Source organism: Salvia miltiorrhiza, chromosome 5 (assembly GCF_028751815.1).
Source record: "Salvia miltiorrhiza cultivar Shanhuang (shh) chromosome 5, IMPLAD_Smil_shh, whole genome shotgun sequence".
Lineage (NCBI taxonomy): Eukaryota > Viridiplantae > Streptophyta > Magnoliopsida > Lamiales > Lamiaceae > Salvia > Salvia miltiorrhiza.
Genome location: NC_080391.1, coordinates 54,231,127 through 54,374,142, shown reverse-complemented (window position 1 = coordinate 54,374,142; position 143,016 = coordinate 54,231,127). Strand labels below are relative to the sequence as shown.

Here is a 143,016-nt window from a genome sequence, read left to right as displayed (position 1 = left end):
CTTGCTATCGAAGCACTTAATTTTTCCTGCCAAGTATAGTGATAGGAAAGTGAGACCTGCAAAGGACCCTGCAGAATATCATAAAACCTATCGTCACATCATCAGCCAGCTCAAAATTGGATACGAAACTCAAAAGAAAACAAGGTAACTACTCAATGCTATTCATCAACATATATAACCAAGAAATCGACTCACATGAAGTATGCCCACTTGGAAAACTCTTGTGCCCTTCTTTTATGTCGCTATCTTTACCATGACATACCACGTTACCCCACTGATCATATGCCTATCGACAAGAAATGTACAATAATCTAAGAAAATAGGATAGCAAGGATCATTGGCTTTTGAAGAGACCGCGGACAATTCCCAATTCTCATTAGTTGCCTTACATATAAATAAGGAAAACAGCGACATCAAAACACTTCATATAGGGATTAGAGTGTACATACATCTCGTCCATCAGGAAAGCAGCGCCAAAAGAAGTCAGGACGCGGACGACCAACTGCATCTTTTATTGCATCCGTGAGGACTCCAGTTATGAGCACAGCAAACAAGAGGCCTGCAGTTCAATCAAGAGCATATTGTAGCCAACTCCAGTATCGACCAATTGTATATAACTTCACCAATCCAACAGTCTAAAGAGGAACGGGGAAAAGTAGAAATCATATTACCTAGCACACTATGGTGCAGATCGTGCACATCTCCCCTCCGAAGATAGTAAAAAACGAAAACAGCAATAGGCAGCAAAACTGCATACATCTAATAGACATAAAAATTTACATACTCAGTAATACTTCAGCAACAGTAACCCTTCAATGTAAAACCATAAATGTGGAAAGCAAGCGTGAATTTATATATTAAAAGACCAACACACACATACTGCAGCTTGATAATATAGGTAACTCTTAACTTTTCTTCAATGATCACAGAGAGTGATATAGATGTCTTAGTCAATTGAGAAAATTTTAACTTACCGGAACTGACCACACTGGCACGGTGTTTTCTTTCATAGGATATCTGAGATCCGTCATCATGCCTTCCCCAACAAAACGGTAAAACGGGTGAATGATATTCAAGACTATCTCTATCACCACAAGCAGTATAAGTATCAGCCAGTCGTGCTTATGACTTCCCGCAAGCTGTCTGCCATGAGACTTAATCGTATACCGGCCTCCCAGCTCAATCTCATTGTCTCTAGCCTGTTAGTCACACGGCAAAATATGAGTTTAAACTCCTGTTGCCAATCCAGTCAAGATCAATTCAAGCAAAATCTCATACACATACAGCAACAGCTTTTCCTACTAAAAACACTAAGAAGTGATCTCTTGATATTCCAACTCAAATTGCAGCCAGTATTTAAATGCTTGACCCCTTCTTTTCTTGCAATTCAAGAAAACACATTTAAATAACTGTATTGAATCTGTATTTTCTAGTAACAAACGTTCAAACAACTTGATGATAATTATTACAATCAAGGCAGGTTGGTAAAGCAGTTCAACTTTTTCTCCTTTAAAAAAACACTTTTTTCACAAATTCCCACTAACTAGATATATCAGCCAGTATAAGATGTAGAGATCTTAAAGGATTTATACATAATGAAATATAACCGAAACAGAAAGTAACAAAATTGCATATCACTGATCTAAGCCATTTTAAATCGAAACCAACACAGCTCTTAAAAACTAAAGTCAAAATCAAATTATTTCTTCTCACAAAAGCAAAAAAAAAAAACTGAAGAAAAAAAGTTACAAACCTGAAACATGTTCCCAAACAAATTTCTCAAACCCATTTGGGCTCAGAGCAAATCAATCCGGTTCGGAGAAATCTGCCCGCAAAAGATAAAGAGTTGAAGGAATCAGAAAAATAAACCCAAAATGGCAAACAAATAATTGCAAAGGGAGCCACAGAGCTCGAGAAAACGACAATGCGAAAACGATTAATTACAGATAGTTTTAGTTTAACTGAAGCCTAATGATAAATTAAATGATAGTACCTTTGAAACAAGGCTACCACAAGTTGCACTTCCTTATTTCAAAAATTCAAGTTTTTCTTAACTGTGTTTCGCTCCAGATCTTCAAAAGTGTGTGTGAAGATTCTTAGTTTTTGAGATGAGATAAAATCGAAACGAGAAGATTTGGGTTTCTCGTGGGAGGAAATTTGAAAATGAAGAGGAGGCGCCCGCCCCAGTTAGAGACGGTTGAGCGAATTGTATAACGGCGTTGAAAGCCAAGGATTATTTGATTTATTTTTGGCAATATATGTATATATTTTTTCCTAGGATTTTTTATGTTTTGTCAATAAATATTTTTTTTCCCTGGAATTTGCTGTCAACGTTTGATTTTGGCCGTCGCGTCTTCAACGACATTGTTGATTTGTTCTACGCGTTGCAAAAAAGTACTCCCTCCGTCCACGAAAAAGAGTCTCATTTGGGACTCGGCACGGGTTTTAAGAAAGTTGTTAAAGTAGGTGTAAGTGGAGAAAGAAGAAAATTTATAGGGGTAGTGTTAATTATAATTTTAATTGATTAATCCTTTATTAATGGGTAAACAATTTCAAGCAATATTGAGCAAACAATTTCAACAACAAATTCAAATCCAACAACAAATGAATTTCAGCAACAAATTCAAACAAAATCAACAAATCGATTCCACTAACAAATTTAGAAAATTCCTAACAACAAATTTCAGCAACAAATCAATTCCACCAACAAATTTAAGAAATTCCTAACAACAAATCGATTCCACAACAAATTTAAGAAATTACAGCAACAAATTCAATCAAATATTCGACCAAAAAGAGAGGCGAGCCGCGCAGTGCATGTGGCTCCTAACCTTGAAAAAGAAGCCGTAAATTTGAGGGACGCGACGCCTAGGGGTTTCGTTCTCACTGGGAGCCGGCGATTTGAGGGAGGCGACAATTTGGGGGAGGCGGCGATTTGGGATTTTCGATTCAGAGGGAGGCGGTGATTTAGGGAAGGCGGGAGGTGGCGATTTGAGGGAGGCTTGCTTTGAGGGAGGCAACGACGCCTTAACGTGAATAGGAAGAATGAGCAAGGCAGCGAGATCAGTGGTTGAAAGCACAAACGAAGAAGAAGAAGAAGAAGGTTTAGGCTTTAGAGGCGGTTACCTGAGAAATAGAGAGAGCGAGGGATGAAGGGCGACGCAGAGAGAGGCGGTCAGCGGCGGCTGTCCGGCCGTGAACGGAGAAGTGACTGGGCTCTGCGGCGGTGGCCTTCCGGTCGTGGCGCTCAGGGGAGCGGTGGAGAGAGAGAGAGATAGAGATGAAGCTAGGGGATTTAGGATAGATTCTAGATTTTGGGGATTTAAGGCTGAGTGGTGAGTGAGAGAGATGAAGCCAGGGGAGCGGCGCTCAGGCGCGTCTTCGCCGGAGAGGGAACCGCGACGGTCGCAGCCCTCGCTGCTGTCACCTTCGCCGGCAGTAGATGAAGGCAGTGCGACGTCTGAGTTGAAGGGTGCGTGAGAGTTTGAGAAGAGAGAGAGGGCGTGAGGCGAGAGGTGAGAGAAGGGAGGTGCACCGGTGGTGGTTCCCGGAGAGCCGGCTATGTCGGTGAGGAAGGAGGGGGAGGAAGGGGGCACCGCTGCATCTATGTGTGTGTTGTGTGAGTGTGCGTGGGTTTTAATTAGAATTAGTGTTAATTAAGGAATTAAGTGAATTATTTTTAGTTATTGAGGTAGATGTATTAATGGCAAAGTAAAGTAAATATTGAAGCCCATGAAGGGTATAATTGTACAAAAAGTGAAACATGACTCTTTTTTGTGGACAAAAAAAAGAGGGGAAACAGGACTCTTTTTCGTGGACGAAGGGAGTATTTTTTTTCTTTTCTTTTTTTTCATTTATTATCACTAACGTTTTTATATTTTATATAAATAAAATTAATATCAGCTCAATTATCATATTTATAAATATGAAATAAAAATATAATTTTAAATTGAATATTACTCCAGAAAAAATAAAAATAAAAATCACAATAATAAGAACTGATATTATGAAAAAGCAAAAAAGTTAAAATGTGAAAAAATAAAAATAAAAAATAGATTTATTCAAAAAAAATATGGAGATGAGAGAATTCTTTTTTTTTTAATTTTATTTTTAAATAAATAAAAATGTTATATTTCAAATCAAATATTTACATAAAATATAATTAATTTGATATGCATATTAAATATTTTTACAATTAATCAATTTTTATAATTTTAGAAACAAAAAAATAAGAAGATAAATAAAAATAAAATAAAAAATATATAATTTACAAATAAACCTTTAATTTTATTAATTTTAAATTGAAATCTTATCTTTTGAATATAATATAAATTATTAATTTTCTCATAATATTTCTTGAGAGTTGAAGCACCTTGCAAAATAAATTTAACATGCTTCCACAAAAGGAATAATGCTTACCAAGAATTATTTCATACCTAGTAAATTTTTTATTCGTCTTGATTGATCTCTAGTTTTGTCTTAATAATGTCATTGTTTGGATCGATCTTGAAAGTCAACAAATAAATAATTGTCAGATAGTCGTAGGTTTTTTCAAATATATCGTTAGATTAATATTATTATGAATGCTTCTATTTTATTGTACAACGTATAAAAACTTTATTACATCAATCATATGAAACAAACACCTGATACTAACTTCATTAACAAAAAATAAGACACTTATAAATTATGTGATGAGGAGTAATATATGCAGAGCAGAGGAATGGGCTTGGACAGAGAAATCACTCCGGTCAGAAGAATCACCGAAGAGTAGAGGAGCAGAGCAGAGCAGAGGAGCAGAGCAGAGCAGCGGAGCGGAGCAGAGTGGAGCAGAGCGGAGCAGAGGAGCACAGCAGAGCAGAGCAGAGCTACCAGCTCTGCCAGAGTCAGAGGAACCGCGCTGCCAGGGCAGAGCTACCAGCCCTGCCAGAGTCAGAGGAACCGCGCTGCCAGAGTAGAGCTACCAGCTCTGCCAGAGACGACCTTGCCAGAGCTAACTTTACCACCGAGTTGGGCTCCATTTCTCTGTTTCGTGGGCTTTAGTATTAGGTCCAATTAGTCATCTATAAATAGAAGGTTTAGCATAAACATTAAGGGGGATTCATTGGGGATCAATTCATTCTACCACTCCACTTGTAATATGTAAAATACTCTTGAAATAGTGAAAACATGAAAAACCTCCCGTGGACGTAGGTCTTCATGACCGAACCACGTAAATCTTGTCTCCTTTATTGCTTTCTAGTTTAGGTGTTGATTTCATGTTTTATCATTGTGTTACACGTGTAAGCGAATGGTCAGCACCGATTTTTTTTTTCAATTCTTTTTTTTTAGAATTATAAATATATTTATGAGTAAAATTTTGAAGTAGTCAAAATGAAGCATAAAACACAATTTATGGCCACACATTGAAAAAACATAAAATTTGGCAATTTTTATTGATTTGGACGTTTTTACCCTTAATGAGGCGGACCGGGTAGGAACAGGTGCGCGGGTCGCGTGCCGGGTCGGGTTAGACACTTACGGCACTATTAGTGCTATAAGTGCCAAGATTTTACTTTGGTTTTATTTTGAATTTCCGTTGGCACTTTTGACACTATTAAGTAAAATGGTCATTTTGGCACTTATGGCACTAATAGTGCCATACGTGCAACAGAAACAACATTAATAGAATCAAGAAATCATAAATGGATCATCTAAACCCTAAATGGATAATCTAAATCGTAAATCGAACATCTAAACCCTAAATGGATAATGTAAACCATAAATGGAACATCTAAACCCTACGGGGAAGTGTTTAAAATGGTTCTTTTGGCACTTATGGCTAGGGCTGTAAACGAGCCGAGCCGAGCCGAATACTAGCAGGCTCGAGCTCGGCTCGTTTAAATATTCGGATGTTCGAGCTCGGCTCGAGCTCGATTCGAGTTTTTATCTTGATGATCGAGCTCGGCTCGTAATCCACTTACTAAGCTCGGGCTCGGTTCGAGTTCGGCTCGGGTGATGCTCGATAATATCGAATTCGAGCTTGAGCTCGAGTTCGGCTCGTTAGATGTTTGTATATATGGTGTTCAAGCTCGAATTTGTTATAAATTTAAGAAAATCTTCTTAATTAATATGTTACACGAGTTCGAGTTCGACTCGTTTAAGGCTCGTGTACTAGCTCGATTGAAGGCTCGTGAACAAGCTCGCGAACATGTTCGCGAACAATCGAATTCGAACATGTTCGCGAGCTCAATGAGCCAAGCACTGTCAGGCTTGAGCTCGGCTCGATAAAAATTTCGAGCTCGAAATTAGGCTCGAGTTCGGCTCGTTTATTATCGAATCAAGCTCCGAACGAGCTTTTTCGAGCCGAATCTCGAATAGCTTGCGAGTAGCTCTGTTCATTTACAGCCCTACTTATGGCACTAATAGTGCCATTACTTATGGCACTAATAGTGCCATAAGTGCCAACGGAAATCCAAAATAAAACCAAGTAACAAAATGATGCGTATGGCACTTATGGCACTATTAGTGCCATAAGGCACTATTAGTGCCATAAGTGTCATACGCGCAGCGGGCGCTAGCTTTTCCCCGCGAGCGCGCAACTCACCCATAAGCTTCCAGTGGTTGCGCAATCACCCCAACGGCCGAGTAAAAAAGGGCAAATTAGGCATACCACCTAATTAATGGCCATATTTTGATGTTTTAAGATTATGAGCCAAAAATTAATTTTCAATCTTCATTATGGTCATTTCACTACATTGTTTCTATATTTATTATGTAATCAAATACCACACACAAAGGTGTGAAAACTACACTCGCATGCATGTAGGTGAAAAAATTATATCATACTTTTTTTTTAAGGTAAATAAACTTTATAAAGAATAGGAGAGTATCAGAGGTACTCAACTCAAAGAGTTCAGAACAAATTCAGCCAACAAGCCAAAACATAAACTCAAATTGAAAAAGAACATCTTCAGACCATCAACCATCAAATTAACAAGACTCAAGCAATTTTTACAGGGAAGCAACTAACAAGATCCAACATCCACTCAAAGGGTGAGTGATAAAAATGATTGGGGCTCTTGGCCTTTAACCATCTCCACGTGCAGAAAATGATTTCATCCACCGCTCTAGAGTTGTCGAGGCTTCCTTCCTTGAACACTTTCGCATTTCTGGTTTTTCAAATCTTCCAACAAACGCATTGTCAAATCATGTTGCAAATTGATTTTCCAGCCTTGTTTCCCCCCTTCTCAATAAATTCGTAGAAATGATAGGGAACGTGGCTGAAATTCAACCATTTACATATGGCCTTCCAAACCTGAATCGAGAATGCGCATGAAAGTAGAATATGTTCAGTAGATTTCAGTAGCGCAGGACAAAGGGGGCAACTGTTGCAATCATTCTCAAAATAAATTCTTCTCTTTCACAAATTTTCTCTCGTTGGAATTCTATCTTGAACTACGCATCATCAGGCACACCGAATATTCGTACAAAGAAATTTTCAAATATTAATATATTATGGACGCTTTTATTTTACTACAACATATAAAAACCTTATCTATACTGTATTAAAACAGCAATTTTCAATTAGAAATTGATTTCAAATCAATTTCAATGGCAATTTTGTGATTTCTTGCAAAAATAATGACTTATTGTATATATTCAAAAATTAAGTAACTAACTCAATTAAAATTGCATAACCCATAATTTTTTAAAAAAATGCACACCCCACGTTTAAAAAGAAAAATTGCATAACCCACGTTTATAATTCCATAATGAATTATATGTTTATATGTGTATATATACACAATTTATAAGGCATTGGTTATAAATAATTTATAAATTTATATTTATATAATAATTTATAATATATTAAGAAGATAATTTTCAATTTCAAATTGATTTCAAAATTAATAAGTGGCAATTTTGTAGTTATAAAAAATTGAAGTTTTATTTGTACAATATAATTTTTTTTTTGTGTTCTTATTTTTTAATATTATTTCTTTCTAAAATTGTGAAATTAAAATTATTTATAAAATATATCAAATTAAATATCATGATAAGAGCATTAATTTGATATATTTTATGTAAATATTTGATTTAAAATGGAGAGTTATATTTATTTAAAGATTAATAATTTTTAAAAATTCTCTCTCATCTCTCCTCTTTTTTTGAATAAATCAATTTTTTCTATTTTATTCTTTTTACTTATTATTTATGTCTTTTCACAATATCAATTTTTATTATTGTGAATTTTTCTTTGTTTTTTTATTTTTTTAATATTCAACTCAAATATATTAAGTGAAAATTAATTTTTTTTCTTATATTTAATTGAGCTGGTATCAATTTATATATATATAAATATAAAAACGTTTTCCGTGCAATGCACGGGGTGCAAATGATAGTTATATCAACATACCAAACGAACCCCAAATTAACTTCATCGCTAAGAAACATTAATTATTCCGAATTCGTTTCATTATCAGCACCGGTGTTGATACGTTGTACACGTTTATTCAATTAATAACACTGGGCGTGACGGCCGAAGAGAGAGAAATCAAACGAATTAATTAATTCATAAATTCAATTCATCATTTCAAAGCTATGAGTTTGACATATATATTGCTCATTTATACTCCCTCCTATTCTAATTGTACGTGGTTTGCTACAACGACAATTAATCTCATTTATTAAGGAGACATTAATTGGGTATAAGAAGATACAATTCAATAATAAGTTGATTCATTTTAAAATCTAAAATCCACTGTCTTGTTTTTTTCACTGGTTGTATTTAACTTTAATTAGTTTTCATTAATTAAGATTAAATTAAGTAACTACTTTATTTCTTAATATGCGTGTCAAGGTTTAGGATGATTTATAATTTGAATAAGAGGGATTAGTTGATTTGATTCATTATATTGGGCCTATAAAAGGAGTAGATAGAGAGTTTATTGGCCCATTTATATTGTAGCCCAAATTTAAATCTTCGATGTTTCTGCCGAGAGATAAAGAATTTTTTCAACGGCCCATTTATATAGATTTTGGATATTTTGGCCCAATTCAAGAATTTTTAATACTATCATTTTATTTATTTACTAGAGTAATTGTTGATTATTCACTTACATTTTTTAAACGTATATGTTAAATTATAATTATATAGAATGTAATTATATTTGCATATGTAGTAAGGTATAAAGGGTTGATTATGTTAATAAGCTTTAAAGATAATCGATACATTATCAATAAGAAATATATATCATGATATAATAAAAACTTGAATTTTTAATAAAATTAGCATGCAATCTTTAAACGCATCTGCATGGCACCGAACTTATAAGATCAAATTTGGGAGCCATGACGTGGCATGAAACAACCATGACATAGAAATATTTCAAAGTAGTACTAACATTCTGTATAATCAAGCTTCAATTTCAAAAAATAAAAAATAAAAATAAACTTTAGGTGACACATACACGTGCGTGGTGTGTGTGTTGTGTCAGCATCAATTGGTGATATATACATAGCAATACATATCTACCGTACACATGATGGATAGGATTCTCTATGTTTATAAATCAGAAAACATATGAATGAATGGATCCAATTCATATAATTTTTCATACATCATAAGTTATGAAATTTACAAATAATTAAGCTATGACTATTTGTAAATTGGAATATAAGGAATAAGGTAGAAATTCGTGTGCACTCAAATGTAATTAGAGTTCGTTAATCTCTTTAATATCCACTTAGAGTCTATTATGTCAGAATTATATCGCATAAATTAGGAAATCTCAAGAACTATATATAAATCACACCATAAATTTTCAACTCTACGATAAAAATTCGAGAAACAAATAAAGCGAAAGCAGTATTAATCTGAAGTTATCATGGATGAATTTTGAAGATTTCCAAAAAAAATAAAAAATGATCTTCCAAGAATATGATTCTCTGTTTAACATATTTTCTTTGATGAGGAAAAGAAAATATGCATAATATGGTTTATATTTTAAATAAATTGCCCGTTAATCCGTAATAAGATTAATTATTCATAATTATGATTTAATATCGTGCATCTGAATATATTGAAGCGTGTGTCTTGTAATAAAATGTCTAAATCAGGCTTTCCACTTGGGATTAGCTTACCATATTAATAGGTCTCAATTATATGCTTGAAATTATCCATATGTGACAAAAGAGCTTTTGTGTCATATTCATCTCTACTGGGGAAAAGTATCATCATATCATCTTTTTTTTTTAATCTCATTCTATCTCTAAAGAAAATAAGGTGTAATTTTCACTAATATGATTGGCTGCCGCAACGACATTTCGCAAGAGCTTTTTCACATTTGGAAAAATCTTGAAAAAAGAATTCAAATTTAATTGTATGGTTTAGCTCTAGAAAAATCAGAAAAGTTTGTGACATGTTTGATGACTCTATATATCTAGTGTTCGAAATTAGTTGAGAAGTCAAATTAACTAGCTCACTCGATTCAACTACTATAATTACGATGTTTTACTATTGAATATTAAAATTAATTTGTTGAATGAGACACCGATTAAATCAGTTGAATATTTATCTTTTCCAAAAAATCTCACAAATAATAATAGAAAAATTTTAAAAACAAAAAAATAAAAATCTTCCGACCTTTGAACCTTAAATTATATGGAATTTTCATTTTTTTAATAATATTATGTAGAATTCATAGTAGTATTATTTAAAATCATAAAGCAAAATATATCTACCACGATACTTAGGGGGTGTTTGGTCAAATTTATAAACTCTTTAAAAAAAATTATAAGATGTTTAAGAATTTATAAGCTCTTTTAAAGTATAAAATAAGTTCTTAAGAAACTTATAAGCTGCAAAAATAAGCTCCAAAGACTTATAAGTTTTTCAAAAATAAGTTCATCTGGCCTAACTTATTTTTTCATAATTTTATATGGAAGAATAATTTTACAAATATTTTTTAAACTATAATTTATTATTTTCATTATATACCCTTTTGATGAGCAATAATATATGCCACAATCATGATCGTAACACGTGTGTTATACGGCTAGCAACAATTAATGGATTATACTATAAAATATTTACAAGGTTGGGATTTTTTCCTAAATACGCCGCAACGCTGGATGTTGCGAGGGAAATATGAAGCCACCACCCACGGCTGTAAATGTGAACAAGAGTACACGCCTGCACCATTAATTCACCAGTCGTGTCTCTAAATGACAAGCGATTAAGTGTCAGAGACAGGCCGTTAACCGCATAATTGTCGCATTCACAGGCGCATGTGGAGTACGTGAACTCTTAGCAAAAGATTGAAATACCCTTGACGTGTAAACCCTATAAATAGCAGGTCATTGTACCTTATTGTAACGTTACATACTACAATTTATCAATACAATTACTTTTCTTTCTTGAGTGTTCTTCATCACTTTTCACCGTATTTATTAGGATTCGTCAACACGTGATGATTTGTTGTTGATCTCACCGTTTAATTCTAGATTTACATTTAACAACTCAACACCTTTCAGGTTCATCTATTTCCAATTTTATCTCTTTAATAAATATTTTTACTTTCTAGCAAAAAAATATTTTTCTAACTTATAAGCTAAATTATCTAAATATTTTGATAATTTATAAGTTCATAAAAAATTACATTATATAAGCTTTTAAAATTATTGGAGTTTAAAAATTCTTTAAAATAAGTTTAGTGAGTGATTTACTTTGTATTTGAGTAACACTTAAGTGTCGATGAGTTGATTACTTGTGAAAATTCATTAGTATGAGGTTCATAGTCAAAATTCATTTCAAAAAGTACTATAGTCTAAACTCTTAAGCTTAGAACAAGTCAACTTAACCATTGAAACTTGAAAACAGGTGTAACAACTGATCACTTGACATCAAGGCTATTGATAAATAATTAGTTTTCTTATCTAAATAAAATATTTAAAAAAATCCAAATTTAAAATACATTTTGGCCACAACTTACCGGATTAGAGGTAGGTTAACTATCAAAATATCTGGAAATACTTTTAGTTGACTTTTGATATTAATTACTTAATGAAACATATATGTTTCACTTTTTTGGACACAGGAGCACGATTAACCTGACTGATCCGAATTTTTGAAATTATCAATCTAAAACTACAAATGTCTCAAAAATTGTATAGCCTCTAAGAAATAGAAAAATAAAATTATGGTCTTTAAATTTTTAACAAGAGCACGTGAATTAATTTTCGGTACCGTTATTGCACATTTCTTCATCTTTTCTCCTTTTATTTTTTTCTCATCTCTTTATGGTTCCTAAGTAGAAGATGAAAGAACAAATGGAGAAACATTCACGTAAAAATATCATTTAAAATCAAAGCAATTTGAAAATTAGTATTATATGTTTGGAGTCAATAATTGATTTTTCAATCATTTGAATTGTGTGCACTGATGAGTGGTGAAACGTAAATTTCTTCTATATTTTGCCTTATTATAACACTATTAATAATCCGTATAGACATCAATATTAAATCGTGTCCATTGTCCAAAATACAAATGGAATCTAACATAACATTTAGGGCTGTATTTAGGGGTGAGAATCGGGTCGGGGTCGGGTTCGGGTACCCTACCCGAAAAAATCGGGTACCCGAACCCGAAAATCACCAAAACCCTATACCCGACCCCGACCCCGACCCCGAAAATGAAATCGGGTACCCTAATACCCGAGTCGGGTATTCGGGTACCCGAAATTACCCGGTCAAGTGGTACTTGGGAAGAGAGGCACGCGGATCCTCTTGTGTGTGCGTGTGTCCTGTTTCCGGTGTGAAGGTGAGAGACACAGAGGGAGAGAGAGAGAGTTGAGGGTACCGGTGATGGTGGCTTGGCTGCTTTATCCGGAAGGACGAAGGAGTCAGTGGTTTCAGGGAGGCTAGGTCGGCCTGTTGCGGCCGCCGGATCGGTGAACAGGGGGGCGGGAAAACGAGCACAGAGGGAGAGGGGTGTCGGGAGGCGGCGGCTACCATGGTGGTGGCGGCTGTCGCCGGAGTTCAGAGGAGGGATGCTCTGCGTATGAGCGTTGAGGGAGAAAGAGGCGAGAATGAGAGAGAGAGTCGAGCAGATCTCTTCAGCGTGAGATGTGAAAGAAGGAATTAGGGCTTGGACTGTTGGGCGACTGGGCGAGGTCGCGGCTGGGGCGGCTGGAGTGGGGGCGGCGGCGGCAGGAAGGGGGGGGGGGTTACTTAGGGCTGGGATTGGGGATTACTTGGGGCTGGGGGTTACTTTGAAATGGGAACGGGCCGAACGGCAGTGGGCTGGGATTGGGAGTAATTTAAAATATATTAATTAAAAAATCGGGTAATTCGGGTATACCCGATACCCGATCGGGTATACCCGATACCCGATTTTTTTCACACCCTAAATACCCGACTCCGATCCCGATCCCGAATTTTTCGGGTATAGGGTACCCGATACCCGATTTTTTCGGGTCGGGTATCGGGTACCCGATTACCCGATCCCGAAATTCCCAGCCCTAGCTGTATTTATCTTTTTTTGTGTATCCTAAATTGACAAAATAAATATAAAAAGAAAAAATAATTCAATGTGCTAACGAATAATCCATGGGAGCTTTCCCTTTTGCTGATTTTCTGGGGAAATAATGAAGACTTCCTATATTTACAGCGAGGTTCAGAGATCAAATTCGACCGTTTTTATTCCTCAAGTAAAGTCCGAAAAAAATGGAAATTTAAATGCTAAACGATAAAAATTCATTTGCTACTAGTGATAATAATATATATGATTCATGGGCTGAGTTATAGTAAAAATCTGATTTTGAACTCAAATACCGCAAAAGTACATATAATTTATAAGTTGAGTGCATTTACTTTATATGTCAAGTCCAAACAATTCGTATATTTAACATTAAATATGATTTTTATTTTAGGTGATGATGAGAAGGGAATCACGCATTAATCATGACCGCGATACGTGTGATATCCGCCAGCGTTGTTTTGACACAAGAATCGAGCATAGGATCTGCGACCGAATACAGGGTTGGATTTTGATTGGTGTCTCACGATGAGATACCCCCAAAAGGCGACGCCTGATTGACATATATCGTTGTAGGATAGCATACGTGCCAAGGTTCACCCCTGGAAGAAAAGACAAAAGTCCGACAACTACTGATAACTTTCGCGGCCTACGCACCTATAGATGATGTTCAGTACACGAGGAGTGTGCGCGTGTGTGGGAAAAGATAAAAATACCCTCTATTGTATTCTATAAATAGTGGCTCTTTTTGTATTTGTGGATTACGTACCTTTATTATAAGATTTAAAATACTACTTCTCCATTCCAACTTCCTCTTAACTTTCGAAAACATGTGATTAAATTTACTAATAACAGTAGGATTGTCACCCACATTTTCTGAGTTCATCGGGTGAGAATACTTAATACAAAACATAGCTAATACTAATGTGTTAATTTGTTAATAGATTGAATTATCGCAATTTCACCTTCATATCATAATAAAATTATAATGCAAATGATTTAATACATTCAATCAAATATAATAGTATAAATTTTTTATACAATAGGTTCCAGCTAAGCTTTGTTAAACCTCATTCCATAATAGGAAACAAATGAGCCTTAAATTGCATTGAGATACATGTAAACAAAGTAATATTAATGTATAACATGTAATAAATACAAAAATACAAGTGTCCACATTATTTTATATTTACAAAGAGTAGTGATATTTGCACACCAGGTGTACGTTACACCTGGTAAAAAACCGGTTTTTTACTTGGTTAGAGTGTGGGCCGGTTTTATGGATTTAGTATATTTACTGATTTATCCTTGATTTATTCTATCTATTTTCTTTCTTTTTTTTTCTACCATTTTATCTACATTTTTCGGCCATTTATGATCCATTATTTTCGGTTGATTAGTTTGATTCCATTATTTAGAGTGTGGGAAATTTTATAATTTATATAATTCGATTTTTTTTTTTAATTTTTGTTCGGTTTTGATTTTGATTTATTTGTTTTTAAATTTAATCATTGATTTGTTACCAATAATTTAGTGTTTCTTGTTATAATAATTCTAGGTTTGTTTCTAGCTATTTTTTTTTTCTAAATTAATATTATTATTTTTTTCAAAAATTATTTCTCCTAAATTATGTGTTTATTTGTTTTTTATTAATTTGTTTCAACTAATTTTGTGTTTCTCCTTAAAATAATACTAGATTTGTTTTTGGATATTATTTTTTAATTTTTTCGAAAATTAGATTTTTTTTATAAGATAAAAATAATATTATTTATTCTTATCTAATATAAAATTATGTTATTATTTCGGATATTTATATTGCTAAAATATTGTTATTTTTATTTGTTTCCTATTATTAATTAATTAATTAAATTTTAGGATTTGTTTTTCCCAGTTATTTATTTGCAAAATAAAAACAAAATCTACTCCCTATATCTATCCATATTAGGTTTTTAATAAGTTTTTTAATTTTGTAATATTCAAACTCGTTTTTTTATGGTTTGTTATTTTTCAAATATATTTCTTTACAAAATCAAAATAAGGAAAAACATTTTTTTTATGGTTTAATTTCGATAATTATTTATTTTTTCTGACTTTCATGTGCAAAAAACATTTTGAAGATTTAAAAAAAAAATCAAAATAAGGAAAAAGATGTTTGAGGGATTTGAACTTGAGACCTCTATAAAATGTGAATGATACTTTGTCACCTTGTCTGGTAGTGGCAACAACATAAGTCTTTAGTTAGAATTCATAATAAAATGATTCATGCGATTGGACATCGAGTGAATAATTTAAATAACATATTCATTATATTATTTCAACTCTTATAATAAAGTATTAATTAATTGAAGTAAATTAGTGAATATGAGAAAAAAAAATGATTGATACGAATGTATTTCGCTCGCAATATTATTTAACATAGACTTGAATGAAAAAATATGTATGTATTTGAATTTATAATACAATGAGGTGAAATGGTTCATATGAATATATTTCGCTCACAAGACTATGTAACGAAGTCGATTCAATTCAGTTATTCGTTATAAAATAAAAGTTTATTAATTAATTTAAGTTAAATTAGTGAATTTGATTTGAGGATAAACGTAATAAAATGAGGTGAAATGGTTCATATGAATATATTTCGCTCCCAAAACTATGTTTAACAAGTTGATTCAATTATTCGTTATAAAATAAAAGTTTATTAATTAATTTAAGTTAAATTAGTGAATTTGAGGATAAACGTAATAAAATGAGGTGAAATGGTTCATATGAATATATTTCGCTCCAAAACTATGTTTAACAAGTTGATTCAATTATTCGTTATAAAATAAATATTTATTAATTATTTTAAATTAAATTAGTGATTTTGAGGAAAAATATAATAAAATGAGGTGAAATGGTTGATATGAATGTATTTCACTCGCAAGACTATGTATTACAAGTTGATTCAACTATTCGTTATAAAATAAATATTTATTAATTATTTTAAATTAAATTAGTGATTTTGAGGAAAAATATAATAAAATGAGGTGAAATGGTTGATATGAATGTATTTCACTCGCAAGACTATGTATTACAAGTTGATTCAACTATTCGTTATAAAATAAATATTTATTAATTATTTTAAATTAAATTAGTGATTTTGAGGAAAAATATAATAAAATGAGGTGAAATGGTTGATATGAATGTATTTCACTCGCAAGACTATGTATTACAAGTTGATTCAACTATTCGTTATAAAATAAATATTTATTAAATATTTTAAATTAAATTAGTGAATTTGAGGATAAATGTAATAAAATGAGGTGAAATGGTTCATATGAATATATTTCGCTCCCAAAACTATGTTTAACAAGTCGATTCAATTATTCGTTATAAAATAAATATTTATTAATTAATTTAAATTAAATTAGTGATTTAAAAGAAAAAAATATAAAAAAATGAGGTGGAATGGTTGATATGAATGTATTTCACTCGCAAAACTATGTATTACAAGTCGATTCAATTATTCGTTATAAAATAAATATTTATTAATTAATTTAAATTAAATTAGTGATTTAAAAGAAAAAAATATAATAAAATGAGGTGGAATGGTTGATATGAATGTATTTCACTCGCAAAACTATGTATTACAAGTCAATTCAACTATTCGTTATAAAATAAATATTTATTAATTATTTTAAATTAAATTAGTGATTTTGAGGAAAAATATAATAAAATGAAGTGGAATGGTTGATATGAATGTATTTCACTTGCAAGACTATGTATAGCAGGTCGATTCAACTATTCGTTATAAAACTATATAACATATACTTGTAGACAATGTATTATAATATAGTATTGAAGTCGATTTGATAATAAAAAAAATGAACTACTATAGTGTAAATAATGAAGTCGAAATAATTATACTCAATGAAATGAAGTTGAATTAATTAATTGAATTAAATTAGTGAAGTTTTAATAAAAAACGAATCATATTATGGGGTTTTTCTCGGAAAGCTATATTACATATACTTTATTAAAAGCGATATAATAGTAAGAAAATGAACTACTATAGTGTGAGCAATGGAAAAAAAAAATAATTCAAGTGAATCATACAATGGGATTTTGCTCGAAAAACTATATAACATATACTTTATTTGAATATATTTCATTGAATATAATAAAATGAGGTAAAATTAGTATATTGTTATATAATTTCAACTAATCAATTAAATTTGATTTCATTGAATATAATAATTTTGACTTCGTTACTCAGACAATTGTGGTTCATTTTGATATTACCACATCGATTACAATACTTTTTATATTATATTCAAATAAAGCATATGCTATATAGGTTTACGATCAAAATCCCTGCATATGATTCATCTAATTTAATTTTTTCTCATTACTCACCCTATAGCATTTCATTTTCTTATTATTATATGGATTTTAATAAAGTATATGTTATATACTTTTTTCGAGCAAAATCCCATCATATGATTCATTCTTTTTTATTACAAATTCACTAATTAATTTCAACTATCAATTAAACTTGTTTGCATTGAGTTTAGTTATTTTGACTTCCTTACTCACACAATCATGGTTCATTTTTATTTTTTTTACGATTAAGCAAGACATATAAGCTCATTTTTTTCATGACTCATGATTGATTTTATTTAATTTTTAATTTTCAAATTAACTAATTTATTTCAATTAATTAATTCAACTTTATTGCGCTATCCATAATTATTTATTATTATTATATCGCGTTTCATACTAAATTATTATTCAAATATATGATTTTTTTAGATTAACTATTTGAATTTTGCTATTCACACTATGGTAGTCAATTTTTTTTATTATTGTATCAATTATAATAGTATAACATACTACTTTGTCTTCAAGTGTATGTTATAAAGTTTACCGCGCAACCTTCTCACGTATTGCTTTTTTTTTTCTTTTCTTTCAAAATCACTAATTCTTATCGATTAAATTTTTTATAATAATTATATTATTTTTATTCCAACTTAAATAATATTTAAATTATATAATTAAATTTGATGAATGTTGAGTTTAATTATTTCGACTTTAATATTATATTATAATATATGGTCTTCAAGTATATTGTTATATAATTTCAACTAATTAAAACAAATCCTAACAAATCCTAAAATTTAATTAATTAATTAATAATAGGAAACAAATTAGTGGAAACAAATAAAAATAACAATATTTTAGCAATATAAATATCCGAAATAATAACATAATTTTATATTAGATAAGAATAAATAATATTATTTTTATCTTATAAAAAAAATCTAATTTTCGAAAAAATTAAAAAATAATATCCAAAAACAAATCTAGTATTATTTTAAGGAGAAACACAAAATTAGTTGAAACAAATTAATAAAAAACAAATAAACACATAATTTAGGAGAAATAATTTTTGAAAAAAATAATAATATTAATTTAGAAAAAAAAATAGCTAGAAACAAACCTAGAATTATTATAACAAGAAACACTAAATTATTGGTAACAAATCAATGATTAAATTTAAAAACAAATAAATCAAAATCAAAACCGAACAAAAATTAAAAAAAAAATCGAATTATATAAATTATAAAATTTCCCACACTCTAAATAATGGAATCAAACTAATCAACCGAAAACAATGGATCATAAATGGCCGAAAAATGTAGATAAAATGGTAGAAAAAAAAGAAAGAAAATGGATAGAATAAATCAAGGATAAATCAGTAAATATACTAAATCCATAAAACCGGCCCACACTCTAACCAAGTAAAAAATCGGTTTTTTACCAGGTGTAACGTACACCTGGTGTGCAAATATCATTATTGATTTACAAATACACTTGTCTACAAAAGAGTAACTTCATATTTACCACTCCAAAAGATCCCCACCGACCTTCCCGTTTTCCCTCATCTGTACTAACAAGAAATATTCTCCAATTAGAAGATTCAATATTTGGTGGGCCTTTGTTGAATGAGCTCACATGCCATCCTAAATAATTTAGTACCTCCTCCGTCTTAGAAAAAGAATTTCATTTAAAATTCGGCACGAATTTTAAAAAAATTATTAAAGTAAGTATAAATGAGATAAAGATAAAATTTGTAGAGATAATACTAGTATAAAAAAGTAAAATAAAAATATATTTTTAATTAAAAAATAGAATAAAAGTATATAATTTATAGTTAAATATAAGAGAAAATGTATGATGTGATGGTTGAAAAATGTAATGAGACTCTTTTTCATTGACAACAAAAAAGGGGTAAGTATGACTCTTTTTCGTGGACGGAAGGAGTATAAGTTTTTAAGAAGTATTTAATAAAATAAATTTATAAGTTATAAAAATATTTTTTAATAATTTATAATTTTATTAAAAATAAGATTTTCAACTTTAATTTTTTTATATAATTTTACAAGTAATAATCATTTTAGTAAAATAATAATACCATAATTTGTTATTTTCATTTTTTAAAAAAAAATTCTCTAATTTATAAGTTCAATTATTCAAATATTTTGACAATTTATAAATTTTTGAAATAATACATCTTATAAGCTCTTAAAATATTTTATACTTTATTGAAACTTATAAACTCTTTAACATATGCTTAGCCAAATACTCTCACAATAATTGAACTTGAGGTTTCGACTTTCGAATTGAGAAATTTAAATTCATGTCATGAACTCTTAGTACAAAAATTAGGGTGAACATTAAAAGTACCCAATTTTATGGGATGTGCATTTTTAATTTTAACTTAATAAAGAGGGAATTTTCATGTATTAACACTTTTTATAGTGTATATAAAAGAAATACTAATTTCTATACAACTATGTGAAAATATTGGTCAGTTGACTAGCCGACGGTTACTTGTTTGTGAGTAGATAAAAATATTTTAAGTAATCGATGTCAAAATATCTCTAATTTTTCACACATGAAAATTAAGTAATGTTAATAAATTTTTATAAAAGTGGCATCTTTACCAAGTAACTAAAAATTATGCAATATAATTCATATATATCTAATGCCTAATCCCCAAGAAAAAGAAAAATTAATTGCATGTTGAATTATCAACCGAGTGGAAGAAACAAGTCCTCTCCACGTCATCACGTACGTATTTGTTAAACTGTAGCTCACTGGTTTCTTTTTATAGTCTATTTCCGACATTTAGTTATTTATATATATTCCTAATTTCGCCGTATTTGAAAAAATTAAATAAAAAGAAAAAGTAAAGAAGAAGAAAGTCTGTGTTCCATTCCATGCGTGCATTTTATTGTCTCTAAAGGAGGACAAAATTAATAAATAAATAAAATTATGTGCTCCTAATAGAGATCTAATAGAAGTTTAGAAAATTGTAAAATAATGTAAAATGTTGATTGAAAATATTCAGTAAACTATATAAATTTCGAGCATGGAATGAAACATTAACTAAGGCACTAATTACCAACCTGTCAACTCAGATTTAGAAAATTATGCCTATTCTTGCAATAAATAGTCTCAAATTTCGGCGAAAAAATGCTGGCCGTATATAAAGCATTTGCAATCATATGCCATACATATATATATGGAGGGTGCACTACAATAGGGTGCGGTGATAGTGAGAACCACAATTATCGTGAGAACATAAGAACCAATAAAATTACTGCATCTGCTATACAAATTAATGCATCCGCTATTAAATTTAATGCATCCGAAAAAAATAATTTTTTTGCTCCCTTCAGGATTCGAACCCAGCACCTGCATCCATCCACCAAGATGATGCATCCACCGTAGATCTTGATGATCGAATGGCTTAAAATGGTTCTCCGTTCTTATTTTATTAGTGGTTCTTATTTGAACCTCTACCCATTACAATAAGATTGATATTTAAAAATTTTGCGCTATCTCAATAAATATCAATCGGGATACATGATATCAACATCTATAAATCAATCTAAAATGTCACCATATATAAGAGATCTCATTAAAACGCTTCTATACATACATGTATATATATATATAGGGTCAAGTTAAACAGAGAATTATTATATATTTCATTTTGAACAAGTCTATACATTTTACGAACAGATCAACATAACTAACGAACAGACGTATTAAGTAAAACAAAAGAAAAACTCGCCACCAGCAGGATTCGAACCCGGGGCAAATTGCTGTTCATGCGGTACATTGATTTGTTCGTAAAAATTGTAGATCTGTTCGTTTTTATTTCACGAATTCTCTATTCTCTAAATATTTAGCATTCTCTGTTTAACTTTTCTCTCTATATATATATATATATATATACATATATATATATATATATATATATGAAATGATTCTAATGAAATTTTTAGTCAACGATGAAATTTTAAATTGATTTGTAAGTGTTTAATGTATCACATTATTGATTTTTATATAGAGTATATATTAAAATTTGTGTCATCAACTCCACCCCACACTCTTTGTGGACAGAGAAAGTATAATATTTTCATACTCATCCCCTTCCATAAAAAGATGCACTTATTGTCATTTTTGTCAGTTCTATAAAAGAATATACTCCTCTCCTCCCAGTTCTTTTAGGCACGCTGATTAAAAAACTTACCTTTTAGGAGAAAAATAGTGTGATCTACATCAATTAAATACACTTTTTTTAAAATAGAAAACGAGTCTATTCTAATGGGACGTTACTAAAAGGAGAATGAGTCTATTAGAATGAGACGGATGAACTACTTTTTGTTTTCAAGTATCCCTTATATTTTAACTTTAATATTTAAACTTATTTATAATAGAAAGCTATTATAAATTTCTTTCTCCATTTATAACACTAGAAATAATAGTATAATCTTTTTTTTAAACTCACAATATTTAATATTTTTAAAATTCGAAACAAGTGTGTATACCATTTTAAGTATTCTCTCCGTGTCATTATTATTATTATTTTATCATTTTAAACTGTTACATTATTATTACTTAACTTTCATAAAAAATAATAATTAATTTTTAAAAATGTAAATTTTATCAATTTTAACTAATTTATACATTTTCCTCAATTTTTTTGTGACAAAAAATTTGGAGAGATGTTAGCTGAGGTGAATAAATTTTGAAAACAGCTGGAGAGTATAAAAAGGGGCCAGAGTCCAACCAGGACTATCCCCTTTCGCGGTTTTCCTCTCTCTCTCTCTCTCTCTCTCTCTCTCTTCCAACTCAACTCCTTCCATGGAGGCCCCACCACTCTCCACTGCTCCTCCAACAACTCCCACCACCACCACCACCACTCCATCGGCGGCGGCGCCCTACCCGGACTCCGCTGCCTCCTCCCCGCGCTCCCGCAAGCACGACTCCTGGGACGCTGAGCCTCCGCCGCCGCAGGCCGCCAAGCTCCGCCTCATGTGCAGCTACGGCGGCCACATCGTCCCCCGCCCCCACGACAAGACCCTATGCTACGCCGGCGGCGACACACGCATCATCGTTATCGATCGCCACACCCCCCTCTCCGACCTCCACCACCGCCTCTCCAAAACCCTGCTCAACAACCAGCCCTTCTTCCTCAAGTACCAGCTCCCCACCGAGGACCTGGATTCCTTAATCACCATCACCTCCGACGAGGATCTCGAGAACATGGTGGAGGAGTACGACCGCCTCCACAATGCCGCCGCGGCGAAGCCCGGCCGCCTCCGCCTCTTCCTGTTCCCCAAGTCGCCGACGAGCATCGATCAGCTCCTCGTCCAGACCACGTCGAGCAAGCCGGAGGACTGGTTTTTCAACGCGCTTAATGGAAAATCGGGGAACCTGTCCACTGCTGCTAGCGATCGCGGATTCTCGGACTCGTCTTCGGTCAATAATCTGCTCGGATTGGACGATGAATTCGCAGGGAAGGCGGCGGAGAAAGACGCCGAGCTCAAAATTGAGGCGTCGAAAGTTGGGGGCGCTGCCAACGGAACCGCTCACGGCAATTACGTGATTAATCAGGACGTGCACTCGGTTCCAGATTCTCCGATGCTCGATACCACGTCGTCGTTCGGCTCCGCCTCGAGCTCTCCGTCCATCCCGAATTTGCCGCGTATAAAGGTTCATGTGGAGGAGAATCGCAAGGTCGGAGGGTTGGGAATTGAGGAGCAGTTTCAGCAGATAAGTGTTAACCCGCCGTCGCAGAAGCAGGAGGAGGAAGAGGTTTTCATGTCCGCCGGAGCAGCCGCCGGAGCGGCGGCTTCTCCGCTTCCGATAGTTGTTGGCGGTGAGTATCGGTTTATTTCCGACGACGAGAGATCGGATCACGGCGGACAGAGAAAACTGCAGCAGATTCAGCAGGCGCAGTTGCAATCGCAGCAGATTCCTCACTTTCAGCAGAAACAGACAAATGCTTTTGATTTGTCGTCTCCACATTCGGTATCAAGGTACTTTTGCTAAAATCACTCTAACTGTTGCTTTTTACATCGTGATTTATGCTCAAATTGACCTAAATTGAACGTTGATGATATAATTTCTCCAGTGATGGAAGTGGAGCAAATCAATTGTATAGGCAGAGGCAAGCTATTTATCACCAAGAACAGCTCGTACAAATTCAATCTGGAAACAGCAGAACTCCTTCAAATCCGGTTGATTTCAACTCTGTGGATCAATCAAACGCCAAAGTTCAGATGCAACCGCAGCTTCAAGAATCCGGTTATGTACTCAGCGGCCAATTCGATCAGATTCAACCCGAGCTGCATCAACCACAGCAGTTCATTCACGCTGGTAACCATTACATCCCATCTAATGCAGTTCCAATCCCGTCATATTACTCTGTATATCCTTCCCAGCCGCAGCCCCATCCACACCAAGCCGTGCTTGATCAGCATTACCCTGTTTACTATGTGCCTGGGACTGGTAGACCAAACCCACCTTATAACTTGCCGATGCAGCAACCTAGTTACGGTGAATTAGGTCAAGCCGCACCTTCTAGCCACCCTCAAACGGCACCTGTAGCCTCGCAGGCAGCTTACAATCATGCCAGAAATGTTCCTTCATCCAAACCAGAAATGGTTAGTGGTTTGTATAGAACAGCTGCTACGGCAGCTCCTCAGACGGTCCAAGTGCCCGCAAGCCAAGCTCAATATGTCGGTTATCCTCCAATTCATCATTCATCAAATCCGAATTATGCTTATGAATTCGCTGATCCAGCCCACGCGCAAATGTACTACACCCCGTTGCCACCTCAATTGGCTGCTCAGTACCAGACCATGAAATCGGCCCCTGCTATGGCTGGAAAGGATGCATCTGCACCGCTCTCAGCTGAGATGGTCCAGCATGGTAGCCGGTAGGGGTTTGCAGCCGTTTCAGGTGAGCTGGGAATGGATGTACAATTTTGCAGCAGCTGGTTTGGTCTATCTTTGAAGCTTATAATACAGTGTTCCAATGATCTTGCACTCTTCTTTATTGAGGAGGTCCTAGTGATATTTTCTTATTGGGCTGTGATGTGTAATTGTAATAGTTAATAATATACTCTGGTCTTTGTCTTAATTCTGTGTATGTTATGTTATTGTTATCAAGTGAAAATGGGGTGCTACCTGATATCATACTGTAAAAATTGCACCACAAAGCCACATTGTCCTGTGTATATGAACATATTTATGGATCATTGGAGAAAAAATGTGTTTAGTCAAATTACTATGTGTTTATAGTGATGGGATCTTGCATTCTCTGCCAACGATACGAAATCGTGCTGCTAGTGGGATGTTTGTTGATGTTTAATAGGCAACAATTCATTGGTAAAAGCTTAATTGAGCATCCAAGCTTCCTGCTGTCATTAGATGTGTTCAGATCCTTTTATCCCTTATACGTTGCTCGTTAGATGTTACGATTCTTTGATGCACCTGCGTATCTTTTGGCTTATGTTTATAAGTATGGTGTTACATCTTGAAGATGTAAGAGATGGGCACTCAGCATCTTCTTTTATTTTGGACACCATTTGTGTTCTTTATCTGTCATGGTTTCTGATCCTTCAGTTGAAGAACATCAGTTAAGAGCTCCGCCCCCCGTGGATAGCTCCGTGTTACAGGTGATTACGTCTCATCCTCACAAGTGTTCTTTTCCTTCTTATTCAATGTAAGGATATGTGAAGATTGGTATGATCTTTATTCCACCTTAGCTGTAACAGTGCTAGTAATTCTTGCAACTTGCCGTTGTATCTTTGTCCTTATCAGACAGCAATATATTTTTAGTCCAGATTCCTGAGGATGAGTTCGCCCTATTTCTTTCCTTGAAATGGAATCTAACTTTAGACAGTCAACTTTGTTTAAACTTTTTGTTAGTATTATATTCACAAAGATGGAATTGCTTGTCTGTAGGCACTGTGCTTTTCCCTCTCAGATTCTTTGTGCAGGAGGCTCAATATTCCTCCTTGCAATTATTGGTAGCAACCACGAACGCGTTCCAGGTTCGAGTTTTATGTTTACATTGCCACTAAAGTGACTGTATGCTTTACAACTGCTCCAATTCCTTACTTTACTGCTCCTATTTTTACTTGTCTTTGCAAGAATCTTTCGTCTCACGGTGAAATCTACCAACCACTATTTGCAGGTAACAAGCATCCAGTCTTGGCTTGCTACTGCATAGTCTTCATTCTTCACATAGAAACAGAGCGTAAGCGATCTGTTTCCTCAATATGCTTTTTGCTGTCATTTGGTGTATAGATAGTTTAGTGCTTAGAAAATCAGATTTATTTGCAGCAATTGACCCTTAGATGTATACAAGAAGAAAGAAGATAAGTCCCACTTCTTTAGGTTGCTTAGAACCAAAATAATCGAGGGTCAAGATCCGGATCCAAACTATCTAATGGCACATTTATACTTTATTGGTGTGTTATTGTGTTTGTATCAAACAAGACTCCCCCATGATTTATACATATCTGTATATAACCTTAGCTGGAGTATATGGAGTTAGGTCTTATATTACTCAATGGTTTCATTTGAAAAGTGACAAGAAATGTGAAGCATCTTTTTTTTGTTTTCCTGGTCTGCTTATGAATAATGAGGAATGTTGAAATCACACAAGAATTCAACTCCAGTTAGCTGGTTTGCTTTATGCTAATTGATTGCTGTTTGTTTTTCATGTGCCTCCACAGTTACTCTTGCAATACTTAATCATTTGTATGAGTGCTAATTTAGAACTAGTTGTAATTAAGTATGGATTAGTCATAGATTAAGGTACGAGGAATGTGTAATTTTTTATTATATATTTTTAATGTTTTATGACATGAAAAAAATATCTTAATTGTCTGACAATTGAAATCTGTGTGGTGTGGTCCATGCCGAAATTGTCTGACTAGATATGTTGGAAGCATTTAAAGCAGCTTAATTGATTAATTTAAGGTCTCGTGTCATTGCCACATCATCACTGTCTGCTTTGGTGGTTATTAATTTCGGTGTAGATGTTGATACATTTATTATTGCAAGAATGCTCTTTTGTCTTTTTTATTCGAAGATGTTAATGAAATTTGAACCATATATTTTTCTTAATTGAGTAAACTATATAGCCAAATTATTGGTTTTTTTTTTGGCATTTTTTTTTTATAATACTACTAGTAGTACTAGATGTTAAACTTAAATCTATGCATGTTCATATTTTTCGGCTGCAGCCTGCGGGCCTAATTTATGAGAGGGAAAATCGTTTATTTTGAGTCACTTTAGCTTATTTATAAGAGCATCCGCGTTGGTGCCTACTTGATAGTTTACTTGAGAGAAGGGGATCACATTGAGTAAGAAAACCGCATTGAGATTACTTGATAGTCTACTTGATTTTTTTAGTTTTGATTTTTATGTTTTTCATTTAATTTTAACTGCACAAATTTAAATTAATTCAATTGTAAAAATGTTTCTATAATTAATAAAAACGAGCAATTGTAAAAATGCTTCTATACTTAATTGCACGTATTTAAATTAATAATTAAAGTGTGTGGTAATATAATATCCAGAGATAAAGCATTGCTATTGGTAATAATAAAAAATGCTTCTATACTTAATTCACAATATGGGATATGTATATTTGGGACAAGCATCGTGCATACACGATAGAACGGGTAGCACTCGAGCAAGTGGCCTTTGCATCGGCCTACTCGATGCTCGCCCTACTCGAGTAAGGTGCATCGAGTAGGGCGATGCAGATGCTCTAAGACTTGTTTATAAGCCAGAGAACATGCTATCAGATTCTTATAAGTTATTCGCAATTTAGAACAATGTGATTTGATTTTTCTTATTTATTTTCACAAAACCACTTTTGCTATCTTATTTAGAGTTTAGTTAATTATTTTATCTTATTACTTTAGTACTCCCTCCGTTCATAAAAAAATAATTATTTTTTTATCATTTTGGAATGTCCACAAAAATTAATTCCTTTTCATTTTTGAAAACTTTTTATTACATAGTGGCCTCATTTCTTCACTCACAATATAAATAATTATCATTATTAACCTTAATTTCTAACAGGGTCCATTCTCCATTCATAATACACTTAATTATTTTTATTAAAACATGTATCGTCCCTTTTGTAGGACTATTTTTTGTGGAGGAACGGAGTAATATAATTCTAAAAGAAGCTTAACGTCATAGTAAAATATTGTCTAGAAATTTTAGTGCATTATGATTGACTGACTCATGCTCGAACTCTGGTGATTACGGTGTCTAATTATTTAGAAATGAATGAAGCTATAATTTATTTATGTGTTACGCATGTTTAGTCAAACCCGATATCATTTAAAATGTTGGCCATACTATTATTTGGCCAACCTTTTATGTTGTGGAAGGAACGTGAAGATCTTCGCTACAGTTTTATTTTATGCACAATTTTATCCTGTATCATAAATAATTGACACACAAACAACTCAGACTACTTCAATTTCATTTCTTTCACGTTTTCATATGCATATTTTTGTAAGTTCGTGATTTGCCTCTCTCTCTCTCTCTTGTCTAATTGGTCCACGTGGATGTATTCCTTTTATCATTTCTTTCACTCTTACAAAGGGTGAACTTTGAAACTTGCGATCATCTATAGAGACATATGCATATGTTAGTATTTTAGTTTGTTCAAAAATCGAGTCCTATTCAATACGTGACTTCATATCAATTATTAGATTTAGAAGTTTGTTAGGACTCTGACTTATGAGGACAACGAATAAGTTTGAATATAATTGATGTGATCCAATATGATTTGAAACCGTTCAATTTTTTATTTTTATTTTTAAAATACTCGAATGTGATAAATAAAAAAGATAGAATAAGTGTAAAAGATAAATGAATAATTGGATAACTTATTTAAAAACTAAATCCCATAAGCTCAAACGCCATTTTTAGAAAATTGATAAAAGCTTTCTTTATTTATTTTTTTGGGATAAAAGTTCAATAAAAGTCCACTACATTTTAAATTAATTCATTCATTGTTCTATCTGAGTACGTGCAAAAATTCAAAACAACTCTTCGCTTCCATCAAGGGACATTTGTTTTACTGCATCATGATTGTATTTTATAAGAAATTTTCCAAAGGCCAAATTACGATTTTTATTAGTTAAAGAAAGGGGTAATAACGCCCAAATACTTTCACAATTTTTTATTTTGCACATGAACTTAAAATTTTACCTCTAAATACATGAATTTCCATTTCATAAGAATTTTGTACACGAGGAACATTTTCAACATATGAAAATGAAAATTGAGATAAAAGTCAAAACTATCTATGCAACTTAAACAAAAATTTTCTGAAACGATGCAATTGAACATTAGATAAATTCCATTAAACGAATATAAAAATAGATCAAAACTTCAGAAATGGCTATATGATTAAATCTGAAATTTTACATCAAACGTACTAAAAGGCAACGAAAAAACCCTTAATTTTCAGGTATAAATCACTTAGCTAAAAACTCAAAACCTTTTTCTAGTATACAGACAATGATGAAATGAAGTTGAAAAATACAATTACATGAACTCATGTATTTCAGTTGCAGTAAAACAAGCACCATTCTGTCAACTGCTAAACATGTACCTGAAACAATCTTACACAATGATCAGCTCCACAAGAAGCAAGCTGCACGCTTGTGGAATCTTCGCTCTTCTTCGCGTTCCGCCACCTCAACCGATGAACTGCAGAAACGTGACACATAAACGGGTCAAAACGGACTGCAAGAGCAGCATTGGGTGCTGCAACGCCACCATTTTCGTTTCTGGTGTTGGAGAGAGTCCATAGTTCCACGAGACCATTCTCCATTCCCACTGCAAGGAGCCCGCGGTTTTTCTGGCTGTCGACCCCCAGCCAAGATAATGCAGTAATGCTGCTCTGGAATGTCGGCAGAGTCATGAGCACCTTAACTGATGACCCATTTATCAGTTGCCATATCTTTACTGTCTTATCTCTAGAACCAGTGGCGAATTCGTGGCCAAACGGATTCCAAGAGCACGCCCATATTATTCTCTTGTGGGCTTCCTGCCTGACAACGAGCTCGTGACTTACTTCATCTTGCCCTATTTTGGGAAATGTAACTTCAAGACATTAGTATTCGACTAGATAAATTTTAGAAACAACGGAAAGAAAATCAGGCGTCACCTGTTTGCTTAATTGCAAATATAGAAAAATGGCGATCTCTAGAAACGGATAAAAGGAAACTGTTGTCATGAGAGAACTCCAACTGTGTAACGGTCAAACTGTGTGAATGCAAGCGGCCTACAGCCTTCCAAGAGCCTACTTGCCATAACCATATCTCCGCAACAGAAGCCAACTGTGCCTGTGGGGTTTGGAACTTGTTCATTTATCAAGCTTCAAATGCAAATAAATAACATAATCGTAGAGCTAATTGTCGAAAAAATAGATAATTCTTCAAGAAACAAGATTTTATGCCTCCACTATATATACACTGAAAGAGATCTCACATATCTGAAATATTTCAGTCAACAAAAAATGACCTAATTTTGTAAAATCTCTAATGTCTGAGTACTACCCTTTCGTATAAGGGTAAACAAGATTGAACACAGTAAACATACTTCAGTAACATGCGCCCCCACAAATAACTCCTCAAGCTACCACCAAGTTCCTCTTAAGTAAGTTTGTTAAAAATGGGATGGCAGTAGTGGAAAGAACTTAATCTTGTTTGGAAGAAATAAGCACAATGGGGCAAGCTAAGAGAGTGAAAATTTATAAGAAAAACTAAACACTGAACATAGTATTAATATGAATACAAAGATATACCTTGCAGGACGAAGCAACTAGCTTTCCCTCATGGTCACTACAAAGAGAAAAAAGTTCATTCCCATGTCCATAGAGCTTGTGGGACTCAGGCCACAGTGTATGCCATGCCAGTTGCTCCTCAATGGGTGGTTCTGTCAACACAGTCGGAACTGCTTCGGGAATAGTTTCAAGGGTATCAATCCCTTCATTGTTATTTCTTTCTTTTGACTCAGGTGAAGCTGCATAACGAGATAGAACAATTTTGTATGTGCTTTAGACTTCTCATGCACAATACCAGAACAAAGAACATTCTAAGATTTTTGAAGTGGAGAAGCAAAAGTCTCACCATAAAGATATATTGGCTTCTGCGATAGCCCCAAGGCAGACATATTTGCACCAAGAATTTGCACATTTGATGGAAGATCATCAGCAATGCTAGAATTTTGAGAAGTGGTGTGATTCAATGTCTTCAGAAAGGAGAGAGGAGCTTCAAATACTCTGGCCACTTTCTCGTCAGCCCCACTTACAAATCTGTGGTTCCCCTTTCCTCTGACCATTGTCACACAATTAATATCATGGCCATGAACTTGAGGTCGTGCGATTTCATGCCAAGCCTCTCCATCTTCTATTAAAGATTCATTAGACCATGCAGAAAATACTCTAGATGTCTGAAAAAGAAACAACAAAATGTAGCTATAAGAAACCACAGAGACAAAGATTACCAACAGATTGCAATCATATCATATAACACGTGAAAACTTCCAAGTTTATAACTAGCCAAAAAGTATCTTTAACTTTCCATTATATCTATATTAAATAAGGAATTCAAATAAACTAGAACAGACAGTGAAGGGTTTGCCTTCATACTACAAAATAAATTGCATTCAACATGCTTACCTAGATAACAAAAGGCTATCTGATACCAACATCTGACCTTAAAATTTACTGACAAGCGCAGCCACTCAACCGATAAACAAATTTACAAAACTGAAAATCAGTAAGCTTCTTACTTGGTCATGGCTAACAGATAGCAGATTTTCTCCATCCCTAGCCCAAGAAATGTCTGACACTGGTGCAAAGTGACCAGAAGGAACTTTCTGAGGTTTCCAATCATCAAAGTCAGTGCCAACATTTTTCCAATGATGAAAAGATCCACCATATCCATGCGCTAAAATTGAGTTTCCACTTGGACTCCAGTGACCACCATAGAACCCCAGGGCACAATGACTCAACTCCCCGACAGTTACCATGTTCATCCATATACCGGTAGTCTTCTCTGGCTGCCATATCATCATCGTCTTGTCCATGGATGCAGATAAAATGCTCTGAGGTTGATAGCACTCAATGCCATCAATAGAGGAGCTTTGAGGAGGCTGCCATTCCACCGAATACACCCAATCCTCATGTCCGATAAGAAGGGATTCCAGAGATATCTGGTAAGAGGACGAACCAGCTACAAATATTGGGCCTTTAATATAAGCGGCCAAACTGGTTTCTTCTTTTGGGTTGTGAGCATGGTCATTTAATAAAGCCAGCTTCCATATACGTATCCCTTTGTCTTGAGATGAACTCACGAGAAGAATTGATGTTTCACCATTTTCATATGTTGGTAATGAGAAATCCAGACAACGAATCCAGTCGGTGTGCCCTTTCAGTTCACAGGCACGAACAGACTGGAAATAAATAATCACAAAATGCATTCATTTTAGCAAAAGAAAAATGCATACTAGAGCAGGAACATTAACTAAATGCACCAGATGATACACACTTTTCCCGATCTCTCACCACTGTAGATGTGAATTTTGTTATCCAAACCGCCCATGGCTAGAGCTAGGTGCCCACCTTTTCCAGGCAACTCCACAAATGAAAGAGCAACCATAGGTTTTTTACAGGCAACTATGGAATCCAAGCAAGACAATTTGCATTCACCTAAGATATTCATATAAATAAATATGAGAAATCAAATATCAGAAAGATCAATGGCAATCACATGATTAATTGCACCAAACTAAGCTCCACCAATATCCACATCTGTTGATATTTGACTATTACAAATGTACAGTAAGAGTGTGATATATCAGTATTGTGGTTGAATATAATACCAATGCCAAGCAAATGCAAATTTAATAATATAGAATCACTCAAATCTAAGCAACTCACCCCCAGCACTTGATGGAAATATTATTTCCCATATGCTCACGACTCCATCAGATGAGGACGATGCAAATAAAGCATCTGTCTGAGACATTACAATTGCAGAGATGCAAGTAACACCTTTTTTATGCTTTTCTGGTACTTGTAGCACATTCCTCCACTGCAAGAAGATTTGATTGTGAGATGACAGAAAATATTAGAGATGATGCGCTACAATGACCAATAACATCCCCAAATTTTATGTTACTGAAATGGGAAGATTGAATTAGGATATCCATAACAGAGAAAATCATGAAAGAAATAAGGGGGAGAGAGAGAGAGAGAGAACCTTTTTATTAGCAAGGGATAATTCCCACAGCAAGATTGCTCCATCAGCATCTCCAGATAACAGATAATGGCTTTCCAAATTCTTCGCTGCAGAATAAATGAAAATTAAGATCATATTAATCATACGAAACTACAATCTACCAACAAAATTTCAAACGGGGAAAAATACAATCAATCCTAATTCACTTCATAAATTTCATTCCACCACATAAAAAAAGAAGGGAAAAAGATATTTCAACCACAGGCAATGAACGAACCTTTAAATGCAAACTTGCTGCTGGGCAACCAATGCGTGCAGTTCACATAGGCTTTGTGGCCCGGAAGCGTAGTCAAAATTTGCGCAGTCTATCGAAGAGAAATACCGTTAACTGATACTAGCAATTGTCAATCAATCAACTTGAAAATCAAACAGTATGACAAATTCACAACAAAACCTTGGGGCAAAATATGGCAACGGCATTTTGGGCGCCAAACGAGATCAAATCACAGGCGCCCCACGAAACGTTGTGAACTATTCTGTTGCAGCCAGCTCCTATGAAAGCTCTCTCCACTTCCACTGCCATTTCTCCAACTTCAGCGCCCATTAACTCGCATGTGTGTATGTGTCGTCTGTGTGTGTGTGTGTGTGAGAGAGAGAGAGGGGTTTTGCAGTCGACGGAATAAGAGGTTTTAGACTTTTAGTAATGGGAAGGGGAAAACGACGATTACAAATAACGGCATGGGCTTCTGAGTGGTAATGGGCTTTATTTTCGGGCTTAAATGGTTTAGTAGTGGGCTTGTTAAATTCAGTTAGGTGTGTTTCTGTTTGGTCACCTAACTGGGTGCAATGCAAAATGGATATTGTATGGTAGTCTATTAGTCATGGGAAAAAATTAAAGAGATTAAATAATTACTCTCTCCGTCCTACGAATTTTGACACGTTTAATTTTGACACGTGAATTAAGGAGTTATAGATTAGTATTTTAAGTGTGTAGTAAATATAATATAAAAGTGATAAAATAGAAGAGAGAAGGTAATAAAAGTGATAAAGTATGTGAGAGAATGTAATAATTATTACCTTATTTAGAAATGTGTCAAGATTCATGGGACGGTCCAAAAATGAATACATGTCAAGATTCGTGGGACAGAGGGAGTAGAAGATACAAATGCATTTTTTTTGTAATTAAATAATTGATTCCTGTTTCAGAAAGTTCTTTTTTTGTAGGGGGTAATTCTATTCATAGCCTCATTTTTACTCTTCATAGCCCCTTTTAAAAAATAATACTAAGAATAATAATAAATATACTATTTTACCCCTAATCTCTAAATTAAATTTCTGCTAAATCCTCGTAATTCATAGCCACCATATTTTAAAAATATGAACTCTAAAATATGGAAGAAGAAAAACGTCAAAAATTAACATAAAACGAATATGAACTATAAAATCTGGAAGAAAAACGTCAAACTCATAGCCACCATATTATCAAAAATATGAAATCTTAAATCTAGACTGAGAAAAACATAAAATTCATTGGACTTTGTTCCTATGGCCTCAATATATTCTTCCTGTTTACAAAATAAAGAATTTCTGATAAATGAAAAAAAAAAAAAAAAACGTAAACAAACATCCAAGCAATAGGGAACAAGAGAGATGATGCTTTGTTCAATGCATTTAACACAACCTCAAAGGTTGCTATCTTTTGATTCTATTTCCTTGTAATTTCTTCTTCCATGAAATTCAATATATTCTTACCACACAATTTATCGATGTCAAGAACAACAGCACTTCCACAAAATTAGCCAAAATAGCCAGAAAATACACGAACTTTCATCGGAATTGCATATTGCACACGACCTTAAAAAATAGCCCCATAATACATCACCTTTTATTTTAGTCGCAAATTGCACCTTTGAAGTACCCAATCGTGATGCAATTTGCGACTAAATTAAAAGGTAGTGTATTATGGGGCTATTTTTGAAGGTCGTGTGCAATATGCAATTCCGATGAAAGTTCGTGTATTTTCTGGCTATTAACCCTAAATACAACATGGTTGACAATCAAAGAAGTAAGAAAAATGCCGCAAACTTTCAGCCATTGATGGATGAGAGAATGCACTTCCGCAAATGAAAATTGGTAATTCACCATTATAATTGTTCATTGTGAAACCAATCTAATATCAACATAATTTAAGGGGTTTAATCTGTTTTTAATTTCGTAAAGAAGAATAGAAATTGAAGCTATAGAAACAGAGAGCTTTACGATTGTTTTTTCTTCTCTCTAAATTTTGGGGCTCATATATTTGAGAATACAGTGGCTATATAGTTTAAGGATTTATTAAGAATGTAATTTAAATGGTAGGGATAAAATGGTATATCTATTATTTATTTTATTATAATTTTTAAAAAGGGGCTATAGAGAGTAAAAATGAGGCTATGAATAGAATTACCCTTTTGTAGGGATGGCAATGGGCTGGATCTGGACCGGATCCTGCTTGGTCCAGATCCATATCCGGATTTTTTGACTTAGGCCCAGATCCGGTCCAGATCCAATGGATCCAAAAAAATGAGATCCAGGTCCAGATCCATAAGATCCACAGGGTCTCGGGTCCAGACCCGGATCCATACTTTTTGTCTTCTAAATTAAATTTATAAATCTTAAATTAATCTCAAATAAAATTATAATTATTGTCTAGATTTTCAACAATTATTCAAAATAAATGAATTAACCATATTCTATAAAAATATTATCGAAGTTTAATAACAACAAGAATATAATAATCAAGTACTAAATAACAGTGGAACAATGTGTCCTCTATTTTACATAGAAAAAAAGAAAATTAATTGTTTAAACAAAATAACTCATAATATTAAATATTATATGCAATCAATTTAGTTTATTAAAAGTAATTTGTCACTCGCATAGTCGCATATACAAACATAAAAGATTAAATTTTCACCTTTAAAATTTTGAGGACTTATAGAGTAGTAGCTCTCAATCAAGACAAGTGATTTACTACGTTTGTTATCAACTTCATAATTTTTCAGTAGAAAATACAAGGTGAGCATGAATAAAAAGTTTAAAATATAATTAAATTCGTTATTACAATTTGAACTTACGAAGATGATCGATTTTTTTTTATGAAGGGTGAAAGCAAAAATGTGAGAAATGTCAATTCAGAATAATTTCATTTTCCACTGAATTATTAAAAAAATCATTTACCTTCTTAAAAAAAATCATAAACTGGTATATTATCTATGTCATTTTCCTTATTCAATTTATTTCGTTTAAAAAATTAATTCAATTTAGTTTGAAATTTATTTAAAAAAATATATAAATTCACACCTAAACAGAATATAAATTTTGGTGAGCACAAAACAATCATCCAACTTCTTCTCATCTCTATTGTTCTCATCCGCGTTGATAAAATATACTCTATCCATCTAGGGATGGCAACGGGTCGAATCTGGACCGGGTCTGGCCAATACCAGATCCAGATCCGTTTTCATACACCAGATCCAGATCCATGGATCTAAAATTTTGGATCCAGATCCAGATCCGTCAGATCCGCGGGTCCACGGGTCCAGATCCATGGATCTACTATTTTTAAATTAAATTAAAAAAAATCACAAAATCAATAACATCTAATTTCCATCATGAAAAAATATAACACACAATATTTTTTTCTAATTACTTTTAGTTTTTATACTTTTGAATATAATTTATTTATTATTTTTAATTTAGTTAATATTATTAGTAAACTAAATATAAAATATAAAAAAAATATATAAAATAAAACGGATCCACGGGTCGGATCTGGGCCGGATCCGGATCTAAAATTTTAAGATCCAGATCCAGATCCGTTTTCAAAACTGAGATCCAGATCCAGATCCGTCGGGTCCAAAAAATTGAGATCCAGATCCGTTTTTACAGATCTGGATCCACGGATCTGGACCGGGTCCAAGATCCACTGCCATCCCTATATCTAGGGCTGGGAATCGGGTCGGGATCGGGCACCCTACCCGAAAAAATCGGGTACCCGATCCCGAATAAGGCCTGAAACCAATACCCGACCCCGAACCCGATTTCTTAATCGGGTACCCTAATACCCGACTCGGGTACCCGAATCGGGTATTCGGGTACCCTAAATTACCCGATCAAAATCTCAATTTCTAAAGTCAAACTGTGAATTCGGGTATTAGGGTACCCGATTTACCCTAATACCCGATTTTTTTAAAAAAATTTGGAAAATATGGCCCATATGCAAATATCACCGATCAATCATAACATTCAAATGTCAATTGCTCAAAACACAACCAAAATTGTGTATACCAATTACCAAATAACATTCAATTGTCCATTGAATTTGTATATACCAAATATGTTTGTGCTCAAAACTGAGAAATTAGAAATCTGTAAAAAAAAAAAAAAAAAGAAGAAGAAGAAGAAAAAGAAGAAGAACACATGCTGTGCTGTCGGAGCTCGGTGGCGGCGCAGTGGTCGGTGGAGGCATGGAGTGCTGCTGGCTTCTGCGCGGTGCAATTTGACGGAAAACGGCGACGGGAAGTGGGAGGCGCGCGGAGGGACAGCCGAACAGGGGGGAGGCCGAGTGGAGGCGCGGGAGGGCGACGGTGGACGGGCGAGGGGCGTTGGCGCGCCGCTGGGTGGTAGGCCGGAGGCAGGAGGGAGGGAGTGGGACTGTGGGAGCCGGGAGGCCAGAGGTTAGGGCTGGGACTTGGGAGTTTGGGATGATTTGGGAATTGGGAGGTCCCGAACAGGCGAACAGAACAGGGAGGGGCGTGGGTAAGGGTTTAGAATCTGGAGACTGGCTGTGGCGAGTGGGGCGGCCGGGCGGCGGGCGGGACTTGGGAGTTTGGGAATTGGGATGAATCGGATGATTTGGGAATTGGATTTGGGGAGGACGGCTGGGAATTGGATTTGGGGAATTGGGAATCGGCTGGAAACAGAACAGCTGGGTAAGGGTTTAGTCATTTATTTCAATTCATATTTAATTTAATTACTAGTTTAAAATTTATTAATTAAAATATCGGGTAATTCGGGTATACCCGATACCCGATCGGGTATACCCGATACCCGATTTTTTCACACCCTAAATACCCGACCCCGACCCCGATCCCGAATTTTTCGGGTATAGGGTACCCGATACCCGATTTTTTCGGGTCGGGTATTGGATACCCGATTACCCGATCCCGAAATTCCCAGCCCTACCTATATCCATCTCAATTAAATATAATCTAATATGCATAATCTAGTAGTCGAAAGGCAGGAAAGGCCTTTCCTCGAACTCGTCGGCGCGACATTGTATCAGCCACCTTGGTCATTGTCTGAACCACCTCCCACCACGTTCAAGTATCAGCCACCACTACCAACGGAGGTGCAGAGGTATCGAACACCACTACCAACAGAGTTGCAGAGGTTTCGGCCACCTATATCAGCGGAGGTGCAAAAGTATTGGCCACCTATATCAGGGAGCTGTTATTCCAAACCCCTCTCACGACTACCCGGCGCCAGCAGTCAAAGTGTGACTTTGATCCTCCTCCGGAGCCACGGGAATGGTGAAAGTGAAGAGGTGTTTCTGCTTGTTTGCTTGTTTTGCTTCAATACTCTATTTTTCTCTGTGTGTTTTTAGTAGCTTGGATACATCAATATTGTACTTTGTTTGTGTTTTTTAGTAACTTAGAGGCAGTAGTGGAGCCATAAATTTATATTAGCGGGGACTAAACTTGTATGAGGGTTCGGGACTATCCCCAAGCAAAATTCTATTATAATCTATATTTTTTAGAATATTATATTTAGAAAATAAAATTTTATAAGTTTTTTATATTATATAAAATAGCTCTAACAAAAATAGTAGCATTACAATGAAGATAAAATTATTTTATAGTTGGAGCCTTATTAAATGAATGATCAAGATTTTGACAAAAACCTTTTTTATCTAATGAACACTATTATCTCTTTAAAGTTTTCACCAAAATACCTAGATATTTTTCTTTCAAATTTTCTATTAGTGTAGAAAGAGTTTTTGAAAATTTTAATTATTTTTTATAGATCAGTATTTCACAACATTTTTTTTTGAGACATTAATTGGTTGTAAATCGCAAACTATTAGTGAATTTTTGTATTTTTCCAATTATATAAAGTTATAATGCTAATAGATAAACTTTAGTCAATTTCGAATTTTGCCATGAATTTTAATTTCGCCCAAATAAAAAATGGCATGACAAAATTAAAATTGATATAATAAACACAAATTATATTAATAAATGGACAAATAAATTTGATCAAATTCAGCCAACAAACAATTAAAATTTCAAACCAAAATAATAAATGATGTTGCCCCCCCCCCCCAAATAGAATTAATTTGCAACTATAGTTTAAGTGGAAATATATATATATATATATATATATATATATATATATATATATATATATAGGGTGTGGTTATAATGAGAACCACACTTATCGTGAGAACATAAGAACCATTAAAATCAATGCATCTGCTATATAAATTAATGCATTCGTTATTAAATTTAATGCATCCGAAAATAATAAAAATTTTGCTCCCTTCAGGATTCGAACCTAGGATCTGCATTCATCCACCAAGATGATGCATCCACCGTAGATCTTGATGATCGAATGGCTTAAAATGGTTCTCCGTTCTAATTTTATTTAGTGGTTCTTATTTGAACATCTCCCTATATATATATATATATATATTTTATCATTATGCTATTGGAGCATCTCCAATGCCCGGATCGAAGGAGGCGTCGATCCGGGCCTTCCATTGCTGCGCCGCGTTGGAAAACTAGGGTGGTTCGAAGCTGAGCGAAGACCCGGGGCGAAGGAGAGAAAAGATGATTGCGTGCGGGAGACGCGCGGAAATTAAAAAAAAAAAAAACGAACAATTACATAAGAGTGGAGAGATGGGGGAAGAAGAAGAAGAAGAAAGAGAAGGGAAGGGTGGGGCGGGGCGGGGCGGGGCGGGGCGGTGGGTGGGTAGGTAATTGATTTGACTTTTTTAATTCCTTTTAATTTTTAGCCCAGTTTTTAATTATTGTTATTTAATTTATTGTATTGTATTTAAATTAGTAGTAATATTTATTGTTAATTTTTTTATTATTAAAATTATGTAATTTTTTAAATTATGACTTTAATTTTATTTTAATTATTGTAATGTTTAATTTTAATTTTAATGAAATTGAGAATTTAAAAATAAAAGTGTAGAAATATGTATTTTGTGAAAATGAGGATCTAAGACACCCTCTAAGACCCAATGCATTGGAGAGGGGTGTGTCTTAGGTGGGGACCACCATCTAAGACACCCCCTAAGACACCATGCATTGGAGATGCTCTTATATACTCCCTCAGTCCCACGAATTTTAACACGTTTTTCTTTTTGGGCCGTCCCACGAATCTTGACACGTTTCCATTTTGGGTAATAATTATTACATTTTTTTATCATAATTTATCACTTTTATTACCATCTCTCTCTCTCCTACTTTATCATCTCTCTCTCCTACTTTATCACTTTTATTACCATCTCTCTCCTACTTTATCATTTTTATATTTTATTAACTACACACTTAAAATACTAATCTACAACCCCTTAATTCTCGTGCCGAATCCAAACGTGTCAAGATTCGTGGGACGGAAAGAGTAGATAAAATGAACTTTCAAATTCTAACACTATGTATAGGGTGAGAAAATTTAAAAATAATATTTTAAAATTCATAATTATTTTAACATTCTATATAGAATAAGTTAATTTAATTACACAAATTATATTAGAATCGTATACATCTAATTTGACTATCATATTTTAATATATACCCACACGTATGCAAATATCTACACTTGTAAGATACATGTGAGTTTTATATTTAAATTAATTACCTTTAAATAAAGAAATACTATGCAATTATCTACACAAATTATTAAAATTAGAATTAAAATTGAAAATCTATTAATTGATACTAAATTAAGTTGATTAATTGATTTAAATATAGAAACTATTTAAACAAATAATTATATATATATATATATATGTATATTAATGTAAGGACTCGAAACCCTAGACGCATGACTCTCTCGTGGCGGCCGTAGGGCTTCCACGTCGTCGGCCGGCTCCGTCGGCTGCCCGGCGCCATGGCCTCCCTCGTGGATTTCCCGCCCCTCACACCTTCTCCCTCGTTTGTCTCTTCTCAATCTACCAATTTGCAGTCAATTTCTCAGATGGCCGGACCCCAACCTTGGTCCGTTGAGCATCAGGATTTCCAACGTTCTGCCGCGTCGGAGGTGAATATACGGATTTGCTTTTCCCTGAAATCAAGGCTCTACGTTCGCCTAGGGTTTCACAGCCGTCACCATCGGTAGAAATCTCTTTCAGCGAAGCTGCTGTCAGATCGGATTCCGGGAAGAACGTCTCCTTCCCTGAGACGCTGCCACCTGTTGATATTAATCAAAAGAAGCCGCGATCCTTCGCTTCGGCTGTCAAAAAGCGGATACCCAAACCTTCGAATGTCCCTGCATATGATTTCACATTTTTGAGTCCTTCAACTATCAATGACAGACGCTGCCTCATTCTGGACCCGGCGTTCCACCAATGGCAGATCAAGCGATTCTCCCACGCTATTCATGGACGCCTTTTGCTTAGCAATTGCGACTCTCCTCGCTTCGCCGGGGATCTTTGGGAGGAACTCAATGCTCTTTGGCAGCCATCTCAGTCATGGACGATCCATCCCCTCGGGAAAGGTTACTTTACGATGATCTTCTCGACTGCCGATGTAACACCCCGATTTTCCATAAGATAATATTAGATTATTTTTAGAATATTTGGTACAATTTATTTAGGATTTATTTGAGCCTAGAATAAATTAGATCTTAGCATAATGTGTCGTTACTCATTTCTCATCATATTTAAAATTTGCATTTACATTTCTTTAAGCATTTCCACAGCATTAGCTCAACTGCATTATATTGTCATATTATTTATTTATTTATTTTTCCTAAATTTAAACATATATTTTACCTAAAGGATTTTATTTAGAATTTGTGAAATAAATATACTTATATATAATAGATATATAATAATATATTCTTTTAAAATTGCTTATAAATATATAATATATAGCGTATAGATATATATATCTTAAGCTAATTGAATATATATTAACATCCCTGTTCTTTTTTTTATAAAGAATAATATTAAATGCATATTTTTTTTCACAAAGAGAACGTATATATAGTTTGTATGCGTAAGGTATATATGTAAATGTTGACTGAATTGCTAAGTGTGTATATATATTAACTAACTTACTAATATGCATTTGAATGTATATATATAATACGCATTGCATATAAATAGTGTTCATTAATCATTGCATATATTATTATATTAAACTCATGCAAATGTACTACTTAAATATATATAAGTATAAACACTCGTTGGTGTATAATTGGTGTATATTTCTTGCTTGTATACGGGGAGCTCTCCTCCGATGAGCTGTGATTATGACCTGTATGAGAGCATAATTTCAAGCACAATCAGAGAGAGAAGAATCGGAGATCTGGTCGCGCCGCTGCCGCATCGGGAACGCCGTTGCCGCTTCGAGAAGGTCACTGACTGAGGATCGTGCGGGAGAGAACGCCGAAGGATTCGCCGCCGCGCCGCTGCTGCTGGAGAAAGATCGCGTCGATGCTGCTGGAGGAAGAACGTTGCGCTACTGCTGCACTGAAAACGTCGCTGTCGCTGAGAGAACATCGTGTGCTTCGCTGTGAGGGAACGACAATTTGAAATTGGGGAGAGAGAAACTGATGATACTATAACAGATCTGCCGCCGACCTTCGTGCGCACCGCCAGCCGCCGTTCAGACGCCGTTCAGAGCTCAGCCGCCGTCCCAGATCTGCCGCTTCTCATAACAGATCTGTGAGTGTTGTCTCCTCTCAACTCTCAAGCTTTCGTCGATCCAGACAGCCACAGCCCAGCCGTTGACCACAGACAAAGCCCAGCAGTCAACCTCCGCACGCATCGCCAGAGCTCAGCCGCCGACCTTCGTGCGCACCGCCAGCCGCCGTCCCAGATCTGCCGCTTCCCATAACAGATCTGCCGCCTCCCAATCGAGTGAGTGATCTGTTGTAAAGCATCCCATGGCTATTTGAGGTTGATGAACTGTGATTATGCTAAATATGGATGTGAACTGAATTGAGTGCTTGAGATAACAAATTACCTCGATTGTGTTCAACTGATTGGTTGTTGTTGGAGTTGAGTGAATGGTGATGACAGATTGTTGGTAAATGATAATGGCAGAATAGTTCCAATTTAAGAGATGGGAGATGAGGTATGGAGAGAGGTGAGGAGACGAGGGGTGGTGAGGACCGGACAAGATGGGATGGTGAAGAAGCAGTTAAACCAAAAGACTCAAAGGTTTTCGAAACATTGGAAAGAAAGAGACGAGAATGAAGCAAAAAGAGTTACATTCTTTTTCAACAACATTCCAGAAGAATGTAGCTTCGATTTTTTGAGGAGAAAGTTCGGTTCCGTGAGAGAACCGACAGACATCTTTTGTCCAAGAAAGAGAGACAAAAAAGGGAAACCTTTCGGTTTTGTTCGCTTCGAAGATGTGGAAGATAGGGACGGTTTGCTAGTGCAGTTGAATAAGTTGTGGATTGGGAGCTATAAAATTAGGGTGTTCAAACCGAGATTCGAGAGAGAAGTGAAGGTCCAAGGAAGTAAAGGGAAGGGAATAAAATCTGACGCAGGTAGAAAGCCGGAAAAGCATAAGCTCGTGCATGCCGCAAAAAGGATGATGGGGGTTTCTTTTAAGGAGGTACTCACTGGATCCAAAGAAGGAGAGTCAGGACTTTCAGATTTGCTTCAGTTTAAAACTTCGGATGAGGAAACACGATGGCTAGATGGAGCTTTCACGGGTTTCATCAAAAATGAGTTCTTGTGGGAAGAGATTAATGAGGAAATCAATAGTGAAAGTGCTGGCAAACTGAAAGTGACGACGATGGGAGGAAATTTGGTGTTGATTCGTAGTGTCTGCGACGCGCCAACAGAAAAAGTTTTAACGGAGATGGATGAATGGAGTGAGTTCTGGTTTCAATGGAAGAGGAAATGGAACGTTGTGGATGTGTTTCAACAACGAGTTGTGTGGACGAGGTGGGCCGGGATTCCACTACATGCATGGAATCCTCGTTTCTTTGAGTTGGCAACTGCAAAGTTCGGTCGGGTGTTGAAGATGCATGAGAAGACGAAAGAAAAAGAAAAATTGGATGTTGCTTTGATTCAAATATCCACGGGCCTTAGATCCATTGATCAAGTGACGGAGTGTTGTATTAATGGAGCAAGGTTCACGTTTCGCATTGAGGAAATTCACGAGAATCCTTTCACTTCCATGATCGGAGAGTCGGAGCTCGAGGATTCGGGGTCGGATTCGGGATGGACGAGCGGGGATGATTCCATGGATCCGGCATCTGCAACCTTCGGAGATCGGAACGAGAGCGGTGAAAGGGATGGTGATGTTTCGGTTCTCCAAGAAATCATCGTTCCGTCTCCTTTGTTCCAAACCGTTGAAGACACGTTTGTTGAGGAAACTAATTTTGAGGGGGCGGTGAAGGGAGGATCGAAAATGCTTTTAAATTTGGTTGAGGTCGAAGGTGAGACTCAGCCATTCGTTAAGGATGGGCAGATGGACTGCCACGCTTTTCAAAGTCCAAATCAGATTTTGGAGGAACAGAATTGGACCGACTTTCAGAATGTACAGGAAAAAAGTCCAACTGGTGGCTTTACTGGTGTTTCTCTTGATGGGCCACGAAGAAGCGTTTATGAGGGAGGTCCTACTTTAATGTCGACCCAAGCGCAAGGAGAGAATAGATGCCCTATTCCGGAAAGGGAAGAAGCCGATTCAGTTGTGTACAGTGATTGTCAAGGTGCCAAAAATGTGGTGGAGGACAAGGCGTGGAATGAGGAAGGGCAAAGGATCGAAGTCAACGAGCTTCAGATATTAAGCTCTGAGGAACAAAGTCGTTCAAAGCAAAGCAAAAGGTATTCAAAGCAAAGCAAAAGGTTTGGTGAACAAAATTCAAAAGGAAAAAAAGGGAGAGAAAAGAAAAAGAATAGAGCCAGGGAGAAAGAGAAATGGGAACACTTCATTTCAGATTTAGAGCCAATTGATGGAAGGGGGGAGGAAGTGGCAGAGCAGGAAAGACAGGGGGAGAACGAAGAAGGGCATGAGACGACAGTTGGGGAGCAAATTTCAGGTCAGCAGATCTGGGATTTTGGAAAGAAGATCGGGCTTTCAAGTCAAATTCCAGACGAAGATGTTGCTCGACAGATTGAGGCGCAAGGTAATTTTCTTTCTTGCGTAAATGCTAGGAGTATTTTGAGGAATGTTTAATGAATTTGTTATCTTATAACATTCGGGGCTTGGGGAGTGTTGCGAAGCAGAGAGATGTTACTGATTTGGTGAAAGGGCAGAAGATCGATTTTTGTTGCTTGCAGGAGACAAAGATGGAGGTGTTCAGGGATTTGTTTTGTAAATCTTGGTGGGGGTCTAATTATACAGACAGAGCGATTAGGAATTCGGAGGGAAGGGCAGGAGGAATTGTATGCTTGTGGAATAGGGAGGTTTTCGAAGCTTCTAGTACGTGGGATTTACCGGGGGCGGTGGTGGTGAATGGTAGGTACAAGGAGGGTGATATTTTATGTTGCATCATCAACGTGTACGCACCAGTCGGCACAGGGGATAAGCGGATCTTGTGGGATGTCTTAAGCTCAATTGTGGAACAAAATACGGATAGGAGTGTATGTATCTTGGGCGACTTTAACTCAGTTAGGAGGAGGGATGAACGTGTGGGCAGTGGGGAGACGTTTTGCGCGGCTGATGCAAGAAGTTTTGAAGAATTTATTCAGGGGAACGATTTGGAGGAAATTAAAACTCAAGGCCGGAAGTTTACTTGGCACAAACCAAATGGAAAGTGCAAGAGTAAGATTGATCGCTTCCTCGTTAATGAGAATTGGCTGGCTGCTTGGGAACGGACGTCGGCACGAGGACTTCAACGTTCAATTTCGGATCACTGTCCGATTATTCTCACTACAAGATCGGAGGATTGGGGACCAAGACCTTTTCGGTTCCTCAATGCATGGGTGAATCATTCGGAGTTCGAGGAGATGGTCAAGCAGGTTTGGACAGGGACTAAGGTGGGGGGATGGAGATTTTTTGAGGTTAAGGAGAAACTAAAGAAACTAAAAGAGGCCTTGAAGGTGTGGAATCGGACATCTTTCGGTGAGATTGATCACAAAATTAAAGAACTTCAGAAGGAACTTCAAGAGAAAGATAAGGTGGACGAACAGAGAGGTCTTCAAGAATCAGAGGTGATTAAGAGAAATGAGATTCAAGCCCTGCTCTCCCTTCAACTGAAGAATAAACAGATGATGCTGCAACAGAAAGCCAAAATCAAATGGCTCAAAGAGGGAGACATTAATTCGGGTTTTTTCCATAGGGCAATTCGTGGGAGACGTGTTAAAAACGAGATTGGCGGAATGCTCTTTGATAACTCGTGGATATCTAAACCGGAAGAGGTTAAAGCAAGAGTGAGAAATCATTTTGAAGCTTTTTTCAAAAGGAATGAACGACTGATGCCCGATTTCCCCCTGGACTTCATGAGGAGGAAAATTTCAAATGACGAGAGGCAGTGGCTGATCAGGGATTTTGATCTGGACGAGATTAAAGAAGCAGTTTGGAGCTGTAGTGGAGACAAGAGTCCGGGACCCGATGGATTTAACTTCACATTCTGGAGAGCGGCGTGGCACGTGGTTAAAGAGGACTTACTCCAGGTTTTGAAGGAATTTCATGAAAGCGGCAAAATACCGAAAGGTGGTAACGCCTCTTTTATTGTTTTGATTCCGAAGAAAGAAGGGGCTGGGTCGCTCGATGATTTTCGCCCAATTTCTCTTATCACTAGCTTGTTCAAAATTGTGGCTAAAATCCTGGCTGAGAGATTGAAGAGGGTTATGGGGTCGATCATTTCCGATAATCAAAGTGCTTTTGTCAAGGGTAGCTTCATCCTAGATGGGGTGGTTATCCTGAATGAAGCTATTTTTGAGGCAAAAAAGAAGAGAGTGGGCCGTATTTTCTTCAAGATTGACTTCGCAAAAGCATACGACTCTGTGCAATGGGATTTCTTGGATATGCTTCTAGATCGACTTAACTTTGACGGAGTTTGGAGGAAGTGGATTAAAGGGTGTCTGGAATCTGGAATGGCAAGTGTATTGGTGAACGGGTCATCGACGGGAGAATTCAAAATGGAGAGAGGTTTGAGACAGGGTGACCCATTGTCACCTTTCCTGTTCCTTATCGTGGCGGAAGGCCTTAACGAGTTCATTGAAAGAGCAACGGAGAGGCAGTTCCTGGTCCCGGCGAAGATTGGCAAGGATAAAGTGCCCATTTCACATCTACAGTACGCGGACGATACTATCTTCTTGTTGGAGGCAGATGACAAGAATATGGAGAGCGTAAAAAAACTCCTGATTCTCTTTCAGTTCGCCTCGGGTTTAGCTGTAAATTTCGACAAAAGTTGTCTTCTGACAGTGGGAGTGGATGAGGCAGTTGAGAGGAGATGGGCATCGCTCCTCATGTGCAAGATCGGTTCCTTTCCGTGCAACTACTTGGGTACTAAAGTGGGGGGGCGCAGCAATGGTGTTGGAGATTGGAAGTTTTTGATTGAAAAAGTTTCAAACAAAGTGGCAAGCTGGAAGAAGAGACACCTTTCATTGGCAGGGCGAATTACTCTAGTCAAGTCGGTGTTGCAATCCATCCCGGTATATCAATTATCCCTCGCTTTCATACCTAAAGCGGTGATTAAGGAACTTAATTCACTGTTCACCAAATTTTTGTGGGGAGGAGGCACACAGATGGGGGGTATCACTTGGTTCAAGTGGAATGCCTTGTGCCTAAACAAGGATTCAGGAGGTCTGGGGTTTCGGAATATCGATTGGTTTAATCAGGTCCTGTTAAGTAAGTGGCTCTGGAGATTTTTAGGGGAGGGGAAAGCTCTGTGGGTAAGGGTGATCAAATCGATTTATGGGGGGCTAGTGTGGGGGGAAGGGGGGTGAATGTTCGGTGGCGGGAAGAGGTGGACAGAAAGGGTGGTGGCAGAAAATTGTGGATAAGGTAGGAGGAAGGAGAGATCGGTGGTTCATCAATAATTTGAGGCGAAGAATTGGGGATGGGCTTGATACCAGCTTTTGGGAGGATGTGTGGGCGGTTGACAAACCCCTTAAGTTTGTGTTTCCGAGACTGTATAATTTGAGCCTGAACAAGAAAAGGCTGGTTGGTGAAAGTGGATTTTGGGAAGGAGGGTCGTGGGTGTGGAGGGTGGAGTGGAGGAGGGAGTTAAGGGAGAGGGAGAAAGGGTTTGCGGAGGATCTCCAGTTGGTTATAGCTGATTTTGTTCCTTGTGTAGATGTAATAGACGGATGGAACTGGAAGGCGACACCAGATGGATGCTTCACAATCAAGTCGGCATATGAAATTGTGGCAAAAACAAGAGAGGAGCAACAAGTTTTACCTTTGGAGATGGCAAAGGTTTGGAAGGCCCCAACACCAAATAAAGCCAAGGTGACGGCATGGAGATGTCTTAGAAACAGATTGGCAACATGTGATAATCTGAGTAGAAGAAATGTCCAGATCAGCGTGGAGGAGAGATGGTGCAATGCCTGTGTTTCTAGTGAGGAAACGACGGAACACCTGTTCCTCTATTGTCCTAAAGCAGCGGCGGTGTGGGACCAGATCTTTCAATGGCTTGACATCAAAACGGCAAATCCGAGAGGTATTTTTCAACACTTCATTTCTTTCATTGCGGCTGGAAAAAAGAAGAGAGAAAGAAGACTGCTTAAAGCTTTGTGGGTGGGAACAGTGTGGTTGCTCTGGGAAAGCAGGAATGATAGTCGTTTCCGGGACAAGGCTTGGGATATTGATAGACTTGTTTTACAGATTAAGGGGAGACTTTGGAGTTGGAACGAGGCCTACAAAATCGTGGAGTTAGGAATTACTTTTACTTCTTGGTGTTCCAAAGACTTCAAACTTGTTTTGTTGTTTTGATTGGCATTCCTGATGCCTTGATCCCTTTTCTTTTAATAAAATTTTTACTTTACTGATCAAAAAAAAAAAAAAATATATATAAGTATAAAGTCATCCCATTGGTTATTAGATAAAGATGAAAACAATAGTGATGAATAATTTATATATAAGGCTACGTGGAAGGCTTGCAATAACTACTAAGCAATCCTAGTTATCTAGTAAATAAATGACTCAGCAAACCTACTAATAGGACTAATAATTTGAAATTGCAGTATAAATACATGAGTTGAGCTCTTCTTCGGTCATCATTTAAAAATAATAGTATGTCCTTCTACTGATAAAACAACACTACCACCTTCAGAGTTGGTCGATCAATAAAAAGTGAGGAAAGTTGTGATGTGTGGCAATTCGATTGGATAGGAAGATTGTGAGTAATTGATTGGAAGCATCTTAAAATTAAGGTGAGTTCTATTTTTTAAAGTATATTTGAGTTATTAAGCTCTGTTATTGTTAGATAAAATGTGGTATGTCCATGAAATATTTTCACGTTCTCCCACTGTTTAATGCTCTTATGTTAACAATTGTGGCTTTTAATGGGTCTGACACACCTATTAAAAGTTGTGCGCACTGTCTTAAGGTAGTGGATTGATCCCCACGAGCCTTATAGACGAAAGGAGGATTTTGGGTTTGCCCTTAATCCGGCTAGATGGTGTAGCTGACGTGGGTTCGTCCTGGGGTCCCATCTAGTTAATGATGAATGAATGAATGATTACTTCCCAGGGGTCGCCCAGGGACTACGAATGAAATGATAAGGGTAACAGTGGTGCTACGGTATGGCGCGCGCAATGAATGAAAATGTTTTGTGATTATAGAAGTTAAATGTTTTATTTTAAAATCTTCTATAATTCACGTATGTGCATGGACTATCATATGAAAATAATTATTTCAAAAATGCATGACCCACTGGGTACACTAGTACTCAACCCACAAATCTTTTCAATCTTTTCAGGTTAGTAAGATGGTGGAGACGGAAGCAGCTGTGGCGGGTTGGCTGCAATATGTTGAAATAGCTAGCTATTATATTTAAAAAAAATATGTCATATATTTTGAGTATGTAAAATGCTAGTTAAAGATTATGTATATGATATTATTATTATGCAATAATTTATTTATCGCTCGATGGAGAGTGCATGTAGTCGGCCCCTCTTGGACGCTTGACCAAAGCCCTCATGATCATGTTGTGCTATGCCAATTTCATGAGTGAGCTGGTCGGTCAACTCCTTTTGGCGAGCTAGACTCGGTTACCCCATCATTTACCGCTTTATTAAAATTGTAATTAAATGTCCGACTGCTTAGCCGCACGTATTTGTAGACTGGTTCTAAACCACCAGCGTGCTGAGCCAAGCTTTCCGACTTGAATATTAAATATGTTATAATACTTAGTTTAATTATCTAACAACGATTACTATACATTAATATTCTTTAATAATATTAACAAAAAGAGATGAACGTATATATTATTATATTATTATTAAATATTTACAATTATTATTATTATCCCCTTTCTTTCCCGCTTCTTAAATCCAACCCCTAGTCACGTTTCGGCATTCGTGCCTTCCTTCGGGAATTGGGGCGTGACAGAGTGGTATCAGAGCAGGATTCTGTCGGATCCACGCTCCTAGTTTGGTACCCGATTAATATCAGAGTAATATTTTTGGCTTTGAATTAATCAATAAATGAATAAAAAAATAAATGTGATTGAATATATAAATGCGGCAACCCCCAGCTAGCTATCTCTCCACCAAGGTATGTTATTTTTACAAAAAGCATGAATTAAAAGTAGCATATATTTAAAGATGCTTATTCGTAAAAGCGCGCAAGAAATGATTTTTCAGGAAATATTTGATGAGTTCTATTTGAGTTTCTCACATGAGTTTCTCACAAGGAATGAATTATAAAATGCATAAATTATTATGCATTAAAGATAGCTTCAAAAGGATTACTGATTCTTCCATGCATTATGGTTGAAAAATATGTGATTACTTTTATGACGGAAAAAAAAAATGATAAGAAAAAGGATATAGAGAAATGATGACATTGGATATTTATCCAAGTGTTGCATTGAACATAGTTATGTTAGTTGATAAAAAAGACTTATTAAGAATATCTTTTATGACAGATGGAAACTAGAACCCGAGGTAGAAACAACAGAAACTCTGAGAATGAGGAACTAGTTAAACATATCCCAATTCGTGATACCGAAATTATGTTCAGAAAACAACACCCTCCGACTTTTGATGGCCTAGGTGATCTTGTAGACGCCGAAAAATGGGTTAGAACGATAGAAAGAATATTTACCTATATAAGGTGTAACGATAAAGAGAAGGTAATTTGTGAAAAATATCAAATGGTTGATGAGGCTGACTTCTGGTGGGAGTCAGTAGAAAGGACTATGACTCAGGCACAAAAGGACACTTTGACTTGGGAAGACTTAAAGGAAAAGCTGTTTGAAAAATTTATTCCAGAATGCTATAGGCAAAAGAGACAGAACGAGTTTTGGAAATTAAGGCAGGGAAAGAATACAGTAACAGAATATGATCGTGAATTTAATCGATTGTCAAGATATTATCCACAACTGGTGGATACTGATGAAAAAAAAAAGGCGGACAAATTCAGAAAAGGGCTGCATCCTGATATTGCAATATCATTGGTTAGTCAAGGAACACTAACCGATGCTCAATCACTAACAAGGGCTTTGAACATTGAGTCATTATTACCAAAAAGAAAAGAAAAGAAACCTATGCAACAATTTGATGGAAATAGGGGAAAGAGAAAATGGGAAGACGAATCATTCGAAGAAGGAAATTCGAAAAAAAAAAAATTGGATAGGACCACCACCACAACAATTTCAGAAACAACAGCACCAGCACCAGCAATACCCTCAACAGAAATTTCAGGGACAAAAACCTGTGTGTCCCCAGTGTCACAAACCTCACTTAGGAAAATGTCGGATGGGGACAAATGTTTGCTTTAAATGTGGAAGACCAGGACATATGGTTAAAGATTGCATCAATAGAAAGAGTTAAAATAAAGTAAACAACAACGAGCCTGGTCCCCGAGTTGAGTGAACAAGGTACGCAAATTTCGAGGACGAAATTTTTATAAGGAGGGAGGAGTGTAACACCCCGATTTTCCATAAGATAATATTAGATTATTTTTAGAATATTTGGTACAATTTATTTAGGATTTATTTGAGCCTAGAATAAATTAGATCTTAGCATAATGTGTCGTTACTCATTTCTCATCATATTTAAAATTTGCATTTACATTTCTTTAAGCATTTCCACAGCATTAGCTCAACTGCATTATATTGTCATATTATTTATTTATTTATTTTTCCTAAATTTAAACATATATTTTACCTAAAGGATTTTATTTAGAATTTGTGAAATAAATATACTTATATATAATAGATATATAATAATATATTCTTTTAAAATTGCTTATAAATATATAATATATAGCGTATAGATATATATATCTTAAGCTAATTGTATATATATTAACATCCCTGTTCTTTTTTTTATAAAGAATAATATTAAATGCATATTTTTTTTCACAAAGAGAACGTATATATAGTTTGTATGCGTAAGGTATATATGTAAATGTTGACTGAATTGCTAAGTGTGTATATATATTAACTAACTTACTAATATGCATTTGAATGTATATATATAATACGCATTGCATATAAATAGTGTTCATTAATCATTGCATATATTATTATATTAAACTCATGCAAATGTACTACTTAAATATATATAAGTATAAAGTCATCCCATTGGTTATTAGATAAAGATGAAAACAATAGTGATGAATAATTTATATATAAGGCTACGTGGAAGGCTTGCAATAACTACTAAGCAATCCTAGTTATCTAGTAAATAAATGACTCAGCAAACCTACTAATAGGACTAATAATTTGAAATTGCAGTATAAATACATGAGTTGAGCTCTTCTTCGGTCATCATTTAAAAATAATAGTATGTCCTTCTACTGATAAAACAACACTACCACCTTCAGAGTTGGTCGATCAATAAAAAGTGAGGAAAGTTGTGATGTGTGGCAATTCGATTGGATAGGAAGATTGTGAGTAATTGATTGGAAGCATCTTAAAATTAAGGTGAGTTCTATTTTTCAAAGTATATTTGAGTTATTAAGCTCTGTTATTGTTAGATAAAATGTGGTATGTCCATGAAATATTTTCACGTTCTCCCACTGTTTAATGCTCTTATGTTAACAATTGTGGCTTTTAATGGGTCTGACACACCTATTAAAAGTTGTGCGCACTGTCTTAAGGTAGTGGATTGATCCCCACGAGCCTTATAGACGAAAGGAGGATTTTGGGTTTGCCCTTAATCCGGCTAGATGGTGTAGCTGACGTGGGTTCGTCCCGGGGTCCCATCTAGTTAATGATGAATGAATGAATGAATGATTACTTCCCAGGGGTCGCCCAGGGACTACGAATGAAATGATAAGGGTAACAGTGGTGCTACGGTATGGCGCGCGCAATGAATGAAAATGTTTTGTGATTATAGAAGTTAAATGTTTTATTTTAAAATCTTCTATAATTCACGTATGTGCATGGACTATCATATGAAAATAATTATTTCAAAAATGCATGACCCACTGGGTACACTAGTACTCAACCCACAAATCTTTTCAATCTTTTCAGGTTAGTAAGATGGTGGAGACGGAAGCAGCTGTGGCGGGTTGGCTGCAATATGTTGAAATAGCTAGCTATTATATTTAAAAAAAATATGTCATATATTTTGAGTATGTAAAATGCTAGTTAAAGATTATGTATATGATATTATTATTATGCAATAATTTATTTATCGCTCGATGGAGAGTGCATGTAGTCGGCCCCTCTTGGACGCTTGACCAAAGCCCTCATGATCATGTTGTGCTATGCCAATTTCATGAGTGAGCTGGTCGGTCAACTCCTTTTGGCGAGCTAGACTCGGTTACCCCATCATTTACCGCTTTATTAAAATTGTAATTAAATGTCCGACTGCTTAGCCGCACGTATTTGTAGACTGGTTCTAAACCACCAGCGTGCTGAGCCAAGCTTTCCGACTTGAATATTAAATATGTTATAATACTTAGTTTAATTATCTAACAACGATTACTATACATTAATATTCTTTAATAATATTAACAAAAAGAGATGAACGTATATATTATTATATTATTATTAAATATTTACAATTATTATTATTATCCCCTTTCTTTCCCGCTTCTTAAATCCAACCCCTAGTCACGTTTCGGCATTCGTGCCTTCCTTCGGGAATTGGGGCGTGATAGCCGAGGATTTAGATTTGGCTTTTGCTAAAAAGACTTGGCGTCTTCGCTCAGGTATCCTTCATCTGCAGGTTTGGGTTTCTTTTTTCGATCCATACAAAGCTGCCTCCACTTTTGCTCAAGTCTGGGTCCGTATTTTTAATTTACCTCATGATTTATGGCATCCTGAGGTGCTTTCTAGTATTGCTCGTGAGGTGGGTACCCCGATTCTGATTGATGGTATTTCAGCACATGTACACGTTGGTCACTTTGCTAGGGTGCTTGTTGAGATGAATGTCACGGTCGAAGTTCTGGATTTTTTGGATATAAAATGTGGTGATGTTGAACTCTCAGTTGAATTCGGATACGAGAATTTGCCGTTTTTTTGCAGTATTTGCAATGCTATGGGCCACAGTACTGATGCTTGTAGGGAAAATACGACAACTCCCGGTAAGGTGGAGGTGGCGCCAGAGATGGAAAAGGAAGAGTCGGTTTTCACTAAAGTACAGGGACGCACTAAGGCGAGACCGAAGCCTCGATCTAATTGGCGCCAGGTGAATCGTCAACACCAGGATGTTCAGTATGCTCACACAGATTTTAATGCGGAGGGGGCGATGATTTTGTCCAATCGGGTGGAACACACACAGAAGGACGACATTTCCAATTCAACCATTTTGCTGTGTTGGATAATTTTCAAGAAGGGGATGTAGAAGATGTGGGGGATGATGATAGGGGCAACACGTCGACCTCGGCTCGGACTGAGGATGCTTCTAACAAGCAGATTGTCATCTTCAACGACCTCACTGTTTCTTCTACTTCGGCTTCTCCTTCCTCGAACTTTTATCATTCAGATGGAGGGTCATTAATCGTGGGTGGTAAGGAGAATGTTCCACCCCAACATCTGATAGATACTGCTACTGTTCCTGAGATCGATACTATCATCCCGACGCATTGTAGCAATCCAGATATGGCTTTGATTGTAACGCCTGGAAAGGCGACGATGGAGGATCCCCCCGTAACTCACGGCCGAGGGCGACCGAAGGGGACTACCAAGAAGGGGAAGGTATCTGATTCCTCTATCAAGCACCGACTCCGGCGAATAATCAAGAATAGTATGTCTTCGGACTTCCAAAAAACAGCTGGCCGTGCTACTGGGGCTGTTTTGCAGAGCGACGTTCTTGAAGCTCCGTTGCCGGTGGAGTTCTTGAATAAAGTGCAGCAGGCTAAGTCTCGAGGGGCAATTCTGTAAAACTTTGTGATTCACTCCTCTTCCGACGCAGCCCGACCTATGTCAGTCGTCGCCTTTACACAAAAGAAAAAATGGGGTGATATGTTGGATGACGGCGATGCTGGGGATGAGGATACCTTTTTAAAGTTCTCCTCTTAGTTTTCGTTTTCTTTTTTGTCTTTCCTTGGTCCCTTAGCGGGCGTTTTTCACAGTTTTTTGTTTTGCTTTTAGACGGTTCCTTTGTGACCCGGCCCTTTGCTAGCGTCTGTGCTCTCAGGGGTTTTCAGGTCCTTTTTCTCTTTTCTTTTTAATAAAATTTCTATTTCAGCATATGTATATTAATGTAAATAATAATTAAATTAATTTTTTAAAAAAACATAAAGTTTGGGAGTAGGCTTCCGCCCACCCTAACTTACATGTGGATCCGCCACTGCTTAGAGGCATTTTACATTTTTACTAATAAAAAAATGTCACAAACACACAACACAAGCTATGAATCTTACTCCCTCCGTCCCACTCTAATAGGCTCGTTTTCCTTTTTGGGACGTCCCACTCCAATAGGTCCAATCTTAATTTAGAAATGTTTAGGGATTTATTAATTAAACTTTCACACTTAATTAAGAGGGATATACTCTCAAAATAAACCATAATCTAAGTCACTTTATTTCACATTGCACATTCCTCTCCTTCTAATCTAAGCCCGGGGCTCTTCACCTCCACCCCGGAGAGCACCATCTTCGCCATCCAAGAGGCGGACAACGCTGCTACTGCCTTGAGCGGGGAGACGACGCGGTGGTTCTGGCGGCCGGCTGAATCCCGCAAGGGCCAACGGTGTGGAACGCATCGGTGCCTGGAGAAGGCGACGACGCTGTGGTGGTGCAATCTGTCAAGCGGAGAAGCTGTGAGGAGTGGCGACCGACGATAGAGCGGCGCATTCTGGAGGCAAGGGTGGCTCTGCGAACGGAGGCGATAGAGCGGCGCGTTCTACGGCTGCTCTTGTCCACCTCCACTGCTTGTACCGCCTCCACCGTCTCCACCGCGTCTTCGGTCTCCACCACCTCCATCCGCCTCGTACATCGGGATCCCCAGATCTGGTGAGGGAGACGATGTCGTGGTTGAAACCGTCGATTTTAGGTGGGGTTGCAGATCTGGAATTTTCTTTCTCAGAGTTTGATTTCTAAGTTCTTGATTTGTTGATGTCAAATGGGTAGAAGGATGAGAAATGGGTACAATTATCAATTGATTTTAGTGAAATGGGTAATTATCAATTGATTTTTGTTCTTGATTTTTTCATTCTTGAAGCTTGTTGAAGCTTCGTACATGGTGAAATAGGTTGCCAAAAGTTTCGTTCTTGAAGCTTGTTGAATTGTTGAAGCTTGAAGCTTGAAGAAGAATGAATTGTTGAAGCTTGAAGAAAATGAATTTCGGCAGTTTAGATTTAATTTTGAAGAAGACTGAATTGTTGAGCATTTAGATTTAATCTTGAATGTTTAGATGAGCAAAGTAATTAAATGAGATTAAGAAAAAAATAAGGGAACACTTATTGTTTAATTTTTAGTGGACTATACCATTTACCTATCAAAAAATAAGTTTCTTAATTTCCGTACCCAAAATAACTGAGCCTATTGGCTTGGGATGGAGGGAGTATTATGGAAGAAAAATGGCATTGTTTCCTTCTTTTAACCAAACGGTCCAAACCGTATGCCCACATTTGAGATTTGTATTAAGGACACAACGATGACGTGTCGCCTTTATCCAATTCACTTTCTAAAAATAACAAAGGAAAGTAAATATAAAAAGAAAATCCCATTCTCACCCCTTTCAAGGAAGCTCCTACACAGTGGAAGAACTTCGATTTGGTGAAGCCACGCATCTCAGGTCAAACTCGAGCAAATTCAATCGATATTTCGCCAAAAATTCAAAACTAACAAAATACAATTCGCAAATTCTACTGGAGAAGTAATCAATCATGGCGATCGCCCAATCTAACATGAATCCGGCGATCCACCTAGCCGCCGCCACATTCCGCCACCACCACCGCCGCTGCCTCCTCCAATTTCGCGACTGCTTCACCTCTCCGCGCATCTCTTCCGTCCGCCGCCTCTCGCTCGTGTCTGCGAGAGTCAGAGCGTTCTCCACCAACGAGACTCAGCCGGCGGATGTTGAGAAGATCCCGAACAAACCGCCGATATGCACCGCCGACGAGCTCCATTACGTCACGGTCAACAACTCGGGCTGGAGGCTCGCGCTCTGGCGCTACAGCCCGTCGCCGCAGGTACACGTCATTTTTGTTGTGCACTGCAAATTTTGATTGTTTGTTTTGAGTGTGCCAGCTCCTGCATGCATTTAGTTGATCCACGATTCGATTTCGAGGTAGATTGTACTTGGATAAGATAGTAGGCAGAAACTGCGATTGAGATAGACACGTGCTACAGTTAGTTAAAATTACAGGTGGACAGAGCAGATTTTGATTGCAATTTGACCTTTAAGTTTGAGAAATGTATGTTGAATCCTAAAAATTGTGATGTGGAATTCCGAAAGTCTGTTGCTTTTATTGGTAATGTATGTATTGAAAATTGAAGAAATTATCAGTCTTCAGATTGGAATTTGAGTTCAAGTGGGTTTTATTTGGAAGCAGGCTCCACCAAGAAATCATCCACTGCTGCTGTTATCCGGTGTGGGAACAAATGCCATCGGATATGATCTTTCTCCTGGGGTTAGTTTAATCCTCTTTTCTACATGAACGTGACATATCATTGTGGATATCGGTGTTGCTGACTGCTGAGTGTTTGTAAGATATGGATATTGTGTATGCAGATTTTGCAAAATGTATTCATGAAGGTTTAACCTTTGAATTATGACCCAATGACATATGTGGTTTCAGTTAAATGGACAAAGGTTGTGTTTTTTGGGAATAAATCATGCTACTGGATACTATGGATAACTTTCTGATTCTGGTAGCTAGTAGAATGCTTATATTACAGGTTCATTCTTGCATATGCAACCTTCTTTCTAATATTCTTGCTTATGAGATTGAAATTTAGACAATGTTGATGTTGATTTTCTCATTGATATCCTAAGATCTAAATGGAACAACTACTTAATGTGAGTAGTCGTGAAATTCATTATCATCTCCTCTGGGATTCTGGTTGGCCTTAATGAACTAGGAATTAGTATGTAACATCCTTTACCGTCATCATTTATTACTAAGCATGTGATATAACTTTTTCGAAAAAAAGGGAAGAAGAAGAAGAAGAGAAAGGAAAACTAATGCTTTTACTTTCAAAAAAACATTCTTGCAGTCTTCATTTGCCCGTTATATGTGTGGCCAAGGATTTGACACCTGGGTTCTAGAAGTTCGAGGGGCAGGATTGAGCACGCAAGAGTTAGATGGTAAGGATGTTGAGAAGTCAGCTCATGCGATATCTGAACAAATGGAAGCTGCTGCAGAAAATATGAGTATTGGTGCTCTCCCTGCCAACCAGCAATCAACCTCCGTGCAGAGTAGCTCGAAAAAAGCTGAGATTACCGTGGTCGAAGAAGAACTAAATGGGCTTGCAACAGCATGGGATGAATCGAGACTGGTGACAGAATTGACACAAACTTTTACTCGCTTGTCAGAAAGACTTTCTGGATTTCTTAGTGAAAGTCAATCGAAGATTATGTCAGCCAAATTCTTTGATCAAGTATCAGAACTCTTGGAGGGTTCCTTAATATTTGACCGCTTTAATGAGGTAAAGAGAAACCTTTTAAGTTTGCTGGAGAGGAGGCAAAACTCTGCTGTTGGTAGCCAAATTAGGGATCTAAGTCAAAAATTAGTAGATATCATTGAAGAAGCTCAGCGTTCAGTTTCACCTCAACTTTTTGATCTGCCAGAGCGTCTAACAACAACTTTACAAGATTTCGAGAAGCAGTTGGACCTGATTGTCAAATATGACTGGGACTTTGATCATTACCTAGAAGAGGATGTTCCTGCTGCGGTGAGGTGACATTTCTCTTTGGTGATGACTATGCATGTTGTTATCACTTGTCTGTGTAAAAAATAACTATACATGTTGTTGACTATACATTTCTCTGTCAATTGTTGCCTGTTTCATAGATGGCATTGTTAAGTTCTAGGTGTTGGACTTTTAGTATCTCTTATCTCTAATAGTATTATCAGCTATTCTCTTGTGGTGCCTGTTCCAAAGATGAGATATTTTTTTCTTTTTTCCAAAAAAAATCTTTCTAATGTCTTCTCCTGTTGCCTATTTCACAGATGGAATACATAAGGGCCCAAAGCAAACCAAAGGATGGCCGGTTACTTGCAATTGGTCACTCTATGGGGGGAATTTTACTATATGCCATGCTCTCACGATATAGTAAGTTTAGATTCATGCATATTATGAAGTATATTTTAACTTAAGTAAATATAAAGGTACTCTCAAGCTCAATTCATCGCAATATAATATGCTTTGTCAATCAATCTCAATTGTAAAAGCATCATGGCTCAATGCATATTCAGGAATATAGGATGCATCCCCGTACTAGTCTGTCGTTCAGTCGCTTCCCCACTAACATAACTCCAGGTTTCAATGCATTCATGAATTACTTGGGTGATAATCCCTTCATTGCTTCTCTCTATAGTTTGGGGTATTAGTCGTCATGCTTTGTTCTTGTTCTGTTATTGAGGTAGATTTTTGATTGAAATGTCGGACAATTTGATGCTTCATCTCCTATATACAATCACGATAACATAATTATGTCAACACATTTTTGCTGTCTGTGTTCCGCTGCAAATATTCATTAGCTACTTATTTTTCAAGGTTCGGAAGGTAGAGATCCTGGATTAGCTGCTGTCGTTACATTGGCCTCGTCACTCGACTACACATCATCTAAATCATCTCTCAAACTGCTTATTCCTCTTGTAAGTAACATTTTCATTGATCAGATGTGAGTTGCTACCTCTTCCTCGATTTTTGATACATGATTCTGTGTTGCAGGCTGATCCTGCTCAGGCTCTTAATGTGCCGGTAGTTCCTTTAGGAGCATTACTGTCTGCAGCTTATCCTCTTACTTCCAGTCCACCTTATGTCTTATCATGGATGAATGACTTGATATCAGCCCAGGACATGATGCACCCTGAGCTGTTAAAGAAACTCGTCCTCAACAACTTTTGTGAGTCACTGCAACTCTTCTGAAGTTCTCATTTTACATGATAAGTGATGAAAATGGCCCTCTGAAGTATTACTCGTGCCTCAAGTCTGATGCTTCTAGTGTAGTTAAACCTGTATTGAATATCTTGTTATTGTTTTATACTGTAAGAGAGATTTCCTCTTTAAAGAAAATGCCCTAACACAGGCCTTGGTACAATAATAACTTTTTTTTATTGTTTATGGGGAAGGTCTCTGTGAAGTTCTTCGAATCACTTCACCGTGAATCGTTATACCAAACAGTAATATCAGCTTTCTTAACATAGAATCTCATCACTACTGGCAGGTACTATTCCAGCTAAAGTATTGTTGCAATTAACCACTGCTTTTAAAGAAGGGGGCCTCCGTAATAGAAAGGGTACATTTTTTTACAAGGATAATCTTCATAACAGCAATGTTCCTGTTCTAGCGCTGGCTGGAGATCGTGACTTGATCTGTCCACCAGAAGCTGTATACGGTTAGTTTTATATCCTGTCCGACATAGCATACTTGACATATATTTTTACTTTTAATCATCAATATCAATATCATGCAGAGACTGCGAAGATAATTCCCGAGCACTTAGTCACCTATAAAGTATTTGGAGAACCTGATGGTCCACATTATGCTCATTATGATCTGGTGGGAGGACGACTGGTTTGTATACTAACTATGTCTTCTTCACTTTATCGTTACGTGTCTTCCTCATAAGTTAAGGACTCGGCCTTATTTGCTTATACTTTATCTAATACCTGCAGGCCGTGGAACAAATATACCCCTGTATTGTCCAATTTCTAAGCCGCTATGACTCGGACCAATAGTCCTAAAGCAATATGGTTCAGAAGCAAACTTCGCAATTGTCCCGCACTATTGTATCATCTTTTCTCGAAGCCATTGGTTCTGGTGGTGCCTTGGGCGGAGTTAACTCAACTTTGCTGGTGAGCTTTCCTAGCATCCCGCTTCATCATCGTCTGACGACCACACTACATTTTGACGACATACGGGGGATGCTATTTCTTCCTAGAGGATTCTGAATCCTTTCAATGGAGTCAGACTCAAAAGCTGATTTCTTGTGGTTTTACTTTCTAGTCCGTGATCAGTACTTGATTTCTGTTTTCCTTTTAGCCGACAATTGTAAACTAGAATGGAGCATGACATATCTGTAAATGGTGTACATTTTTTTATGCGTATGATGTTTTATATGTCATGAAGATATTAGATATATTTAGATTTAAGAATTTGATGGATGTGCTATAGAGATTACTTGCTATAAGAAATTGAATTTTGTGAAAATGATATAGGGAACCGAACTCTGCTTAGTTATGCAATACAACAGGCAAATCCCAGAGACTGGACCACGATTTGAAGCTCAACCACACAGGTAAAAGTCATGGGAAAAAAAGGTAAGAAATCTTAGCCCCACACGATTTCGAGAAAAGGCGAAAAACGGCCTTTCTTTACTTAGATTTGTCACGCAGGGCAGCAGATTTGCAGACAGGGCATGCATTCTTCTGTAGAAGCCACTGCTTTATGCATTCGACGTGATGATGATGACCACATTCCAGTATTCCTATCTCATCATCTACCCTGCATTTCTCCTGCATCAAAAAATCGAACATCAACACGACGTCGTTTCCCTGCATTCGATGAGAGAGAGGTACGTAAGCTCACCTGGCAAATGCTGCATTCCCAATCTTTGCCATGAGCATGAGCAGAATCATGGTTGAATTTCCTTACACAATTGGATATATCTTCTTCCTGCAATCCTGTGCCCACGTACCCAATCCTATCTCCCAAATTAAGCAGCTCCTGTTGCAAAGTTTACACTATCCTTTATAAGGCTGAGAGATCATAGTACTTAAAGAAGAAAGCGATATATAGTAGGGATCAAGATTTTCTTTAATGAGACATGTGATAGCACCTCGTACGTCATATCGTCTACGTCGAGCCTCCAGTCTTGATACTGGTCATGTCGCCGGAGTATTCTTCCCGGCAGCAGCGCTTGCCGGGTCATCAGCATCTGCATTGTTCATCACAACGTCAGCTGACAAAACCCAGTACCCGGCCGGGTCCGGGCTTACCCGGCCGGCTTTTTAAGGCCAAATGTACCTCTATGATTTCTTCAGCAGAACGATGTGCAGTTCTTGACCCAATTCCAACCGATAAAACCGCCGGAAATTCTTGAGTTGCATCATCATTGTTTCTTCTTGCTTCTCGTGAATGCTAAAACAATAAAATCACACATTTGTCTCAACTCAAACAATGCATATGCATTGGACAACGAATAAGTTGGGAATTTGAGTGATCACGGAAGAAAAATGAAGAACATTATTGACTTTTAACAAGGGATGAAAAAAAAAAAACGATGCAGATGTGTTGTACCTTTCTGTGTGGTGCATGATTCCTAGCTCGAGGTGCAACATCCGAAGCAATGCCGATCCCCGGCGGCGTACAACACACGTCGGGGACATCAACGACAACATTATCAACATTCCTTCGACTATGCAAAGGTTGTTTCCTCTTCTTCTTCTTATTCTGATTTGTCTGATTTCTTGCACCCTTAGACTCCCAATCCGCCGCCGATCGTATGATCGCCGGCGTCGACGCCGCCGTCACCGGCGTCCCTTTACACCCCAGCCCTTTAAGCTTCACAAACATGAACCTCTTCTTCTTGGATGGGATTCTTGATTCAGCTGCTGCTGCATTGGATGCTGAAAAAGAGTGTTGCTGGTTTTCTTGTTTTCTGCATCTCTTGTGCTCTTTCTTCACTTGAGGCATGATTCACATTAGCCACTTACTAGAGAATGAAATGAGAAGAATAGTGAGTGAATTTTTTGAATTAAGACAGGGGTTTGAAAGGAAACAAACAATCTTGAAAATTTGAGGTGATAGGGAAAAAAAGTGGTGTTTAAAAAAATAATACAGTTGTCTATCTTATGCAATGTTTTTTGTTTTTTTGTCCATGTTCTAGCTTTGCAATGACAACCCCAAAACATTTTTGTCATTCACTTGTTAAACATATTATCTCTTCTGTCCATCTCTGTACTACACTTTGTCCCACACAACATACACATAGTATTTTATTTTATTTTTCCAAGATTATATGATTTTCAGAGCATGAGGAAATTATTCAGAAAAATTCAAAAGGGTGGGGCCTGAAGAATAACAAGCTAGCTTACATGGTGTCAATTCTTGGTATTTGTGATGAGAATCAATTAGAGTAGATGCCACACCATGTGCGAAAGAATGTGTGAATATGCATTTGCAAATTGGTAATAAATTGCAGAGGATTTATTTGGTAATATCAATGAATGATTTCCTGCCTTTTCTTTTTTTCCCTTCTTTATTATCTATTCGATAATTTTTTTTCCTGCGACATACTCATTCAAATAGTCTAATTGTGTCTACTCCACATATTACTATATTTCCTAAAAGCTGATTTGACAAAACAGCTCCAAAAGAACTTTTATTTGGCTTTATGTTTATATATTTTTTCGATAAGCGTGAAATGTAGATTTTAAATAATTTTATTTTATTTGAGAAAATTCGGTGATATGGAGAATATGGGTTGATGAGCTGAGGATAGATTCTTGGGCCGCTCACTTTATTATTGGGCTCTATTAAAATAAAAGGCTGTCGAAAGCGCACCTACAATCGCCACAAGGCCCTCAAGAGTTTAATACCGTTTATTTCTTATGATTTTTTCTTCTATTTTTATTAGATTTACCAGTCGAGACTCGAGTAGGCACTCTAGGGGCATAATATCATTATACTCCTATAATATTTATTTTATTTTTATATATAATATCAATACATTATTACTTGCAAAGTTGCAAGTAATACATGTTCCGTAAATAACATATACTCCCTCCCTCTCACAAATCTTAACACGTTTGGTTTCGGTACAAGAATTAAAGAGTTGTAGATTAGTGTTTTAAGTGTGTATGTAATAAAGTATAAAAATGATAAAGTAGGAGAGAGAGGCTAATAAAAGTGATAAAGTAGGAGAGAAAAGATAATAAAAGTGATAAAATAGGAGAGAAAGTAATAATTATTACCTTATTTGAAAACGTGTCAAAATTCGTGGGATGAAGGGAGTATTTTTTTTAGGGGTAAATAACATGTAGTATTTCACTATAGTATTTATCAAGTATTGTAAACGAGGGAAACTAGAGATTATTGCCGACATGTATAAACATACAAAAGACTTGACATCTAATAAGAGTTTTTGTTTTATTTGAAATAACAATAAAATTAAAGACCGTACAAAACATAACGTAAACCTAATGGTCCAATACTCACAATCCACCAAAGCCCAAAGTATTAAACTCGTATAGGAAAGGGGCCGCGCGAACGCAGGCCCCCACTAACACAAATTATGACGTAGGCTCGACCACTTGGGCCGACCTTAGACGGGCGCCCTTTCAAAGTGCAATGAAAGTCACCAATCTAGGCCATGGGCTTTCTTGAATGCCCATCCACCCCGTCCAGGTAAGTATGTAGTCCAATTAGCCTCTGCCCATTTTTATACCCTTATTTCCACTACTCTTTTCATCCACCGTCAATGTGGGACAATTCATTCTTACAAATAAGTGATTTTGACAATCCCATAAACACTATTTTTTTTAGCTAGGAGATTAACGTTGTTCGTAGTGTCACCACCCTTCATCGATCGAGATGTCGATTGCATTGGGCGTTGAGTTCGAGTATTACATTGGTAACTCACACATCTTTATACATTTTTACATTATAATTTTTTTTTAAATAATCGTATCGAAAAGAATTAGTTCACGCCCGGTGGAAAGAAGACAGTATCATCTTATGGCAAAATAAGCTAATAAAATTGTTGAGTTTTTTCCCATTGGGTCGACTATTTAGGGCGTTAAGTCATTGTTTTAGGACCAAGTGCGGATTCACGCGCAATATTAATGCTTTACCAATCACGAGTTTATATTTAATATAGTCCAATCTTTCATCACGAGTTTATCACGTATTTAAAGTAGTCCAATCTTTGTGGTCCTTGCTCGCCCAAGAATATCCGCATCTTATTATTCACAATAAATCCAATTTATATCTACACCTACTCAAACAAAATAGAAAAATTAACATCATCAAATTAAACATCATATATATTTAATAAATTCAACTACGAATTAGTGGGGTGCGCCCGGCCGCAGCTGTAGTGCAACGCCTCGGCGACGCTCGAGAGCCCCAGCAGCAAGCTGCCGTGGTGGGCCCTCCCCTCAAGAAATAAATTTAATATCGTGTGGGCCAATGGCCCACATATCAGATATTAAACTGATAAGAACAGATACTACACTTGATCTTAGCCAAAAGGCCGAGAAAGGTATGCTTAATCAACCGTTTTAACTCCTAATTTATACTCATCCAATCCCACCCCCACCACATTACATCCTCCGATGTGGGACACCAACACTTTCATTTTTCTCTTATTTTGTAGCTCTCTGCTTCCTGCCCTTGAGCACAGCGTGTCCGAATCTTGAGACATGCTACAACATCTTGCAGCACCACAGATGCAATCAGAGAATCCTGCACCCAAACAGCGTGACGTGTCGGCGATCGCGGCGGCGACACGTAACGTGTGGTGCTGCTATCCGACGGGTGAGAGGGGATCATGTAGCAATATGGGGATGCAAATGCTTACCCTAATATCTGAATTTTTAGAGCCCATCACCTGTCCTTTTCCAACCTTACCCTAATTTCGTCGAAACACATACATGTTGAGAATGTCAGAACACTGCATCATTGGTAATGGGATAAAGCCTCGCTTGTCTTCCTTCTGTCCCCCCACAGTTTTGGATATATATATATATATTTGCATCGAGAGTTTTTCATGTTAATTTCCATAGAATTAAATTAAGAGGTTTGAATATTTTTTTGCGATGGATTCGAATGCGTCGAGCTACCTTCTAAACCACGCAGCTCTGTCTTCGTATCTCGGGAAAGAAGATTCTAGCATCATCGATTTGGGGCTGAGCTTGCGCATTGTGCAGCCCGATGCTTGCTACTCTCATCCACATGGTAATTAATTGAATAATTAATTTTGGTTTGGGTTTATGGTGTTTTGATTTATATATGTATGTGTGTAGAGTGGGAGTGGCAGGCGCAGCTGAAGAAGAGTGAGGAGTTGGAGTCGAAGGAGAGCTGCGAGGAGGAATCGGAAGGGATTGAGAGCAAGCAGCGGTGGAGTTATGTGAAGGTGAACATGGATGGGGTGGTGGTTGGGAGGAAAGTTTGCCTCCTCGACCAAATGGACTATTTTACCCTCGCCCTCCACCTAGAAGACATGTTTGGTACGTGCTATATTTATGTCTCGTTTTCGATATTCAGTGGCGGATCCAGAAATATTTAGTACCTCGAATTGTGTTTAAAAAAAAAAATTGTCGGTCCTTAAAATGTATTCTCGTTTTCATTTTTAGTAAGTATATTCCATACAAACCTACTCATAATAAAAGTGGAACCCTTATTACATCCACACACTCAGTTAATTTCTTAAAATTTGTGTGATTCTCAAATGAGAAGCATTTTAGGGACATGGGTAGTAATAACTAATAAGTATATTAAATAAGTACTGCTTTTGTCCCATTTTAATAGGCCTCAAGGTCCGATCATGAATGTTAAAAACTAAGTAATTTATAATAAAACAGAGAGATAATAAACTTTTTTGCGGATATAATTATAAAAACAAATAGGAGATAGAAAGATTAATTTCAATTAATAAAGTAGAAGAGAGAAATTTTGGGAGTGCGATAGTTGAGTTATAAATAGTGAACTAATTTGAGATGAAGCAGTTGTTAGTGAATTGAAATGATATGATGTAAATAATGATTATGATCGAATTACTATTTTAAGAAGCAACCTATTGAAATGAGACGGAGGGGTATAATTTTAAAAAATGTGGTCATAATTGTCCTTATTCGTTTTATATATATATATATATATATATATATATATATATAATATCGTAATAAAAAGCAAGTGATTGTCCTAATATAATGAAACCATTTTTTTCAAGAATTATAATGAAATGACCAAAATACCCCTGAAATTCGTATGGTAGGGAAACAATCCATGTCCGGGTTGAGGCTGTTTCAAGCGGACTCGCCGTTTTCATTGTTTTATAAGGACAAACATGAGCAGTGGAGGAAGGTTGGAGATGTTCCATGGAAGTAAGAAAATATAATACTACTAATTCATTTCATTAATTAGCTTTACATATAAATTAATTATAAGTATTTTTTTTGTGTCGATATTTGGATTAATGATGTGTTATTGGTGAACAGGGAGTTCGTGGAGGGGGTGAGGAGGCTGAGAATTGCATGCAAGGATGAAACTGCTCTGGTTTCTTCTTCGTTCAACGCTTTCTGACTTGCATTAGGCACTGTTTTCTCATCTCATGATTTAATTTAATTTCCACAAAAATGTTGTACTACTAATTATCTAATGCCAACTGTTTCCATTTCTTGACTATTGAGTTTAGATTTACTTACTTTATCAGCACTACTACAGCTCGACACCAAATTGAGGTTTGAACTTTTAATTATACATTCTAAACGTAATCACAAATTTTGAAGTAACGAAGCAATATAATAAGAAATCTCACATGTACCTTGCATCCAACATGTATAACCTAGGTTATTATAAAATTGTTGTGTAATTAACATAGGTTATAAAACCTAGCTATATCAAATTAAAAATTATGTCTAAGTTGCTCTATTTTATTTGTTGAACATTTGTAACAAGGATTGGACTACTTGACCATAGGCCAAAATATAGAAAGAAATTACAAAACATCAATTATAAATACATATATATATAGGGATCAAATAAAATATAAATTAATTTTAAATTATAAATTATAAACTACTCCCTCTGTCCCTGAAAATTGTGACCTTATTACTGGAATGAGATTCAGTGTACCACACTTTATGTTCCACTTTGTGTCCCATTTTCAATTTTATTTATTTTCTTATATATTTTCTTCAATTTCAACTTTATATGCTTTAGTTTAATTTTATGATTATTAATTAGGGTTTATTCCATCAATTCAGGGTATATAATTATTTTTTATCATTTAATTTCACTTTTGTTAGCTAATAATAGGTTGATAAATTCAAAGTCATGGTATATAATTTTTTAAAAAAAATCTAATTTTTTAAACTAAAAAATAAATATAATTCATAGTATCATAATAAATTTTATTTTTATAAAAAATATTTTTAAAATAATATATATAAGCATGGGACACAATGACACACATAAAATTGTGGGACACTGAATCTCATCCCCTTATTACTATATCGGGACGTTCCTGAAAATTGTGACATTTTCTTATTTGGAAATGACCCCACAAACTTTTCCTCTCACTATTTACAAAAAGGCTTGAGCTCAATCTCCACTCAAACACAACCATTTTATTTGGGTCTCAATTTAAGGACGGAGGGAGTATTAAATATTTTTGGCTTTTAGATCATGAATATATATAGTAGATTCGTGTAATAGGTTTGAATTTTATGGGAGACGAAAAATATTTATTTTTTTGATTTCTTTATTTTTCACAGTGAATCCATCATATGTCCACATGTATTAAAAAAGAGAAATTTTTGTCGTACCTGAGATTCGAAAAAATCATGAATTTATTAATAAAAGTGATGAATTATTATAAATCTTCATAATTTAAAGACACAAAGTATTACTAATTTATATATTTAGAATGATATTTTAAAACTATCCAATCAATATATATACACACCAATTTTTCAAGCCATGCCCAACCTTATTGACTTACTTAGGCAAGTTCAAGTGTGAAACAGTTCACCAATATGAAATGACCAATAACAAATCAACTAATGTTGGAATAAAACATAATCACAAATTGTCACAATGTCGAAAACTTCCTACAACTTGTCCACCTCAATCATGATTGGCGGATGGATGAGGATCACTACTATTCTAATTATTTGTAAGAAGACTACAAATATATGAGCATGATGGTGATCCAACAACTAAAAAGTTTGTATCAAGGAAAAGGATAAAACGTGAAATTTGATTTTTTTTATTTTTTTATTTTTTGAATTTTGAATTATGCTACTTATCATGAAATAAATTTTACTTTTAAATATGATACTTGTGAAAATAATTTAAATTAAACTATTGTAATTTAAATTATGAGACTAGCTAGTTTCTTATAAAAAGTTGAAGTGACTAACGGTCACATAACATCTAGAAAGTGAATTAATTCAATGATGAACAAACTTCGATGCTGTCCCTACCAATCCCACAAATAATTAAGCTCGACTAACTAGAGAAATATTTGTCACATTATCAATAACTTCACTATTCATCATGTGCACCAGCAAATTCCCATGATCATATTATGACAATCAACCACCACAAAAGGAGAATATATCACCAATAACAAATAATAGGCAAACTCAAAAATTGCAATGATTTGATCACATTTACATGTTACAAATGAATAATTTCACCTATGCAGCATGTCTCAACCAAAAATACCCAAAAAAATTAAAACTAATGCATCACACAAGTCACAAACCAACGAGGCCAAATTATATTAAACGAGCTTGAACGAACTTTTATTCGCGGGAAAGTGGGAGTCTTTCCAGCGCATCCGAAACATGCCTCATTGAAGGCCTCCTATCAGGGCTGGCTTGTGTGCACAACATTGCAATCTTCAACACACATATCATCTCTTCCTCTCCATCACCATTTTCTTGAATCAAATGCAAATCCAATATCTCTGACAGAGGCCTCTTCTCTTCAATGCATAGCTGCACCCAATTAACAAGATCCATCACTGACCTCCCTGTCAAGACTTCAAGCAGGATCATCCCATACGAGAAGACGTCCCATTTTTGGGACGCCTTCGCCACCTTCACGGCCTCAGGAGCCCGATAGGAGGCTGCAGGTGATCTGCCTTGCCTCTGATGGTGGTGGTGCTCCTCCGTGATCACCCCACCGGCTATGTGAGCAAGGTGGCCGAGGCCAAAATCAGAGATCTTCGCCTCCATTTTGTGGTCGAGTAATATGTTTGATGGCTTTAGATCGCCATGGACATATTTCTTGGGACTGTATTCATGTAGATAAACTAAGCCTCTTGCAACTCCTCTCATTAATTTCAATCTCATACACCATGAAAGAGGATTAGTCCCTGAGAAATGCCAAGAAATTCACATGTTATAATAACAAACAAGAACGCGTTTTTTATGAAAGATTGGAGAGGCTAAAACTCACCATGGATGGCTGCAGTGAGGTTCCCATTTGGTAAGAAGTCATATATGAGTAACTTCTCATCAACAGACCAATAATAAGCTCTAAGAGTTACTAAATTTGGATGCCTTAGCTTTGCAATAGCTTCAACTTCACTTTGGAATTCCTTAAACCTTTGTGAGCCTCCTTCCCCTAATCTTCTCACAGCCAAGGTAAGGCCATCATCAAGCACAACTTTGTACACAATTCCAATCCCGGTCTTGCCAAGAACGAATGCAGACGCCTTCAAAAGCTCGTCTAGGTCGAAAACCACCTCTGCATCCAAATGCACTAGATCATACTTGTCTGCATTTTCAGACAGAGACTCTGAGCACTCATCCATCATGAAGCATGAACACTCCTTCCTACCTCTACCCCCCTTCTTCTCAACACCATAAGCACGGTCTCTCTTCGCCTTCCCACATCTCGAGTAGCAATAGGAGAACAGCAACCCTATCACAAAAATGCCAACAACATCACCCACAACAATGGCAGCTATAGTTGCTCTACTCAGCCCCTTCCCTCCACCAACATTCTCCCCACCTTGGAGAGGGTAGTTGTAGGGCAGGTATGGCAACGAGGAGGGCGGATTCGCCTCACTACTTGAAGAACAAAGGTTCTTGAGAGGAGGGCCACAGAGACCAGGATTCCCAACAAATGCAGTTGGGCCTCTATTCACCAAAGCACCATTTTGTGGAATTGGACCAGTTAAATTGTTGTGTGTTAGATCAATGTAAACTTTCTCAGGTAGATTGCCGAGACTAGCCGGAATCGAACCGTTGAACAGATTATGAGACAAATCAACGGTTCCAATCAAATTAGACAGAGAGCCTAAATCATCAGGAATCAAACCACTAAACCCATTGTAAGAAACATCAAGCTTCTCCAACAAAACCAAGTTTCCCCCAATCCCAACAGGCAAAACCCCACTAAAATTATTACGACTAAGATCAAGATTCCTCAACCTTTTACACTGAATCAACGACAACGGCAACGACCCATTAAAGAAATTCTGCGAAAAATCTAAACTTTGAAGGAACCCAAGATTCCCAACCTCAAATGGGAGAGGCCCAGAAAGGGAATTCCCATAAAGAACCAAACTTTGCAGGCCGCGAGCTTTAAACAGTTGAGAGGGTAAGACGCCATGAAACCTATTACTCCTCAAGTTGAGATGCCGGAGCTCGGACAGAGACCCCAGAGAGGGAGAGAGGAAACCAGAGAGTTTCTTGTTAGGAATGCTAACAGAAACAACTCTTTGTAGCTTGCATGTAACGCCATTCCATGAACATGGAGTTTCGTCGGAATAGTTCCAGTTGCTGAGTGTGCCTTGAGGGTCTGATTCAATCGATTGCTTGAATGAAAACAGTGCTATGCCTTCATCGTTCAAGGAATTCACCGCAGCAATATTGTTGCAGTGATGTAAAATTAAGAGAAACAGAGGGAGTAGAGCTGACATTTGCAAGAAAATGAGGGGAGTTGAGAGATGTGACCGTTGGAGAAAAAGAGAGAGGGAGAAGAGGTTTATATGGAGCAAGCGATGGATGTTTTGAGCTACGCAAACTAGTTTAGTTTTCACTTTTTTTCTTTTTCTTTTTGGAGTTTATTGGTGCAAACACCGAGAAAAACAAGAAGTGGAAGATGAGAGGAGGAGAGCCTGTATTTGTGGATACAGAAATTGGACTGTACCGTTATATATGTGAGTGGTCGTTCCACTAAAATTGCACGGAAACATTAGCTTAGATCTCATTCTCCACTATATCATTTTCTATTTCATTCTTTTTTTTTCTTTTTTTTTAAAGTTTATTGCTAGTCTCTCTTTTTATTAGGAGTATTGCTAGTTAGTTTTAGACTTTTAGTAGGGATGTAAATGGGATGACGAATAATGGCGGATGGAGGAAAATTATGTGTATAGGCGAATGTTTCGTTTTTAATTATTAACGACCATTTGCATCCCGTGCATTGCACGGAAAAATATTTTTAATTTTTATATTTATGTAAAATTAATTTTAATTGAATATATTTGAATTGAATATTGAAAAAATAAAAAATAATGTACAATTATAAATTCTGATATTATGAAAAGCAAAATCAAAAACAAAAAAATAAGTTAAAAAAATTAAAAATAAAATACTAATTAAAAAGAATTAAAAATATATTTATTCAAAAGAGATGAGAGAGGAGAGAGAAATTTATAAAACTTTAATATTTAAACAAATTTAATTTTTACATTTTAAATCAAATATTTTCACAATATATATCATATTAAAGCTCTTATCGTGATCTTTAATTTGATATGCATATTAAATATTTTATAATTAATCGAATTTCATAATTTTGGAAAGAAACATAACAACAAATAAGAAGTTAAAGAAAATGAAAATAAAAAGAAAAATATATAGTTTAAACATAAACCTTCAATTTTATTGTAACTACAAAATTGTCACTCAATTTTAAAATTAATTTGAAATTGATTTCAAATTGAAAACTCCATTTTTAATATAGTATAGATTATGTATGTCGTTATAGTTTATATATTGTCAATATGTACGATTAATAATTATATTATGCTTCTCTAATTAAAAGTAAAATGAAGGGCCACATTCAAAAACAAGTAAAACCTTTAATCAAAGATTAAATAAAGAGACCCCCCCCCCCCAAAAAAAAAAAAAACCCATTAAATTAAGAGACGCCCTTTTAAAGGCATAATTCGTCCACATGCAATATAATGCAAAGACTTGTGCAAAGCTTGGTGGCTATGAGTTGGACAACTTTTTTAAACATATAGTGGTATCATTTTGTTCAAAACTTGTTTTTTAACTCCTAAAATAACATATTCTTATTAGAAATACAGTATCATGAATAGTACATTTAATTTAAAAACTTCACATTATCTGCTAGTGAAGATAATGCTACTCTCTTTAGTCTTTTCATTTTTATTACTACTTTCTAATTACATTTATATACTCTTTATCATAAGTGATTGACTTCATAAATACGATTTCTTGCTAAAGAAAATGCTATTTATTTGATTTCAGTGTAAATTAATCTACATATGCAATTATGTTAACTAAATGTAATGTATTTTTATGTTTCTTAAATAAAATTAGAGTGATGCTATTTGAATCAATTTGATTAGGATCAAATGCAATAAATATTTCATTTTCAACATAAAAGGACATCCTTATCATTTATACATTTTTCATTCCATAATCATTCCATAATTTTCATACCAATATAATCATTTATAAACATTATAAATTAGATTTATGATATCTAAATTTTTTGTTAAAAATTTAAACATAGTCTACATGTAAGAGTAGTTTTACTGTCACATAAATCGCTACAATATACTTCCTCCGTTCCACTAGGTATAGTTCCTTATTTTTGGACACAATTATTACAAAGAAGAGTGATTAAATGATAAAAGTGATAGAAAGTGATGTAACGCACAATTTTTTGTGAGATAAAAGAGTTTCATTTTTTGGAATTGACCATTTGTAATGGGACAATGCAAAATGACAAATGAGTCGTGTTAAATAGGATGAAGAGAGTATTTCCTTACTGCTGAAATAGAAATTTTATTGAAAAAGAAAAGATCAAAACCCTTGAAAGCACAAGCGCAGACTAAGGGCCGAGCCTCCAAAAAGAGAGCTCAAACGAAAGAAAACGACAAAGCAACGAAAAAACCAAAACAACACTAAGAGAAGAATTGATCGTCCTCGTAGAACGAGTCGTCGTCGTCCAGCATATCTCCCCATCTCTTAGAAACTACAGCTGACATAGCTCGAGCTGCGTCTGAAGAAGAAGAATGAACAAGAGCTCCTCCAGACTGAGCATTTGGCACTTTATTCAAGAACTCCACTGGCAACAGAGTGTCAAGAACGGCGCCCTTATTCCTGAGCCGATTTTTGATACTGTCAATCGGATTCGGCGGATCTTGCGTACGTTCCATACCCTTTTTAGGTCGACCCGGTCGACGCTTAGGGTTGTCAACGAGCATTTGCATCCCCCGACTGACCTGCTCCTCTAATTTGCTAATACGACTAGCCAACTCCTCCTTAATAGAATGTGTAGGCTCAATGACCACCCGAGATGTAGAAACGTCTACCATGTCCATGGACGGAACTACGGCCGACTGTATTATGACCTCCTTATGCTGCCCAAACTTCGCAACGCCCTGCAGTGTAGACCCCTCCGACCCGGCCGTGTCCTCCCTCTGTGGTCGCTTTGCCGAGCTTGCGGCCTCGCGATCGTCAGCAATGATCTCCTCATCCACGGATCTGTCAGAATCCTCCAAAACAACCGTGTCCTCCTTGCAGGCTTGAGCGACAGCTTCCAAGGGCCTATTCTGAACCGGTTTCATTAAGGACTCCATATTGTCTTCATTCTCTAACTCCATACCCTCTAGCACCTCAAACCGATTTCTGTTTTCCACAGAAGTCTTCCCAACAGTAACATCACATCTGGGCGAAGACTCCTCATGATTATCCAGCTTAGCAGCACAAGGCGCCGCGTGCTGTCGAGAACGGCTCATAATTTTCTTCCAGTGTCGAGATCTATTGCTATGCTTCCTGCCCCACAAACTATTATCCTGTACTTTCTGTTTAGTCGGAGAGGCAGGCTCAATGCCCGATTTCCTGCAGTCATCAGTGGCATGGCCAATCGCAGAACAAAGACTACAGAAGTATGGCAAATTCTCATATCCAAACTCAATTTCATAAATATCATCATCACATTTAACATCAATAAACTCAAGAATTTCCAGGGCCACATTCATCTCAACTAACACCCTAGCAAAATAACCAACTGAAGCCCGAGCAGACATGCCATCAACGAGAATAGGAGTGCCAACATGCCTAGCTATACCAGAGAGAACTTCAGGATGCCAAAACTCATGCGGGAGATTAAAGATACGGACCCAAACCTGAGCAGTAGAAGAAATAATCTTGTTCGGATTGAAGTTGGGAGTCCATGCCTAAAGAAAAAGGATCCCCACACGAAGACGCCAAGCGGATTTTGCAAAAGCCAAAGCATAATCCTCAGGTGACGAGAACTTCAAAGTGAAATATCCCTTGCCTAGAGGGATGACCTGCCATGGAGACGACGTTTTCCAGAGGATAGAGAGCTCAGCAAAAAGATCAGCCGCAAATCTCGGCGTATCGCCTTTGCGAAGGAAAACCCTCCCATGAATAGCATGTTGAAAGGATTTGATTTGCCGTTGACGGAAAGCCGAGGAAATAGAAAGGCACGGCCTGTCGTCGATCATTGCGGGTTTCAGCATCGCAAAATCATGAGCCGAGACGTCTGCGGGACGTCCCGAAGATTGCCTAAGAGACTCGGCAAAAGACTTCACGGGAGGAGTACCGGATGGAACATCTCCCCCCGGCCTAACTCCAAAAGCAAACGTTGCTGCTCCGGCTGTCCCGATCGAAGAACACCGGACTGATCAACGTCACTGCAGGAAGAGGATTGATCCCTCGAAAAAAAGGTAATGACGGAATCCGCGAACGGCAACCGAGAACTGCCCGTTGATGAAGGAAGTATCGCCCTGCTGCAGTCAAAACGCTGGTCTGCACCAGAAACCTTGGGAGCCCGCGACTCCAAAGCCGGTGTCGAGGCACTTGCAGCGACAGACATAAAAAGAGGATGGAGCACCGAAACCCTAGTCCCGACCGAGGGCGCAGAAACCCTAGTTGCCGCCATGATATCGGACTCTGGAACTTCCGGGAACAGGGAGCAATCACGGGACAAGATGAAGCCAAAAGGCAAAGAGCCGCCGGAAGAAGGATCCGCAGGAGACGGAAGCGGCGGCTGGAGGGAAACCCTAGGTAGAACTTTTACGTTGGTGTGTAAAGGTGGAAAGTCGGAGGACGTGAAGGTCGTCATAACGCCGGCCGGAAAAGACCAGCCGGCCGGCCAGAACTGCCCGCGGAAGAACCGCCTAGGCGGCGGCCGAGAGAGTCCCTTGAGAGAGAGGGCTCATATTTTGTCAAATTCCTCTTGAGCGAGAGTATTTCCTTACAAATGAATTTGATCATAAAGTGTAATTTAATGTATAGATAAAACATTTTCATAATATATATATATATATATATATATATATATATATATATATAGGGTGCGGTTATAGTGAGAACCACAATTATCGTGAGAACATAAGAACCAATAAAATTACTGCATCTGCTATACAAATTAATGCATCCGCTATTAAATTTAATGCATCCGAAAAAAATAATTTTTTTGCTCCCTTCAGGATTCGAACCCAGCACCTGCATCCATCCACCAAGATGATACATCCACCGTAGATCTTGATGATCGAATGGCTTATAATGGTTCTCCGTTCTTATTTTATTAGTGGTTCTTATTTGAACCTCTCCCTATATATATATATATATAGGGTATGGTTAATATAAAAACCTCTCTTAAAGATGAAAACTAAGAACCAATTTAAAGCCATTGATTTAAATAAAATATAGGGCTGAGATTAAATTACAGATGCACAATTTCGATTGCATAGATGCATAATTTCGATTTGCTTGCGTATTTTGCATTGTTGGTTTCAATTGCATAAATTGCATATTTTTTAAGTGCACAGTAAAATATAATAGATGCACAGTTTCTTTTGTTGACTAAATCCTAACCATTAGATCTAATATTTAAAAGGTCAAGATTAGGTTCCTAGTTCTCATTTTAACAGAGGTTTTTATTAGAACTTCTTCCTATATATATATATATATATATCACTTATTTCTTTCGTAGACATCAATTATTAGTTATAACAAATGTTGTTACCATAAACCATTTGTATTAATTTTATTCAGTTTCTACCCAAGTTAATGTCCGGCATCAAATTATCAATCACGTCGGTCGATGAAAAATACTGCTCACTAATTTACTAATTAGGCATTAGCAACCCGAAACGACATCGTTTAACGAGCAAGCAGACGGTGGTGGAGGCCTTCTTGCAATCCGACAGCCTAATATGGACGCTTCCGCACGAGCGATGGTGGAGGCCATCCACGCCACTCCCACTCAGGCCGTACTCTATTTCGCCGGCGGCGCATCTCAGGTACTTTGAGGAGAATTCTTAAATTAATTTGTTAATCTTTTTTTGCACGCCATATGTTGCACGACAACTGTTTGATGAAATGTCCGAACGAAGTAACCGGCGAAATTCGGGCAGGCGCTCGGGTGGCTGATGTCTGTACCGGGAGCTTCGAACACTGTTCTAGAAGCAGTTGTGCCGTATTCTAGAATGTCCCTGGTCCAGTTACTCGGCAAGGTTGTATTTTTTTCACCTTTTTATTGATTTTTCTTTGAAGTTTCTTGAGTGAAATTGGACTGGGTTTTCTTCTTCTGATAAGGGTCTTTGTTTTATGATGTCTGCAGGTTCCAGCTCAATTCGCCAGTCGACAGACTGCGGAGGACATGGCGTTGATGGCGTACAATAGAGCTACAGTGCTTTCCAATCCAGGTTGTTGGTCTTGTGTGTGCCTGTGTTTATGTTTTTTCAGAGAGTAGTTTTAGCTTTCCAATCAAGATTTTTGTTTGGCTGTCATGATAAGAAAATTCGGCCACGTGTATTGAATCTTTACTTGTGTTAGAAATGCCATTTCTTGATATGGTGACTAGTATATGGAGCTTATCTAGTCTTTTACGGAACGTTTACTTTTGAGGATTAGCCTTGAAAGATAAAAATAGCAAGGTGAACTGTGAATCCATTGTTTACTAAGCCCACGTTTGGTTGGGTGTTTTTAGAGGTTGGAAAGGGATTCAAGTAATTGAATCCATTACTTGTTGTTTGGTTTGGATACCATTACCCTTACTTGAGGGTAATCCAATCATCCAATTTGTTACCCCTCAAAATAGAGGGGAAACAAAAGAAAGGGAATCCCTTACTAATGATTCCTTTCCATTGTTAAACCAAACACTCAATAAAAGTAATGGTTATTGTTACCATTCCACTCTTTTATTCGATTCCATTCCCTTTCCATTCCTCTACTTGAACCAAACGAGCACTAAGATGGATTCGAACTTTGGGATATTCCAAGGCCTTTGATTATTTCTATCATTTGAACTAGTTTTGCTTGATTCATATCTCATTGAATAGGTGGGACTGGAGAAATCCTAGTAACGAGGAAAAAAAATACTCAATCATGCACTTATCAATCACGAAAAGTAAACACCCCCTTGTTGAATATAGGTTTTCCGGCTCTTGGTGTGGGTTTCAGTGGTTCTCTAGCTAGCTCACGTCCCAAGCTTGGGGATCACAGGTACCAAATTAATTCATGCAAGAATTTTCAAATTATTTATGTTGTTTATATCTGCAGTGATTCTCTGTTGCTTTATGTTGCATTATGGCAATGGATGACAATCATACGAACCATCAAAGAAATGGTATTGCTGTAATTCAAGCAGATTAGGTTCTTTAATGCTGTCGTAACAACTGTCACTTATTAATTTGAGTTGAAGTTACTACTTAGTAGAGCACAGACATGGTAAACTGTGTGTGTGTCTAGATATATGAGAAAGCCAGGAATTACTCTCGGATAACAGAGATTCTAGGTTCTAAAACACTTCATATGTTTTGGTCTAAAATAATAGATGATTACATCCTCTACTTCATTATTTCGGTCATTTTAATAGAGTTAATTTTTTTTGGTGATAGAATCGACTTTAATCATCCAGTTTATTCAGGTTTCATGTATCAACAAGGACATCTGACCATCTTTGGTCATCTACTGTAACCTTGTCTAAGGTAATACATGATTCTCCCATCTTTCTAGCACACAGCTTGTATTTGGTTTGTTCTATGTACATTTAATATTTCAGGGTAAGAGAACCCGTGAACAAGAAGATAAAGTTTCTAGCCAATTTGTACTGAAGGTAATGTTAATGTATTGTGGCTATACCTTTTTAGTTAGTTAAAGAACTCGTGTATTCAAGTTATGTAACCGATGTTAGAAGAATAGGAACAGAAATATTTTAAATTAATGCATAATCTTTATCAAAAGTTCTGGGAGTGAAGAATGTTCTTCACAATTTTCTGTTTCCCTTGTCACCATTTTCTTTGTTTTTCTGCTTTAACTCTTGCAAGAGATTCCCACATTCTAGTATCATGATCTATTTAGTGATTAATGGAAACTTGATTGTGGAGCATGAAATACTCCTTGCTTCATTTAGATGTTCTTGAGTTTATGCAGTATTCTACATCAAATTTATTTGATAAGATAATGAGATGTCCATTTCGTAAACTCCCACTTTCATCACCTGTTTGTAGGCAATAGCATATGCTTGCAAGGTTCCGACAACATTCATTTCTGAGCTAACTGATTCTGAAGTTCCTGATGAACATAAAGTGCAATTCAACGAAGATCAGGAGTTGAAGCAACTTATCAACGGTGAAATATGCTTTAAGGTTTACCCCTTTTCAAGTGGTACGATTTAAGCTTAATGCAAATTCAAGATTAGATAATTTATGGTCTCTTTGTTGTTCATTGTGAATGAAATGTTGTGCAGATTTGTCGACGGCAGAAAGGAAGATAATTCTCTCAGGCTCTTTCAATCCCTTGCATGAGGGCCACCTAAAACTCTTGGAAGTAGCTGAGAGGTATATTTTTCTTTTCTTGAAAACCTTAATCTGTAAATAATTTGCCTATGACCATTATAGCAGTGGATTCCGTCCTTTTCTCTCCTCGTCACATGATTGCAAAGCTAAAAATAATGTATGGTTGTGCTAAGAATATCTGAGCATCTATTTGAATGCAATCGTGCTAATATTTATAATTTCATCCTATTGAAAGGTACTTATCGTCTTCAGATGCATTTTAATAACTGTAGTTATAATACCATCTTGTGCAGCATTCTTGGTGAAGGATACCCGTGCTTTGAGTTGTCGGCAGTCAATGCAGACAAACCTCCACTTACCGTGTCTCAAATCAAACAACGTGTTATGCAATTTGAAAAAGTTGGTGAGGTTAACTCATGACCTTCAGACTCGCAAGTAGAACTTCAAATGTAGCTTCCCTACTTTCTAGTGATTGAATTGTGCTCCCGAAGAGCACATTTCTTGACGTATATAAATGTTGGCGTGTAATATTTGTTACAGCATAAATTTTCTTAAGTATATATACACCCGATGGAGCTATTAATGTGCTGTGTTTTTCAAGTGCAGGGAAGACTGTCATAATATCCAATCAGCCATATTTCTACAAGAAAGCCGAACTTTTTCCCGGTAGCGCATTCGTGATTGGTGCTGACACTGCAGCAAGGCTTATAAATGTATGGGAATCGATCAAAATTTAATATTCTGTTTGCTTCCTATTTTTGGCGCTCTATTCCATCTCTGGAGCTCCGTTGAATTTTTTCGTTTCTTGTTCTCATATGCTATCTTGCAACAATTCTAATCCACAAGTATATGAGATATTTGTACAAAGGGTTATCTCTGCTTTCTAAAAGACCTTATCATCTCATGAAACCGACGTGATAGAATAGTACAGTACTGCAAGTGATTCCCTTATTGCTTTCCAATTTGGTTGTGAATTTTTTTCCCTTAAGAATATTACTACTTTTAGGGAAAGAATGTAATATTCCACTTTATGTAGTGTTCAGAAAAAGAAAAAAAAATGTAAATATGCAATTATATTTAACCTAACACAGGAATTTGTGGTGCTCTTGACAGCCCAAATATTACAGCGGTGATTATGAGAGAATGTTACAAACTCTGTTGGGTTGCAAAAGCACAGGTTGTGTCTTCCTCGTTGCTGGTCGGATCATAGACGCGGAGTTTAAGGTTAGTCGAGAAATCCTTAGCTTTGAACTGTGCTCGCTTGTTTTAATGAATTTAGAGGTGAAGTGAAGTGAAATTGCATGGTGTTTTAGGTTGTTGATGATCTTGATATTCCGGCGGAGCTAAGGGATTTGTTCATCCCAATTCCACCGGAGAAATTTCGAGTGGACATTTCGTCCACTCAAATCAGGAAGGCTCAAGGAATGCTTTAAATAATGTGGATTTTTATACAGATTTTATTTTTTATTATTCAGAAATTGTATCCCTATTTCGAAGCTTGATACGAACGAATTGTATCTGGATTTGCGTGTGTTGGATTTGTGAGACTGAATTGTGAAGATGCAGATCATTCAGAAAGTGCACAAATGGAGATTTTTTTTTTGTTTTTTTTTGTTTTTTTTTTTTTTTTGTTTTTTTGTTTTTTTGTTTTTTGTAATATTCGGAAAGGGACTGATTTTGATCGCTGGATGTGAAATGATAGTTGACTCTCCAGATAATTTTGCTTAGTCCACGTTAGTCACTCTTCTGGCATCATTAATTCGAGGGTTAATTATATTTTATGTCCCTGAAAGTGATTTTCAACTTTTGTTTTAATTCGAGGGTTGATTATATTTTATGTCCCTGGAAGTGATTTTCAACTTTTATTTTTTATTAAAAAATTGCAATTTTCAACATCTTTGAAAACATGTCCTGTAACATTAAATTCAATGATGGAATGATGAGTAATTTCTTTGGATTCTTAGGTGAAATTAGGTGAGCTTAGAAAAAAAGGTTTCATCTTAAAATTTAGAGAGGTGACTTATTATTATGTAATTTCATTGTATAGCATAATATTTTATGAAAAATGCTAAAAATTGAGAGGTTTTAAATATAAAAAAAATTGGAACATTTTTAAGAAATATTAAAAGTTAGAGACACAAAATACGATCAACCTTTTGATTTTACAAATTACATAAAATTAAAGCTCATTTTTTTTTTCTCATTTTATTCATTATTTAAACTTAAAAGAAAAATAATACTCTCTCCATCTTCGAAAAATATGCATATTTTGTCATTTTGGATCGTTTCGCAAAAATATGCAATTTCTATTTTTGAACACTAACCTACCACAATTCTTCTATTTTTATCCCTACTTTCTATATTTATTCACAAAAAACCATCATGGTGCACCATTAACTTTTGTTTAAGTAATGCAACACTATATAAAGTGAGATATTTTTTCGCTTATAATACACTTATCTAACATTTCTTAAAATCTGTGTCATCTATACCGCAGCATATTTTTTAGAGACAAAGAGAATAATAAATTGATCTTTGATTTTTATGTATTTATAAAATTAATGATGTTAATAACAATTTCTAAGATATTAAAATCAAAATAAACGTATATAAAAAAAAATACTAATAAGCCGTGAAGAGATATATATATTTTTGATATATACCTTATAATAAATAAAGTATTGATAAGATTCCATGAGCTCATCAGGAAACTGAGCATTCAAGAATCTTGAATAATTTACAAAGCGCTCATTGTTTTCCATTCATACACGTCCCTTCTAAGGAACAATTCCTACAACCAGAAGATATTTACGACGCCGGCGGCGGGGAGCCGTCATCCGCCGCAGGCGGCGCCACAAGCGCCGCCGCATGCCGCCCCGCCGCCGTACGTATCTGCGGCCGAGGTCTTGTCTCCCGACGCGCCGCCAGCGCAGGAAAACACGACGGCCGTGATCAGAATGAGGCTGAGCAAAACCGCCCACAACGCGAGAACCCCTCCGCCGTAGGCCGCGGCGGCGCCGCCGCCCCAGCTATCTCCGCCTCTCAATTGCCTCGCCATCTAAAAAAATTTAATTGGTGTGTGCGGAAAAAAGTGGGAGAAAAAAATATACGTGTATGGATTAAGTGAGATTGGAAGAGGATAGAGGCAAATAAATAATGAGAAAAGGCAATATTGGAAGTGGGATTACACGCAATGACAAGTGGTCAACATTATAGCCCCACTTTCAATTTTTGAATTGAATAATATAGCTCAAATGTATAATTAGTCAACGTCCATGCTAAACCGATATTAGATTAGGCTAATCTTGATTTCTACCGGCATTAATTAGAGATTAGCGGAGAGGGGTTGACTTTAAACTCCACATGCGTTAACTGCCGCCTGTCAGGACTCGCAATTGTACTATATTTAGTCATGGGCGCCGTCATCTTCTTTTCTAATTTCTTTAATAAATAGATAAATAAATTATTGAAAACGTGCACTAAATAAATCAAATTACAAAAGTACTCCCTCCGTCCCGCGAGTCTTGACACGTTTGAGTTTGGCACGGGAATTAAGGAGTTGTAGATTAGTGTTTTAAGTGTGTAATTAATAAAGTATAAAATTGATAAAGTATGAGAGAGAATGTAATAAAAGTGATAAAGTAAGAGAGAGAATATAATAAAGGTGATAAAGTAGGAGAGATAAGGTAATAATTATTGCCAAAAAAGGAAACGTGTCAAGATTCGTGGGACGGTCCAAAAAGAAAAACGTGTCAAGACTCGCGGAAGGAGGGAGTATAATTTATAAATAAAGTAATGGAATAGTCTTATTGACGATATGGTATCGAGTATGGAGCCTGATTGGATTTGAGCCGTGGTATTCTTGGGGCCCAAGCATGTCTCCTAGTTTGACTAGGGTTAGGGCTTCATTAATATTGCTATATACTCCCTCCGTCCACTAATTCATGACCTAAGGAGCAAAACACGGGTTTTAAGAAAAAAGTGTATTTTTATTAGTTGAGTGGAGAAAGGGACCCACAATTAATGTATTGTTTATTAGTTGAGTGGAGAAAAAGTGTATTGTTTTGGGACCCACCAATTAAATATAAATAAAAACTTACTAAAAATGGATAGGCCTTGAGTTGGTGGACGTCCCAAAAAGGAAAGAATGCCTTGAATTAGTGGACGGAGGGAGTATATAGCTGTTCTCCCATTGTAATCTGTATCCGAAAAATTATATAGTGAAAACCCTGGCTTGGCATCGCCCCCGGACGTAGTTACACATCGTAACGAACTGGGTAAACAATTCTCGTGTGTGTTTTATTCTTCTTTCGTGATTGCTGTTATGTTTATTTCCTAACAATACCCAAGTGACAAACCTAGTTACTATAAGAGTGGGAAAAAAAATATAAAAAAATCGGTATTGTATATGTATCGTATTAAAAAATATAAAAAACATCAAAATTATTGATAGTATTATAATTTGTAATACCATATAAAAAATCGATTAAAAATATAGATGTTCAAAAACTGCGGTATACCATTGAATATCGAAAGTTGGAATATATCATTTTATATAGTGAATATAAGTATTATATATATAATACTCCGTGCATCCCATGAAGCATGACCAAGTTTCCTATTTGGTTTGTCCCACGAAGCTTGATCAGTTTTCTTATATGACAAAAAAATTACCCTTTATTCACCTTTCCACTTTTACACCTACTACACTTAACATACAAAATATCAATTTCTTAAGACCCATATAAAAAAGAACTTGGTCATGCTTTATGGGATGGAGTATCATGGAGAGAATATTAAATAAATATTTTGTTATAACAATATTTTCGATGAAAATTTCAATATGCAACAATATCTCGAAAAGACTGGTATGGTACCAATATATGATATTGAATATATGAGTATTAAATAAGTTTTCAGTATAACAATAATTTCGATATATTGTGAAATTTCAATATGAAACGATATACCAAAAAAATGATATGGTACTAATATGATATGTGCCATATTCAAATTTTGATATGCAAATTTTCGGTACACGACATAATAAAATAATGCACTATACAATACGATCCATCCCTAAATGAGTGTTCTCTCGGTTAAAAAATATAACTAAGGAATTGGGAAAAGTTTACTCGTTTTTCTTAATTATGCCATAAAAAATCAGATATTTAAAGAATTTTTTTTATTAAAAATCCTTATTTAACATTATTCCTAATAAAATTTTGAATAAAACATTTATTATGAATTAAAAAAAAATTGGAGAATGGCTCGAATGGAATTCGGAACCGAATCATAATTTAAATATACATTTGTGGAATCAATATATATCACATACATTTTATAGTTTATAAATATTTTAATGGAGTATATTTTACCAAACATGATATTAATATGACATTTCAATCAAACATATCACACCTTATCTCATACGCGTACCAAACAAACCTAAGGATTCGATAAGTGCCAGATAGATACATATGTATGTTGTTTGCTCTGTAAGTCAATTAAAGCCTTTTATAAATTAATGACTCGTTATCTGCTATTCATATTTTTTGAATTTTGAATCACACCTGATATATGTGATATCGTTAAAAAAAATTATACTATATCTTATTAAACATAATATTAATATCTAACAAATTAATAAATATCACAGTTAAAAATACCATACATTATCTCACATGCACAGCAAAACAGCCATAAATATATGAAATCTATGAGTATTTATAGACTTAATGAAAATGCCTATTTTATTAGACTGGTGGGATTTTGGCTGTCTCCACTAAAATATTTTTCATTTTTGTTTTGCTTGTCTCCACTAAAATAGTTTTGCCGAGTTAGGCACACACGTTGACGTTGCTGGCCACAAACTTTTAGTGAAAATGGTAAAATACATAAATAAATTCAATATGATATGTTCGTTCCATTTGTACACTCAAAAGATCGAGATGAAATTCCTTAGTTAGTTCATAATTATTATCATAATTCTTTTTACAATATAACAATTAGTTAATTATGTGTGTGCGCATATATATATATAGATAGATAGATATATATATTTAAAATGTATCTTTAAAATAATAATTTATGCTAAAATTCGAATTGAAATATTAATTATGGACCATGGATTTCATATCTCGTAGGCCTAACTAGGGTCGATAGGGCTGGGAATCGGGTCGGGTTCGGGTACCCTACCCGAAAAAATCGGGTACCCGAACCCGAAAATCTCCTAAACCCTATACCCGACCCCGAAAATGAAATCGGGTACCCTAATACCCGACTCGGGTACCCGAGTCGGGTATTCGGGTACCCGAAATTACCCGGTCAATTTTGGAGCTCGATTTTGGGGGAGGGGCCGAGAGGGATTTCGGGTGGGGGAAGGTCCGAGACTGGAGGTGGACGGCCGGACCGGTGGGAAAGCGGCTCAATCACAGCAGATGGGGGAAGAGAGGACTCCGATCTGGAGAGGTGGAGACGTCAGAGCGGCGGATCTGGGCGGAGATGGCAGATGGGACCTGGGCGCAGTGCGCGGATCGAGGAGGGGCTCGGCGCGGCGGAGATGGCAGATGGCAGAAACTTAGGGCTCATAGACTGGGAACTGTGCGCGGCGCATGGGAGTGGCACGGCCCGGTGGACGGGGCCGGCAGGGGCCTCAGGGCGGCGGACTGGGGAGGCGAGGGACGTTGCTGCGGCGGCGAATGGCTGCTGCACGGGCGAGGGACTCGCGGACTGGGGAGGCGAGGGACTCGCGGACTGCTGCAGGGGCGAGGGGCTGGGATGACTGGCGCCGACGCCGGGCTGGCGAGGGGCGAGGGGCGACGGCGAGTGGGGCGGCCGGCCGGGCTGGACTCTGGAGTGAGAGCCGAGAGGTTAGGGCGGGGTCGACGGGCTGGGAGTTTGGGAATTGATTTGGGGGAAAGAAAGCAGTACAGGGGGCGGGACTCGGGAGGGAGGGTTAGTTTAATTTAGATTTAGAATATTTAGATTTCATATTTAATTTAATTAATTAGTTTAAAATTTATTAATTAAAAATATCGGGTAATTCGGGTATACCCGATCGGGATCGGGTATACCCGATACCCGATTATGTCGATCCCTAAATACCCGATCCCGAAAAAATCGAGTATCGGATACCCTATACCCGATTTTTTCGGGTCGGGTATCGGGTACCCGATTACCCGATCCCGAAATTCCCAGCCCTAAGGGTCGACAATATTCCTCAAGAGAGGGATAATGCGCTTAACCTTTACTTGAATCCTTTCGGCCAATTTATTTATTAATTTATTTATTTTGAGGGAATTTTGGCCAAATTATTCGTGATAGGTAATTTTAGTTTATGTTTTTATACTAAATTTAATTTTCTTTTGCAGAGGGCCGGAGAGGGATGTCTATGCAACCACATTATGGCTAGTTATAAATTAATTAAATAAGAAAAAGGTTAATTAATTTATTTTATAAAATAAAAAAGAATTTAGATATATAGTTTACTGTATTGTTCACATTGTAATTTTTTATTTTATTTTATTTGAAAATAATAATAAAATAAAAATTTACAAAAAAATAACTACAATGTAGACAATATAATAAAATAATTATTTTTTATTTAAAAACTAATAATTTTTTTTCCTATTTAACTTTAGTGAATTATTTAAATTCATTTTCTTCATCTTTCAACTAAAATAAAGGTTTTTTTTTTTTTTTAAATATGAATTATCAGGTTGCCAATATAGGAGAAGGGCCAGAAGGCGATGAGCAAAACACTATCATGTCAATATTAAAAAACAAACTATTAATTGAGGTGGTAGTTTACTTGGTTATCTTTTGTGCCTAACTTTAGATTAACTAGTTATTGTAGCAAAATATCTCATTTAAATATGTAAAAGCAATAAGATCGGGTTAATGTATGATTAAGATCGGGTTTAGGAGACGAGCACCATTGGCATGCTTGGTCATGGATACCAGCAGCATGATTTTTTTTGTTATTAATAATAATGATAATAATAAACTTAATATTACAAATATTATATTACTAGTATTTAAATTTTCTTTAATAATTACTCATTCATTATTTGCTCTATCTCTAAATGTGTATTTGATGTTAATTCTCATAACCATTTATAGTATGTTATATACTAAGTTGTAATTTTTAATACATGTATGAAGCTATAATTGACCAATGTGTAACTCGTCGAATTTCGATGGAAAATATCTTTACATCATAATTATCATTGCATATGAAATGGTCTTTGTATAAATTATTTTTAATTAATTTTATTTGAATTGATTGTACAGTTCAAACTATAATAATCTCAACAATTTTCGCCAGTTATAAATTAATTTTTTTATTGAGAGCTAAAATAGATTGCCTTTGTTAATAAGTTTTTATTTGATAAAATTTCATAAAAAGTTGACGTGAGGTTGGAGATTTTTAAAAAATAAGAAAAAATAAATTAGATACATTTAACATAAGATATGATAAATAAAAAATAAAAAATAAAAAAAATTGATACATTGTATTTTTTGTTAATCGTATATAGGAAAAATTTACTAATGTTATAGGAGTATAATTTTTTTAAATTGATAGGTAAAATTTATGACCACATCTTATATGTAAACATCTTTTCATCTAAACCTTACAATACTTTTGAGCATCATCTTGCCTGTAGCTCGTAATATCACATTTGATTTTTGTACGTCGAACTTCTAATCATCATTTTATATGAAATTTGTTATATGAGATTTGACTTACGAGTATCATCTCATTTGCAACTTGAAGGATAAAAACTACTTGTGAGAAACATTTCATCTGGAGCTCATAAGACCATAACTGACTTGTGAGCATTATCTTCTCCATAGTTTGATAGACCGGAGCCGAGTCCTAAACATCACTCATTTGGAGCTTGAAAGACCGGAGCTGAGTGCTAAGCATTATTTCATTTGAAACTTAAAAGGTCAGAATTAAGTTATGAGCATCATCTCGTTTGGAGCTTGACAAACCACTTCTAACTTGTGAGCATCATATTTTTTGGAGCCAAAATTGAGTTATGAGTACATATTGGATGAAACTTGATAGATCACCTCTGACTTTCAACATTATGTTGTCTGGAGTTTGAAAGACCAAAAGTGAATTTTTAGAATCATCTCGTCTAGAGCTATAAAGAAGCATATACCTTGCAAAAAATACTTATAAAATCTAAATAAAGCCTATTTGTATAGGCTTAATTCAAAGTGGAGTATAATTATAAAGAAATGTGGGATATGAGTTGTGAGGAAAATGAGAATGAATGAGAAAAATAAAAATTAAGGAGAATTGAGAAATATTAGTTTTATATAAATATAGAAATATAAAAATGTTTCCTGTGCATGCACGGGGATAAACACTAAATCTATAATAAACTTATAAATAAGAACATTAAAAAATAGTGAAAATTCATTGCTTATTGGTGATCGTCGTATACCACCAAATAATTCCTACAATCCTACAAATAATTAAATTAGTATAGCAATAAGTAGGGTCGAACCACAGAGAACGGGTGAATGCACTCAATTTTTTAAAGATCAAGTTTGGTGTAGCCACCACACCTTAAATTTGAGAGATTGATTAAAAACTAAAAAAAAACAAGTAAAATAGCAAATACAAGATAAATCAAGAATAAAACGGACTCGCTTCGAATAAATCCACACTAGTCACTACTTTGATCATAGACGCAAAGATAAATTAATTCTCATGGACCAACAAGTTATAGGATACCGTGAATGCAGCGGACGTACCCCAATTCCCACTTGATTTATCGATAGTTAGCTGTAGACACCAGACCTAATTATTACCCTTATTAAAACACAACTTATCGGTAAACGTCAGACCTAGATTTAATGTTTCAATAACACTAAGATGAAGGAACCAATTTAGACAAATTACGCAAAAAATGCAAGTAATAATTCGTCTACCAATTTATTCCCTACTACCGATACGATAACTTCGCCACTAATTAGCCCGATTTCAATAATTACGGATTGAGGGAACTAATTGACACTAATCTAAATTAACTTAAGGTAACTAGACTCAAGAAAATCAAATTAAAACACCCTGCTCAGAAAATAAATCAAAATCCAATTAAATCAATCAAACAAACAATTAGGTCTCATAGATTTTGAACTAATGTTTCAATATTCTCACCGAATAAAAAAAAAACTAATCATGCTATTCTCATAGGTGAAAACGACGATTTGGAGGGTGTTTAAAGGAAGGATGGCTACTGGTGAAAATCTTCTTAAAAGAAATGTGATCCACTCGTCTGCTGAAGTCGAATGTGTGCTGTGCAAGAATGAAATCGAATCAGCTGAGCATCTTCTTTTCTCCTTGCCCCGCAGCTTCAGAAATTTGGTACGCCCTCCTCTCTTGGATTCGGAGAACATCGGTACTTCCATCGAATGTGAAGAATCATCTTCATCTTTTTACAAACCTGGGAACGAAAGAAGACACTACGTTTTATACTTGCATTTGGTTTTGTTGTATTTGGAGTCTGTGGAAATGGAGAAATGATTGCAAATTTAATCAAGCAGTTTGGAATTCGCATAAAGTGGTGGCGGAAATTAAGTCTAGAGTTTGGGGGTGGCTTACCGCGTACAAGATTCGGCTCCCACCAGATGGGTTCAGCTCTTGGTTTCTTGATGCAAACTGTTGACCTGTTCTGCTGCTTGGGTCTGAGTTGGGGGGGTCATTTGTTTTTCCTCCGTCCTCAATCGTGTCTGTTTGTAGTTTTTTTTTTTTTTTCTTGTTTCCTCGTTTCTGTTTGCTGGGTACTTCTTGTACCAATGTTTCCTTGCTTTCTTCTGTTTTAATGAATGCCCTTTTCCGATCAAAAAAATAAAAATAAAAATAATAATAATAAAATTAAACAAAGAAAACATAATTAACAAATTTAATAAATTAAAATAAAATATAAATTTATCACCAAGAATTCAATCCATAGATGATTCGATGAGAAAGAAAACCAATCCTGAATTGCTAGCTCCTACGAAAACTATTAAAACAAACAAAGATGATTCCCTAATAAAATAAGCTCCTATTATTTATTTATTTATTTTAAGTTCCTGTCCCTAAAGGGACACCAAGCGGTGCGACCTCCTGTTTGTGAACAGTAAAATTCCGGTTTAAACTCCACTGTTCCTCCTCCCCAACTTTCCCAAATAAAAAAAAAAAAGCTCCTCAGCCGCCACTCCCCTTGCGTCTTTTGTCTTGCCTCCAAACTTGACTAATTGCTTCCCTCCAAGGTCAAAGTATTATAAAGCCAATTAGTTAATGGGCCACAAATAAAATTAATCAAATCTTAGCCCAAACTAATAGCTCGCCAACAATGCACCGAAATTCTCTTCTTTTCTGTACTTTTTTCCATTCGATTGCTGCGACATTGAACTAGGGATGGCAATGGGCCGGATCTTGCTTGGTCCAGATCCAAATTCGAATTTTTTTATTTAGGTTCAGATTCGATTCAAATTTATTGAATCCAAAATAATAAGATCCAGATCCAAGTCCATAAGATTCACAGGGTCCCAGGTCCACACCCAAATCCGTATTTTTTCTCTTTTAAAATATTTATAAATTTTAAATTAACTATAAATAAAATCGAAGTTTGTCTAAAGTATCAACAACTATTTAAAAATAAAGATTAAATCATAACCTAAATAAAAATATTAGTATAAAATTTCATAATAAGTAAGAATATGATATTCAAGTAACAAATGATGAGTTACACACTTATTTAATTGTGTATGTAAAAAAGGGATGAAAATTAATTATCATATCGTGAAAATTAGTTTTATCTCTATCTTCATCACAATATTCAGTAACAGTGGAACCATGTGTCTTCTATTTTTACATTGAAGAAGAAAAAAACATTATTATCAATAATAATAATAATAATAATAATAATAATAATAATAATAATAATAATAATAATAATAATAATAACTAAAATTTAAATTAAGATAAAAATAAAATATTATCTTAAATAGAATTATATACATTATATATGAAAAGATATGTTTAGATTAGTGTGTTGTTTTTATTCGAGCTAACGGCGACGGAGTCTAACCGGCCGTTTAGCTATTCTTTTTGGGCTTTTTGGCGACGGCGTATCACCGGCCATCTGCCCATGCTTTTTCTTTTCTGTGGGGCGAGAGCCGGGTTGGTTTGGGGACGATGGTTAGGCCGAAGTTCCGGAAACTTACTCTTCCGCTCTCTCCCCCCTCTTTTTTCTTTTTTAGTTTGTAGACGAGTACTCTTTTTCCTTTCTACGGTTTTTCCCATTGGGTTTTCCGTAGAAAGGTTTTAATGAGGCTCGGCCCTTAGTCTGCTTTTTTGTGCTTTCAAGGGTTTTTTTAGGTTTTCTCTTTTTTTATAAAATCGTATTTTAATAAGATTAGTAATAGATCTTTAAGGTAGACTTTGATAAAAATAAAGTAAAATTATATTTTTTTTTTATATATGTAACTGGATCCGTGGGCCGGATCTGGACCGGATCTAGATCTCGAAACTTTTGCTCCAGATCCATTAGGATCTGGATCCGCGGATCTGGACCGGGTCCAGGATCCATTGTCATCCCTACATTGAACTCTTTAATCCCTGCACCAAAAATCACCTAATTATGCATATTAAATTTCATTAAAAATATATTTATTTTGATGGATAAATTTATTATGAAAAAAAGGAGAGATAACAAAAAAAAAAGCTGATTTTCATTTGCCATCTTTGACAAATCTACGTTTGCAAGGACCATATGAGAAGAAGCTAAATACTATCAATGCAACGTGCATGTGATAGGGAAAATTGATTAATGTCTGAGCTCAAAAATTTTAAATTCAAGTTGTGACGTAATTTTTAAAATTGAACTATTATATATATAGGGGCGCGCTCCAGTGAGACCCTCTATTTTTCGTGTAACATGAGTACAATGAATAAGACATATAATACTAATGAACAAAACGTATATCTAATGAACAAGATGTATATACCGACGAAAAATAAAAATTAAAAAATTTGTAATGAATAAGACATATATACTGATGAACATGGCCGTATATACTGATGAACAATGTATTATATACTGATGAATAACAAAATTTAAAATATTCTGCTCCCTCCAGGATTCGAACCCTGTGAAAAAAATTCACTCTCCAGATACAATATCAGCCATATGATTGATAAAATAAACGCACCAGATCGTGCCCTAGATCTTATTAAAATTAGGGGGTCTCATTGGAACAGGGCCATATATATATAGTGGAGCGTTTCAATGAAATCCTCTATTTTTAGTGAGATTTAAGATACGATCTCGTGCATTTATTTTATCAATCCTATGATTGATATTGTATCTAGATGGCGAATTTTTTTCTTAGGGTTCGAATCCTGAAGGAAGCGAAATATTTTCAATTTTGTTATTCATCAATATATATGGCCTTGATTCATCAGTATATATGTCTTATTCATTGAAAAATAAGGGTCTCCGTGTCTCACGAAAAATAAGGGTCTCATTGGAGCGCATCCATATATTATTAAATTAAGGTTTATTAAAAAAGAAAAAGAAACACTACAAAAAAAACGGTTTTTAGTGGCAACAATACGAGTGACGATCATATTTCTGTCACTACAAATAGCTTTTCAGTGACAAAAAAAATCGTTGTCACAAAATAATGTATCAGTGACAAAAAAATTTATTGTCGATAATTTTTGTCACTATATATCAGTGACGAATTGAGTGTTGTAACTATAAATATGCATGTAGTGACGGTACGATATACCGTTGCAAAATAGTGTAGTAGTGACATATTTAATTGTTGTCAGTATTTATTGTCACTACATGTTAGTGATGATCTTATTTTTATCACTACAAAACATATGTATAGTGACAATATTGTGTATCGTGACAATATAATGTAATAGTGATAAATCATATTGTTGCGGATATTTAATGTCACTGTATAGTAGTGACAATTATATTTTTATCACTACAAGTTTGAATATAGTGACAACACGTATTAATATCACAAAATAACATAATAGTGTCAAATTTTGTTGCTGTCATTATTTATTGTCACTATATATTAGTGACACTTGTTAATTTGTCAGTATAAATATTTTTATAGTTACAATAATTTATTTTCGTCACAATGATTATAACAGTGATGAATTGTATTATTGTCATTATTTAATGTCACTATACGTCTGTGATGATTGTTAAATTTGTCACTGCAATCATATAAATAGTGACAATATATTATGGTGTCACCGCAAAGTGCAATAGTGACATACGATATTAATTATTCTTATTTATTGTCACTAAATTTCTTTGTTAAGTTGTGACAGTCGTTTCACTCGTCACCAAAAAATTCATTAGTGACAAACTTAATTGTTGGCGGGATGTATTGTCACTATATGTCACAAAAATAACAATGATATTATAAATATTAAGAAATGCGATGATAATATACAAATTAATTTGTATTTTAATACGAATTAGTTTGTAATTCTTCAACCACACTACTGCACATTAAACGTGATCACGTTTATAATAAAAAAAGCATAATGCAATGAATTGATATGCTAATATCAGGCTTTGGTTCACAAAGATTATTGCTCAGAAGACATGATCAAGCTAATTATGAAATATGTGTATTGCTCAGAAAATGTGATCACGCTTATTATGAAATAAGGAGTATTGCTAAGAAAATGTGATCACGCTTATTATGAAATAAGAGTATTGCTCAGAAGACGCGATCACGCTTATTATGAATACAGTATTGTTCAGAAGACGTGATCACGTTTATTATATATGAAATAAGAGTCAATCTTGTTTAAATAATTCTCATAACAACAAATATATTAAAATAGAATTAAAAAAACATCATAAATCATCTTCGCTGTCGTCAATCTTCTCCTTCTCTTCATCCTCCTCCTCCTCCTCCTCATCATCATCATCATCTTCTTGTTCTTCTTCATCTCCTTCTTCTTCTTCTTCTTCTTCTTCTTCTTCTTCTGCTTGAGGATGCTCTTTTCTTGGTGTTATTGCTGTTGTGGAGATGGTTGATCCCGGGACATCATTTCGACACCATTCGACAAAATCATTATTAGGTTGAATCATGCCGATTGTAGAATGTGATTCATTTTGCTGATAAGACCCATTACTCACTACACATTCATCCTCCTTATTCTCAACCACATTCCATATATTGCGCGTTTGTGCTCGGATAACAACTTTCCAATCATTGCCAAGTTTTATGTCATTAACATAATAAACTTGTTCTGCTTGAGTTGCCAACACATATGGCTCATTTGTCTTCCATGGTTTTGATAAGTTGACACTTGTATAATTGTGTTTGTCTTTTTGCACTGACTTGCCTTCATACCAATCACACTTGAACAACGTCACATGATTATTTCCAAAATAGTCCAACTGAACTATATCCACCAACACGCCGTAGTATTCTTGAAATCCCATGTTGATAAACATGCATTTTTACCTCTTGGTATGTCATTTTTGATGGTTAGTTATGAGGTTTTTGTGTGTTTGATGGTTTATTTTGAGCTTATATTGGTTTTAGGTCAAGAACTTGTCACTCGCTTGTGTTTGAACGTATTTTCAGAAATAAGGAAGAAGCATTTGGAAGATTTGTCTGAAATACAAGTTGTAGTTCATCTCGAGAGGAGTTCGTGAGCGCAAACGGTTCGTAAATCGGAGTTCGGACGAGGGAGAACGAGCCAAAACAAAATCACTGCGCAAGGCCGCGCGAGGTCGCGCGGTCCAGGCGCGCGGCCGCGCGACCCGGCCGCGCGACGATGGCAGAAGTTGCTGGACTGCTCACGCGGGCACAGCGCGCGGGCGCGCGAGAAGGCCGCGCGACCCGGCCGCGCGAAACGCCGAGTTCCGCCCAGTTTTTCCGATTTTTCACTAAAAGCGCGTTTTTGGAGTATTTTCGGGCTTAGACGACCTAGGGCTCATAAATACCATCTTTTAGCTTATCCCAGACACCTTTTATCACCTTTTATCATATTCTGACTTTGCCTGAGAGCTGTGAGACACGGAGAACACCATTGGAGCAAGAACTGAAGACTCTCGAATTCTACTACGGTTTCATTGTTGAATGTTTATTTGTGTATTTGAGATATTGATTTTTAGTCATATGTCTATGTGTGGCTAGAATCCTTTTTCCCAGGGTTTAGGGAGTAGACATGATTTGAATTTCTGACTGTTTGATTCAATTAATTGAGATTGTTTTTCCTTTTTATGTTCTTGTTACAATTGTTTGCTTTATTGATTGGCCACCAATTTAGCATAATCATAGGTTTTAATTTGAGATCGGGAGATGATAATTATTACCTGAACTAAGAACATAGAACACATATATTTAATTCTAAAGGGAATTGATATTTGTGAGGGCGTTAATCCTATGAGCTTTTAGGAGTTGCATGTTAGAAGTGCGATCCGGGGACGGTAGCCTTGCATGTAATCAACGGTTTGTATGCCACGGGAGTGGGTATAGACTAGTTTTGAGATTGCCTTAGGAATCATCTTATTAATTGAACTGAACATGTTAGTTAGGAGAATCTGTTGAAACCTTTGCCTTGGGAAATCTTCTCTTATCTGTTTATCTGTTTCGCAGCTTGATTTATTTTCTTTCCTGCTGTTTATTTATTTTGTTCTTTACAACAAAAACTCTTAATTTCGTTTGTCCAGATAGAGTAGAATAATTTAGGATAGGAATTGATTAAATCAGTCTCTGTGGAATACGACCTTGCTTGCTACTGTACACAATTGCACCCGTACACTTGCGGCGTGTTAAATAAAATAGCGAACACATGTCATCTTCAACTTTCACAACCACACCACAGTTTTGAGTTTTGAGTCTATTAAAATTTGGTATAATAGAATGAGAAGAGATGTGACCACTCAGCTCAATAATTCTAATATATATAGAGATTAGATAGTAGATTTGCATAACAAAATCAGGAGATATACATGGAAATAGTCAAAAAAAATCTAAAACAAATCTCAATAGAACGATGAACTTGTTTCGAAATTAATTGAAAAGGATGGTACTTAAAAAGAAATGAAAAAAGAGACATGGAATTAGCTTGAAAGAGTCCAACGACATTAGAGATTCTTATAAAATAATCCTAGATTTATTTTGACATTTATTTTATTTTTCAATTTTTATTTTTTATTTTGCGAATTATATGTTAATTTTATTTATTTCTACTAATTTAGAGATTCCTTTCAAAGTATTCCTAGATTTGTTTTCATTTTTATATTTTTTTCAATTATTTAATAAAAAAATTCGAAGATGATTTAAAAAAAAAAAAAGCGAAATACAAGAAAAAAGGTGTTTGGTGGATTTGAACATGAGACACCAATAATATGTGAGTTATACTTTGCCACCTTGTCCGATAGTGGCAACCGCATTAGTGAAGCGTTAGAAAGAAAAATAAAATTAATCATATGATGGGGCATCGATTGAAAAAATAAATAACATATACTTGGATTAAATGTATTATAATAATCCAGTAAATGCTATATAACAATAGGAAACAAATTTTAATTAATTAATTAAAATAAATTAGTGAAGTTCAAAAAAAAAATTATGAATACAATGTAATTTTGGTTGGAAAACTATATAACATATACTTTAAGAGAATGTAACCAGGGGGCTTAGCCCACTGGCCACCGGGTCCTCACTTAAGTGAAGTGACCCGGGTTCGATCCCTCTTGGGAACGAATTGGTGATTGGAGATATAAGGTGGAGTTTGGTGAATGGAGAGATAAGGTGGTTCTTGGAGTGGATGGGGAACTAACTACTAACATCTAACATGACTTTGACCGATCAAAAAAAAAAAAAAAAAAAAAAACTTTAAGAGAATGTATTATAATATTTTATTGAAGTCGAAATAATTAAACTCAACGTTCATCAAGTTTAATTACATAATTGAAATAAATTAGTGAAGTTGAAAGCAAAAATACAATATAATCAATCCTACGTAGAGATTTTACTCGGAAAACTATATAACATATACTTTATTAAAAGCCATATGATAATAAGAAAATGAACTACTATAGTGTGAGTAACGAAACAGAAAATTTTCAACTGAATCATGCGATGAGATTTTGCTCGAAAAACAATATTACATATACTTTATTGTAATATATTATAATAAAGTATTGTATTATATTACATGTTATGTGGTTCTCCGAGCAAAATGCCATTGCATGATTCAAATTTTTTTTTCAAATTCACTAATTTATTTCAATTAATTAATTCATCTCTATTTCATTGAGTATAATTATTTCTAATTATTATATCGCGTTTAATACTATATTATAATTCATTGTATTCAAGTACATGTTATATAGATTCCGAGCAAAATCTCTACGTAGGATTGATTATACTTTAATAAAATTTCCTTCATTATATATATCTTATAAAATTTATTTTTATTACAACTTCACTAATTAATTAAACTTCATTTCATCGAGTATAACTATTTCGACATCGTTACTCACACAATAGTGGTTCATTTTGTTATCATCATATCGATTACAATACTTCATTATAATATATTCAAATAAAGTATATGTTATATAGTTTTTCGAGCAAAATCCCATTGTATGATTCACTTGAATTAATTTTTTTTCGATTACTCACACTATAGTAGTTCATTTTCTTACTATTATATCGCTTTTAATAAAGTATATGTTATATAGCTTTCCGATAAAAACCCCATCATATGATTCATTTTTTTATTAAAACTTCACTAATTTAATTCAATTAATTAATTCAACTTCATTTCATTGAGTATAATTATTTCGACTTCATTATTTACACTATAGTAGTTCATTTTTTTATTATCAAATCGACTTCAATACTATATTATAATACATTGTCTACAAGTTTTATAACGAATAGTTGAATCGACCTGCTATACATAGTCTTGCAAGTGAAATACATTCATATCAACCATTTCACCTCATTTTATTATATTTTTCCTCAAAATCACTAATTTACTTTAAAATAATTAATAAATATTTAACGAATAGTTGAATCGACTTGTAATACATAGTCTTGCGAGTGAAATACATTCATATCAACCATTTCACCTCATTTTATTATATTTTTCCTCAAAATCGCTAATTTAACTTAAAATAATTAATAAATGTTTATTTTATAACGAATAGTTGAATAAAGAATTTGTTATACATAGTCTTGCAAACGAAATACATTCATATCATGATATCAACCATTTCACCTCCTTTTATTATATTTTTCCTCAAAATCACTAATTTAATTTAAAATAATTAATAAATATTTATTTTATAATGAATAATTGAATCGACTTGTTAAACATAGTTTTGGGTGCGAAATATATTCATATGAACCATTTCACCTCATTTTATTACGTTTATCCTCAAATTCACTAATTTAACTTAAATTAATAATTAAATTTTAATTTTATAACTTATATATAGAACTTTCCAAAAGAATATATATGTAGAGTTTGATTTAGCTTATAATATGAATTAGTTCGTATTATATTCTCTATCAAAATTATTGCAAAATAAACGTGATCATGCTTATAACAAGAAAAGCGTGTATAATGATTTGGCGTCAATAATATGTTTTGTTTTACAATTTGACCAAGAGTATTTAACAGAAAACGTGATCACGTTTATTACCAAAAAAAGGCAGACTTAATTAGCAGTGTCTTCAATATTTTTAGAGGCAATCCGTTAGTATATCTAAAAAAAAGAATTAAATTTATTTTGAAAAATATATGAAACGTGAAATTTAAATTTTTGGAGAAAATCTAAAACATAAAACTTACCGCCAATATCAAATATTTACCGCAAAATATAAAAGAATACATATTCACACGTTCTCATCCACTCACGTTCTCCCACTTCAGTCACCACTCAACAAATTAAACCCTATTCTTCTTCTCTCATTCTCAACTCACGTTATTCACTTTGCAGCAAATTTCTATACTTCTTCTCCTCATTCTCGTCTAAATCTTTGCTCTCCTGCAAACTACAAAATTATATTATTTTCTTTTGCATCTTCCCAACATCATGTCAAACGATCGCATCGTGAACACCTCGTGTAAGTTGTTATTTTTGTTCATTGAATTTTTTTCCTTTTCAATTTTTTGATTTCTTTATATGAGAAATAATATATTTTTTCTCTCTACAGTTGATGAAATGGATGAAGATTTTCAAGAAGAGTTGGTGGAACCATCAATGGAGGAAACAATAATTTCACAACACGATACGGCTAATGGTTTTATTATTAATTTCATGTTTGTATGTAATGTATATTCGTATTGTGATTGGTTAGCTAAACCATAATATATATTTGATATAGGTGCGCCCAAACGGAAAGTCAGAGGTGTTACGAAAGGCTTATCACTCCAAAAGAAATGTCAGCGTACTCCAAAATTAAACGTGATTATACATCCGACAAGAAATCGGATTGTTGGCGAGAATGCTAAAGACTTCAAGACAGAAGCGTGTGTGATGGTAAAACAATTTGCACAAGTTCAACACCCTCGTTGGAAAGACATCCCAATGGAAAACAAGAGGAAGATGTGGATTGGAATGAAGGTATACAAAAATATTATTTTCAGTATCAATCGTTCATTCCATGAAATTAGTGGGAAAGTTTTCTGTGTTATCACGTTTATTTTGTGTTTTTCTAAACAATCACCTTTTTCTTGCAGCAAAAGTTTAATCTGGAAGAAGACGTCCACGTCAAAAAAGTAGTATTTCACCAATTCAATCGCCAATATAGGAGTTACAGGCATAAGTTGCACGTGCACTATCTTGAAAACAAGGGCGAAAGAACTATCTTGGATAAGTCTCCACATGGAGTAAATCGTGAAGATTGGAAACTACTAATTGATTATTTTGAGAGCGATGCATTCAAGGTAATAGTTTTTTTTTTATTCAAGCTTGGTTGTGGTTGATAATGTTGATATACTTTGTTCGATCGACATTGATTTTATTTGTGTGGTATGTGATCTTTTGGTAATTTGGTTTCAATGAGCATATTTAGATTCTTGAAGCATAGTATGAACTAGACATGACCATGCCTATTGTGTAATTGAATGTTTAAAGCAATTTTGAAATATACATGACCATGCCTATTCTTCATTTGTCTACTGAAAGCTATTTGTAAAATATGTGTGATCATGTTTACTCTTTTCTGACCAACTGTTGAAACCCATGTGGAATATATGTATGATCATGGTTATTCTTAGATTGTCTTACGTCTTTTTTTGGCTGCTGAAAGCTAATTGTAAAATATGCGTGATCACATTTACTCTTAAATTGTATTCTACCACACTGTTGAAACCTATTTTGAAAATATGCGTGATCACGTTTATTCTTAGATTGCCTTATGTCTTTTTTTGATGCGTGATCACGTTTATTCTTAGATTGTCTTATGTCTTTTTTTGTTGCTGAAAGCTAATTGTAAAATATGCGTGATCAAGTTTACTATTAAATTGTCTTCTACGCAACTGTTGAAACTTATTTCGAAAATATGCGTGATCACGTTTATTCTTAGATTATCATATGTCTTTTTTGGCTGCTTAAAGTTAATTGTAAAATATGCGTGATCATCTTTTGAAACCTATTTCTAAAATATGCGTGATCATGTTTATTCTTAGATTGTCTTTTGCCTTTTTTTTGACATGTTTCACGTGTACTGTTTGAAGAAAATTAGTGGGAGAAATAAAGAGAATAGACAAAAACTTACAATGAATCACTCATGTGGAACAAAATCCATTGCCCAAGCTTGCTATGAAGAGGTACATGATTATTAATGTTTGTCCAATCGAAATAGTGCATATTTGAATTATATGTTGTTAACATTAACATGTTTACGATATTAGCGTGATCCTGAAACTGGCGAGGAGCCTACTCGTACAGCCGCATGGAGAAAAAGTCGATACAACAATGAGAAAAAACAATGGGTTGATGATGCTTCTAAAGAAGTTTATGTGAGTGCATATTTCTGTTTATGTGTACATACATATGTATGAAGTACAAATTCTAATATAAATTGTTATGTTCAGGAAAAGCTTATTATGTGTCAAAGTCTACCAGAAGACGGTGGAGAACCTATGACCGAGGATGAAGCATTCATAAAAGTTCTTGGAGAAGAAAAATCTAGCAGATTACGTGGATGTGGAGATGGGATCAAACCAACTTCTAAAAGAGGAGAAAGGATAAATCTTGATCTTCAAAAGGAGAATGAAGAATTAAGAAAACAAAATCAAGAATTGACAGCTCGATTTGGGTCCTTAGAAGCTCAAGTTAGTAACAATGAAGTCAACCTACAGACTCAAGTCGAAGCTGTTCTGAGAATGCAGCTCCCAGGTCTCATGCAAAGCTTGAGTCAAAATAGTGAAACTCCAAATTCCAATTAATGTCGTTTAGGTGTCTTTTAATGTATTTATTTCCAAACAATGTGATATGACGTTTAATGTGTTTTATGAAATATATTATTTTAATTTAATTTTCTCAATTTATATATATATATATATATATATATTTCATATTTTTAATGAAAGAAGAATTGATAATATTGTATATTAACTAGCAAATTAGATAAAAAAATATTAAATATGATGAATAATTTAAATTTAGTGACAAATTGTATACTTGACATTATATTAATATTGTGACAACCTTCAAAATTATTTTCCATCACTAAATTATTATCAATTTGTGACACTAATTATAGTGATAATAATTTATGTCACTATAGAATTTCTTTTATTCACTATATTAATTTGTTTCAGTGTTTAAATAGATTTGCCACTAAAATAATATTGTTATAATGACAATAAAAAATATTTATTTTGTGACAACTATACTGCGTGACATTATTACGGAATAGTAGTGACGATTGTATCATGTGACTAAATCGAGTCGTTTTAGTGACGGTAGCCACACGTGACTATATACAAATTGTTTTGGTGACAACTGTAGAATGTGACTAATTTATATGCTTCTAGTGACGATAAAGACATGCGACTACATACCAAATTATATAGTGACAGTAAATAGACGTGACTAATTGATGGAGTTGTAGTGACGATAAAAAAATGTGACTATATATCGAATAATTTAGTGACAATTATAATGTGTGACTACATAAGTGATTTATTGTGACAAATAATTCATGTCACTGAAACAATGAACTATAATGACGATCATTGTACGTGGCTATAAAAATTCTATATTGCGATGACTAATTATTGTCACAACATCATCATCTTCAGTGACAAGATCCTTTGTCACTATACTTCAATATGTAGTGACGTTATTTTTGTTGTTGTCACTAATACTTTTAGTGTCGGTGCATACAGTCTCGACTCAACGACGAACACAAAAGTCGTCACTAAGCACTTATAGTGACAATTTTGATACATACAGTGACAAAAAATGTCGCCACTAAAAACCGTTTTTTTTGTAGTGAAAATAGAATCCCTTGAGAGCACAAAACGCAGACTAAGGGCACGAAACTCGAAAAGAGATCGTTAAACAAAGAAACCTGAAGATACTAGTGATCCCATAAATCAGGATAGTCGTCCATTTCATCTGACCAACGTCTATGAACTATATTATTCATTGCACTCATGCTATCACTATAGCTACAATCAACCACAAAGTTACTCGGCTTGTAGCCCATTTCTCCCGCATTCCTGAGGCGACCTTTTATGCTACCTTCCGGAACCGCTTGCATCGGCTCACTTCCCATGCCCTTTCCCGTGCCCTTTGGGCGGCCACGTCCTCGCTTTGTCGTCTTGTCCGAGAGTAATTGCATTCCCTGACTAACCTGCTCCTCTAATCGACAAATGCGACTAGTAATATTGTCCGGGGCAAGAGCGGACAAATCTTTGTTACCTTCATGCGGAACACCCCCGTTTTTGTCCAAATTTGGGTCACTTTGGAGAGCAACAGCTGTGTCGTCAAAAAAAAGTCTGTTCAAATCCGCGCCATCCGGAGCCTCCATTTCCAAAGTTTCCTCCACATCCGAGTCTTCCTCGTTAATGACCAAGTCACTATCTTTAATCACATCTTTATCCCCCTGAATCGGAACCATGATTTTTTCCAACGAATCCGGCTCAGATAAATGAATCCCGAAAGACGTTCCAGAAATAAGATCCACGCCCATATCCAAACAAGTATCCTCATTATTCTCCAAATCCAGAGCCTGAAATGCATTTCGCGTCTCGACAGCCTCTTTCTCAAGAACCGGAGCAGCAACCTGTTTTTTTACCACCTGTTCGGCAACCTTTGACCAAACCGCAGCAGGTTTATCATGATTCTTCCCAAAAGTAGAAGCCAAATGAGCTTTAGGCTTAACCGACACCTTGTTGCCCTTGTTTTCATTATCAGTAGAAGACTCGATAGGAAATGCGACATTCTGATCTGCTTCCAGAGCTTCTTTACTGTCCTGGCTGTCCTTCTGCTTAAGCTTTGTACACTTTTCCACCTGATGTCCAGTGATGCGGCAATTCGAGCAAAAGAAAGGCAATTGTTCATAGCTAAACTCAACATAGAAAGGATGTTCACAATCTATAAGCATCGATTCCTGCAATGGCTGAGCGAGATCCAGTTCAATAAGCACACGAATGAAATGGCCGACCTCTCCATAAGCTGATACACCATCAATTTTGATTGGAAAACCAATAATTCTAGCGATTGCTGTTATTACCTCAGGATCCCAAAACTCATTCGGAAGGTAATAAATCCGAACCCAAACTTGACAAATAGAAGAGACTTCCTTGTAGGGATTGAAACATGGCACCCAATCGCGGAGGCGGATGGAACCCGCAGCCAGATCCCAAACAATTTTGGTTTTCGCAAGTTTTTTATCTTCAAGAGTAGAGAATTTCATGGTGAAGAAACCCTTACCCAAAGTGAGAAGCTTCCACTCTGATTGGATACCCCACAAATTGTTGAGTTCAAGCTTCAACTGATGTGTCGCCTGTGGCTTGCTTCCTTTCCGTAGTAACACCCTTCCAATAACAGAGAATTTGAATTCAGCAATACGTTTTTGATACATCTGTTTTGGAATGGTGAGAGAGAACCCATCAGCAAGTTTCTCGGCCTTAAGAGCTGAGAATTTATGCGCCGGTAAATCTGGAGGTCGTTCAACCCGGTTTTGCATGATCGAGGCGTAGGAAATCCTACCCTCTGGTGGCGGCAGCTTTGTGTAGTTAGGCACAGAAGCTGTTCCTTCAGACGGTATTGTAGAGGACAAACAAACCTCGTCAAGTTTCAAATTCCCCTGCTCCAAAATCCTCGGTTGTTGATTTTGTGGTAGGCGAATCTCAGTTGACTTAGATCGAGACCTGTCAAAATTAGAAGATACCAGTGGAAGATTGAGGCCCCCTTGTCACGATGGACCTCCGACGAACTCGAATCCATCACCGGCAGGAGAACGGCATTTAGGAGCAGCGGCGACGGAGCCGAGCACCAGTGGCGAGCAGCGGCGGCGAGGCGGCTGCGTGAATCTGCCGTGATGCCTCTTCGATCTTCCTCCGCTGCAATTTAACACTGCGTGTCGTCTCTGCTGGGGAGCCTTTGCTGGACGACAGCAGAGGCTAGGCACCAATCAGCGGCGGGCAGCGGCGAGGAGGCGCGAGCAGCGGCGGCGGAGTCTTCAGCGGCCGGCGGCGTGAGTGCCTTTAGGGAGCGGCGAGGCACCAATCAGCCTAAAGAGATCTGCTGGGGGCGACTCTGCTGGAGAGCTGGACAACTCAGCGGCGAGGTACCTATGAGCGGCGGGCAGCGGCGAGGAAGCGCGAGCAGCGGCGCCGGTTAGATCTGGTTTTTCGACGCTAGATCTTGTTTTGCAGCGGCTTGGACGGTGGGGACGGCGTGACTGCTTTTAGGGAGAGCGGCGAACGGTGCGTGCGAGAGGAGCGTGAGACCCCGTGTTTGCCTTGGTGGCCCCAGCGAGCAGCGGCGACCGGAGCCTGACTGCCTTCAGGTGCGGCGCTGCTTTGTCTCGGAGCGCATCCATATATATATATATATATATATATATATATATATATATATAGGGTGCGGTTATAGTGAGAACCACAATTATCGTGAGAACATAAGAACCAATAAAATTACTGCATCTGCTATACAAATTAATGCATCCGCTATTAAATTTAATGCATCCGAAAAAAATAATTTTTTTGCTCCCTTCAGGATTCGAACCCAGCACCTGCATCCATCCACCAAGATGATGCATCCACCGTAGATCTTGATGATCGAATGGCTTAAAATGGTTCTCCGTTCTTATTTTATTAGTGGTTCTTATTTGAACCTCTCCCTATATATATATATATATATATATATATATATATATATATATATAGGGTGCGGTTATAGTGAGAACCACACTTATCGTGAGAACATAAGAACCATTAAAATCAATGCATCTACTATATAAATTAATGCATTTGCTATTAAATTTAATGCATCCGAAAATAATAAAATTTTTGCTCCCTTCAGGATTCGAACCCAAGATCTGCATTCATCCATCAAGATGATGCATCCACCGTAGATCTTGATGATCGAATGGTTTAAAATGGTTCTCTGTTCTAATTTTATTTAGTGGTTCTTATTTGAACCTCTCCCTATATATATATATATATATATATATATGTAGGGAATGACTAAAATAAGAGCATTTCTTAAGATATAAAATAAGAATCATTTTCAGCCCATAGATCATCAAGATCTACGGTTGATTCATAATCCTGTTGGATGAATTTATGGTCATGAGTTCGAATCCCAAAGATAGCAAAAAATTATTTTTCACAATTCATACCTTTATACAGTGAATTCATACGTGTTTTACATAAAATCCATACATTAAAAATTGCTCTTATTTCTTATTTTAAGATGTGCTCTCACGGTAGCCCACCCATATATATATATATATATATATATATATATAATCTAAATATGAGGATCTATCCACATTGATAATATATCTTATAAAATTACCCCCACCCATATAATATGTCTTACAGCACAATTGATGTTGATAGGTGGCATTGAATTTGAGTCATAGGGTTTTTTAGGACAGTAATTTAGGTTGATTTGGAAATTAGGACAATAACATTCAAACTTGTAAAAATAGGACACTAATTAATAAGCATTGCACTCGCAGGACATTTCTCGGCTAATTATCGAATTTTCGGACTTTTCCATACGGAAGCACATGACAACCCGTACGGAGGGGTTGATTATGTGGCAAGCACGTCATTTTTACGGCACTAGATAAGATGTCATGTAATTGGTCCGTGCGGGAAAATCCAAAAATTCGATAATTGGTCGAGAAATGTCTTGCGAGTGCAACACTTATTAATTAGTGTCCTATTTTTACAAGTCCGAAAGTTATTGTCCTAATTTTCAAATAAACCTAAGTTACTGTTCTAAAAAATCCTCTAACTCCATTGAATTTTGTAAAAGTTCTTACACTTTTCTTACACAAGTACAATTGTGTAAGAAAATGTGTAAGAAATGTAGTTAATTTTTTTTCAAAATTTGATAAAATGACAATAAAGGCTTACTCACGTCACTTTCATGTACTGTAGGTTTGAAATTTTTGAAAAAATGAGGCCACGTTTGCGTGTTATAAAATATCAATACGAAGGCAAAAAAATTCAAATTTATGTATATTGTGAGCATAAAAAAATTCTGAAGGCAACGGACTAACAAGCCTTCCATAAACCCTAGCTGCCTGCAAAAGCCGCGCATGAAAATACCGCTCGACTTTTGCAGGCGGTTTGGATTTATGGGAGGCTTGTTAGTCTGTTGCCTCTAGAATTTTTTTATGTTTACAATATGCATAAATCTAATATTATCTAGCTAGCAACGGCATAAGTCGCCCAAAAACTATTAGCCGGCGTCACTAGCCGCGTGTAAATTCACTGGCGGCTAGTGCTTCCGGCTAATAGTTTTACACGTGCAATGTCTTTGGCTCACTTGAATCTGAGGGCATACGAGAAGTTGATGCATGTAGGCCTTGAGAAGTGGGCACGATCACAATATTCGGTGAGCTGCTATAGTTTTCTTACATCCAATGCTGCCGAATCTTTGAATGCACGTTTGTTGTGGGCCAGACGTCTTCTCATTTGGTTCTGGAGCAGTGGTTCAACGACAGACTTACGGTTGCACAAGAGAGCGACGAACTTCTTACTCCGGAGGCATCACAGAAGATTAGTGCGGAGATTTCAAAAAGTCGTCATTACACTGCCAAGAGGACAACCGCTAGAAAATATAGGGTTCGTGCTGGTGGTCGCCATTTTATGGTTGACCTTCAAGAGCGAAGCTGTGAATGCAATGAATTCAACTTGGACAGCATGCCGTGTTCTCATGCGATCACAACCATTACATATGTTATTTCTATTTTTTATATATAAAATTACAGTTATTAGAGGCTTATTAAATATAATTATTCTTTTTGCAGTGAGGCGAACGAGTCAGTCTCCGATTATGTGGACACTTACTACAAGAGGAGTTCACTGATTGACACATACTCTGGTGCCGTTAATCACTTGCCTCCCTTAGAGCATTGGGAAATTCCTTTTAAAATTGCAACTAGGATTGTTTTGCTAAATCTTATTCATTTGGATTTAAAATACCTTATGATATATACCTTCATTATGTGTAAAACTTGAAATTAATATGAATTGACCAACAAGCCTCCCAAAAATTATAGTCCTTACGCATAAGCCGTTCTCCTCTTTGGTGCATGGCTCATGCCGAATAACCTTCATTTTTGGGAGGCTTGTTGGTTAATTCATATTAATTTCACGTTTTATATAGGATTTAGTTGATACCCTAGTGCAAAACAACATACAGATATTCACACTTATTGGATTAATTGATGTGTTCATGAAGGATAATAAAAAAATATTTTTCTTTTGGATATCAATTGCAACATATGCAAAACATCATAAAAACTTCAAAACTTCAACAAGCCTCCCAAAAAGTTGAGTCCGCAATCAAAAGCCGTTCACCATTTTACGGGCGGCTAGTGATCGCGGACTCAAATGTTTGGGAGGCTTGTTGAAGTTTTGGAGTTGTTTTGATGTTTTAGAAGCTTTTCCACTTCATATTTTGCAAATTGTAAATAGAAATTAGACGTCTATAGTTATGACCACCATTGAAGTGTCATGACAACTATGAGTTATAATTATGTATGAGCGCACTTTTAGGAATAGATAACGATTTTTCAAAAACCGTTATGTATGAGCGCACTTTTAGGAATAGATAACGGTTTTGCGAAAATCCGTTATCTATGTAGCGTTGTCTAAATGCATAGATAACAGTTTGAACAAATGCGTTATGTTTTTGCGTTATCTATTAGTTGCATACATAACGGTATTACAAAACTGTTGTGCCACCGTTATCTATGACCATCTTTTATAACGGTTATTTTAACCGTTATATATGAGCGCCTCAATACTGTTATGTATTACTTTTATAGTATTTATTTTTAATTTTAATAATATTATAAAAAATTAAAACCCTAATTTCCTAATACACCCAGCCAATCCACTCTCTCTCTCTCTCACCGTTCTCTCCTCTTCCTTTTCTCTGAGCCACCGCCTTACTCCCTTCAAACCAGGCTGCTACTGTCACCGACAGCCCCCATCCTCGCCGCCATTCTCCACCGTCCTCGCCGCCGCGTAGCTGTTCGCGCCGCCGTCCTCGCCACCATCCTCGCCGCTGAGGCCCTTTATCCCTTTCTCTTCTGCGAACAGCAGCGGTCCGAGCCGCCGCCGCTGATGTATCATTCTCTGAAACTCCGGCGCCGCTTCTGTAAAATCTGGCGACTGATTTTCGCCGTTCTTTCCCTCTTTTTCTCTTCGTCTCGGTTTCCCTCTCTAATCCCTCACTGGAAGCGCACAATTGAAGGGAAGAAGTCGAGCCCTAGCTTCTCTGCCTGAAATCGCCGGTCGCCGCCCTGGCTTGACGCTGCCGCGTCTCCCTTGGTCGGAGATCGCAACACCGCTAAAGTCCTTCCTCTGCTCACAGATCGAGCCCTAGTTTCTCTCGATCCGGCTAAGATAATTTTTGGTTCTATCACTCTTTGATTTTTGTTTATTTGGAATCTGAGGTTGTGATTGTTGGTTTGGATGAACCCTAACTATGTGGGGTTATGATTGTGAGTTATTTGTTGGTTTTCGATTGCTTGTTTGTATTGACATGCAACCCCTAGGATGAAACCTAGGTTTGGATGTGTTTGGTGCAAACTGATTGTTGGTTAATTTGTCAATGATGCAATTTGATTGTTTCTTCTTTGGATGCTGAGGCATTGTGATGCTTACTTGGGGTTATGATTGTGGGTTATTAGTTGGTTTTCGATTACTTGTTTGTATTGGCATGCAACCCCTAGGATGAAACCTAGGTTTGGATGTGTTTGATGCAAACTGAAATGTTAAAATGTCAATGATGCAAACTGAAATTTTAATTAAGCTGAGACATTACATGAGTTTACATGCTAAACAACAGGTTCATGCTTTTATAACTTCATCTGCTGCATGCTAATTTTTCAAATGGATTTTCAGGCCTGCTCTTTTCTTATTACCTATGCGGATTGAGTAGCTGTTTTTTCTTTTGAATGATTACCTGCAGCTCATCCCCGTTCTGTGGATTACCAATTTCTCTTGGTGTTTTCAAGTGAAGTTGGTGTTGAAAATGTTGATTTGTGTAACGTTGTCCCTTCATGTGATGAAAATTGATGTAAAGCATTGTAGAGTTCCCATGTGATGGAGCTTGCTGTGAAACTTGTTCAGTTCATTATAAGCACGCTGCCTACCGAAGATGTTTATTTAGAGCCTCAGCAGAGCTATCAAATATGGTGATTCTTAGTAGTGAAGATTTTATTGTAGCCTCTAACTTCATCTTCCAATGCATTTATTGTGAATCTTATCATGCTTGAACTACCTCAATTTCAGGGAGTGTTATGTTCAACACTATAGTCACTAACAAGTGATTGAGTTTTATCCATTAAGAAATGAGCTTATTTAGCCCAGGGACTTTATAGATTGTGATGTGGGATGCTGAGTTACATTTATGTGAATGATATTCTATTTGCAGTTTGATTATATGTTTGGAACGAAGAGGCTGCAGGTAATTATGTAATTGAAATTATGCTGATTTGATAAGCTTTTAACCCAAAGGTTCTTTTGCTTAACGCAGCCCTTTTTAATAACAGTAGACGACAGTTTAGTGTTTATTTTAGTGTTTCACTGTTTGACAGATAGCTGTTCAAAACATAAAAATTGTTGAAGAGTTTGGTGGGTACAATTATGCATCAACAAATCTTGCTGCTCTGTGGTGAGTTGCCACATTTAGCAAAGGTTCTTTCTGATCCTTTTTCTTATTGCAGCACACTACTAGTTGCTAGGAGTAGTGTACCCCTGGTTTAGAATAGGGTCAGATACCTACAATGTTGGTTCCTTTTTACTGTTATTGCTATAACAGGTGCTGATAAAAAACTTGTAAATGTAAGCCTTGGAAAGTGTTCTTGTTCTAAGACTTACATGTACAATATGTAGGTACCGACTGAACGAGGAAAAGGCTGAATGGATTATATATGTTACTGATGTTGGCCAAAGAGAGCACTTTGAAATGCTTTTTGCTGTAAGTTTGAATGTCTTACACTTCATGTCTTTACATAAACTCCCTTGCATGCTGAATTTCATGCTGAGAGAGTGATGCACTTTCAGGCGGCCAAACGAGCCGGTTGGCTTCCAGCTGATGGCAGTAAGTATCCTAAAGCTAGTCATGTCGGGTTTGGGCTTGTCCTTGGAGAAGATGGAAAACGATTCCGTACTCGCAGTACTGAAACTGTCAAACTGGTTGATTTACTAATTGAAGCCAAAAGTAGATGCAAAACCGCTTTAATTGAAAGAGGTTAGTTGTGTATTCTTTCTCCTCGGCTCTAATACCTGAGTTGATGCATATTGTTCTGCTTATGCTCTGAAATGAGAAAACCGGACCTAACAAGTACTTAAATGCATGCCAGGCAAAGATAAAGAATGGACTGAGGAGGAGCTTGATAAAACTGCTGAAGCAGTTGGATATGGGGCTGTTAAGTAAGTTTCCTGCATCTTGGGCTGTTTTTCTCTGATGAGTATTGTTCTATGATGTTTTGGCTAGAGAGATTATAAATCTTTCACTAGCTGTTGCTAACAAGATCTCTCATGATAGTCAATTTTTGTCCATAAAACAGATATGCTGATTTGAAGAATAACCGGACAACGAACTATACATTTAGTTTTGACCAGATGCTCAATGATAAGGTGAGTTACAAAGATCATAAGCATAAGTGAAAGAATTAGTTAATAGCATTAAATGACAAGTTATTAATATTGTAAAATAAATGTTTTGCTCCACATACTTTCTTATTTAATCTTCTCTCTTTGTGATTGACTAATTGATGTAGTAAGTTACATAATGCATGATGTATTGATTTATGTAGTAAGTTACATATAGTTTATACTTTGCTTTTCATTATGTAGCAAAATACAGAATGCATGGGCTGTGGGGACTGCGAGAATCTCAGTAAAGTACATGGGCTATGGTAGCTTGGGATGGCTTGAGGTCAAAAGACAACCAGAGAATCATAGCAGGTTGATTAACTAGTTCTTGAGGACTTGGTGCTAGAAACATTGTATGATAGATTTTTGTTTTAGCTATAAGGTAGTTGGTATTTTCAATTTTGAATCGGAATATGCAATGATGATGTATACTTGATATTTGGTTCATTTGTATAATAATGTATGAATTTTTTGGATGATATATAATATTGTTATCGTTGATTTTATCATTTTGTCGTTTTATAAAAATTGCAAAATTTAAAAATATACTACAATTATATAAAGTGCAAAAAACTGTTATGAAAGGTGCAAAAAATCGTTATGTATTCTAATTAAAGATAACGGTTAAAATCGTTATAAAAACTGCAAAAATCGTTATAAAAAGTGCAAAAAATCGTTATAAAAAGTGCAAAAAACTGTTATGTATTCTATCAAAGATAACGGTTAAAACCGTTATAAAAAGTGCAAAAAACTGTTAACTATGATAAAAAAAAAATTAATACATAACGGAAAAATCTTAATACATAACGGTGAAAAACCGTTATGTATTCTATCAAAGATAACGGTTAAAACCGTTATAAAAAGTGCAAAAAACTGTTAACTATGATAAAAAAAAAATTAATACATAACGGAAAAATCTAAATACATAACGGTGAAAAACCGTTGTGTATACCCTTTATAGATAACGGATGCGTACTGTTATGTATGACGCATCGTACCGTTATCTATGCTACTATACATAACGGTTTTGAAACCGTTGTGTATGACGTATAGAATAGATAACACCACTATACACAACGGTTTTTTTGCTCATAGATAACGGATAAAATCCGTTATCTATGAGCGTTTTTCTAGTAGTGAAAGCGTCTACAATGGCATGGAGACTCATCTTAAACCGACTTCCAACGTGTGACAATCTGTTGAGAAGGAAGATCCTTGAGAATGAAGATGAAGCTACATGCGGTGAATGTCATTTACAAGAAGAATTGGCCAATCATTTCTTTCTACAGTGTTCAAAGGTGGAGATGGTGTGGAATGAGATACAACAGTGGCTGGGCTTTTACACGGCACGGCCAGCACGCATTCAAGATTTCTTCAGTATGTTTTCTTCATTCCGGAATGACAAAAAAATCAGGACTTTACTGCTGTCCACTTGGGTCTATGCTGTCTGGATCTTATGGAAGAAGAGAAACGAGAAACGTTTTGAAAAGAATGAATGAGATGCAAACTCCATTGTTTTGGAGATCAAAATCAGGCTGTGGTGCTGGAATAGGGTGTTTAGAATTGTTGACAAACAGCTTGATGTTCAAAATTGGTGCGCCAATGATCTCATTTTTTCCTTGATGTAAGTTGCGGTCATGGTATCTCTGGTACCACTGATCTTTTTCAATTTTATTACCTCTTTTCTGATAAAAAAAAAAAAAAAGAATACACCAAAACTCATGTACGGTCGTTTGCACTGTGGAGGTGGTTGCAATCAATAACTAAGTGCTAGTTATTAAATATTAATCCTTTCATCCCATTTAAAATGTCTCAATTTTCTTTTTAGATTATTTTTTTTATTACTAGCAAAAAAAAACGTACGTTGTAGGTGTAATTAATGTTATTTTAATTGATAATCTATTATTTAAAAAAATCTATTAATTCATTACTTTTATTAAATAATTTATTGGATGGATATATTTATTTATAAGCCTTATCAATAGCTATAGATATAAAGTATTCTTTATAGATTTGAGTGACAAGTAAATGTATATCAAAATAGATTTATATTTTATAAATATAATAATAAATATATAACATGGGTAAAATAGGCACTGCACAAGTTGTGCCTTAATTAGACTGCCTTAAGCTCTTATTCTATTAGTATATGTTGGGAACTTAATTAAATATCTTATCCCTAGTTTTGATGATACCAAAACTCTCATTAGTCTTTTTCATAGACTAGAATTTTTTCGAACTCAAGTGTTAGAGTTCATTCTTCTTATTATCTGAAGACTGAAGACCATGACTGACGAAAGCTGGAATAGACAAGTCAAAATGCAACAGTTTTGAGTGAATGAGAGCTTCACTGAACCAACAGTGAAGTTTAATGCCTTGATGCGGAGCAAAGGAATCATCGGACTGATACTCCTAACAAGTATCAGTTAACATTCTTCATCGGATTGATATCCTGAAGATAGCATTAAATGCTACTGCAGCCGCATTAAATGCAGAGATATCAGAGATCTTTCTTTCTCTGCAGAGAGCTCCTATTTGATGCAACATGTCTCAGAGGCACCCTACCGGATGTACGACGAGACGCCGTTCTTCACCAAAACAGGAACCTCGAAGATTGCGGACTCAGTCAGATTCAAATATACTCTCACAACGGCAGAAAACTTGAAGACCATCTCTCCAACGGATCTATTCAAGATTTCGCCTATAAATAGAGCTCCAGGATCAACTGAAACCTTCACCGATTCAAACGCACAAGATGAAACTCTGCCAAAATTGCAGTTCAGCCGTTAAACTGCTATCATAAGTTTGAATCGAATAACAGAATCATCAAAGCTCAAATCAGTTATTTGATTACACATATTCTCTTATTTCTTAGGCAAATCCTTGTATACACAAAGCCTAAGATTCTGATTACTTGAGAACCAAATCTCAGTAATCCTAGTTGGAAGAATCCAAACCTCTTTTCAACCGTAGCGAAAAGTGAGTTGGAGTGGTTGTTGTTTAGTACCGATCTAAAACTAAACAGGTTCGGTTACCTTGTCACCGAGAAAGCCAAGAAGGAGTTCAGTTTAAAGGTTCTGACTCCAAGGACCTTAGTGTTTCGCTGTGTGGGCACGAGAGTGTCAGGGCGCGTTAAATGTAAGATCCAACCAAGAATAGTGTTGGTAGGTTTGCAGTGCACCTCAAGCATTAGCCCGAGAGTACTTGTCAGATTGATCATCTGACCGTGGAGTAGGAGGAACCTTGTTTCTGAACCACGTAAAAATTCTTGTGTTGTTCTCTGCTTTCTGTTATTGTCTTTTCTATGTTACCGTTGCTTTCTACTGAAACTGACTAATTGAAAAGTGTAATCAAGAATTTATATGTTTCACTTGTTTAAAAGGCTAATTAAATTAAAATTACTTTCTGCTGCTTGTGTTATCAATCTACTGATTTATCCTCTGATAATCAGGAAGGCTTTTAACACTACTCTGTATTCTTTCAAATTTGACTTAAGCCTTATCTGGACTAAAGTTATCAGACTGACTCGGATAACTCGTCACCCACTGATTGTTTCATCAGTATCAGTCATCAGCCTACTCCTTTGAAAACTATTAGTTCACGCTTACTTTTTCAAATCGATTTTCTGAAAAGATTTACCCATCAGGTGTACCCCCCATACACCTGTTCAAATACCCTCTGGGACCCCAACAATATAGATTATTATTATTCATCCTTTTTAGATCGTTTTATTTATAATGTCTCAATCCATAAAATGAAATATATTAGGGCCCTAATTGTACTTAAGGGAACATGTGGCTCCCTCCCATTTTTTGATTAAAGCCTTTTAAGATTTCTCTCTTGTCTTTAAACTAGGGCTGGGGAAATATACTGAAAATTCGGTATATCGTTCATAACTTCATACTGTATCAAAAAATACCGAATTCAAGGTATACCGAACTTTTCGACAAGGTATGATACTGTATCGAATTTTTTTAATAAGTTAGAGGTACGTGTTTTCCAGATATCGCAGTATATTGAACTTTTCGGTAAGGTATGATACCGTATCAAATATTTTTAAAAGTATATTGTACTGTCTCACCCCGACTTTAAACAAGTGGGGAGTACTGTCACTTTATGCCCTAAACAATCATCCATTAATTTGTATGTCCCAACTTTTTGAGATATTATTAATGAGACAAGGAAGTACTTAATAGTGTTGATTCAAGTTTTAATTAAAATTTATTATTCACAATTAGGATTTAGTTATATATGAATGTGACTTTCAAATAATTAACTAATTAATGATGATTGCTAACCATTATCATATGTGTTTACACCGTCAGCAAAAACGGCGTTTACTTAAAGGATTAACTTTGATAGATAAAAATAGTAAGGTTAATCCTTGTTTACTTTGATGAATTTCAACTTTGAGATATCTCGAAGCCCTTTCAAGATAGTTTTGTTTGATTCTTATTCTAGAGAGATTGAAGATATCCTACTCTTGAAGATAAAAATACTCAATCATGGAAAGTAAACGCCTCCTTAGAGCACCCGCATCGCGGGTGCTCGAGTGAGTACTCGAACTCACTCGAGGAGAGGAGTGGCTTCGAGGAGTGCAATGCGGGGGGAGGTCCTCGAGGAGTACCCGAGTTATCGGGTATCCTCGAGTGATTTTCTTTTTTTTTTTTTTCTTTTTTTTTAATTTTCTTCTTCTCTTTAAAAATTTCTCTCTCCTCTTTAAAAACTAAAAAAATCAAGTAGGCTATCAAGGAACCCCAATGCAGCACTACCTACTCAATAACACAACCACTATCAAATAGGCTATCAAGTAGGCTATCAAGAAACCCCCAATGCGGATGCTCTTAGTGAAAATAGAGGGAGGTTAGATTAATTAAAATAAAAATTTAAAAACAAAAGTACTTAAAAACTCGATTATTTAATTTATTTCTATAATTTATCCTTGTATATAAAAGGTGAATGTATTCGAACTCGTTTTGATTCCATGCCCACATTATACTCCATCTTTGGTTCAACTCAACTCATGATTTTGACTCAATTTCACAACAAAGGTTTCTGCAGACTTAAAAAGTTACAGAACCTAATAAAAGTTGGGAAAACACACAAAAACAAGAAAGAAATTAAGAACATGATCATCAAATGCAAAACAATACAGTTTGATATCTCCAAAAAGAAAAAAATGAACTAGGAAAACATGAATGAATTGTTGAGAAAATTAGGAAGATGGAAAACATTTATTGAGGTGGGCAGGCAGCTTATAGAACTCATCATTTCTGATATCCTTGCCATACACAATGAACTTATCCCACCAGCAAGAACCGTTGTCTTTCCTGGCCTGCTCCGAGCCACGATCGAGGCTGCAGTCCAGCACAAGCGCCACCACCCCGCCCACAGTCGCATGGGACATCAACACCACCGAGATCATGTCGTTGAACCATCGTGCGTGAGTGTGGACGGGGCCGCCTCTCGAAACCAGCTGATGCTCTCTAAAGTACTGTGGCAGAGACATCCCCACGAAGAAGGAGATCCCCACTATCAGTTTTGTTCGGAAACTGTTTAGGTTGCAGAACTGGAGATACCCTAAGCCTGCAGATGCTGCATAGTCGTAGAATGGTTAATGTCTCATGTTCGAGTCACGCAATCTTTTTCTAAGAAAAGATGTACGTACAGACATAGCCCAAGAAGATGCAGTAGGACGCTGCTATGATCGGTAGGGGTATTGATGCGAAGATGGCGCCAAATTTTCCTAAAGATTCATGTCATAAAAACTATGTTAGGTTGTGGACAACCAAGTGCAACTCAGTTAATAAAAAGCTCTGTTCATAAATTTTATTGAGGGAAGAGGGTTAACCAATATTACAACTTGAACAAATTCTTTTGTGAACATATATATTTGGTGTTGGAAGAGAAGTGTGTACCTGAAATGGAGAAGAAGATCATGAAGATGGATGAAATTTGAATGACTCTTCTGCTCCCGGTTTTGGTGAGGGCTAAGAGGCCTACGTTTTCTCTGTGCATGCAAGAGAGGCCTTCAATATCATATATATGTTGAACTATACTCTATGTGTATGTTGAAAGAAATTTTGTTACACTGTTGCTGTAGAGCAGGTGATGCTGCCAAAGAGGGCATTGAGCAGAGTTCCAATCCCCTAAAAACACACACACACTCACATTAAGCAAAGAATGTAGAGTCTTTTTCATGAATTGAAGTAGCACATATAGCTGACCAGCCAGCCGACGCCTCGGCTGATCACTGAAGGTGGCACCGGCGTTGCACTGCCGTATCTGGCTGCTGCGATGAACGAGCCAGTCGACTGCCAAGAGAAACGCCACAAAAAACTTGAAGAAAAGATGTATGTATGTGATGTGAGAAAGACATGTATATATGTTTAAGACCTCAATGAGAGCTACAAATGAAGCGATCATGGCTGTGAAGGTTTCTCCAGCTGTGAAAGTTGGAGGCCCCCATTGAAACGGAAACGGTATGTACAACCTGCAAACTCAATTATGGCCTCAAATTCAAGAATATGGCATACAAAGAAGAAGAAGATGATGATGATACCAAGGCGTGGAGCGAATGAGGCCGGAGCCATCAGTGCGGCAGCTAGCTTGCTTCGATTTCTTGAAAGCGCCGCTCATTGTTAGGATCTCGGCATACATCCACACGATTGCAACGGATATAAGCAGAGCGTATCTGTCGCACATTGGCCTCTTCATGTATTTTGGGATAATCTGCAACAGCTTCATGTTTATATAACACCATCTATTTATATATGCATAAAAAGGCAGTTCACTTACCTGCGAGAAAACAAAGATTAGGACAAGCGCTGGCAGGCCGACTTCATAACATTTAGCTATCTACAAACAATTATTCCTTTTTTTTAGACTACTATATATTATTCCTTAAAACATGATAAAAATCAGCAAGTAATTTCACCTGTGGGAAGCCAAGATAGTAGAGACCAAGTCCAGTAAAAGTAACCAGAGGCGCGGTGGACAAAGGCGTAAGCAGCCTAAAATGAAACATATATTTAATTATCGTCCATCACATGGGAGTAAAACTTGCATAAGAAATGAGCAGTACCTTGTTATGTTGCGCCACAAGCAGGTGAATCCGAAGATCATTTGGAAACAAGAACTCATGATCAAAGCACCTTGTATCTCCCTCATTGTTAGCACAAATCTCTAAAAAAACAAAATAATTCAAACCAAGAAAAGTGTAAGAGCATTGAATTGATCCATTGGTCATCAAACCTGCCCGGGAGGATGCATTGTTGCGTATCTCTTGGATTGGATAATGGAAGTCACGGGGATGAGGAATGCGTAAGAGCCGCCTATGACCGAAGGCAGCCTCGTCCCGAAAAGGGAATGCAGTAGAGTGTTTACACCAGAAACAAATAGTAAGGTTTGTATCACCTCTGCCTTGTCTTTATCACTACCACCCATTTGAGGAACTACCAAACTTGGGATTAAGACAGTTGAGCCAAGCGCCAGAACATAATGCTGGAACCCCAACAAAATTGCATCCACTGCAATAACAAAATCAAAAATGACAAACTCAAGCAAATATTTCAAAAAACAAGTATGGGAACTGACGCATAGGTGGTGAACTGTTGATGCAGTACTGGACTCCAGGAAGCTGCTCGAGCGCTGGATGCGACGGTGGTGGTGGCGGCTGCTGCTGTTGTCTATTGGTATTGGTATTGGTATTGGTATTGGTATTGTTATTGCTATTATTATTGTTATGGTTATGGTTATGGTTATTGTTATTATTGTTTGTCATTTTCGCTGATGAGAGCAAAAAGGGAATGGGAGAAGTAGCTAGCAGCATATGGAGATTATCATGTTTTTGGGTTTCTTGTAAATGGAATTTGAACTGATTGCAGAATCTTTCTAATGATATGTAACTTATCAAAGAATTTAAATTGGTATGAATTCTAAAGTTATTGGAATCAGAACCTGAAACCGTTACAGTACAGACATAAATAACAAGTTTATGAATCATATATGCCATATTTAATTTCCACTTGAAATTTGTGTTTCAAATATAATGAGCCATAGAGTGGGATGGGAAATGAGTGAGTCCATTGCTCTGCCTCTGTAATTCTTCACCTAATTAAACACCACCCACCACCACAAACACTTATAAACAAAATTAATCACAAAACTTTAGTTTGTCCATCAACTTTTAAGAGAGTTAGTTTCTTATTTCGTTGGAAGTGAATTATGTTCATAGTTTGTGTGCCTTTGGAAAGCTGTATGATTCTAGTTTCCAATTAAAAAAATGGAGCTAAAACTAATATTTTTCTAAAAAGTTATGATTATTTTAAGGGTTAATCATGTTTTACGTCCTCAATTCTTAATGAATTCCAAAAGATATCTCGAATTTTTATTTTTTATTAAAAAACTCCTTTCAACATTTTCCAAAATGTCTTGTTGTGCAAAACTTGGCGAGGAAATGACGAGTCATCTTGCTACTCTTAGGTGGAATGGCGTTATTTTATTGGGGAAGATTCCCAAAAAAATTGTTGGAGCTCCATCACATACAACCAGAAATGCATATATCAATGTAAATGAGGCCACAATTGTTGAGTTTAACCAATCAGAATTCCTCATATTTCCAAATGTATGTATTTTCCGTGCATTACAAAGAATATACTTGACCCTCTACTCTACAGACACAAGGCAGATTCAGCCACAAAAAGTAGTCATTCCGTTTGTACTGATAGAAGAAATCGCCTTTTTCACTCACTCCCGATGATCGCTGAAAGCAGACACATGAAACATCACTCGTAATGAAAAAGGCTCGAGATATAACTAAATGAGAAGCTCTTTTTCCTGTTTCCATTAGATATAGGCAGCATATATGTACATGACAAACCAATCTACTTACCTATGTTTAGTGTAACATGCGATAGGTCAGAAAACTACATGCGTTTCCTTGTCACAACACAACATTTTTGGTAAGCAAACCCAAAGATACATACAAGTATTCAATAGCAATAAACGACCTCTCTACCAACAGCGATCACATTCACCAACATTGTCCACTTCACCATGAGTCGTGAGAACATCAATCTCTCTATTGCCACCACTTTGTATTTGCACAATTGCTTATTCCGGTAGGATTAGTAAATAAACGTTGCGGCTATAGCAATAGCATCAGCAGAATTAGCAAATAACGAAGCAGAAAATGTAAATTAAGCTCAAGTATCATTTACAAAGCAGATCAGTCAATGGAGAAAGTTACCCAAAGAAGCTAAGTTCAGTAGCATCATGCATCCAACTTGTTTTCTTTTTTCACCCATTGCATTTTACAGTAACCAGATATTTCAGGCATTGTGTATCTCCTTCCACTCCCAAAACCTCCTCTCTGTCTCTCGTGTCCACAATATCCCCTCCCATAGCCCCTGTTTTGACCGTTTCTTGCACAAACCTTACGATCCACCTTCTTCTCAAGCTCAACTGCCACTATCTCACCATTTAAGCCTTCCCCTTCAACTCCATCCTCTTTGGCCTTGTTGTCACCCCCTCGGATTTCAACTGCTCGATATCCCATCCAAGAGCCCACATTCTCTCCTTCTCTAGCTAAAACTCTATCCTCCACCTTCTCAATCTCAACTGTCACTTTATCACTATTTGAGCCTTCCCCTTCCACTTCAGCTCCATCATCCTCTTTGGCCTTGTTGTCTCGCTCCCAGATTCCATATTCTCGACCTCCCCTCCAGCCCCTGTTGTAACCTTTTCTTGGTAAAACCTTACGGTCCACCTTGTTCTCAAGTTCAACTGCCACTACCTCACCATTTGAGCCTTCCCCTTCAACTCCATCCCCTTTGGCCTTGTTGTCACACCCCCGTTTTTCAATTGCTCGATATCCCTTCCAAGAGCCCCCGTTTTCGCCTTTTCTGGCTAAAACCCTATTATCTACCTTCTTCTCAATCTCTGCTGTCACTTTATCACTATTTGAGCCTTCCCCTTCAGCTCCATCCTCTTTGGCCCTATTGTCTCGCCCCCACATTTTATTTCTATCTCCAACTTTCAAACTAGCTATTTCACTACAAACCTCAGAAATTCCACCCTGATCAGCCTTGTCTTCCAACTTCAAATCCACTTCATTACCCTCTAAAACAACAGGCCTACATTCCTTAAACATGTTTATCTTCCTCTCCGGATCGCCTCCATTTTTCCCTCCTCTCCCTCTATCCCCCCAACTCTCACTCCCTCTCCTCTATATCCCCCCCTCTCACTCCCTCTCCTTCTATCTCCCCCTCTCTCTCTATCTTCCTCAGCCCCTCTCCCTCTATCTACACCTCTACCTCTCTCACCCACACACCACTTGTTACCACCCCCGTTTACACCCTCCTGCTTCAACACATTCACTCTAGGTGAACCCTTATCTCTGCCATTTTTCTTGAATTCACCTCTCAAATCAGTTCTATTCACATGCGCAATCTCTCCATTTCTTGGCAAAACCTCAACCACACACACATACCCTACTTCCTCTACCCCGCTTGTCCCACCGCCACTTCCGCCTTCCCCACTCAACACTTCAGCCTCAGCCCCAACTTTCCCCTTTTCCTCAACCGCTGCAGCCCCTCTGAAATTCCTTTTTTTTTTACCTTTTTTTCGTTTTTTCTTGTTATTTTCTCCTCCATCACCAGGCCCACCAAGGACTATATCCTTCCCCTTCCCTATCTCTTCAATCACACCCGTCTCTCTCTGATTCCGATTCCGATTCCTCTCATTCTGGGCCCGTACATCTCTCTCTCTCTTCTCATCTTCTTCCTGTTTTTGCTTCAGCGCCAGCGATTGTTTCTCTCTCTTCTCCTCTTCTTCCTGCTTTTGCTTCCGCTTTATCTCTTCTTGCTTCTGCAGCCATCGCTCTTGGAGTTGGGCCAGCGAAACGTAGTCCGGCGGCAGCGACGCCTCCTCCTTTCTCTCTCCTCCTTCCATCTAAGCCACCACAAAATCGCACAGGAAAAAAAAGATCACGAACAAAAACCCTTAAAAATTCCCAGTTCAATTACTGTTTTCTACCCTTTCGGAGCGCCAAATATTGTACGTATGTAAGGATTTGATTTGAGCATAAAGTATTAATCACTGGGTATTTCGTCGATTTTTCGAATAAATGCGGGAGAGAAAGAAAAAGCTTGAAATTGTTTGCGTATCTATGCAAGAACAAATTTCCTTGAGTTTTTCTTTGGGCTGATTGAGGAAATCGCAATTAGCGAGAGGAAATCGCAATTAGCGAGAGAAATTCACAGCTTGTTTATTTTAACTGCAAATTTATGTGAAATTTCTTGAAAATGGAATGTATGTGAAATACATGCAGCAGAAGATAGTAAAAAAGGCAACAAAATTTTCTCAAACTCAGTAGCCAATCTACAACTGTAGCAGACTAGCAGATGAATATAGTCATCCTCCTCTATTGGCAATTTGGCATATTCTGATCATACTTCACAGACACACATAATAATGGAAATCATGACCTGCTACAAGGCAGAGTCATCTGCTGATTACTCAATGAAGCAGACAGCATTTTCTCAAAGAGAAAGGGAAATAAACTCCAAACTATTGCAAAAAAATGGATGCAGACAAAACAAGAAGCTCCCAACTCTTCAAGAAAATAAAACAGAACAAAATAAAATGGATTTGATATTAAAGGATTGGTTTAGTCTTTCATAGAGTTCAAGAATCAAGTTCTCTCCCTTGAGAAACAGAGGAAGACAAAAGCTTTGGGATAAAATGGTGGAAATAATTCATCCACGCTCAAATCATCATACTTCTCATCAACAAAGCAGTTTTCAGCATTCAACCAAATAAGCTAACCAAAGCAACACAAACTGGATTTGGGAATGCATTTTTTGAGTAAATTATTGGGTAAAACTTCAATTAGCTCCTTATCTGCTTCCTTTATGAAAATTCAATTTGGGGCATTTTGGCAGAAGCTTCTAAATTTCCAGAATTAAATTAATTCAGAGTAGGTGAGCTTTTTGTTTAAGGAAGGACAACTTAGCGGTGCTGGAGGGTTTACCTTGAGGAGTGCAGGAGCAGCTACGCGGCGCGGCGGCGGCGTGCGGCGGAGAGGGCAGGAACTCCCGGAGCGGCGGAGAGCAGCGAATTCCGGAGAGCGCGACAACAATCAGCAGCGAGGCGACACCAATCGGCGGCGGAGGCGAGCAGCGGCGGCGGAGGAATTGAGGTGAGCGTGAAGCGATCCAATTTTCAAATTCAGACGAGAATTGAGATTTGAGAGTTTGAGTCTGAGAGACTGAGACCATGGGCTTTTTTGGGCTTTTTTGGTCTATGGGTCTGATAAGACCCATGGGTAATTAACCTACCCAAAATCATTTTATTTATCACTTAATGGTCCGGTCCGGTGTGGATTTAATAAGCAATGGATCGGTTTTGGTTTCGGAATCGTAACAATTTTAATGGTTCTGGTCCGGGTAAAACCCGCCCATTGACATCCCTAGGTGTAATATATTGCACTCAAATTTTTATCTTATTAATTTGGACGTAATTAAGAATAAATATTTTGGATTCGAATTTATAATTATGCGTGCTTTATATTTAATTATTAATTTAGTAAAAGAATACTAAAATAATAATAATAATAATAAAAAATTAACTTTAAAGTATAAATTTGAAAATTATACAATTCCTTTTAAATTTATAAACTCATATACATATATAAACCATTTAAAATTCAATAAGAATTGATTTTACTACCCATTCTGGTTTCAAATCAATTTATTGTAATATCCATCATTACTTGAACTATTTAACTTTATAAAATATATAAACTAACAAATATAAATTATTACCTTAATTAATTATTTGTCTCAACAAAAATTTGAACAATACAAAATAAATACTGATAATAAAAATATAAATAAATAAAAGATTAAAAATGTTAAAATTTTCATATAGAAATATCAACTAATATGGTGCTACAAAATTTCGAATGCATATAGTAATAAGTTTATATAAAAATACTATAGTTCGTTAATTTTTTTCTCTCATGATTTAATTTCTTGTTAGATTTTATAAAAATTATACAAAGTATCCCCAAAAATTCTTAGGATTTCAGACGGAGCTTTTTGACGGAGATCGGTGTTCATGCAACGTTGTCGACGAAATGAGGCGTCCGAGCAAAGCTTTCCGGTGTTCGTGCAGCGGTGTCGAGGGAGTGTGACATCTGTGCAGATCTTTTCGACGAAGAGCGGCGATTCTACGGTATTTTCAAAAGGGTTCCTGGTTGTAATCGGCTTCTAAAAACGTCACCATTTTTGTGATTACAAGGAAGTTAACTTATTGTTAATCATTTTCACAATTTAATTAAAAAAGAAATTAGAATTTTTTTTAGGAGATTCATTATCTGTTACATTTGAGTTTGATTTGTGTATTGTCGAATTTGTCTTTCTTCGTGCAAGTGGTGTATTTTGCCCATTGTTTTTCACGATTAAGCTCATGGGGATTTGAATGTTTTGTTTGGAATTGTATGTTTGGGTTTAAATCGGTTTTCACGTTTAATTAATTTGGCACAACTAACGTAAGGTAAAAAAATTAGCTATTATTTACTTGCACGACTAAACAAAACATTCACACTCCCAAATTCCTTAAATTGCAGGATTCGATATTGAAGCAAGTTGAGTGACGTAGTCAGACTTTTTAGTTAGGGGGGTCAAATACTCTCTTCGTAACCAGCTAAATTTATTTTAATTTTCTAATATGGAATAAATATAAGTAAAAAACATCTAATCACTTATTCATTTTTATTACCAATTACACTTATTTTGATGGAAAAACTGAGAAAAAATATATTTTCATCCATTTTCCATCATTTTCACATATTTACTATGATGGAAAATTTTCTCTGGCCAGTGTGAAATATTTTATCGGGCATCCCTTTTTCACTCATTTTCTCTCCAATATTGGATAATATTATCCTAAGTATGGGTGTGAAAATATTTTTCAACATTTTATCATCTTTTCATCTCTAGCAAAACATATGATAAAAAAAAGGAGAAAAATATTTTCTCACATTTTCTTATCTATCATTTTCCAATAATTTTTTTTTCAACTGAAGTAAACGCACCCTTAAAACACTAGTTTTACAATCGTTCAATAGCTTATCTCCTTTATGTAGAGAAAAATTGGGATTATTACTAAAATAAGAATATTTATGTATTTATTTAATATTAAATATAAAATTACTAAATTACCCCTAGTGTTTTTGAAATTTTCAGGGGGCCCAGTGCCCCCACTGCCCCCCCTCTAGCTACGTCAATGGTTCAAGCAACTATGGGGTTTAAATTCTAATGCCACATACTTCGATGCTAGTACAATTTCTCATCCAAAATAATATATATATAATTTTGATTTCCGAAAATCGTGTTGTGGACGATGTAAGATGAGGCTTTTAATTTTTTAAGAATTGCCAATTGTGGTTTCTGAAAAAATAGAAAGGTTATATAAGAAGTTTGTTAGTTTATGCACAAGACATTTTGTGTTGCCATGGATGATGTTTACTAATTAATAGTCATATAATATTACGGGCCAAATTATTTGATAGACACACCACATTGTGGTTTGGAAGACATAATTAAGTGGATGAGTTTAATGTTTTATGATTTTTTTAATATTAAATAAAGAAATTTAAAGGTCGCCCTCCGGGAAATTCGAACCCAAAACCTTTAGCGTTAGGCCTTAACCACTTACCGCTTAGCTTAACACACGCACATATGAAATTTGATTTTTGAAGAATTGGAAGGTTAGGTAAGATGTTTGGTATGCACAATAAACATTTTTTTTTTTTTTTGAGCAAACACAATAAACATTTTTATGTTGCACATCTAATTATTAATAGGCACATAATTGCATATGTTGTATTCGTTTTTACAGTAATTCGAAATGCACAATACATGTACTTGAAATACTCATGAAATGAAATTGTTGTTTTCTGCAATATGACTATGAAATGCACATGGCCATTAACCATATTGCCAGTACTACATGTGCATTCAACTTTATGTATTCCTAATTGCAATCACAACTAGTTTGCACAATGAATATTAGATATGCATTTGATCTATTCATAAATTCATACATCTAGTTTGCACATCATCATAATACCACATCAAACATTCATAAATTGGTACAGGTGTCACAGCCCAAAACCGTTTAGTTCATTTACAATTTTTATTTGAAAATTATTAAATTTCGAGTTATTAATATATATACATCTATGAGTCGAGTTTGTGAATTGTCTAGTCACGCCCCTACTTAGATAAATGACTTTAAATTATAGATTATATTCTTAACAATAGAAATTTATTTTATACTTAAATACATTAATTTAAAAATTTAGCCATGAATAAATATTTGCATAATATTCTTTATTTTGGGCCTAAATAATTTAAATTGAAGTGGGCCTTTTAACTATGATTTTGTAAGAATTTTTCTTTAATATTTGCAGCCACATTCGTTCCATTTTTATCTCTTCACTAATTTTTACTACTCCCTCCGTCCACCAATTCAAGGCCTAAGGCACCCCTAGGCCTTGAATTGGTGGACGGAGGGAGTATCATTTATTTCATGTTTATCTCTCAAAATCAGTTCACTTATCTACTTCCTCGACCATTCTCAATCTTGCATAAACATTCTCTGCAAAGCTTTTTTTTCCTAACAACTCACCCCCAAAATTTAGCCAACTCAAATACTCTCTTGCTTTTGTAAATTTCCAGCTTGTTCTTCTCCAAATCGGTAAGTTTATTTCCCAAAATTTCAATTCATAAAGAACTTCTGAAACTCTGTCAATTTCTAAAATCTCAGCAACGAAAACATTCAGCCTCTTGCATCCAAGAAATCACACACACCAAAGCATAATCATTCTATTTTCTGCAATACTCCAACACTTTTACTGTTTTACATGAAAAATCAAAAGAAAAGGAAAGAATTAAAAGAATAATAGTAAGAAATTAGAAGAAAAGAAAAGGAAATGAATGGAAGAATTGTTGGTGAAGATTGTTGTTGCCGGAGAGGTGAAAGGGGGGAGGCAGCCTGACCGGCTGCTGCTGTCTGTCGAGGGGCGGCAAGGGCCGCTGCTGTCGGCCAAAGGAGAGAGAGAGGCAGGGGCAGTGGTGGCGCTGGCAGGCGGCGAAGGTCGCCGCCGGAGAAATGAGTGGCCGCGGCTGGGCGCGGTGAGGAGAGGGACAGAGGGAGGCGGGAGATGAGGGAGGGAAGTCGACGGAGAGGGAGAGATGAGGGAGAGAGGTTGAGGAGAGGACAGGGGGAGCCAGAGCCGCCGGCCTCCGGCGGCGGCGTGCCGTCTGGTGGCGGCGGCAGGAGGCCGAGAAGAGGAGAGGGAGGAGGGCTGAGAGAGGGTGAGCTGCGTGAGGTGTGTGTGTGTGTGTGGTGGGACTTGGGAGTGTGATTAAATTGGGGTGAAGGGAAGTTTGGGCTTGGGCTTAGGTTAATGGGCTCAATTTATTAAATGGTTGGGCTTAACTCTATTTGTAATATGGCTGCATTTGCATATATTTTTACAAATGATATTATTAAATTTTATATTCGAATTTGCATTATTAATTTGAACTTAGTTTTACTTAAATATTGAGCTCAAATCTTTTTATAAGAAAAGTTCTTTTATAATTTATTGGATCGATGATTTTTAAAAGGTTTTATGATAATAAATTCTTATGATTTAAACTACTATTATTATTATTTTAAAGTTCAATTAGGTCCTTATGTTTTATTATTTGAATTTATCTAACTAGGTGCGGCGCGACTAGGACGTAACTTTTGATTGAATTTCTCAAAGTTAGCCTTCAAGTTCAAGTTACAGGTGTGGGATTTATTTCAGTACATGTTGTGGTTAATCTTTGTCCATTTTAATATTATGTGTTTACCATATGTGAGTTACATTAAATTATATCGCTAGGGGCCCGTTGAATGGGTCCAGGATGGTAAAGATCCTTGGTATGCCACAATGCGATATACATGTTAAAGTTATGGTTGCAACCAGTCGCCAGGGGCCGGCTGAATCGGTCCAGGACGGAAAGGTCCTTGGTATGCCACCGTGCGACTTTTAGTTACGAATGTTTGATCATATGTGTTTCCATTTTATTAACGTGGACAATGATTGCATGTTCCCACACTGAGTGTACCCTGTATACTCATCCCATATTTAACATTTTCAGGTTTTAAAGGCCGGAGGCGCGTGGAAGGTCGAATGACGAATCAAATATTTTGAATTTAGTTTTTCTTAAAAATGTTATGTTTAGTAAAGTATTTTAAAATAAGATATTTATTTCTTTATTTTCATATTAAATATTTATTTATAGTCATGATTTTCCACGTGTGTTTTCATTTAAAATTAAAATGGATTTGGGTGTCACAACAGGCATGCACAAGCCCAAAAAATATCCATACCTCGAGTAAAACAAGCATCATTACAACAAGTTGCATATAACATATGCATTCTTAATAATAACTTTATAAAAACTGAAATTTAAAACAATCCCTCCATTATATATCTTCCATAAAATTTATATATTTTTTCTTCTTATTTATATATATATATATATATATATATATATATAAAATCTTTAATCTCACATTGTTCTTTTATAAAACTTCATTAAATAAAACTTTATATAGAATGATATTTTTATTATATCAACTAAATTTTGATATTTAATTGACAAAAATAATCTTATCATGTCGAAATAAAATTCTATTTAACTAATTTATGAATGGTTAGACTGTGGATGCAAATTTGCATCCACATTCTAACCATTCATAAATTAGTTAAATAGAATTTTATTTATTTTAAATAAAAATAGAATTAATTGTTTTATTATATTATATATATTTCAGCGGAGGGAGAATGTCCAAGCCTGCGTCGAGGGGAGGCGTTTTCAGCGGAGGGAGAAGCGCTGCTCTCGCTGGACGGAACCCAGCCGGCCATCGTAGGCGCGTCGGAGGTTAGACCGGCGTCCTCGTGCCCAAAACCCGCATCACCTCTGGGCGGCGACTCAGATCTAGATCGGAGCTCCTTGCGCTGCGCGACTTCCGTCTCTCGCCGACCCTCAGCTGCGCGACTGCACCGCGCTGCCGCCCTAGGCGGCTCGCCCCGCCTGTTCTCCTCAGCGCCTCACCGCACGCAGCAGCAGCAATTGGCTCGCTGAAAAATCGCTGCATCCGACGACGCCGTCGCGTTTGCAGCTGAACTGCTCGCTTGGAGTCGCCTGTTGCTGCTGCTCTGGAAGTAGAGATCATCAAGGCGGCTTCCGCCGCAGTGCCGGCGATGGCAGGTTATGCCGACCGGTCGGCACTCAACCTCCCTCCTATTTCAAATAACTTTCGGTCTTCTACAACGAACACTAAGCAGCAGGAGGCTGCAGCAACACATATTTCTGCCGCTGAGAATCAAAATCACGTTGATGTCATTTCTTTACCTACTGCGCGTGCTCTTCTCAATGCGGGAACCTCTGCTTCTGACCAACATGTTCTCGCCGCTGAGCAGCAGACTACGGGACTGCCTGATGGTGCGGCTTCGGAAGGGAACATCAAGGCGTCGTACGCTGCTATGGTCCGTCCTCGTACAACCCGTAAGCCTGATATCTTGGCCAACAAGTTTGAGGCTTTTAATTCAGAGAAGATTGGCAATAAATACAACTTGGATATCCCTTCTGAATTCTACAAGAAACAAGTGGAAACTTTTGATCATGCTCTCATTGGGCGCCTGTTGCTTCGAAAGGGGGACAAACCGAGAACTTCTTTCGGTCTTAAGGAAGAACTCCAACATCATTGGAGCATTAAAGGTAGCTGGACGCTAACACCTATGGCCAAGGGTTTCTATATTATTAACTTCAGTTCTGCAGCGGATAAGGCGTTAGCTAAGCAGCGCAATGGCTGGGATTTGACGCAGGGCGCTTTTCGGCTCCGAGAATGGACACGTTTCTTTGATCCCTACAAAGAGATTTCCTCGCTATGTCAAGTTTGGGTGCGGCTTTACTATCTGCCGATTGAGTTATGGCATCCTGAGGTTTTCTCGGCTATAGGCAGAATCATCGGTCTTCCGATTCGGTTTGATGGTCCGTCCGTGTATAAAGAAGTCGGACACTTTGCAAGAATTCTTGTTGAAGTTGATTTGGCTCTTCCTCTTCAAGATTCTATGACCATCGGGTGTGACAATAATTCTATTTATGTTGAATTTTACTATGAACAGTTACCACTTTATTGTTCTTCATGCAGAATTACGGGGCATAGCCGGGACAAATGTATCAAAAGCAAAGCCAAAGATCATGCCAATCAGTCGAAAAATGATGCCACTGAGAAGGAAGCGAGGTCTAAAGATGTAAATCCCAGGGCTCGTGGGAAAAGTTGGCAGCCTACTGGAAGACCTTTACGGGTTTCTCCCCCGAAAAAAAGAGAAAATCTGCAGGGAGAGTCTTTTGACAAGGTGGCAACTGATGTTAATCCCTTTGGTCCTTTGGCTGAGGAGGATCGGGTGATTCAGGGGGGTTTTTTAGCGGATGATTGTAGAATGCCGGAGAAGCATAGTGATGACGCGGAGGTGGGGTTGCATAACTCCCGTTCTCCGATTCACAAGGATAGTTACATTGCTCGGGAGAAGCGCTCGGGGAAGGATGATTCGGATCTCTTTGGTCCGGATTTGTTGCATGCAGTTTTTTCGAAAACAGTGGAGACGGGTTCTACCAGTTGTGAGGAAGTGGATGAGGAAAACTTTGCTGAAAATTTGGAGAATGATGTCCATGTTTTCGAGGGTCCCGAGTCTAGGGTGGATTCAGAGGTTTGTCCAATGGAGCCTACTGTTGATGAGATTAGGTTGGATTTGGCTAAAAAAACAGCGCAGTTGGAGGCAGCTATTAAAGCTCAGCGTGTTAAGGAGGTTCTTCAGTCAAACAGAGACAGCGCTCTTAAACGGCCGCGTGGTAGGCCGCCTAAGCGACAGGGTACTCAATCCGGGAACACGGACCCGCCGGCAGGAACAATTAAATCTAGGCTGCGTGGAACAGAGGAGGTGGAACGTAATCAACAATCTGAGGATTTGATTAACAAACGTATGCAAGAGGCGAAAGAGTTGGGGCATAACCCAATGGGTTATGTGATTGAACAGCGGACGTCGAAGAGCGGCAAAGTTATGAGCAACGTTGTTGACTTTACGGCTAACAGTTGGGCAGATAAAGTGGAGAGGGGGGAGTCCCAATCCACTAACACTCATTAGTTTTTATGAACTTGCTTGTCTGGAACGTCCGTGGGCTCACGGATGAAACCAAACTTCTTCTGAAAGAGCATTGTGCCTTTTTTTCGCCGTTGGTGGTCGGTATTCTGGAACCTAAAATGGCTTTTCATAATTGCCCTGCTTCTTTTTGGCGTTCTTTGAATGTGGTTCCTTGTCATCAGAACTCCAGAGTTGATATGTGTTCGAATATTTGGGTGTTCGTTCATCCTGTTGTTTCTGTCAGAATTGAGTTATCTACTGATCAGGTTGTTTTATTGAGTTGTGTTTGGCTTCATCATAACTTTAGGGTTGCTGTGGTTCACGGCTCAAACTCTCATATTGAAAGGCGCACTCTGTGGCTGGATTTGCTGAATCATTTTGATGGTCAGACGGTTTTCATTGGTGATTTCAATGCTGTTAAGGGAGCTCATGAACGGATTAGCACCCGTATCCCAAATGCAGCCGCCTGCAGAGAGTTCAACGATTTTATTGCTGCTTCTGGGTTTGTGGAACCCCAGACTTCTGGTCTTCGATTTACTTGGTCGGGCCGGAGGTTTATGCCTTCTCATGTTGAGTCAGTTCTTGACAGGGCAATTGTTTCGAATTCTTTTTCGGATAACTGGCAGTCTATAACGTCACATGCTCTTCCCCGTGTGACGTCTGATCATGCGCCATTGGTGCTTATTTGTTGTCAAGCCCAGCAGACTAGTCGTCGTTTCTTCAAGTTCTTACATATGTGGACTAGTCATCCGGATTTTGAGAGTTTCGTTGAAAAATCTTGGCGGAACACGGTGGACACGCGATGTCCGATTTATAGGGTTATGTTTAAGCTTAAAGGGCTGCGAAAAGAGCTGCAAAATTGGAATAGATCTGTCTTTTGGAATGTTGATATTTCAATCGCTACTGCGCAGCAGGAGTTATTGGAGATTCAGGCTCAGATTTCACAGGAAGGGTATACGGATGCGCTTTTTGACGCTGAGGTTTTAGCTCAGGCGAAAATTAATGTGTCTTTATCCAGAAAGAGTAGTCTGCTTCGTCAGAAATGTAGAGTCAAGTGGCTGCATGATGGAGATCGGAACAACTCGTTTTTTCACTCCCTGCTTCGTTACAAAAAGAGATCTTATATGATTGCCCATCTTGAGATTAATAATAAGATGGTTTATGATCAGGAGGAGATTGGTGGTCATATTGTTCAGTTTTTTACTAGTCTCTTTGCAGAAGATCAAACAGCTGAGGTGGATATTGTGCAGATTGAGGCTGTTATTGAGCACACGGTTTCTTCGGCTCAGAATGCCTTACTGTCTAGGATTCCTGATCAGGAGGAGATTACTGCTGCGGTTTTTAACATGGATCCACACAGTGCTGCGGGTCCGGATGGCTTTTGTGGTCGGTTCTATCATGCTTGCTGGAGTATCATTAAGCAGGATATCTGGGAGGCTGTTAGGAATTTCTTTGTGGCTTCCTATCTTCCGACAGGTTGCAACTCCAATACTTTGATTCTCATTCCGAAGAAAGAGACGGTGAATTCAGTTACTGATCTGAGGCCTATTGTGCTTTCGAATTTCATTTTCAAAATCATTTCGAAAGTTTTGGCTACGAGGCTGAGCGGTGTGGCGGCGGAGTTGGTCTCCAAGCATCAGTTTGGTTTTGTTAGAGGTCGTTCCATTCATGACTGCATTATGCTTGGTTCTGAGGGGGTTAACTGCCTCAAGCGTTCTCATGGGGGGATTAACATGGCTTGTAAGATTGATATCAGAAAGGCTTTTGATACCTTACGTTGGGATTTTCTTCTTAAGGTTTTGCGAGTTGGAGGCTACTCTGAAACTTTCATCAGATGGATTGATATTATTCTTCGTTCTGCTAGACTTTCAATTCTTTATAACAACAATCTTTGTGGTTATTTTCAGTGTTCTAGAGGCGTCAGGCAGGGGGATCCTTTGTCCCCAATTTTATTTGGAATTGCTGAAGATGTGCTCAGTATCCTCTTCCAGAATTGTGTTGATTCTGGTAATTTTGTTCCAATGAAAATTTCCAGAGGTACTGCTTTCCCTTCTCATCTTCTTTATGCAGATGATATTTTGGTGTTTGGTCGTGCAACGACTGCGAATGCTCGAAAGATCACTCATATTTTTGAGTTTTATGGCTCTCTTTCCGGCCAGATCTGTTCTATGGAGAAATCTCACGTTTATTTTGGGGACAAGACTCCTAACAGGTTGAAACGTCATATCATTAATATTTTGAAGTTCAGGAAGGGATCTCTGCCGTTCAATTATCTAGGCGTGCCTATTTTCTCTGGGCGGGTCAAAGCCTCTTTCTTGCGTGCAATTCATGATCGGATTATTCTCAAGTTTGCTAGATGGAAGGGCATGCAGCTTTCTATGGCTGGTAGAATTTGTTTGGTGAAGTCTGTGATTCAGAGTTCTATTACGCATTCTATGATGGTGTATCGCTGGCCGAGAAGTCTCATTAAGGAGCTGGATTTGAAGTGTCGGAATTTTATCTGGACTGGCGATGTCTCCAAGAGACCCAGCAGCCCGGTTCGTTGGGCGAGGGTGTGTGCTATTAAGGAGGAGGGTGGTCTTGGAATTCGTTCATTTGATATTATGAACAAGAGCTACTTGATGAAGATGGCGTGGAACATTATTGGTGGGCATTGTTTCAGTCATCAGATTATGCGCAGTAGATATTTGACGCCGCTTTGCCGTCCTACCAAGGCGGCGGCGTCTTCGATCTGGTTGGGCTTGAGGCCGGAAATCACTGAGTTAGTTGATGACGCTTATTGTTATGTGGGTGAAGGAACTTCGATCAATTTTTGGATTGATGATTGGCTTGGTTACTCTCTTGTGAAGCGTTGTGGTGTCCCGGATTTTCTTTTGCAGACGCTGACTTGCTCAGTGGCGGATTATTTTTATGAAGGGATTTGGCATTTCACTCAAAACTTTATAAATGTCTTCCCAGAAATCGTTTGTGATATCCTGCTTCTTCCTGTCGGGGAGGGTTCGGATGATAGGTTTTGGAAGAGTTCTGTGCATGGTACGGTCTCTGCTGCCGCAGCTTTCTCAAAACGCTGTCATGGGTTTCCTTATGTTAAGTGGGGTTCTTGGATTTGGGAAAATTTCATCCCGGTTCGACGTTCGTTGCTTTGTTGGAGGCTGATTAATAACCGTTTACCTACTTTTGATTGCCTCATTAAGCAAGGACTGATTATGCCTAATTTTTGCTGTTTTTGCTATAGGAGTGGGGAGTCTATCGATCATCTTTTCTGGCAATGCAGCGAGCTTAGACATGTTTGGGAGGAGTTCCTAAACTGGTTTAATTTTAATGGTGAGCATGTTGATATCCATGGTTTCTTAGTTACTGCATGGAATCATAAGCCTAGCTCTCAAGTTCTGACGTACTGGAAGGCTGGTATTATTTATCTTCTTTGGGCTATTTGGCATCAAAGAAACGAGTGTGTGTTCAAAGGGAAGGTTTTTAGCAGGCAGCGTTTGCTACAACACATTAGGATTACTTTTAAAGAAGTTGAAGCTAACTTCAGCAAGTTGGGTTGTATGAATAACAGTTGGTCGGATTATTTGATTCTTAGGAGGATTGGGGTGGCGTCTAAAGCCTCGCCGCCTCCTATTTTTGTGAATGTGCATTGGTGGCCTCCGATTCTACAGTGGATTAAGGTCAACACTGATGGCTCTGCTTTGGGAGCTCCGGGGAAGATCGCTGCTGGCGGAGTTTTTCGGGATAATCATGGTTGTGTCCGTGGGTGTTTTCATCAAGATGGTGGCAAAGGGTTTGCCTTTGAAGCGGAGCTTCTTGCGGTCATTCTCGCGATTCAAATTGCGCATGAGCGGAACTGGCGGTTTTTATGGGTGGAATCAGATTCTACTTATATTGTGAATCTTTTTGGAAGGCGGGATTATTTGGTTCCGTGGCGCTTCGTGGCTGCTTGGAAGAAGACCTTGGGTTTGCTTAGAGATTTCAACTTGCAGGTTACTCATATTTACAGGGAGGGAAATAAGCCGGCGGATATTATGGCAAGCGAGGGGGTGCCAAATGGTTGGTGGCTCCATGCGATTGAGGCTATCAAGACGGCGGTTGGTCTTGACATGGCTTCTCACAGCCACGTCCGTTTACGTTATTGATGAGTTTTGGTTGTGGTTTGGCTTGCGCTTGGGTGGAGCGATTCATCTTGGCCCTCGGTTTTGTTTGCTCTGCGGTTTCGAGGGGTCACGGCGATGGCGTCTTTCCGGCCATGTACCCGTCTTCTTCTTTTCTTTTATGTTGTTTTGTTCCTTTTCTGTGCTTTTGGGAGCCGGGATTTTTAAGGGGCGATGGTTCGGCCGGAGCTTCTGAAAATTTTCCAACTAAGCTTCTTAGGCACCTTTTCTTAAACGAGTACTCATTTTCCTCTTGCTGAGGTTTTAATGAGGCTCGGCCCTTAGTTTGCTCCACTCTGTACTCTCAAGGGTTTTGGTTCTGCCGTCTTTTTTCTCTTTTCCTCTTTAATAAAAATTTTATTTAATAATTATATTATATATATTTCACTTATTTTTTTTATACTTTTTGTTTTTATTTTATTTTAAAAAAATAAAAGTTTATTATAAAATTATAAAAAATAGTCACACTTATTAATTTTACCCTTCACATAAAAAACTTAAAATTTATCCATTAATTTTTTAGTGTGTTAATTCGAGTTTTTGGGCTCGAATTCACGACCAAGACCAATTCTAGTTATGAGTTTTTAACTTTAAAAGTTAAAATTATAATTCACAATTAAGACTATTTCTAGTTGTACATTATATCTTTAAAACTCGAATTCATAACAATTTTTTATTCGAGTTGTAGTTTTAAAACTCGAACTCACAACCAAAATAATTAGTTGTGAATTCTAGTGTTAAACTCGAATTCACAATCGATATATATTCGAGTTGTGAATTCTATTTTTAAAATTCGAATTCACAATGAAGACAATTAGTTGTAAATTCAAACTTTAAAAGTCGAACTCATATCCAACATTAGCGATTCAATTGCGAATTTATCGAACTGATTGTGAATTCAAGAATATTAATCATTCAAACGTCACAAAATTATAGTGATTCACTCCACGATTAGGTAGAGGGCTATGCTAATAAATCTGAAGACGGTAAAACATTTCATCAAATAATTGATAAGAATATATCGATTTTCAATCGAACTGAAGTTGAAGATCCATAAAAATATCGCAAATTCTTGGGTCAGGCGGGTCTGACCCGCCGCCTGACCCGCGCCCGAACCTGAAGCCCTGACCCGCGCCTCCCTCCCCACCTAAATCCTAAAAAGTAACTATTGTTATAATAAAAAGTAATTATTATTATGAAGAAATGTAATGTTTTTAAATTATTACATTTGTTCACGATAATTGTTACTTTTATTCATTAGAATTTGTACTTTTCGTTATTTGATCAAATAAATGTATATTTAGGGTTTAATATTCAAGGTTTAGGGTTTAATATTCTCATTAGGGTTTAGTATTCATTATTTAGGGTTTAATATTCAAGGTTTAGGGTTTAGTATTCAGTGTTTAGGGCTTAATATTGATTATTTAGGGTTTAGTATTCAGGATTTAGGGTGTAGAAAAATATTGAATGATAGGAAATATTTATATTGACATAAGTATACATTTGTGCATACAAATGTATATCTTAGGATAAATAAAAGTAAATATTTCCATTAAGGTTTAGTATTCATTATTTAATTAGAGAAAAATAATCATTTATATGAATAAATGTAATATTTAAAAAAACAGAATAAATGAAAAAAATAGAAAAAAAAATTAATTATTCATATGAAATGTAATATTTTGAAACATTACATTTGTTCAGATTGATTACTACTCCCTCCATCCACTAATTCAAGACCTAGGAGCCAAAACACAAGTTTTAAGAAAAAATATACTTTTATTAGTTGGGTGGAGAAAGGGACCTACAAAATGTATTGTTTATTGGTTGAGTGGAAAAAGGGACCCACAAAGTATATTGTTTATTAGTTGAGTGGAGAAAAAGTGTATTGTTTATTGGGACCCACCAATTAAAATATGAATAAAAACTTACTAAAAATAAATAGGCCTTGAGTTGGTGGACGGACCAAAAAGGAAAGTAGGCCTTGAATTAGTGGACAGATGGAGTACTTTTCTTCATAACAATGATTACTTTATATATGCGTCCAGCCCTAACCCTAAACTTTCGGGTTTCGGGCTAGCCCATCGGGCTAATCAGGTTAAAGGAGTAAAAATAAAATTATCATTTGTATTTTATTATTCCTAATGATCTAATGTATAATGTATAAAATATACATAGATATTAAAGATATAAATTATATAGCAAAGCATGAAATGCAAAAATATAAGATATTCAAGGTTACATAAACAAAATTATATTAAAATGAGATAGTAAAATTTAACATGTATCAATGCACTAGAATTAATCTGGATTATTACTGAATAATTAGTGGATTTGCCATGCACGTCTCATTGACAGAAAAAAAAAATGGTATCACTTTAAAATGAGATACTAATAATTAATTTCTAACTAATGAGATACTAATAATCAATTTCTACAAAAAAATCCGTAATTAATTTCACTTTTTTTAATGAGATTGCGCACACACACACATATATATTCTAACTAATTAGTTTCACTTTTTTTAATGAGGCTACATATATATTTAAGCAAATACCATAGATCTAAACATAGCAGAAGTTGTAACGGGATGCATCAGTCACAATTCTGTCAGCCCACCGGGTTTTCGGGCTAGCCCTATCGGGTTCCGGGTTAGTCAGGTATGAGCTAATCGGGCTGGAGGTTTTTTCGGGTTGCAATTTTTCAACCCTAACCCTCTAATTTTGTCGGGTTATTCGGATCGGCCCACGGGTTTCGGGCTGCATTGACATCCCTAATTAGAACTATATAATCACGTACGACGTCAAATTTTGAAACTAGACAATGAATATAGTTATTGCATCTAGGACTAGCTCTAAGGAAAAGATTCTCAAAATCAATATATATATGAGTAAATACTTACTAGTAGTTGATCCAAGATAAAAACACCCGAATCTAATTATCTAAATGACCCGAATCTAAATGATCCAGTAAAATTAGACCATAATGGATCGTAACTATCTCTAATGATAATCATGATTAGCCATGCAACGCGATGTTATAATCCATTCAAAAACTAAAAAAAACATAGAAAAATAAAAGTGTTTTCAACTGTGAATAGCCAAACGGCCCCAGGCTTTTGATCTAAAGACCGATAAGAATTACTTTTAAATTTTTTTTTTGATCAGAAAAAATTTCATTAAGATAACTGTGGTACCAGGGGTACCTAAAAATTCAAACAAGAAGAGAGAAAAAAGGAATCAGAACACCAAGAAATGAAGCTCGATTCCTTTGCAACAATACCAAAAGATTTATTCCAACTCCAAATTCTTCCTTTAATTTCCAGCATCAAATTTTGGATCCCCCACGTTTTCCCTTCAAATCTGCTCTCGTTACGTCGTTTCCAAAGAAGCCACACCGTGCAAATCCAGACCGCCTTGAGCATGTTACCGCTCTTCTTTCCTTTCCCAAGATGAATGAACCAATTGTAGTGCTGCTCCAGCTTCATGGGTCTCGCTGAAAAGATACCAATCCACTTCTGGATCTCATCCCACACTTGTTGAACTTTATGACAGTGCAGGAACAAGTGGTTTACTGTCTCTTCACTAGCCACACACCCATTACACCAAGACTCCTCAACATTCACTGCCACGTTTCTCTTAATCAAATTATCACACGTAGCTAACCTGTTTCTCAGACATCTCCAAGCGTGGACTTTGGCCTTATGAGGGATGGGTGACTTCCACACCGTTGCCAGAAGATCTACTGGAGTGTTAGTTGTGGGCTCTTCAATTATTGTAGGTGCAATAATTTGATACGCAGATTTTGTCGAGAATTCTCCATCTTTAGTCGCCTTCCAAGTCCACTTATCCTTCTTACCTGCACAAGGAGCAAAATCAGACAAGTACTCGCTCAAGGACTCGATCGCCCCCCTCTCCCTCTCAAACAGCTCCCTACGCCAAAGAAACTCCCACTCCCATTTACCCTCAACCCACCTGCCCGACTCCCCGATGGACGCCTCCTTATTACCACATAACTGGAACAATCTAGGGAAGACAAAACGTAACGGTTTTTGTCCCACCCACCTGTCTCCCCAGAACTTGGTATCAAACCCATCACCCACTAGACGTGATAAGTTTTGAACAAACCAATTCTCGGCCGACCCCCCACAACCTTCAACAATCTTTGGCCACCATCCCCCTTTCGGATGCCTCTTCCCCAACCTCAACCTACCCTCTTCCCCCCACTCCACCTCCCCAAAAATAGATCTCACCACCCTTGCCCACAGAGACTCCCTTTCTTGAAGGTACCTCCAAACCCATTTCACCACCAAGACTCGATTAAACTCCTCTAAATTTCTAAAGCCCAACCCACCTTCATCAAATTTAGAACAAAGATCACTCCATTTAATCCAAGCCAAAGACTTCGATTCACCATTCCCTCCCCATAAAAACTTGACAAAGATAGAATTGACACGTCTCACGATGGTTTTAGGCATGAGAGAGAAGGAGAGCTGATAGATAGGAATGGCTTGCAACACCGCTTTAACCAAAGTAATACGACCAGCTAAAGACAAATTCCTCACCTTCCAATCTACAACTTTCTTTTTGATTTTATCGGCAATGTTATTCCAATCACCGACGTTATTGCATCGGCCCCCGATTTTGATACCAAGATACTTGAAAGGCAATGAACCAACTTTGCATTCCAGAATATCAGTCATCCTTCTTACCTTTTAAATTACTTTTAAATTAAAGAGAAGAGATTTGCCACTTATAAGTTTTGCATTATTATTAAAATACGATTTTATTGAAGAACGAAAAAAAGGAAAAAATCTAATGAAAACCCTTGAAAGCATAGAAGACGCAAACTAAGAAAAGAGCCTCGTTAAAACCTTGTTACAAAAAACTGAAAGGAAAAAATCGTAACCAAAAAAAGAGTGCTCGTCTAAAGAAAAATCAAAGAAGGATCACACGGCGACGAGGATGGGAATAATGTGATTGTGAACTAATGCCACATTATATGGGATCTCGATTGTGAAATCGGACTTTTAGCAAATCCCAAAAAGTATATAAATAAATGATAAAAAGAAGAAAATCGCATGGGGGCATGAATGATTGGAGACTTATAAACATTAAGAAAAATGAAATATATGATATGTGGTTATGATTAGAAAGAGAGGCGCATGCACATCGCATCACCGAAAAGAATTAAGCAATCCCAATTCATTTATCCCTTGTTTGGGGCCCACTACTCAAATTATAATTGCTCTTAATTTCAAACGATTCTCTTCGAGGAAAACGCAATACATTTTTCAATCAACCTACTCTGCCTACTTTATTTATTTTTAATTTTATGAGATTTAGGGATGATCAT

General features: G+C 36.4%; 11 protein-coding genes, 3 long non-coding RNA genes and 2 other non-coding genes across 20 annotated transcripts in view; 8 read left to right on the top strand and 8 right to left on the bottom strand.

The window, feature by feature from the left end:
* The window catches only part of LOC131025102 (lipid phosphate phosphatase 2-like), a 3,369-nt gene extending 1,135 nt beyond the window's left edge, over window positions 1-2,234 (bottom strand). Inside the window, exons 1-7 of the mRNA XM_057954707.1 lie at window positions 1,994-2,234; window positions 1,754-1,825; window positions 975-1,199; window positions 672-759; window positions 450-559; window positions 196-286; window positions 1-68 (exon numbers count right to left, since the gene is read on the bottom strand). The exon at window positions 1-68 is cut by the window's left edge and continues 121 nt beyond it. Of these exons, the coding sequence (XP_057810690.1) occupies window positions 1-68; window positions 196-286; window positions 450-559; window positions 672-759; window positions 975-1,199; window positions 1,754-1,789 (618 nt within the window). The 5' untranslated portion in view covers window positions 1,790-1,825; window positions 1,994-2,234. The remainder of the gene's footprint in view (window positions 69-195; window positions 287-449; window positions 560-671; window positions 760-974; window positions 1,200-1,753; window positions 1,826-1,993) is intronic.
* A 20,394-nt stretch (window positions 2,235-22,628) lies between these two features.
* LOC131025100 (uncharacterized) lies at window positions 22,629-25,144 on the top strand. Its single transcript, XM_057954706.1, has 2 exons — window positions 22,629-23,895; window positions 23,991-25,144. The coding sequence occupies exons 1-2, from the start codon at window positions 22,718-22,720 to the stop codon at window positions 24,799-24,801; spliced, it is 1,989 nt and encodes a 662-aa protein (XP_057810689.1). The 5' UTR covers window positions 22,629-22,717; the 3' UTR covers window positions 24,802-25,144.
* Window positions 25,145-29,291: 4,147 nt separating this feature from the next.
* On the bottom strand, window positions 29,292-33,839 carry LOC131025099 (elongator complex protein 2). Its single transcript, XM_057954705.1, has 10 exons — window positions 33,607-33,839; window positions 33,430-33,517; window positions 33,174-33,259; window positions 32,852-33,005; window positions 32,460-32,620; window positions 31,702-32,364; window positions 31,038-31,359; window positions 30,713-30,930; window positions 30,074-30,251; window positions 29,292-29,991 (listed from the first exon to the last, which is right to left on the bottom strand). The coding sequence occupies exons 1-10, from the start codon at window positions 33,754-33,756 to the stop codon at window positions 29,504-29,506; spliced, it is 2,508 nt and encodes an 835-aa protein (XP_057810688.1). The 5' UTR covers window positions 33,757-33,839; the 3' UTR covers window positions 29,292-29,503.
* A 15,740-nt stretch (window positions 33,840-49,579) lies between these two features.
* On the top strand, window positions 49,580-50,721 carry LOC131025098 (uncharacterized). The gene is made up of 2 exons (XR_009102085.1): window positions 49,580-49,713; window positions 50,262-50,721. It is a non-coding gene; the product is annotated as an uncharacterized LOC131025098 (long non-coding RNA).
* Window positions 50,722-53,301: 2,580 nt separating this feature from the next.
* LOC131025097 (uncharacterized) lies at window positions 53,302-54,461 on the top strand. Its single transcript, XR_009102084.1, has 2 exons — window positions 53,302-53,435; window positions 53,988-54,461. It is a non-coding gene; the product is annotated as an uncharacterized LOC131025097 (long non-coding RNA).
* Window positions 54,462-57,550: 3,089 nt separating this feature from the next.
* Window positions 57,551-62,232, top strand: LOC131025095 (uncharacterized). The gene is made up of 9 exons (XM_057954703.1): window positions 57,551-58,098; window positions 58,462-58,539; window positions 59,126-59,803; window positions 60,082-60,184; window positions 60,629-60,729; window positions 60,806-60,980; window positions 61,302-61,472; window positions 61,551-61,651; window positions 61,753-62,232. Exons 1-9 carry the CDS (start codon window positions 57,793-57,795, stop codon window positions 61,813-61,815), a joined length of 1,776 nt encoding a protein of 591 aa, XP_057810686.1. The 5' UTR covers window positions 57,551-57,792; the 3' UTR covers window positions 61,816-62,232.
* Window positions 62,233-62,262: 30 nt separating this feature from the next.
* On the bottom strand, window positions 62,263-63,978 carry LOC131025096 (E3 ubiquitin-protein ligase MBR2-like). Its single transcript, XM_057954704.1, has 5 exons — window positions 63,377-63,978; window positions 63,104-63,217; window positions 62,916-63,014; window positions 62,666-62,803; window positions 62,263-62,592 (listed from the first exon to the last, which is right to left on the bottom strand). The coding sequence occupies exons 1-5, from the start codon at window positions 63,770-63,772 to the stop codon at window positions 62,452-62,454; spliced, it is 888 nt and encodes a 295-aa protein (XP_057810687.1). The 5' UTR covers window positions 63,773-63,978; the 3' UTR covers window positions 62,263-62,451.
* A 1,354-nt stretch (window positions 63,979-65,332) lies between these two features.
* Window positions 65,333-65,493, bottom strand: LOC130987316 (U1 spliceosomal RNA). The gene has a single exon (XR_009089704.1). It is a non-coding gene; the product is annotated as a U1 spliceosomal RNA (small nuclear RNA).
* A 589-nt stretch (window positions 65,494-66,082) lies between these two features.
* On the top strand, window positions 66,083-68,485 carry LOC131025094 (auxin-responsive protein IAA32-like). Of its 2 annotated transcripts, XM_057954701.1 has the most exons (5): window positions 66,083-66,341; window positions 66,456-67,036; window positions 67,105-67,308; window positions 68,076-68,184; window positions 68,299-68,485. In XM_057954701.1, exons 2-5 carry the CDS (start codon window positions 66,898-66,900, stop codon window positions 68,381-68,383), a joined length of 537 nt encoding a protein of 178 aa, XP_057810684.1. In that variant the 5' UTR covers window positions 66,083-66,341; window positions 66,456-66,897; the 3' UTR covers window positions 68,384-68,485. The 2 variants fall into 2 exon arrangements, with proteins under 2 accessions (XP_057810684.1, XP_057810685.1); XM_057954702.1 differs by lacking the exon at window positions 66,083-66,341 and having other exon boundaries at window positions 66,381-67,036.
* Window positions 66,151-66,345, bottom strand: LOC130987249 (U2 spliceosomal RNA). Its single transcript, XR_009089641.1, has one exon. It is a non-coding gene; the product is annotated as a U2 spliceosomal RNA (small nuclear RNA).
* Window positions 68,486-70,421: 1,936 nt separating the features above from the next.
* On the bottom strand, window positions 70,422-73,104 carry LOC131025093 (receptor protein kinase-like protein ZAR1). The gene is made up of 2 exons (XM_057954700.1): window positions 71,270-73,104; window positions 70,422-71,186 (listed from the first exon to the last, which is right to left on the bottom strand). The coding sequence occupies exons 1-2, from the start codon at window positions 72,738-72,740 to the stop codon at window positions 70,612-70,614; spliced, it is 2,046 nt and encodes a 681-aa protein (XP_057810683.1). The 5' UTR covers window positions 72,741-73,104; the 3' UTR covers window positions 70,422-70,611.
* A 4,926-nt stretch (window positions 73,105-78,030) lies between these two features.
* LOC131025092 (uncharacterized) lies at window positions 78,031-82,460 on the top strand. Its single transcript, XM_057954699.1, has 12 exons — window positions 78,031-78,353; window positions 78,468-78,566; window positions 78,674-78,758; window positions 79,488-79,557; window positions 79,982-80,042; window positions 80,117-80,170; window positions 80,565-80,721; window positions 80,804-80,894; window positions 81,146-81,255; window positions 81,459-81,565; window positions 81,966-82,076; window positions 82,166-82,460. Exons 1-12 carry the CDS (start codon window positions 78,267-78,269, stop codon window positions 82,283-82,285), a joined length of 1,152 nt encoding a protein of 383 aa, XP_057810682.1. The 5' UTR covers window positions 78,031-78,266; the 3' UTR covers window positions 82,286-82,460.
* Window positions 82,461-108,892: 26,432 nt separating this feature from the next.
* On the top strand, window positions 108,893-113,035 carry LOC131026128 (uncharacterized). Its single transcript, XM_057955897.1, has 8 exons — window positions 108,893-108,976; window positions 109,045-109,289; window positions 109,392-109,470; window positions 112,031-112,063; window positions 112,194-112,270; window positions 112,492-112,576; window positions 112,663-112,849; window positions 112,962-113,035. The coding sequence occupies exons 1-8, from the start codon at window positions 108,893-108,895 to the stop codon at window positions 113,033-113,035; spliced, it is 864 nt and encodes a 287-aa protein (XP_057811880.1).
* Window positions 113,036-118,266: 5,231 nt separating this feature from the next.
* Window positions 118,267-121,239, bottom strand: LOC131025091 (putative nucleobase-ascorbate transporter 10). 4 transcript variants are annotated; one of them, XM_057954697.1, is made up of 12 exons: window positions 120,853-121,235; window positions 120,511-120,785; window positions 120,341-120,441; window positions 120,194-120,269; window positions 120,055-120,114; window positions 119,819-119,988; window positions 119,653-119,749; window positions 119,484-119,570; window positions 119,347-119,405; window positions 119,175-119,266; window positions 118,925-119,002; window positions 118,267-118,851 (listed from the first exon to the last, which is right to left on the bottom strand). In XM_057954697.1, exons 1-12 carry the CDS (start codon window positions 121,085-121,087, stop codon window positions 118,472-118,474), a joined length of 1,710 nt encoding a protein of 569 aa, XP_057810680.1. In that variant the 5' UTR covers window positions 121,088-121,235; the 3' UTR covers window positions 118,267-118,471. The 4 variants fall into 4 exon arrangements, with proteins under 4 accessions (XP_057810680.1, XP_057810679.1, XP_057810678.1 ...); XM_057954698.1 differs by having other exon boundaries at window positions 118,703-118,851; window positions 118,929-119,002; window positions 120,853-121,236; XM_057954696.1 differs by having other exon boundaries at window positions 118,929-119,002; window positions 119,484-119,749; window positions 120,853-121,238.
* Window positions 121,240-122,427: 1,188 nt separating this feature from the next.
* Window positions 122,428-125,521, bottom strand: LOC131025090 (legumin B-like). The gene has a single exon (XM_057954694.1). It carries the CDS (start codon window positions 124,207-124,209, stop codon window positions 123,412-123,414), a length of 798 nt encoding a protein of 265 aa, XP_057810677.1. The 5' UTR covers window positions 124,210-125,521; the 3' UTR covers window positions 122,428-123,411.
* Window positions 125,522-128,849: 3,328 nt separating this feature from the next.
* LOC131025089 (uncharacterized) lies at window positions 128,850-130,578 on the top strand. The gene is made up of 3 exons (XR_009102083.1): window positions 128,850-129,024; window positions 130,038-130,105; window positions 130,461-130,578. It is a non-coding gene; the product is annotated as an uncharacterized LOC131025089 (long non-coding RNA).
* Window positions 130,579-143,016: the final 12,438 nt, after the last annotated feature.

Excerpts from the sequence above, each read along its gene's own strand:
- LOC131025100 (XM_057954706.1), top strand. The coding sequence starts at position 22,718 with ATGGAGGCCCCACCACTCTCCACTGCTCCTCCAACAACTCCCACCACC. Across the intron at positions 23,896-23,990 it reads TCTCCACATTCGGTATCAAG|TGATGGAAGTGGAGCAAATC; the intron begins GTACTTTTGCTA and ends TAATTTCTCCAG.
- LOC131025099 (XM_057954705.1), bottom strand. The coding sequence starts at position 33,756 with ATGGGCGCTGAAGTTGGAGAAATGGCAGTGGAAGTGGAGAGAGCTTTC. Across the intron at positions 33,260-33,429 it reads CAGCAAGTTTGCATTTAAAG|CGAAGAATTTGGAAAGCCAT; the intron begins GTTCGTTCATTG and ends TTTATTCTGCAG. Across the intron at positions 33,006-33,173 it reads TATCCCTTGCTAATAAAAAG|TGGAGGAATGTGCTACAAGT; the intron begins GTTCTCTCTCTC and ends ATCTTCTTGCAG.
- LOC131025095 (XM_057954703.1), top strand. The coding sequence starts at position 57,793 with ATGGCGATCGCCCAATCTAACATGAATCCGGCGATCCACCTAGCCGCC. Across the intron at positions 60,185-60,628 it reads TGCCATGCTCTCACGATATA|GTTCGGAAGGTAGAGATCCT; the intron begins GTAAGTTTAGAT and ends TTATTTTTCAAG. Across the intron at positions 61,652-61,752 it reads ATCTGGTGGGAGGACGACTG|GCCGTGGAACAAATATACCC; the intron begins GTTTGTATACTA and ends TAATACCTGCAG.
- LOC131025096 (XM_057954704.1), bottom strand. The coding sequence starts at position 63,772 with ATGCCTCAAGTGAAGAAAGAGCACAAGAGATGCAGAAAACAAGAAAAC. Across the intron at positions 63,218-63,376 it reads ATCATGCACCACACAGAAAG|CATTCACGAGAAGCAAGAAG; the intron begins GTACAACACATC and ends TTATTGTTTTAG. Across the intron at positions 62,804-62,915 it reads TAGACGATATGACGTACGAG|GAGCTGCTTAATTTGGGAGA; the intron begins GTGCTATCACAT and ends ACTTTGCAACAG.
- LOC131025094 (XM_057954701.1), top strand. The coding sequence starts at position 66,898 with ATGGATTCGAATGCGTCGAGCTACCTTCTAAACCACGCAGCTCTGTCT. Across the intron at positions 67,309-68,075 it reads CCACCTAGAAGACATGTTTG|GGAAACAATCCATGTCCGGG; the intron begins GTACGTGCTATA and ends TTCGTATGGTAG. Across the intron at positions 68,185-68,298 it reads GTTGGAGATGTTCCATGGAA|GGAGTTCGTGGAGGGGGTGA; the intron begins GTAAGAAAATAT and ends ATTGGTGAACAG.
- LOC131025093 (XM_057954700.1), bottom strand. The coding sequence starts at position 72,740 with ATGTCAGCTCTACTCCCTCTGTTTCTCTTAATTTTACATCACTGCAAC. Across the intron at positions 71,187-71,269 it reads CCTCACTGCAGCCATCCATG|GGACTAATCCTCTTTCATGG; the intron begins GTGAGTTTTAGC and ends GGCATTTCTCAG.
- LOC131025092 (XM_057954699.1), top strand. The coding sequence starts at position 78,267 with ATGGACGCTTCCGCACGAGCGATGGTGGAGGCCATCCACGCCACTCCC. Across the intron at positions 80,722-80,803 it reads GGTTTACCCCTTTTCAAGTG|ATTTGTCGACGGCAGAAAGG; the intron begins GTACGATTTAAG and ends AATGTTGTGCAG. Across the intron at positions 81,256-81,458 it reads TATGCAATTTGAAAAAGTTG|GGAAGACTGTCATAATATCC; the intron begins GTGAGGTTAACT and ends TTTCAAGTGCAG.
- LOC131026128 (XM_057955897.1), top strand. The coding sequence starts at position 108,893 with ATGTCTTTGGCTCACTTGAATCTGAGGGCATACGAGAAGTTGATGCAT. Across the intron at positions 112,064-112,193 it reads TTGGAACGAAGAGGCTGCAG|ATAGCTGTTCAAAACATAAA; the intron begins GTAATTATGTAA and ends ACTGTTTGACAG. Across the intron at positions 112,577-112,662 it reads ACTTTGAAATGCTTTTTGCT|GCGGCCAAACGAGCCGGTTG; the intron begins GTAAGTTTGAAT and ends ATGCACTTTCAG.
- LOC131025091 (XM_057954695.1), bottom strand. The coding sequence starts at position 121,087 with ATGCTGCTAGCTACTTCTCCCATTCCCTTTTTGCTCTCATCAGCGAAA. Across the intron at positions 120,442-120,510 it reads CAATGCATCCTCCCGGGCAG|AGATTTGTGCTAACAATGAG; the intron begins GTTTGATGACCA and ends TTGTTTTTTTAG. Across the intron at positions 119,267-119,346 it reads ACCTGCTCTACAGCAACAGT|AGAAAACGTAGGCCTCTTAG; the intron begins GTAACAAAATTT and ends TTGCATGCACAG.
- LOC131025090 (XM_057954694.1), bottom strand. The coding sequence starts at position 124,209 with ATGGAAGGAGGAGAGAGAAAGGAGGAGGCGTCGCTGCCGCCGGACTAC.